We start from the raw sequence: 101,675 nt of genomic DNA, 5'->3' as shown, positions 1-101,675 counted from the left end.
CATACAGCCACTCAACACGTTCTCGCTGGTGCATTCACTGACTCTCCACATAATCGGAATTATGAACACATTATCAACTACTGACTTTACAACATGAACCGTTACAATACGAAGCCTAGCCGACGGTGTCTGTAACACGGCTGATGAAAAAGATGACCGTAATATATTTCACAAGAAAAAGTCCATCCATTCACTGCCTCAGAGTGACTTCATTACTCACTTCCTCAGTCTCTGTTGTCGCTGTCAGTGTCATCTTAACGTGCAGCAGCTCTGTTAGCTTCTTTGACAGCCAGGTCGATCGCCAAATGTTTTTGCGGCAGAAGCTCATTGTCCCCCATAAAAAATCCATGCATTAGCCGCACCGGAGTAGAAGCCGCAGTGCTCGAAGTGTGAGAAAAAAGTAGCGGCTTATAGTCCGGAATTTACGGTAAGTAAAGTGTATTTGTACAGAAGTTGTCAGGGGTTTGAATCATTGATTTAACAATATTTCAATGTCTTGATTTTGACATTTTTTTTCATCTGAATTGATTTCTATTTTTTTAATTGTAAACTTTGTTGTAGTTTAGTTAATTGTGTAAAATGTGTTGCTTCAATTATGAGGAATCAGGATTGGCTCCTAAGTTAAGCTGCAGATAGGTCCATGTGAAGACTTTAATGTTGGTAATGTTGTGTTTATAATGATTTCTTTATGTTGGTGGGCTCATGGCTGGACTTCAAATATCTACCCAAATATTCATCTTTTTGCAATATTCAAGCAAAAATGTTGTTGACCCTGATAATGTATTCTTGCAATTATTAGTTATTTTGATTGACTTATTTCTGTGTATAACATGTGTATTTATGTTACTGTATTGTTGTGCTACATTCATTCATTAATCAGCTACATCTTCTAATGGTGTTTTTGAAACTGAATAACAAATATCAAGAGACATTTTTTATCAATCCAATAATAGTTCAGCGTTGTCAGTATTTGCTCAGTTTAACATAAATGTTAATTATGTATTAACTCTGATTTTTTAACTTTTTCTATGTTTTGTAAATTTGAATGGTACAAGGGTTTTGACTTTTGATTGACTTTTGATTTAAACAATCAAAAAATTAATTTTGTGTCAGTCTTTGACTTCATGTTGGCTAAATCCCCAATAACTATCCGTACATGGGGCACACGGAGGCTCCGTGGTTAGTTTTGCACACACAATGTTCAGAAGCCGGCAGCTGCAGTCTGAATTTGAACTGTGGCATTTTTACCTCAAGTCATTCCCCTCTCTCTCGCCTTAATTTCCAACTCCATCCACAGTCCCATATTTCCAATAAAGACAAAAAAAGCACAGAAATAACGTGAATTCTGTACATTATGAAGAAGGTAATTGTGTTAATGTTAAAACTTTATCCAGATGCTGCAGTGTGTTGAGGCTCCCATAACCTCAGGCTCTCTTTCAGATGTCATTATTCCCTCCCCTGGCAGAGTATCAGCAGCATCTGAAAACAGTGTGGTGAGTTTCCATGTAATAGAGCAGTTACCATTACTGGCAAAGCGAGGAAGAATGCCAACTGAGTGTCAGAGGTGAGCGCCAATACATTGTAGAGAAGATAGTGTAGCAATGTTTATTTACATCTCTGACCTTATATTTATGGTTTGGATGATTTAACACAAGCTAAATGCTTGGTAGATTGGATAAAAGTTGAAGGTAAAACTCCTTAAATTATCAGAAATTAGACTCTGTGAAGCATTGCGTATGAGTAAGTTTGTTGCTGCATATTGTGAAGTCTCTTTAATCCTCAAAGTGATATTCCGCTCTGCATTATCAACATTTAGAATAAAAGACAACCACATTTTAATTTAAGGTTTTAAAAAAATATGTTATATGTCAGAACATGACTTCCTTATCTGGGTTGCTACACACACGTTTCATCATAAATCACTTTTACTGCATATCCCTCTGTAGGGTCACTGGGGGTCTGGAACTGATAGTTTTCATTGGGCGAGAAGCGATTTGTATACACCCTTGACTCCAGTCCAGTCAATACTAGGGACGACAGAGAAACATACATACATGCATACATGCATACATGCATACATGCATACATACATACATACATACATACATACATACATACATACATACATACATACATACATACATACATACATACATGTGCAAAAATGCATATATGGTTCTATGCATAATTTTAATTTGAATACTATTTGAATGTGTTTCAACATTTAAGACAAATATTGAATTTGTGCAACATGTGTGCAACACTGCTGTACTCTTGTACCAGGGGAAAGCTTATTTAATTGTTAGAATCTGATAACACAATCATGTTTTCTGGATCTTAATTTAAATGTAGTTTATATAATTCTGACCAAGGCAAGTGTGTGCGGGTCGGGTTGATAGGGTTGAATAAATGTAGTATGCATTACCGTGTCGTTCACTACTTCTGGTATACCCGTTAAAGGAGATCATTTTCAAAGTTTTGATTTGTGAATTTTTTTCTTTAACAGAATTCTAGTTCAGATACAAAGCAAAACATCGAAGGAGAAACGTTTCAATTAAAACAGGAAACTATCCACAAAAGCAACATGGAAAAGGTAACACTTGTTAACTTGCTTTTGGTCAATGGTTTAAATAGCTTCTTGATTGATTTGTAGGTTATCTCATAATATCTAGTGAAGTGAAGTTGCAGCTATCCGCTCATTATCACTGCATTTCCACTACAAGTTAAGATTTACTTACACATTTATGAAGTGGGAATTCACTTGTGTTATGTTGTATGGGACCCCCTTTAAAACGAGGTGATACACCTCGAGGGGCCTATCCCAATATATAATAAATTTCAATACAATACTTGTGTTCACAGTTATTAGCAGACAGGAACAAGTTGAAGCTAATTGTCAAGATAATTTACACACAGAGTTCAACCAGCACTGTTGACATGTGAAGGCAGCAGCTCCCCATTCTTAAAGGTTAGCTTGCATTCATTGCCAGTAGCAGTGCTTACAATGGAAATGTGAGTTAAAACGAGTGTAGACATAGTGGGAATCAGAGCAAACAACATCAGTAACTTAAAAAGCTGTTGAATTCGCTTACCTAGCCAAGTACTCCCTCCCCTCTTTGTGGATTTGAAACTTCAGTTGGATGCTCTTATTCTTGTCTGTAACCTCTTACAACATTTATGTCCATTCTCCTCCTGAAAACCTCGCACCTCCTTCACCCTGACAGTGCAGCACTTCAATTAGATTGACAGAATAGGGTTAGGGTTAGGGTTAGGGTTAGGGTTGTGTATGGAAATGGTTGATGGGCTGGTTTTAGATTCTGGCAGCTCAGAGTATCCTCCTCATCCTGTGTGTGTGTGTGTGTGTGTGTGTGTGTGTGTGTGTGTGTGTGTGTGTGTGAGACTGTGCATGTGTGCGTGCATGTGTGTGTTTGGCACTAGTCCAGTGTAGACCAGAAATAAGATAACAGAAAGAAAAACCTGCTGCTACAGGTTAGATCTACTGGTTCAGTCATTGGCAGCTGGCAGCGCACTCATTCTCCCTCTATCAGTCTTTCTTTGCCCGGCTGAATGGTTACTTGTGTGAATGGGACATCAGATACAGTGCAGATCACAGCCAGTGGCAGTGAGCAGGCGCCATGCCCTGGTTTCTGTACTAGCCTATGGCAAAGGCTGTCTTAAATGTGATCTATTTCCACTTAACATGTGCACAAGTAAACACATGCAGGATACTTAAAGCATTCAGAGCTTGCAATAAGACATTCAAAGTTATACATGAAAAAAAAAAGCTCCAGCTACTGTTGTAAACAAAAGCAGTCAGTCAGGAAATTTCACTTTCCAATACGGCCAATAGAAGTTAATGTCAAAACTAATGATAATAAACCAGCCTGTTCCAGTCTGCAGGATCTAAAGTAAAATGGATTTCATGCAGCTCCTATGTTTACTGTTGTTGCTCCATGGACCAATTCTTCTCTACGCACTAAAGCTTTTCCTTTTTTTTTTTTCAACATTTTCCTTGAGCTCTTATCTGACAATTTTACATTAGCATTGTAAGTCTCAATAAATGAGGGAGTGAAAGAAAAAAAGAGAGAGCGAGAGGGAGTAGTAGGTGTGTCGATGCAGGTAGAATCCTATCCTATCCTCCCAATGAACCAGGAAAACAGTAATACCTTTACCTCGTAGCTATAGCTTGTACAAACTCTGTCCTCAGTGAGAGGGTGAGGCAGAATGACAGAGACAGAGGATTAATTACAGATTGAATAAACTCTTGTGTTACACTACAAGGGCCTCTGCATAACAATCTAGCTAAAGGCTCTTTCTGCCAAAAATCAAGTTTTTAAGGGGGTTGTAATGTGGGAACGGACTGCAGGGGGAACTACTGTATAGTGAAAGTCCCATTGTGTTGTGGGAAGAATGTCCTCTTCTGCTTATGAAAACTGTATTGGCAACAAAGCTGTTACTTTCTTTATATGTTTTTCTTTGAATTCCCTGTACACAAAAGTTAGGCCTGTTCCCAGTGTCATTCAATAGAGACACATTACCTATTGCAGAAAAACATATTATGGCAGGTTGACAGGTAACTGTCATCAATAGATTTATTGTTGGTGATGGCTCACGCATATCTGTGCGCGCACTGCTAATATTCTGCAGTATTCCAAGTGGTATTTAGACGTGTTTTTCTTGGAGTTATTATGTACCCCATCCTTTGACAACTGAACTTACATTTAAAAAGTCACAGATCTCTGCAAGTTGAAATTGCAGGCTGTAAAAAAAATCTTCCCTTATTCTCATCGTTACAAGACCTGCATTATCTAAAAAAATACTGTATTTTTACGTCATCTATTCATAAATGTACTTTGTGTTTTATTCAATTTACAATTTTCAAAGAATTTAGTAAAGCAACATGTTCACCACTGCTAAGTCTAAAGCAGTTTTTTTCTCAAGTAAAACATATTCATAAATCTGAAAAGAATGTAAGATATAGCAAATGTAAATCAAATTACAGCTTTAATGTCACAAGAAACTAATTTATGATTGTCTTTTGAACATTTTGAGAAAAACTCAGTGTCCCTTAGGCAGTGAGATTTATTACTGACATCACATTTTGGCTCAGGCTGAGGTTATATAAAGTCAGCAATTACTATTCCTGTCCCTGGGATATTTCACAATAAAATGTGCAGCTGTCTCCTAGAATGACTGTTCTTACTATGTTATATTAAAAAAAATTACCATTTAACCTTAACTGATCTCCCTTGATAAAAATGTATTTAAAGAAGCTCAGCACATACAAAGTGTTTTCCAGGATGTTTACTTTAACAAATTTTAATGCACCATATTGATTCAATTTTCACGACAAAACATTGATGCGTATGTAACCTAAGACCATCAAGATCTGCAAAATTTTGAGGTCACTCAGTAAATCTGATTAATTTTAGCTTGGTTAAAGGAGAGAATGTCCCTCATTGGTGTTTCTTCTTTGTTCTGTTAATTCATTAAAAGTTTTAACAAAGGCTAAAACCAAATATATTATAATCCACATACACTTTCAAGTAGAAATGAGAATTAAACATTCTACTTTTTGACTTGTTTAACGATCACAAAATTCTAATTTGAAAAATAAAAAAAAAGTTGCCAATAAAAATTAAACTATAGAATATCATGAGACAAATGGTTATCTTACCTCAGATGATTAAAATGCATCTCAACTAAATCTCCATCACAGTGGGAAAATACAGTCTTTCCTTTTGAATCACCATGTCTTTTAGTCTTAACTGGAGGGATGGTCATCAGATTGCAAAAAAAGAAGAAAACTGTGGATTTTCTAACTGAGTATGTCTGTACTGTACTTTCACCACTTTAAAATCCTGTTTGCTCAGAGCTTCCACATGTAACAAATTTATATAAAACCCTGCCAAATAGTTCAGTGAAATAGTTTCAGTACCGTGAGATTGATTTTTCTTACTTTCAATCTCCCTCATTGACCCTTGAAGGGATTTGCCTTCTGTCCTAGGATCTCTTTAAATCAATTGGGGACCCAGTGGTCCTAATCCTATGGATGGCAATGAGATTTGAATCCATCATTAAATGTAATTGTCTCAGCCAAAAGGTACAATCAACCTGCAGGATCTTTTTTTCCAAAGATTTATGTTCTTTCACAGTGAATGTTCAGCTTTTGAAGGGCAACAAAAACTATTTATGCAGAAATGCGTCTTTTTTTTTCTTTTTCTTTTTGCTCTGAGTGACCAACTAAAAGTACAGTAAAGATGAGTACGATTCACTTTCACTCCAGCCCAATCTGGAAAATGCTACTAAAGTTGCCATCCATTTTGGCCTATATCAAGAACATTCCTCCATTTCACTTAATCCTTTAGTAATAGCATCATACATGAAAATCCATTTGTAAGCAAGTAGAACAACTAAATTATCTGTTTGTTTATGTTGTTTACATTTTATAATAAGGATAGTGTAACATTATGTCTTACAGTTTTCATGAGATGAAGTGTGAATGGTGTAAGTTTTGACATAAAATAAATTCTGGACATTAATTAGCTTGGATAAACACCTGTGACATTTTTAAGAGTAAACATCTTATAAATGAATGCTTTGACACTTCAAGTATTGTTTGGATGGTCTTGGTTGACTGTCCAAAAAAGGATTTTTCCAAATAAGATGATCCCAGTTTAGTCAAACCATTAATCAAAGGTGCTCCAATGTTTCCCAGCCATCACATTCAGTTGTTTCTAAAGACAATCACAACGTGAGGAAGGATCTCAGATTGAAAGCTGCAGAGAAGAACCTGCGCAAGCACTCAAGGTCGGTCCTTGAGGTTGTATGCAAGCTGTACTGGTCGGGGCTGTTCAGGTGGGCTGAACATAAAAATTACAAAGTCACTGGCCAGCCCAGTCCTTCATCATAGATTCTCGATAAATAATCTGATATTTTTTGTGTCCAACAGTTTCTCATTGTTTCCACTTTCTTGAGTTCATATTCAAGGAGTTTTAGTGACATTTGCCCAGCTTGGAAAGGTGTCTAGCTGGAACATGGCCACTCCCCATGTGTTAATGGCAATGTTGATCGTTATGACTCCAATAATGTTCAACATAAATCCAGCTTTTGCCTGGAAAAAAAACAAACAAAAGAAATAAGACATTTTGACATCTAGATACATGTATAGAAAGATAATACAGTGTTTTGTTACAGTGGGTTTTAATACAATGACATCTGCAATAATATCAAGTCAAATTTTTCACAAGGCATGCATACATTTCATTTGCATGCTTGATCTCCCTGAGCTTAGTTAGATATTATTATTGTTATCATACAGGATATGATGTTTATGCAAACAGAAAATAATGATCCATAAGGATTAAGATAATCTGCTTATCTGAAATCTAGATATGAGCCTTTGTCCAAAAGTCCTAGTGTACATCAAGACTCTCATTTAAAGGTTTTGTTCTATGAGGTCTTACCATGTCAATAACTTTAAGGTTGCCGTAGGCGAAGGCGATGGCGTTGGGAGGTGTGGCTACAGGCAGCATGAAAGCCAGGTTTGTAGCAAAGGTGCAGGGAAGCATGACGTACAGCGGGTGAATCTTTATAGCAGTTGCCTGGACATAAAGAGGTGTATCTACGTTCAACCACATTCAGGTTTAAATCTTTCAGGTCACCATTCTAAGACTTTGTCGTGTGTACTTTTTGGAAAACTGAAACTGGTTGACATCATTCATAGTCCATTAAACCAACCAATAGCAAGCAACTTTCCTTGTACTTCAGAAATAACATAACGCAAGGTTGTAAAAACAAGAAGAAATTATATTGGTTTTTTTGTCTCACCATTGAGGCCAGTATGGGTAGGAAGAGAGTTGCGGTGGCAGTGTTGCTGGAACATTCAGTGAAAATGGCCACCAACAAACACAACAGGATGGAGATGGCAAAAGGAGGGATGCTCTGCAGCGGTATGAGACTTTCTCCCAGCCATGCAGAAAGTCCAGATTTCTTTACATCGAAGGAGGACACAAACATCAGCATGAAATCAATTGTACACATTTTTTGCCTCTTAAAAATGTAGCCTTAATGATCTACATTACCTCACTTCCTTGGGCCATTGCAAAACCTCCTCCAAGGAGCAAAACAATGTTCCATGGCATCTTTTTGTGGACAATGTCCCAACTCAGCAGCGGTGAAAGGTCTTCAGCAGATGCCCCTATCAGGAGGAACAGAAATAGGTTAACAGCACACATCTTTACAAGTGACAGTTTATTTCCTGCAACTGGTAGAATAGACAAAAATAATGATAAATCTAACCTAACTGTAGCATGCTACAGCTTTTACTGTCTGGTTTTATGATCCTTTGACCACAGTGAACTCTGTGAAGATAAAAGGAAACGTGATAAACTGCTAATCAATCAAAAACCTGATTTAAGTGTGATCTTGTTACTAGACTTTGAACCTTTTTTTCCAAGGTGAGAAATGGACTTTGGCACCTCAACGGCTGCCACAAAACCATTGTTTTTGGTTTAAAAAAAAAAAAAAGATTTGTCGTCCACTTTTTTAAGAGCACAGAAAACGGTGACATATAGAAGAACTTCATTTTTGTTAGAAAAGTAATTTGTGTAAGTAACGCCACAGTATGAGCTGTGCTGCTGACCATGCAGGCTGTGCTATCAGGTTACAACTCAGGAAACATAGTGACAAGTATACTAAGCCCAAAATCAGGGAGACGAGTTTACACAAGCTGTGAAGGCTAGTTCTTTATCTGTTACAAGACACACCTCAGAGGACAGAAGTGGTTACAAAACTTCACTACGATCTTCATGTGCCAGATGTTGTTGCAGCAACAATAAAAGAGGGTTAAACAAGTAAATAAAGACTTCCCATTGGGCTATCCAGATGTGCTAATACAAGACACCAAGTAAAAGTATATGAAGATGGACAGAGAGACTGTCATTTTGGAGTGAAGCCAAAATACTCAGAGGCTGAGTGGCTGCTGTATGGGTCATAAACCCCAACTACTCCTGTTACGTCATGTTAACAGATAGGACATAGGTCTAACTATAGAGTAAATTCAATGCACGTCTTTTTTTTCCATAATAGTTTATATCATGCTGACTTATGTCCAAGTGTTTATTTGACATGAAAAAATGGTTGTTACATCGTATTTGCCAGAAGGTAAAGCAAGAAACAAACAACAACAATGCACTCTTTATAACTTCCCTGACTACGAGTGTCTGCTTCAAACCAACTCAAAAATCTGTTTTGCTGTAGACAGCAACGATCTGACGGGTCTTCGATGATTTATGAGTAATTTCAATATATGCTTCAGTTAGCAGAAGGGGCTTGCTGTCAATTCCCCGCTTCACTTGCCTGCTCCCATCTTCCCATGTCTGAGCTCAAATTACATCTCTAGCACAATATGTCAGCACCAGTAGAGAGAGATTTTTTTGGCTTCAAATTTTGTTGAACGGAAAAGGCAAAGATGCGTTTTCCATAATACTATACCGTCAATGGTTGTGCTTTTTTCAAAACAATTTTATATTAAGTGCCTAACAATGTGAGCATTAGCAGGAATATTTAAGGCAACAATTCTCAATAGGAAGTCTGTTTTGTTCACATTTAATATTTTGTAACATTTTAATGATAGCATATGGAAACACAAAATTAAAAGTTACATGTCCTCAACCTACCGTCCTCAGACTTCCTGCTGCAACTTGGCAATTTGGACGGGATACAGAAGAAAAGCGAGGACATTAATATGGCCACAGTGCCATCTGTGACGTACCTGATGAGGGAACACATTTTGTGTATTAATTTCCAGAGAAACACTTTTTGAATAAACCACAAGACTCTACAGAGGAGAACAGGGTTTGTGTATAAATTGAAGGTTCTGACTCAATAACATTCAAAGAATGTATCTTTTATAGATAGACCAGCACCTTTAATAGTGGACCCTTCCTTATTTTTATATTCAAATTAAAAAAAAACTTTATTAAGGGCAAACCTTATTTTTTAAGCTATACCTGGGGAACTATTGACTTTATTAGGTCATGAAACGTTGTGTCACGTACGCATTTGTACTCACGTTTGCTCCTTGTTGAAGAGCACAGTGGCCCAGCCAGGCATAAAGCCAGGATCCCTGGTAAACCACAGAAGAACCAGCAGCGTGAAGATCACCAGCACACAGGCCTCAGCGAAGCCCATCCTGCCCAAACTTTTGTACTGGTCTTTGATCACCTTGTATGCCTCTCTGTCCTTCTTTGTGCCACATCCAAATGACTTTTTTAAACTGAAATAACACAATGTAACGATAAATGACTTGTTTAAAAAAACAGTGAAATGTGAAAACAAGGAACAACTATAATCAATGGAAACTTACTTGAAGCCAAAAAACATGAACTGCAGCCATAACCAAGACAGGGCAAGCATTAGCACCATGTTTGGGAAAGAGAAGCCAAAAAAGTTTGCAAAGTTGATTAGGCCTCCATTCTCTGGGAAGAGTCTGTTGATGAGTGATTGAATGATTTAGATCAGAATAAGGTAGAGTCCAAACAAGCTCAAACTGTGTATCAGAGCTGGTTTTAATAATTGAATTTAGTCACGCGAAAGATATTTTTATGAATGTTTGGAGGTCTTACTCATTTATCTGGCCTTGCAGGATGACATTGGGCGTTGTCCCAGTGAGGGTGGCAGTGCCACCGATGCTGGCGGCATAACAAACACTCAGGCTCATTCCTTTCCTCCAATTATCGTACTTCTGCTTTGACTTCGCTCTTCGCTGCTCAGTTGCTGGACACCTGTCACATTCCCCTGGAATGACAAAACTCAGACCATCAGCGTTGAAAAGACATCCTCATTTTTCAATCATTGTTTGGGCATCTATTCTAAGTAGTTTTTGTTGTTGCTGTTGGATTTTAAGAGTTCTTTGAAAGTTTACCCCTAAATGTCTTTATTTAGGTGTGCCTAAATGCTTGCCTTCATGAAGGCAAGGATGCATTTGGCAGTCAATCTGGCACTATATCTATATTCTAGAATTAATTTCTCTTTTTATAGACAGGACTATTATATAAATAAAGTTTTGAGAAGAAAAAACATACTTGACGTCACATCATTTTCTTTCACGCTTCTGCTTTCATCATCTCTATCTGTATCTGCAAAAAAACAACAAAATTAAAACGTAAAGCAATAAAAAAATTACAAAATTTTACAAGTAAAACATAAACTCTGTCACACACTTATGTTGACGCTGCTCTCCATTGCTTTGACCTCCGTCTCATTGCTTTCTTTAATGTCCCCCATCTCGAACACCTGGTTTTCCTGACCATTCTTTGCAGCAGCCAAGCTACAATCCCTCTCTTCAGTGTTGGCGTCCGTGTCACGGAGCTGTTGCAGCACAGCACTAGTGATAGGCAGCATCATGGCCGTGGAGGCAGAGTTACTGATCCACATGGACAGAAAGGCTGTGGTGCTCATGATACCGATCAACAAGCTGTAGAGGATGCACAACAAACAATATGATGGAAGATCAGGAAGGAATGTAAAGAGACGTCAGACATGAATTATATAATTACAATTATTTTATTCAAAAATGTTCAATATTCAGTTCATGTTCAGGGGAATTCCCATACTTCATTTGTTTGATGGAGTATGTGTAGGTTAATGCATGTAAGGAATAATATTTCTCACGGGGCTGGCTTCACCCCCACAATGAGCAGAACATGAAGGGCGATCCTTGTGTGCAGGTTCCACTTCTCGACAGCCATTGCAACCAGCAGCCCACCGATAAACAGCATGTTGGAGTCTTTCAGGTACTGTATAGAAACCTTTAAAACGAGATAAGAGGAGCAGAAGGAATATCGAGGAAGGTATATTAAAGGAGCATAGAATGTAATCCATGTACATTAAGAATAGTCAAACTAATACCTCTGCTGCTTGCATGATGCCCAGCATGGGGTAGAGAATGACAGGCAGCAGGGCAGTCACAGCCAGAGGGAGACACTCTGTACACCAGAACAGCGCCATGAGGATTATCACAAAGCCACATTTTGCCGCCTGTAAGGACAGATGAGGTAGTTGTTTTACATGGTAAGTACACAGTGTATATATAGATGTTGTCTTACCAGGCAGTGTGAATAAAAGACTTCCTGAGCAGGAGTCTACATGAAAGTGTCCCTTTGATGCTTCACTAGTGGCTTTATGTTACAGTGAATGTAGAGACATCAGTGTGCTGAACAAAGTTAATTATATCAGATGTGTTTGACACCCAAACCCACAATGTTCAGTGAGGGTGACATAGAAACACTGAAAGATGTCGCCTAGAAATGATTCACCATTGAACATTGATTCTCCATCATAAAACAGACACTTGGTTGAGGGTGAAAGAATGTGAACAGTAATTTACAATCTGACCCTAAAACAGAACTCTGAGCAGCAGCTTAACATGTTGTTTTTGTCTAAAGATCTGTTAGAGTGCAGTACTGTGCAATGTCTATCAATATTATTGTAATTTGTCATGTCATTCATTCTGGAAAGCACCACTTTGGAAAGTTTTATTTTCAGCATGATAGCAATTACTGCTCATGCAGTGAGATTACACTTAGAAAAAAAGCTGATAAAATGCCGACAGTAAGAGACATGCACAGTCCAGGCCTTAATATTAAACATAAAGTACGGAGACATGGAAAAAAAACTCAAATAAAGACAGTCTGAGTATAAAGAAGAACACTGGCAAGTGCAGAAAGGAGTGTGATAAAATATATACAAAGATTACTAAAAGACAATGTAATACTGTCTCTCTAAAAGTCAAGCTCAAATGTGAAATGGACAAAGGGAGACTGATTTTTGTCTGTAGAATTCATTTTGTTTTTTTGTTAAGAATTTATTTTGTGTTTATTTTCTTACCTGGGTTTGGATGACCAGTGGCAGAGGCAGAAGTAAAAGAGGTGTCAGGAATATCACAATGTAATTCCTATACTTCCACAGAAGTGTAAGCAATCTAGCCATGATCCACAAAGAGTCAGAGAGAAAGAATATCAAAGAGACAGTAACAGACAAAGCCACAGTATATATGGTGGTATTCACAGTCAACCTAGAAATAGGTTAAATATTAACTGAGGAGTAAGTGGCCTGCAGGTTTAGGGTTTCCCTGTAGTGAAAAGGAGATATCGAACATATCATATCAGAAGCTATTAGAATCAGAGAAAAAAAGAAATCTTCTTTGTTATCATGATTACAAAATGTGACTGTTGTTTATCTGGGTTAGATATAAAGATGGTATAAAGATAAATTTGCTCTATAAAGTCCTTTCAAGTTGTCAGGTAACGAAAAGGTTTTATGACTAGAGTCAACACCAACATATCATTCAACCGTTGCTACAACAAGCAAACACGTCAAGCTTTGCCTCGGGAGTAATGTAGGGTTCAGTATCTTACCAAGGGCCCATGACATGTTGACGAGAAAATCATAAAATACTGATATACTTGTTAGTGAAGAATCCGCTCTCACTCCTCACAGCCTTGCCCAATTGAAAAACATGGTGACTATTACAAACACACTGTACATAAATTCATGAATTGGTGTGAGTCCAATGATATTGCAAGCATTCAGATTCTTACCTCAAAGAAATTATACCTCTGTCAAACTACAATAGTAAATATCTGTATGAATACATCATGAATAATATCTGGAAAATATATAAAGTATAAAAAGTATTGAATTGTTACAAAGTAGGGTTTTATTGTTGCACTTGGTAAATGTGGGCGATTCCATATAAATGGAAGTAATAATAACCCCTCATTATGTCTGACAGGACAAACTAAGAGTCATATTACAATTGGTTGTTTTGCTGAAAAGAGCAGAGGGAGGTAATCTAAGAAAACAAAACAGAAGGTAATAGTTAGAGGCCCTGCACCGTGAACAAATTATGAGGGAGTAACTAAAAAAACAATGCTGTGATTCCAAGGAAAAAGCCTCCCAGAGCTGAAATGCAGACAAACCAGATCACTACTGTGTGTGTGTGTGTGTGTGTGTGTGTGTGTGTGTGTGTGTGTGTGTGTGTGTGTGTGTGTGTGTGTGTGTGTGTGTGTGTGTGTGTGTGTGTGTGTGTGTGTGTGTGTGTGTGTGTGTGTGTGTGTGTGTGTGTGTGTGCGTTTAAGTGTAGGGGTGTGTGTGTGTGTGTTTTTAATGAAAGCTGAAAGGGTATATGCACAAGAGGATGATGACTGATGTTTTACAGCTGGAGGCAACCTTGAGTTTATATTGTATTTAATTCTGATCAAAGTCCCGAAAAGTTACTTCACAGTCCCACGCTCACAATAAAGAAAACATTTCCTCGAATTAGTGACTTGTCTTTCACATAATCTTCTAAGAGGCAGAGAAAGAAAGTGATAAGGTACGAAAAACAGAATAACAAATTACTACTAAAGACAGCCTGTAAATAAGTTTTAATAACTTAGTAATAAACAAGAAGGGTAAGCATTTTAAAGCTTCACAGGTTCTTACGAATGAACAGACCGAAATGAAACAGATGACAGCGGTTAGAGTTTAAAGGACTGTTCTCCCATCATCCCAACTCATGTTTTACACTCAGGGACTCATGGCAGGGATAGTGAATGTGAGATATCTAATTCTTTGAGTTGAGGCCATATTGTGGCTACAGACACAGCTGTGATGAACGATCCAGCAGGGCTTTTATTGGATGTAACAGCCATTTCCACTAAAAAATCACCCTCTGGGCAGCATGAGGATAACTCATAAGTACAAACATGATTGAAATAACATGGGATCGTATTTATTTTAAAAACGGCCTCCGTGTGCAATGGTCCTTACTCAGCAATGTAGTTCTCGTCTTATTCCAGACGGGGAAGCTGAAGTCCAACTATGTGCACCAGTAACACCTCCTCTCTGAGCTGAGTTGAACTTTAATCAACTCCACTCTCGGCAACGTTATGAGTCAAAAACTCCGAGCGTTATGATTTTACGCAGCTAACCACGGCGTTGCAGAGAGCAAGTTAAATTGTAAGAGTACTCTAAATGTACTGAAGCAGACCTTTTGTGATAATTCATGTGTTCAAGTTAGGACTGTGTGTGACATGGACGAGCGGGACACCGCCGCTATCCTATCCGGAGATGTGCTCAGCGCCTCTTCCACCGATGAAGAACTTTCCACGTATGGCTCCTGTGGACTCAAAGGTGAGGTTGCTGCCTCGACCACCCGCTCCTGGCGACCACCGTTTGCATGCCCGCTGCCGCTGACTGTAGAGCCGGTGATGTTCCTTTCCATGTTTTCAATCGCATTGCAGTCGCCCCTGGCCACTCAGTATGTGTGGGACCGAGTCAGTGATGATATCGGCTACAACGGCTCCAGGAGGTTGAGCTGCAACGGCACCGCGACCCCGGATCCTCTGCAAGAGGTACTATTACTCAAACTGTTGATGTAATTATAATATTATGCTGTTAAAATAAATTCACGTTTTATTAACAGTAAAACCATTCGGTTGTCGTCGTATTGGCCATATTTATGATTTAAATATCATCATGTTTAAAGGCCCTTAATAAGAATAGCTCAATTTGCTGCTTACTCGAATTGTATCAAAATAAAGCGTCCTTTAGTTGAGAAAATGTGCTTACTAATAGGTTAGTCGTATTATCTCTCTTATGAGCTTCAACTGCATTTTACCCTCGTTATTTACATGGGCTTTAGAAAAGATGTCACCATGAATTTAAAGATAATGAAGGTAATGGTTTTAATTTTGTGTAGGGCTGTCTTAAAATGCTGCATTTGTTCCTCACATCCAGGATACCAGTTTCACAGTCATCAGTGATGTTACTGATTAAAACCCACAACATCTTTATGTTGCATTGTAGAACGCTTACATTGATCAGATCTTGCAACATGAGTACAATAAGCACACAAAGTAACACAATAAGGGGCATTATTGTTGACAGTAAATACTTAAAAAGTATGCTGTGACAACGATGCAACTACAACACACTCAAATCACTATTGTACCATTAAAGCAACACAGCACATAAATACATTCTGCAGATAGGCCTACAAGTAGCTGCCAAATGTGACCATACAGTACAACAGGCCAGTAGATCATCTGTGACAACAGGTGCACTGATTGTGAAACAGTTGGATATGCTCTTCCCAATTAATGGGAAATCCTTTTTTTTATGTTCTTGCAAAATGAAACACTGGAACGGTTTCCTCAAAGAGGAACAATAGTCACAAGTTGAAACTAAGCAGCTTAATCATTTAGAGCCAGTAAAAGTTGTTCCAAAGATCAGCAGTTTTCAGTTCTCTTCTCCAAAATGAAATAGCACAGATTTTTCTTTGAGGTCAAAACATGTGCATGATAAATGTGATCATAGGTTGAATAGAGGCACAGTAACAACCACTTGAATATGCTTAGTATTACTTCTCTTTTCTGTCTGATGCATGTATTTGACTGGGCTTTTTGTGTTTTCACAGCAAGTGCAAACCTTGACAGCACACTGGAACCTGTACATCAGCCTTGGGGGATTTTCTGTAGGCATACTAGTGGTGCCTCTCCTAGGATCTTGGAGTGACCTTGCAGGTCGTAGACGTGTCCTCATCATCCCTAACCTAGGCATGGCCGTCCAAGCTGCGGTTTACATTATAGCCATGTACCTGAAGCTACCTCTGATCTGGTTTCTTGTCGGCAGACTGCTTAGTGGCCTCACAGGGGAATTTAATGCTGTCGTGGCGTCCTGCTTCTGTTATGTTGCGGACATCAGTGACAAAAAATCCCTCACCCTCAGGGTGGCAATCTTGGAGGCTTGTCTCGGCCTTGCAGGGATGCTAGCCAGTGTTATAGGTGGACAGTGGCGAAAAGCACAAGGGTAAGAAATATGCATCATAGTGCGTAGAGAATCATCATTCATACAAATGCCCTTTATCATTTTTTTTTACCTGTGTTTAGGTACATTAACCCGTTCTGGCTGGTCTTAGCCACTAACTTGGCCGCAGCTCTGTATGTTTACCTGTTTGTCCGTGAGTCTGTCCCGCTAGACCCAAATGCAAAGCTCCTCACCTACCGCCATCATAAAACCATCTGGCAACTCTTCTCGACAGGAGGCATCAGCGGTCAGACGAAAGGAAGCTCTCATAGGTACAAGATGTGGCTGTACATGCTGAGCTTCTTCCTGGTGGTGACCATACACTTTGGTAGCAGGGACTTGTATGTGCTGTATGAGCTGAGCTCACCGCTGTGCTGGGGTTCCACCCTGATTGGCTACGGAGCGGCAGCTCAGCAGATGGCCTACCTCACCAGTCTGATAGGGCTGAGGCTCATGCAGAACTGCCTGAAGGACTCCTGGGTGGCTGTCGTAGGTCTGCTCTCTAACATCTCTGGCCTGCTGGTCCTCTCTGTGGCTGACACCACCCAGCTCATGTTCATAGGTGAGACAAACAAGATTAGAGGGATACTTCTCTCTGCATCTCCCTCTATCCCACTTTCCAAACTCAACACAGTTTTTGCAGATGGCTATTCAACATGAGTCTGGTTATGCACAAGGTTTCTGACTGTTAAAAGGAAGTTTTACCTGGCATATGCAAATCAATTCATTTGTTATGAATTGGCACTATACAAATAAATATTGCTTAAAAAGTATTTATCTATCTGGGGTCGCCGGTGGCGCAGCGGCAGTGCGCGCGATCCCACGTATTGAGGCTCAGTCCTCGCGCGCGGGCGGCCCGGGTTCGCGTCCGGCCTGTGGCCCATTTCCCGCATGTCTCTCCCCACTCTCTCCCCCTTTCCGACTCTATCCACTGTCCTCCCTCTATAATAAAGGCATATAAACGCCAAAAATAAATCTTTAAAAAAAAAAAAAAAAAAAGAAAAAAGTATTTATCTTTACATAATTCAAAATATTTAGCCATTATGAAGTATGACGACATGAAATATGAAATATAGTATTTGATACCAATGTGAAGCTCTGTAGAATAGCTGTTAGCTGATTATAAAACAGATTGAATTTATTACTGTTGTCTTTACATGACCTACTAAAATAAAGGAGACCATCAGGTGATTGAGTATGTCTTATGTTATTGTTATTATTATTATTATTATCATAATATAGTTAAATGTGTTCCGTGTAACTGCGGCCACCTGGTAAGTGTCAGAGGAGACGATGAATAGCATGCTGCTGAACTGGGGTCGCCAAGATCTACAGTAGCTTTAATGACAACGTGTCCCGTTTACTCTTACTGTCCCCCTTTATTTGTGCTTTATAAGCACTCCCAAATGGTTCTGAAGAACTTTTTCCAGCCACGGGTGAAACTGGTGTCACATTTTAGGGCAAATAATGTTTCACTGCTTGGCAAGATACAGACTGAACAGACCTTGTACTTGGTTGGAACCTTGAATACCAGACTGTAAACACCCAGCTCTGCTTTCACCCTGTGGAAATAATCAGCCAAAAGTAACTGAATTGAATTGTGTGAAAATGTAAAAGATTGCTTAGTTTCTGAAAAATTGTAAAATTCTATTTGCACATATAGATTGATTGCTAATACAAATATACAAATATAGGATTAGGATATTGGCAACGTTTTTTTCTAAAATAAAAAAGAGGGGGGAGGGGGTGTTGGGATGTGCCTGCCTGTCGTCTACATTATGTGTCTGTCTTGTGTTTTCTGTCTCCAGGTTATGGACTGTTATTTCTCTTCATGGCTCCGTTGCCTGTGCTCAGGTCAAAGCTGTCCAACTTGGTGGGCCAATCAGAACAAGGTCAGTCACTGAATAGGAATAAAATACAAATTGTCTTTAAAACAGAAAACTGTGTGCAGTGGTTTCAAAATGTAAGAATTGTGTTGAGAAAAAAGTGTAATAATAGTGTATTGTTTTCTTGTTGAAGTGAACCAGATGGTCAGGCTATAACTGGCAGTTTGTGTACATACTTGTGTGTTTTTCTCCCAGGTGCCCTGTTTGCATCTGTTGCCTGTTTGGACAGCTTTTGTTTTCTTGTGGGCAGTGGCCTCTTTAACTCACTCTACCCACTCACGCTGAATTTCATGAAGGGTTTCCTTTTTCTCTGCGCGGCCATTCTCCTCTTCATCCCCGCTGGGATAATTGGGTGAGTTTGGTTCATTTTGCTGTTTAAGAACCCTGTTTTTAAAATGTTGTCAAATAAGTTAGCTGTTCTTACGACTTCAGTTTTTATAAGAGTTAAGTTGTACTGTGGAAATAACTCCAGACACATCAAAGAGAGGATGTGTTTCATTTCAGTGCTCACAAATTGTCTTGATCAATCAGCATGGACAGCATACAGCAGTTACAACCTAACAACGCATATCTCATTAGAGAGAGTGCTGTTATGCTGAATGTCAGTACAGCTTGACCTTGTGTGAAAGATAAAGCATGCTGATATCCAGTCCAACAGCATGACCTAGAGTGTGATGTTCCTTATTTTTTACAACAGCAGTAGAAACTATGATAAGCAAAAACAGATCTTTAAATGAATCATTAAGATAGCTTGACCAAATAAACTATTTTCTCATCCTGACTCAAACATGAAATATTGCCAAGCAACGTGAACAATTTCCTGCCCTCTGTGTGTCTTTGTGATGCTTTGTAAACCTTATCCCTTACTTTGTATTTTGCACATTCAGCAATTATTTTTGTAAGCTAATGGGGTCCTAGCAAATAAACTATTTCATCATATTGGAAGCATTTATTGTGGTCCACTGTGTGTCAGCGGACTTCTAACCCCCCCGGTCTGGCCAATCTGCATTTCTTGAAAGTTGTTGCGACTTAAGTGAGCCATCATGTTAATTTTGTAACCACTTGTGTTCTTGATATATTATCACAAAGATTATGTAAAGGGTTATTGAATTTCAGTAAGTGAGCTTAAAGAAATACAAACAATTTAATGAGAGCTAAAGATAATAACCCTTTGGTATGTTTGATTCTCCAGTTTCCTGCAGTGTTTAGACTACAAGAAAGGCCACAGAGACTCCTTGGTGTCCTGACCTGAAGAGAGAGAGAGAGCAAGAGAGCAAGAGAGCGAGAGAGCAAGAGCGAGAGAGAGGGCAACAACCTGTCAGAGAGTTAAAGGTGAGGTGAGCAGCTCTGACACACGTGATCTGATGTGTTCTTCCTGGAGAGACTTTCGATCGTGACTCAGTGACGGAGCACCTGACTGCTCTGGGGATTCTTCTTTTTAGTCACACAAAAGTGATCAAGACCAAACAAAGAATTATGTCATAGTACTGACTGACATTATGCACAAACTCACCTGCCATTCAGAAGTAGTAGTCCAGAATGGGGCCTTTATAAATCCTTCCTAATCATTAAAAACAAAACCTTGTGTTCAGATAATTCATCCAAGACATTTATTAATAATAGTGACTCAAAATGATTTACACTTGAATGAATGAGCTTTAAAGACGTTGTGTAAACTGCATGTGTGATGTACAATGGATTTAAATGTGCCAACATATCAGTCAGCTGACTAAGGCGTGCTTCCCTGACACAATCAATGTTTCCAACATACAAGGCTATCTCCAGGAAAGAGTGAGGATGTACTCTAGCCTCACTTCTTTCTAAGGGTCACACTATTGCCATATGTTTGAACAAATGTCCTGTCAATGAACCTCATTATTCCTCTGAAGATAGATACACTTATACAGATGCTTTACCGAGTCTATGGAAGTTGACAAATGAAATTCCCAAAAGGTGAGTGAAAGTTACTGTTGTAGAATATATTAGAATGTAAAGATGCTTTCATTCAGGTCAAAGGTTTAGCAGCTGGATTTGTTGAACAGTAAGAGTTGGCTGTTTTTACCAACCACACCCCCACCCTTTTCTGTGGACAGAGTAAGAGAGTACTTAAGTACTTCATTTTCTGCAACTCAATGCTTCTACTGAACAATGACAGTCGTTTTTGTACCTTTCCATTCTTACATAAGTAGCAACTTAGTTTATGAAACAGGTTAAGATAAGATTAGACTTTATGGATCTCACTAGACATAATTCCACCATACTACGCAGCAACACATAAAGGAATTAAGAGTGAGCGCTACACAGCAGTTAGCAGAAATGTAGCCTGCCCTCTCTCACTCCATAAAACAGAGAGCACAGTCCAAACTTGTTGAATAGCTCCCCCCCCTTCCTCTCCCCTTGCCACAAACAACACTGGATAGTCCCAGAGCTCAGCCCCACACAGCCAACATGCACACAGGGGTCAGGTCCATGTGGCACAGTGAGGGAATAGGAGCTGCCAAATCAGCTTCAAAATGCACGTGAGGGGTTTAAAGGTTAAGTGAATTGATCTGCATGCAGATTATTTTAGACTTTGGGCGACAGTTCGATTGGATCATCTGGTCAAAGCCATTGTGTAGATGCATTGTGCAAGAAAACTGACCGAAAGCTGTTATTTCTTCATTCTAATCAGGTGTGCAATATTTATTTGTTGCAATCTTATTAATAGAATAAATAAACTGAATCATATTATATTGTTTGTGATAAAGATGGTGGTTACATTTGTTTTCTTTTCATATGTCAGACATTTAGTAAAAATTAAAAGATTTCGTTTCATTTTTTTCCTCAACTTATTTTATTTTTAATCATGTCTAATGTGTTGTTTTTTTCACAGTAACAACATCATTGTAAAAAAAACAAAAACATAAATGATTCACTACTTGGAAAAACGTTTTATTTTACAGGGACAATGTTTATTATGATACAACAACTTATAATGAGCATTAAAACAAACACTTGTAAGACAAGAGCCAAATAACTGTGGACTAACATTAAATGAGAAACGTGGATGCTTGATTTAGTAATTTTGCAAGACTAAATACAAATTTCATCATGAATGTATTCAAGCCACATTGACGTATATTTGTATTGATCTCTGTTTATATATGTTTTGCAATTTGTTCTCTATATTTGCAAAAGCCTCAGTGCACAATATTGCTCCAATTCAGTGTTTCCCTTTCCCCGCTTCTTTTGAGCACAGCAGGTGCACAAGGATGACTTCAACAATAAAGCAGATTTTGCATTGAACACAAACTAAGCTGTGTTGATTAAACCCCTTGTTTGTTGTAATAAATGAAAGTTGAATGTGGTACACTACTTTGTAACTGCGGTCAGCAACTGTTCAGAACAATAATGTTTGAATAATGGCCGCTCTATTACTGCATTTTACCCATTTTATACAGAGGGAAGTGTTTAATACTACAGTGAAACGGGCTTCCCTTTTATCAATATTTGGTTACGTTAGGGTTGCAGTTACACATTATGTAGTTCATTCATTTCTGTTTAATATGTCATGCCTTCAGATTACGACCATTTTTGGACTAACCTGCTGAAAAAGGTTTCTTTCTAACACATTTCCAAAACATGTCAGTAACTCAGAGACCTACTTTGGCTCTGACAATGTATGGTTTGTGAGTTCAGCAAATGATGAGTGTGTATACTTAGTAGAAATTGCTGTTTGTTTGATTAATTGCTGGATGCCAACAAAGGCCGATCTATCACAGTTATATTCCTGAGATAAACATATAGAGCAGTGTGAGGGCACTATCGTTAAAGGCGCACAGTTTGTTATATACAATCTGGAATCATTTGATTGTTTCAGTTTTTGCTTTGCAGTCTTTGTTTGTGAGCATGTAATCTAATTCACATGCATCTGGGCAGAGCGGAATAAGCTGCCAGCTCACTGTTGACGATGTTGAAATTTGGCATCATTGGAAATTATTAAAACTGAAATCTTACTGCTTAATTCACTTTTGTTTCTTTTTTTTGCCCTTTGGAGGCATCTTTTGCATCCATTTGGTCTTGTTGTCCTTTCAGAAAGCGTAAGATCTTCTCGATGGTGGCCTCTTGGTATTCATGGGACCATCTGTGTTAAGAGAAGATAACATGCATTAAATGATACTGACGGATAATGGATGTTTTATTAAGTGATCTGTAATTCGACACAATTTCCAAACAATAATCAGGTTGTTTTCATGATGGAAAAAGAAAAGAGGCTTTTATACATTAATAATCTGAGTCTGAAAAGGGAAATTGTAGCGCTCACGCAACCAAAACTTAAATTCTTACTTTAGCAGCTAAACCTATTGAGAAAGGGATTTTGGATAATAATTAAAGCTATAGTTTTAGTTTGGGTTTGTTTTAATTTCCAGAGAATTTGGGGACTTACTTGATCCCATTGAAGTTGAGTATTGCCCTCATGTCCTCTGGGAGAGACATGGGGTCAGGCCACATAAAATTGTCTGTAACAGGAACTATGTTCTTCTTTCCAGCCAGGGCTGTGACTATCTCCTGCAAAATGAAAGAAGAAAATGAATGAAAGTCCCCTTTGAGTATGTAAAAACAGAAAATTGCAATATCAAGACAGATGAACCTCAAAACCCATAAAACCAGCTGCAAGCAAAGTAACATCTGAATCCTTTCTTTTAACATAAATATTCATGTGGCATGTAATCTCTACAAAGAGATCACACAGAGGGTATAAACGCTCTGATTGATGGATTATTTCCAGGGAAACTCTGGATAAAACAAGACTTGAAGTGTCAAAATGGGTCCGAAGGAATGAACCAATGCTTACCTTGTGCACCCAGTCTTTCATGGCAGTGTCACCCATGCACTTGTCAAGGGCATTGGCGGACAGCACCAGGATGAAGTTTTTTGCCCTCTGTACACTCTGAATGAGTTTGTCTTCAAATTTACCAGCTTCTAACTTTTCTACATCAATGAAGACACTGTATCCTCGAACCTGTAGGTGCACCTTCAGAAGACTTTGGACAGGGAAAAATGAGAAATTCAGTTAACTTGAGCAGAGAGGAAGAAACCGACTATTTTAGCCACCCCCTACCCATCTCTCATCAGTTCGGACCTTGCCAACTGGGAGCCAGTAGTCCGACGGTAACTGATAAAAACATCAGGCCCTGCTGGCTGGGCATCAGTGTGACACGGTTTTGAGGGCTTGCGGCTAAAGGACAGTATCTTAGCTCTGTGGACTCCGTTGACAATGTGGCAGTCATGCTCAAGTTGCTGATCGGTCAGATGTTGGACATTGTTCAGATCCACTCCTGACTGGACGAGCCCATAGGTGTACTGACGGAATCGAGGGTCAACATGAGCTAACCAGTCAGCCATGTTGTTTGGGTCACATGTGGAATAGTTGGCGTAAGTCTTAAGCACTCGCAAGTCCCTCAAAAACCTGAAGGTTTGACAGAAAAGAGACACTTTTAGACCAGAGTCACAAATTCAGTCAGACACTTACTGACATTTTTTTCACCACTTGCCTTTTGCGAGTGAGTCCTGCAGTCATGCCCAGATCTGTGCTCAGATCCTGGTCTGTGACATTCAGCAGGAGGTCTCCATCCACCTGGAGCTCCTATTTTGGAAGACCATAAGAGATATCAGTCATTGTGTACAATAGAAAGATCTTTATACTTCGAAATCACTGTATACTTGAACATACCTGGAAACGGTCACAATAGGCACTAAAGCCAACCTGCTGCAACCATGTCTGGACTTCACAGGATTTCCAGTTGGGCACACTTGATAGGATACGTTTGGGCACTTCCTCTCCCATCATACTTAACGCCCTTTTGGCAAGGGAGCAGGCCGTCCCATTGCTGGAGTACATGACAATTCTCTTTAGACTTTGCACTGCCCCAATCTCTTGAAATATCTTCAAAGGAAAACAGAATTAAATTCAGTCACAATTCTGCCACACAGTGATATCTCTCAAGTCTCATAGGAAGTAAACAGGGAATGTACCTTAGTGTTTCGTTGACGAGATTTAATGCTTGACTCAACGCAAAGGTAAAAGGCAGCAATGCACTTTCCCTCAAGTCTTGTGCCATCCAGTAAAGGCAGAAGCTGCTGCAGATCAGATGCCGTCCTACCCTGCATGCTGTCTGTACTGTCCAATAAGTTACGGGCAAAGTCATCAGGATCCAAGGACGCAATGAATGGCTCCACCAGCTCCAAGGTTCCAGACTTCACCACCTCCTTCTCGATTTCTTTGTTTGCAGCCAACACAGTAACAGCCAGACATGCGTGGAAGCGAATGAGTTCATCCTCTTTGGAAAAAGCCAATGGAAAAAGCCACTCAGCCGCCTGTTTCTCAATCATCCATCTCTGGCAGCGGTGGCCTCCGTACATAGCACAGTTTGCTAGAGCCACAGCACAGTGGCGCAGTACAGTGGGGTCAGTACCTCTGCACCAGAAGAGGAGTGCATCCAAGGCCCCATGAGTAATGAGGTGGACGGATGTCTCCTCCGTGTGTTTGAACATGTGCTCCAGGATCCCTGAAACACTGCGGGCAAGCTGAGCGTCTTCCTGCTGTCGAGTCAGGTTGAGGATAACCCCAAGACCCAGACGGGCAATGTAGTCCCTGTCAACAGAAGTTTGTAAATGGTTAATGGACTTGAGCTTTCACAGCACTTTTCTCGTCTTGGGACTACCAGCCAAAGCGCTTATTTCACCACAGGTCACACTTATCCAGTCATACCTCAATTCATGCCCTGATGGCAGGGGCTCTTAAGCAAAGTGTCCATCAGTATAAATTAATCCATTCATACACATTCACATGTTGCTGTCACAGCAGCGGGAGCAGTTTGAAGCAGTTCAGCAGTTGAATGAACATATTCCACAGAATCTGCACCCCTTCTCCAACTTTCATATTGCTCTACCAAAACTCCTCAATGCACCAAAAAGTAAGGCAAATGTGATTTATAAGACAACAACAATGTTGTAAGTCAATCACCGCTACAACAATAATTGTAATCATTTTGGCCATATTATGGTTGTAGAATAAAGTTATTATTTTTCATAATATGTGGTCTATGCAGTTTTGTCCTGGGTTTATCACATGTCATATAGTTCTACTTTAATTTCTACTACTAGTATTTGTCATACACTATTTGTCTTTATTATTATTACATTCTAAGTTGCATGTGATGTCTCTGGAGCACATTGTGATCAAAGTGGAACTATTCATTATCTATAGCAGTGCTGCTGTGCAAGACAGTTGTAACATTCAGCAGGTGGTCGTGTCATTTCTTGATCTCTTTTTGCACTTCACCTGTTCTCTGAGATGAGGATCTGCTCAAGCAGTTTTGCAGACTCATAGGTGATCTCCACAGCAGGTAGCTGCTGAAGCTGCAGCAGCAACTCCAGGCCTCCATCAAGCCGGATCCTGTTACAGAACTCCTCGGCCACCTGACGGCCGACAGTGGGCAGGACCCAGGCCTCTTCCACCAGCTGGAAAATCTCTGCGACGGCCCCGCGGGTCTCTTCTGAGTCAGACGTTTCATGTGATGACTTCAGCCTCCTGATGGCGCCTCGCAGGGCGGGGAGCGACCTGCTCAAAACAGCTTGGACGTCCGCACTGATGCCCGGAGATACAGCTTTGGGTTCCGAGCCGGAGCTGCTTCTGCCTCTCTGCAGGCGGCTGACATACTCCGGGACTGTAAGTCTGTCTGTGCTGAACATGATGGAGAAATGTCGATAGAGCCTCCACAGCAAAAGAGCAAGAGAAAAGAGCATCTACCAGCGCTGTTTGTTTGAACAGGCCTCGAATGTAGCCTCTGTGTCAGTTTGATATCCGCTTTGTAAACACTCACAGATGCGCCATGAGAGGCTTCTGTTGTAAATCAACGTTGACAGCTTTCGTCAAATTGCATCACCTTTCTCTGGCGTAAACACTTATAAGCAGATCTGGATGTGCACTGCGCATACAGTCCTGTCTCAGAAGATGCTGCTTTGTCTCACTGTCATCCCACCGGCCTAGACCTTCACTAATACTTTGACCGAAATATGTTTACAGAAAATACATTAAAGATGAAAATCTAAGACCTTCGCCTCGGTCTGACAAGCCCAAGAAACCACTCCTATGTTTTGTCCGGAAAGAAAATTGTCTTTTGTTGTCTGTCTCTGTATCACTGATCTTCTGCAGACAAAGAATGTCTTTTTTTCTTCCTCGAACACGTTCCTCTTCCAAGTTATTTGACACACTGTAGCAAAGCGTCACCTGCAAAAATACAAAATATGACACCCCTCTGAAAAAGCATCCCGATTGACCTATCACATTCCTCGGTCAGCAGCATCCGTAGGAAAGTCTGTGTATCTCCAGTGGTCCCAGTAGCACCACCCACCGGGAAGAGCGGATAAGAAGAAGACCCCCTCCCCCCCCCCCTCTTCTCCCTGCATCACAGCCGGTCAGAGCATGCTCATCACCGGGCTGCCTATAACAACATGTGCCCTCTGCTGGACAAACTGGAGAATAACCTCTGATCACAATGCATGTACTGTATGTGCATGTCGATTTTTTATATGTATAATCACCACTGGAAATAACGCTAAAAAAAATTAGTCGACTGGCATACTTAGACTTGCTGATTTTCTTGAATAAGATATGTCGTTATATATATATATATATATATCTCTATATATCGTTTACCTGGAAAATGTGCCGCAAATACAACTTTTGAATGGGATTTGTCTGCATTGAAAACTAAATTTTTTTATTTATTTTTTTTATGATTATTTTTTTACATTTTTAAATTTTTCGCCATGGGGGTTGTAAATGTCAATAAAATACATCATGAAGCAAGTGATAAAACATGCTTGATACATAAACTGAATAAAGAATGATTAAAGTCAAAAACTTCTGTTTTAAAAAAACAAAATCCATATAAACTGATGTGGATCAAGGTTTTCTGAAGGCCATAATGCCAATTTTAGTATATTCAATGTCATTACTTCAATAAATAAGCAGAAAAAGAATTCATTGAATTCAATTCAAAGAATTGTTTAACTAGTCAAATATGGCACTTTTGAGAGCAATTTATAATGGCATTTAAAAAAGGTATTGCCATTTTAATAGCTCAGTTTTTTAAATAAATGTGGATAATACACTGAATATAAACTATTTAGAGAGAGTGTTCCTTGTGTATGGTCTGTGAAGAGAGATAATGTGTCCTGACTCAAAGACAACATCTCAAATCCCAGCTATTGTAGAAAACCGATTGTCCTTTAATACTCATTTTTTTAACAGTTGAGTAAATATTCTTTAAAGGGCTTTAAAAATAGTGATAAGCCTATATTAAAGGGGATGTGGTCAGCAAGTTCCACGATTGTCTTTAACAGAGTTAAACCTGAAGAAACAATGATTTTACAGACATGAGATTTATCATGTGGTATTCTTAATATTGAAAAGCAGAGAGAATCTTATGTCAATGGTCTGTTGATGGAGGAATTTCTCAGCTGAGCTTGCAAGAACAAAATCTTTCAGCTGTCTTTGCAGCTTAATATTATGGTCCTTCAACACTGCTGCTTAATCATGAAGAAGAGAACATGAGGAATAGACCGTGTTGCTTTTCTGCTGCTGTAAAAGTCTTTATTATATTGTAACTTGTGTCAAAATGTTTTACATGACAGAACAGCAGACCAGTACTTTGCCCTTGTGTCCTCACAGAGGCCTCCCAGTGACAGCATGTTACATTAAGACATACGGGGGAGACAGAGGATGATGCTGATTAAGTTGCTTTACTTTACAGAGTAAAATCACTGTTAGCTCTGTACTTTAAATGTCTCAGCTAGCAGTTAAATGCTAAAAGCGCACAGTCAGGGGTAAACAGAGGTCATTACATAAATTCTTGTTTCCTATCGATCTCTTTCTGTGTGTGTGTGTGTGTGTATGTTTAGTTGCTCTAGTAGCGACTGATTTGCAAATAGAGTTAAAGTTAACAAGGAAGCAGGGTGACTGACACATGTTTCCAATGATTAGGAGCACACAGTCCGTCCTTACTGAGTCATTCTGTTCTAACACACAACAGAGGCAACATGAGGCTGTGGGCCGCCGTGTTGCTTCTTGCTCTGATCACACACACTTTGGCTGCAGAAGGTAAGTGTGACATTTAAAATCCTTTTGGAAGGTAAAACAAGTATTAGAGGACTTTTTTGATCTAGCTCATCAGAACTGCAGGCTGTAGTCGTTATGTTACAGCCAGACTGTGAGCAGCCTGGGAACAGAAGTCAGAGTAAGAGTTTGGTCATTTCCATTAGCAGCTACACATTGGATGAGAAACCAGCAACATATACATTTATCTCATTAGTGAAAAGTATAAGTGTTATTGGATAGACGTTGAATGCAGACTTCTACACAAATATAGACTCTACGTTGACTAATGAATGAATACTTTGATAAATTGCTTGACATGCAATCAAGACAGTTTTAGAAGAGTTAATCATTTATCAAGTAAATGTTTGTTTCAGCAACAAATATAGTTTAAAATGTAAATGGGATACAAGAGGATGACTTAGACATACAGATATCAATAAAGTATCTATCTATCGATCTATCTATCTACAGAGCAAACTACACAGTGAAGACAAAACGTTTAGTAACTGGCATGCTGTCTAAGCTCATGGTGTCTGTAATCAAATCAAAGTTCAGTTTACTATCTGAAGGAGGAGATTGATTTAGCCAGAGGATCAATGAGAACTCAGAAAGAGAACAGAAAGACATAATGACCTCAATAAATAAATAATAAATGGAGATGATCCATTTTCTTTATTTTGTCATGTGCGCCCAGAGTCCTGCATGGATCGCTGTGAGAATGGCTTTGACTCGCAGAGGACGTGCCAGTGTGACTCCATGTGCAAGTACTACAAGAGCTGTTGCTCGGACTTTAAGGATACCTGTGGCATGACGAGTAAGCAAAGTGTTTTTTAAAGATAAAGCATCATTCATTTTCATTTTGAGTCAAAATAATGCAAAAAAACCCCCCATGGTTTTACGTATATGACATTTTTACCCTCAGCTCGGGGAGACACGTTTAAGTTAGCAGAGGATGATGATAATGATGAAGGCACCACTCAAACCCCTGCACCCGACCAGCCTTTTACCTCCCATAGCCGTCTGCAGGAGCCCACACGACGACCCGTGTCAGACTTCAGACCACAGCAGCATCCAGTAGCCACACTAGAAATGACCAGAGCCCCTCGACTGATGGATGCCATTCTTAAAAAAATCCCAGCCATACAAGATCCACTCATTTCACAACCGATCCCAACCACACAGGAATCCCCCAACACTCCTCAACCCACTGAGAGTGACACAGCGGCTGAGACAACCACTGTTCCTGTAACAACGGCCACCACTGCGGCCCCTGACCCAGACGCAGAGGTCTGCAGTGAACGGCCCTTTGACTCCTTCATGCAGCTAAAAAATGGCTCCCTTTTTGCCTTCAGAGGTGAGTGACTGGAAAAATTATCCCTCAATAAGGAAATATGGTCATCTGATGTTTAAAGGAATTAAAAAAAAAAAACAGTGAATGAACATTTTTATCAATTGACTGGTTGTTATTTTTTTGTAGGGGACTACTTTTTCGAGTTGGACCAGAAGGCGGTGCTTCCTGGTTATCCAAAGCTCATAAAGGACGTGTGGGGGATAAGTGGGTCGATTGATGCTGCCTTCACTCGGGTCAACTGTCAAGGGAAGACTTATATATTCAAGGTGGTGACATAAGAAATTAAATTGCATTTGTTTTCTCATTTACAAGAATGTCTGATGCCTTCTGTGAAAGCTAAATGTTTATATCACACCAAACATTCATCAGGGGAACAAGTACTGGAGGTTTGATGACGGTGTGCTGGATGACGACTATCCTCGAGATATCAGTGTGGGCTTTGATAAAATTCCTGATCACGTGGATGCAGCGTTTGCTCTGCCTGCTCCTGGTCACAACGGAAAAGAGAAAGTGTATTTTTTTAAAGGTACAGCCATATGTTATACAACATCTCCTGATATATCTGCAGTATATTTTACACTCAGTTTCTTCAATGTTTATTATTGTAATGGTTTGGTATGTTCTGGGGTTCCCCAGGGGATCAGTATTACATGTACGAGTTTCTGCACCAGCCATCTCATGAGGAGTGTGTCTCCATGTCTGAGAGGTCTCCTTCCACTCTGTTCAGACGTTACACTGATGTTTACTACAACAACTATGAGCACTTCTTAAGCGAGCTCTTCTCTGCCTGTGAGTTATGTTGCAAGACATTAATGTTTATGTTCCGTAGCAGGTAGATGTTGTGTCTTGTCCAGCTTAACGTCTTCTAACGTCATTTAGTGCCTCAGCATCACGACAAACACCATTTCATCGACAAGGATTGGAAGGGTCTCAAGTCTCCACTGGATGCTGCCATGGCCGGCAGAATTTACGTCACTCCCCAGATTTCACCAAGATCCCGCAACGAGTACTTGCCTGACCAGCAGTGGCGTCAACAGCAAGGTCAGCAGTGGAACCGGCAGTACCAGCAGTACGGGCAGCAGTGGGACCAACAGTACGGGCAGCAGTGGGGGCGAAGGAGGCAGAGTCGTTCTCCCTTTTGGGGGTCCATGGCAGAGCCAGGGATAAACATTGGACAGGAGTTCGCCGAACGGGGGATGGAAATGGGTCTGAGGTTGGCAGAGAGGAGGATGGAGATGGAGGAGAGGCTCAGCAGGGACTGGGACAGGCGTCGGGATCAAGACAGGGACCAGGACAGACGGAGGGACAGTAATAGACAGAACAACAGAGGAAACTATGATTCCAGAGGGGACAGGTCTCACTGGGAGGTGGTCCAGAGGAGTCTGCCCATACAGAGCGTCTACTTCTTTAAAGGAGGTAACACAGCCACGATAAATTCATTAACAGCATAATAAAATAATTCTTATTTAATCATTCAACTTTCCCTTTATCCAAATGCCCATGAGTACATAGCGAGCCACAATTTAATCAAACTTTTGATAACAAACAGCAAATCCCTCACAAGACTGAATTCAAATCTAATTCAACTTCATTATCCAAAGACAGGAGGGAAGTCATTTGACCAGAGGAACAAAGAGCACATTAAAAAAAACCTCAAAATAACACATTTTCATTATGCTGCATCCAGTGTGTTTATCTGTGCACATTGTGCTATGACGTCTTCCTAAAATAAAACCCCCGCACCATGAATCACAGTTCAGTTTTAAAAAACAGAGAAACCTCTGTGAGATGAACTTACAGATGGAGATAGAAACTCAATAATTACATTCAACTTTCCCTAGCTCTGTCTCACCACAGAAGGCCTTTAATAACTGGTTTCACATGCTTTGTATTAGTCCTCATGACTGATCAATAATAAAGGGGAGTTTTGCTGCTTCTAACAGCAGAGAGTCATTAAAAGTTAGGTTTGCAGACTTAATGAAATGATGATTTTGTGTTCTGTTTTTTATAGATAAATACTACAGAGTGGACCTGAAGACCAAGAGAGTCGACCCAGCCATGCCTCCATACCCCAGGTCCATCGCCAAGTACTGGCTTGGCTGCTCAGGCACCACCGGGGCCGAAAAGTAGTCTCAAACATTGACGGTATTTTAAAGTAATAAGATAGTTTCAGTCTTTGTACATAACAGATCAATTGTTGACACAGGATATGTTATCAATGGGAAAAGTGTGTCAGACATGTTCAGTGTAATAAACAACTAGCTGATCTTTAGCTTCAGCAAATATTGGAGCTCAAAGTCCAGCTGGTTGATTTTCTGAACTGTGACCATCCACTGACCTGCTTATTAAACACGGCTTCACTGAAAATAGCCTTGTGTATTTAAGTCAATATGTATCAGACTTTCATACTACTTTACACTTAACTGACCTTACACCTACTGTATACTACAGCACAGTTTAGAGGGGAATATTATACTTGTGTTTTCTCCATTTCAAATATATAACAACTCTGGACACTGGTTAGTCTGCAGAATACTCACATAAAACAGATCATCTACTTACACAGCACAGAACAACTTCTAACTAATGATCCTTTTGGTTCGCTCCACCTCAACCTGCTGTGATTGCAAAGTGCTGCTTACATGAACAGATAGACTTCAACAATGTGATACTAATGATTGTTTTTCTCCACCAAAGGTGTCACTTTGCCCATTGTGTTTGTACATTTATGATGTTCAGTTAATTTGCTGTTGAAAAGTAAGTATTTTTTACTCAAGTAACATTTTGAATGTATAAAATGTGTTCCTTTATATTATTATAAATTATAGCAGAGTATGTTATCAGACTGGTATTGTTACTTACATTAAATATAAATATTATGTGCTTCTTCCACACAGCACTGCGTACTCTGCAGTTCAGGGAGGTGTATCTGTAAACTAGATCATTTGCTTTATCAACTGTAAAACATAAATACAGTTAATAGAGGAAAAAAATAACATCCATTGCATGATCCAGGTATTATGCACTAAAGGGACATATGATTGGTGTAAAGTTGTGATGTACCCTTGAATGTTTAGAAAAAATGTGTCCTTGTTATTAAATGGGTGTTTTTAGTCAACAGCAGAGGTCAGGATGCAGATGTGGAAAAAAAATGTTAACACTTCCATTTTGATAATATCTTCTGCCTGATATAAGAGGGCAAGAAAATCTACTACAATACACTGCCAATGGACTTATATTGTATTTAACCAGCTTTGAACACATCTTAAGGATGTATCGTCTGCAGCTGCGTGTTCTTTTGTGTGTTTTTCATCCATGACCAATAAAAACATGAGCTCATCTGAGTTGACTCCAATCTCATTCTGGTAATTTAATTACATCAGTTTCCTCTTGAACTACGTACACAGTTGATGACGCTTTACAGCAACTACGACAATAATTTACTTTGTTTGCTCTTGTCTTTGTTAGAAATACAAATATAATACAAGCTCTTATACGTCGCCTTAAAAGACAATTCTCTCATCACTTGTTAATTCCTCCTGTGTCAAGAAGTCGACACAAGCGTGAAGTACAGTACTTGTATACATACACTTAATAACATATTATTAGTAAATCACATCGATACAAAGAATAGAAATAATAAGCGTTCACATTTTTTAGTCCTTGATCTGTTTCGGTGCTCTGTCCTGGTTACCCACTGGATTTATGATCCCAAATGAGATCTTTGTTACATTTAGAAATACATTTGATGTGATTTGTGGATGTTCAGTAGATCTTTTAAAGTAGTTTGGGTGTTTTACTTTGTGCCTGTAGTGGCAGAAATATGCTGTTGTGTTTGTATCAGACCGGCTGATGTTCTGAGTGTTTGATGCAGATGTTTTCATAGCAGGGTTCGTCGCCCACACTGACCACTGCATCTTCATTGGCGATGACCTCCGTGAGGCTCGCTGCGATTCTTACTGGTCCCACAGTCAGATAGGGGCTTTCATTGTTTCCTATACTGGGGCATCCTTCAGCCCTCAGATCTGAACCCGAGTCAGCGGAACCCACCTCTGGCACACTCTGCAAAATGGACGAAAGCGGTCTTTTTGGCGTGCCGCTCTCTGATGATGGAGTGTCACTTGCACCGGTTGAGTCGGGGTTGTTGAGAGCAGCATGCTTTCTCCTGATAGGCTTACAAATGCCTACCTCCCCTCCAGGCAGACTCCCCTGTTCCCACACACTCGCCCGAGCTCCGAGCTTCTTCCTTGGTGGTTTGAGGATCCCTTCAGCTGCCTCAGGCTTGGGTCTGCTGGACTCCTGCTCCCTCTGTCTCTGCAGGCTGCCTAGTCGTCGCAGCATGGCCTGAACAGGGCCTTCAGAGCTGGGTTCAGTCTTCGACACAGGCCTACCTGCTTTACCCACCGTCACGTAAACTGTAGTGACCTTATTCAAGACCCCCACTTGAGCATCAGAGGCAGATGTTGGCAGCTGGGTCACTTTATGAGCAGCTGTATTTGACATAGTCCGTCTTCTTCCTGATGCACCAGGGACCTGCAGGCTAGACTGGGATGGGCTTCTGTCTAAATCCTGGTCTCCTTCATCACAGCTTGATTCCTGGTTCTCCGTCTCCTGCAAGTCCACTTCTTCCTCCCTCTCCTCTCCTTCAGCTCCATTGACCTCCCCGGTTCTAGATGCTCCTACTTGACTCTGTAAGGCAGACAGCATCAAAACCCCCCAGGAAGACTTTGGTTTGTTGCGTCCAGATTGGGCGCCTAGGTCCTGTGCAGAGCCACGCCTTTCCTTGGGACTAAAGCGAGTGCCTTCGGCAAAGGAGACAGATGGCCGCTTGGCCTTGGCGATGCTGGAGGTGCGAGGGATGTTGAAGGGGGAAGTGATGTCCTCACTGCTGAAGCCTGATGGGTCTAAAAACATGTTGCACTTTGAACTCATCTCCTGGAACTCTCCGCCTGCCACTGCAGGTATGTCTGCCAAAGAGATGGTGAGAGAGGAGACATGACACATGAAAAGAGGAGATAAATACTGCAGTATCAGCAAACCACCACAAGTGGGCAGTGTATAGTTAGATGTATTGTTTTTTTCTACCTTCTCTTGGAGGGACACAGTAGAGCGCCTCTCCCTCCTCCTCATCGCTGTCAAACGACGACCCCTCAGTCACCCAGCCAGAGGATGGAGGCTCAATGAAGCTGTGGTTGAACGTCAGCTCAGGGTCATGGTGAGACACTGTATGTGTGCCATAAAAATTACATTAAACTATAAAAGCCTCAGTTTTGACAAATCCAACAGTGGATTGTCTATTATTAAAATTCAGTTACATTTTTACTGAGGGTAGGTTTTACAAGACTCACAACCTATTAAATGATTGAATTCCAGATTCTAATTGATTAATTTGCAACCACAAACTTGATATTTTCAGTTTGCTGTATTAGTATGAGAGTTTGGCCTTAATAATTGAGGAACATTTCTCCTATAAAGATTTCACCAATCCATACACAGAGCTAATAATAAACACAAGTGATTTACTTATTTCATACAATAAGTTGTCTTCACGATAGACGCAGGGATGCCTTGACAGAAAATGGAGTCTTTAATGGTATACAAATATCTGTCATTAAGTAAACAACAAGAAGCACCTGGCCAGTGCATAATAAATCTCTTCCTAATAATAGATAAGTCAAGGTCAATGACAATAACGTACATCTTCACTTTGTTCTTGGTAAAAAAAAATTATATATATATATGTAAAACTTCAGCTGTCTTTTGTTTCACTAATAAAGAATCTTTGCCTATATCAATGTTATTAAAGGCTGTATTGGCAGCATGTAGTTAATCAGTTCATCTGATACCTATTTCTTTATTTAGAAATAATTAATATCGTTGTGGGATGTTTTGTTTGCTTTCATAGCTAATTAAGAAACATCAGTATACACGTCTATTTAATAACCAGCTGAAAATTTATCACAGGAGCTTTTCAAATATATTGTGTGTGAGTTCTTTTTTTTTTTTTAACAATAAATACTGTGTTGTAGCTCTCACCAGTGACACGAGGCAGGCCAGATGACCAATCAGAGATACAGGGAAGTGAAGCACCAATGTTTGCCAGGACGCTGTAGACGTGGTATTTAATCCGTGCCGACCAGCTTCCTTCAGCCACAGCCGCTCTGAGAAAAAGACGGCTTGTTGATGAGAATTTAACACTGTTGCACATAGCAGAAAGAAATTAATAAAATGTGAATTATTATTACATGAATACTTCATACAGGCAGAACAATAACCAATTTAAGGAAGAACAATAAGGTTCAAAAGTAGGTTCAAAAGCTATAAGGTTTTGTTTTTTTCTTCTCATGTCTTGGATTTCATGTGGAAGATCTCAAGTTTCCCACACTTCTCTAATTAAAATTCAACTTAGGAGCACAAACTGCCTTTGAGCATCGCTGAAACCGCTTGATTATTGACAGGATGTTGATATTAGAAAGAAAGGTACAGACCTGTCTTTGCCATGAACAGGGCCTCCTCCACAACACAGGCAGCAGCAGAGCACAGCAAGGAGCAACAGGAGCAAAGGAACCAGCACACCTGCCAGGACAGATCCTCTGACACCTGTATCAGAAACACGCAGAAACAAGTACAGTATGTGAAGCTGTTTATAGTAATCTGAACATTGAAACTAAACAGAGACACATTGATGGGTGGATGGACGTACTGAAAGGGCAGGCACCGGTGACTGGGTGACACCCGACGCCTTCACCACAGTCACAGGCAGAGGAGCAGTTCATCCCAAACTGCAGGGCGGAGCAGCTGCTGTTACAGCTTTAAAAAAAAAAAAAAACATAAGTCATACTCTCACAGCAAACACAAGGTCCTGTGTAAGAACATTGAATCATCATCTATTTAAGTGCACAGTGAGAACAACATGACTCACACACATTGCAGCATTGTAGGAAGAAATGAAAGGGACCATGATGCAGCTTTTATGTGTTTCCCTGAGATTACGTGCCACTTTGGTTTAATTGCTCAAATTACACAGCTGTCTTGGAATTAAAAAGTTTAGTTTTTATAAAATTCATGTGAATCTTTTTTATTGTTTGCTGACTTTTTTTCCCTTGAGGTTATTTCATTTTTAAAACACATTGTATGTATGACCGCTTTGTTAAAAATAGAGACACATGTCAGAGGTCCCTTGAGTTCATCAGAGCAAGTTTTTTTTTTTTTTTTTTGCTCTGTCCTGAGAGAAACTTTGTTTTACCTTGATGCCGTGCCAGTTAAACTCACCTCTCTCCCTGAAAGCCTGGTTGACAGACACATCTTCCTGTCACATGATGGCAGCTACCATGGAAACAAGGGCTACACAGGAAGCTGCAGGCGTCTCCAAACGTCCTGTCAGGGCACGCCTCCTCACACCTGATAAGGGACCACACAGAAGATTAAAATAATAATTTCACAATCGTTTTGAGTCATTTGTCCTCCCTTTTGTATGACGTTTAAAACTGTGTTTACTTCTTTTGTGGATATTGTTTAAATTTGACGAACACATTGAAGGACTTCACCACAAGTCAGGTGAAAGAGATATTCCACTTTCTGTCTTTAACACACTCACACCCTTATTTTTTGTTTTACAGTCGACAGGTTTAAAAACTCCTAAAAAATGAATGTCAAAACACACTAGATCAAAGTATACTGTATGATCACATGAAGTGTTAAATTCATTAGTTTCATATTATAGCCAAAGTTGCTATTTATTTCATCCAGTGTGAAAATCAATATGTATAGTCGGAACTTGATCTGGGCTGTACCGCAGTGACAAATTCATCCTGTGTGGTAAACTATGACTAAAGCTTCCTTACAAATTCCAAGACAAACAGGTGAGTGGACCAACATGTACTGACAAAATTTAGTCATGTCATGTCAAATTAAACTGACTGTTATAATACTTAGTTAGAGGGTCATCCATGCCTTTAGATGGCCTCTCTTCAGTCCCTTAATTGCTGAGAAGTTATTTAAAACGTTCAACTAGGGTGCCGTTAACTGTTAAAACATGACAAAAGTGCAACAAACTACAGGTCCGGGAGTGTCTATATGAGCATTGTTGCAAAAACAAAGGAATTCAGATTAGAGCCCATTTTAAAGAGCTCAGATTGAATAAAAAACAGAGCAGAAATAAACACCCTGCAATATAGGTTTAATAGGCTGTATTGCTTTTTTTTTTTAACAAATAAAAAAATATGTGGGCTTGTTGTAGCTTGCAACTCAGATTCATCCCACCTCAGCTTCACTTGTAGATAAGCCAAAAGTTAGGAATAGTGCACATTACAAAATGGCAACCACCTTCCCCCTAATGCCTCTTCAGAAACTAATGACATCACTGAAACTATGTCCATTTTTTAAACAGTCAGAGTAAAACCCCCCTACTAATTATTCAGTAACTTCGGTGTAGCAGGGCCTCGAAAACAATACACACCTGGGTCCAGTGTATCCAGAGTCACATCTCCAACATTTCCCAGTCTTTGGGTCACATGGTTCATTATTTCTGCATCGTGGACACTTCTCTTTGCAGCTGTCACCATAGTAACCAGGTGCGCAAGGGCGGTCGCATTGTGTGTTGTTCCAGCCAGGCTCACAGGCGACACATGCTCCATCAGTGGATGAGCAGTTCTCATTGTCTTTACAGAAACCACAGCTATGGGCAGAAAAAAAGACTTACAAGAATGAACAGGTACAGTATTCAAACAACCAACATGGCCGAGCTTACGCCTACCTCATTGTACAACCACTGCCATACTCCCCCTTGTCACAGGCCTGGTTGCAGTATTTACCCTTGAACCCCGGGTGGCACACACACTGCCCGTTTGCAGGGTCACAGCGGCTGTGTGTGAGGTCACAGTTACATCGTCGATCACAGCTGGCTCCCCACCACTCCGCTTTGCAATCACACAGCCCGTTACGCTGATTACACGGCGACAAGTAGCAGTTGCAGGTGACAGAACATTTCTGGCCCCAGTGGCCCCTGTTGCACTGACACCGACCTGTCAGCTGGTCACACCCAGGGCCTGTAGATCCCCCAATGACACACTGACACGGTTTGGAGCAGGTTGACGTCCACCAGCTCTCGTCGCAGGTACAGTTACCGTGTAAGGGGTTGCATTGGCCATGTCGGCCGCACTTGCAGGCGTATTGGCACAGTGGACCCCAACGGTTTTGGTTGCAGGTGCACTCTCCAGTGACGGGGTGACAGCGGCCATTTGGGTGGCACGGACACACCTTGCGACAGTCTGAGGCCCAGAACTCAGGAGGACAGCCTGGTCACAGAAAAAAACTAATATAATACATATAACTTTCGTAACTCTCATAAATGTACAAAGAAAATATGTAACCACTAAACTAAGGGAATGAATGTAACAAACTGAACTGTTCTTTTCTGCAATTCTGTGGGACTTGTATTTTATGTGAGTGTCTTATTCTATAAAACAAGGCGTCAACATTTCAGAGAGAAATGGTGGAAATTTTACTCTGCTACATGTGACAGACTTATGGATACTTTAATGATAAAGATTTGAAAAACTAAGTTAGGATTTGCCATCATGTCTAAGTTAAGGTTTAACCAGTAAAGTAAGCTATTCATTAGTCATAACCAACGCATTCACACACATTTACATGTCACTGAGGCAGCAGTGAGAGCAATGAGAACTTTGACTCTTGCATAAAGACATATAGTGGTTTTGCTTCAAGAGCTGGCTGGGGGTCCAACCCCCAATCTCGGAGCCTCGACCAAGCCACCGAGCCACAGCCGTTTCTTTTAGTGAAATTGGACAGATACGGACATTTTACAACAAGTACCTTTAAAAAAGAAATGACTTGTATCAGCATTTAAAAACACTCCCTTGTGATATTTTAGCAAACTTCAAAGACCCTTTTTACAGGTCACTGATGTCATTTCCCAAAACTTAAGAATAACTAAAAATGCCCTTTTATAATCAATAATTTAATACTTAACAGCTCCTGATGTTCATAGTAACTTACGGGTTTTACAGTGAGCTCCAAAGTAGCCAGGAGGGCAGCGACACACTCCAGGATACACACAGACCTCTTCCTTCAGGCAGGCCTGCTCACCCTCACACACAGCTGCACGTCACACAACACACCAAGACAACAGGATGACAAAGTTAATATGGGGGCAGTAAAGGCAAAATTCCTTCAGATTGTTGATGATTCAGAGATGTTGAACTCACGTATAGTGCACTCTTTCCCCTCTTGATGCCATCCAGTACAGCAGACTGGCCTGGAAGGGTCCCTGAAGGTACATTATTATGAAATGAGCTTAAGTACCGTAAATTCCGGACTATTGAGCGCACCTGTATAAAAGCCGCACCGGCTAAAAATAAGTCAATAAATGTATTTGTACATATATAAGCCGCACTTGATTATAAGCCGAAGGTGTCCACGTTGTAACAGAGCTATTTACACAGAAAGACGTGACACAAAAACATTGTTTTAACTTTTAATTAAATACGTACTACCGGTAACATCCGCAAATACGAAGCCTAGTGGAAATCCTTTATCGAACAGTGTCTGTAACTCGGCTGATGAAAAAGATTACCGTAATATATTTCACAAGAAAAAGTCCATCCATTCACTGCCTCAGAATGACTTCATTACTCACTTCCTCAGTCTATTTTTTGTTGACGCTGTCAGTATCAACTTTACGTGCAGCAGCTCTATTAGCTTCTTTGACAGCCAGCTCGATCGCCTTTAACTTGAAAGCTGCATCATATGTATTTCTCCGTGTGTTTTCCATCATGAGGGTGCGTGCATGAAGCGCAAAATGACTGATATTAAGATCCGACGCGACGAGGTGAAATGTTTTTGCGGCAGAAGCTCATTGTCCCGCAAGAAAAATCCATAAATAAGCCGCATCCTTGTAAAAGCCGCAGTGTTCAAAACGTGACAAAAAAGTAGCGGCTTATAGTCCGGAATTTACGGTATTTGATACCTAGAACAAAAAGTCAGAAAAATACAACTACAAATACTGACACCGATATAATAATAATAATAATTATAATTATAATAATAATAATAATAATAATAATAATATATAATAAAAAAACTATTTGTCTTGCATAGTAATTCACTATCTGAAAATAGTTTTTTTTAAAGAAAAATCTACAAATGGTCACAGGTGATACCAATATCATAATTTAATGGGGCCAATATTGAGAATGTTTAAGTTTAAATTTGAGGCAATTAGATGGCCAATGGTGCCATTTTTTAGTGGTAAACCAGAAACAGGAAAACATGACGGTGAAGTTGAGCTGTACCTGGTATTGTAGCAGACGTTCTTCCCAGAAGGATCCAGGGTGTTTGAGAAGGACAATGAGCAGCAAAGCAGGGCACCCACAGCTCGGAGGAGAAGCTTCATCTCTCCACATGTACCAAGAACTAGAACCAGGGTTGAATATATTTCTGTCACTTCGTTATACACTGACTGTCCCTAACTCCTTGTTCTCCTTTCACTCAGAAAGAGCACTATGAGAGGCAGTTATCTCTCCGTCTACCCTACACCCTTTCCTCATACCCCCGTCTCTTTCTGTCCTGTTGGTCGTCTTGTGGCTCGACTGCAGCCAGAGAGGTCAGACCCTCCGGGTTTCCTCTTCCCATTTCCTGGGGAAGTCAGATCCACTTCCTTCTATTCAGCCAGACGCAGAGCTTTTTAAAGATGGATTTAACACTAACACAGAAAACTCGCCGCACACACTGGTGAAGGCACAAGTAAAACCCAAACACGCACCCAAGATGTTCACCTTTCCCAGAAAATCTACTGCTGACAGTCTTCCAGGAGTTGAAGAACACCTGCGCCCACCATTTAAGTCTATAAGTTAGTACAAAGCTGATCACAAGTTTTTGTCTCTTCTTCTGGAGTCATGAGGGGAAAAAATGATTGAGATCATTTTGCATTTTGACACATTTAATGGATCACAGAAAATCCACACATTTCATGACTTTATCATAATTTGTCACTAAAATGCACTCACATGGCAACTGACATCTTCAATCTGTTTTTGACAGCAAATACTTTTATAATACATGTACATGCCTACAAAAATAACACGGTAATCTAGGACAATATGATGTGATTGGAAGCTCAAACATTGTTAATACAAAGCCACCAGCCTGTCATCATCTCAACACTGTAGCGTTCATGTAGTCCTGTTGTTGTGCCTGTGAGCTTCTGGAAGTGCGAGTAAAAAACAATCTAATGTCCAAAAGCAGAGTAACAATTCTGCAACTATTTCCACACAAACATATGTGGATTGATGGCATCACCGTCACGAAAAACAAAAAAAAAAGGCAAAAGGCATCAACTTTGTTCAGTCGCCAAAAAAATAAGACTTTTTAAAATAAAAAATAAAAAAACATTTTTTACAATATACGAGCAAGTTAAGGCTCAGGGGATTAAATTGCAATGCTGAAAGAGACCACTAAAATATAAAATATATTTTCCTGACTTTGAGCTTAAAAGTGCTTCAAAATTTTTTTTAAAAGTCTATATATAACTATATGACTTCAAAACAGTCCCCTATTGAAGTATGAAAAAGATGCCCCCTAGTGGAGCAGAGGTGAACTTAATTTGTTTGTTTTTTTAAGATTCCATGACGGGAGAGGTTTTTTTTCAGAGTATAAACTTTCCTAATGTCTGTCTTTGGTAAAACTGTTAAAAAATCTCTATATAAATATTTGTGAATAATGAAACTATTCTCATGATGTACCTTTTTCAAAGTGATTTAAAGTATCCCTCTAAATTGTGAATAAATGGTTAAAATGTTAATGTACTTGTTTATCACTTCTTTGATGAAATAGAGGGATTGAATAAGAGATATTAACTAAAAGGAAAAAGTTATGAACAAAACCATCAAAAAGACATCACAGGAGTTTGTTTAAAAATGTTCAAACTTTCTCTTTCCTCACTCTCACAAAGTGCTTTTGCGGCGCACACACCGGCGCTTCACTCAAATGTCTCTGTCGTCTCTCTGTGGTCAGTACTGCGCTCAGCTCAGAGAGAGGCATGATGATCCATCTCATTAGAGGTCTCTGAGTCCTCGATGATCTCCCAGGTGGAGGAGGAGTTTGTCATGTGGGTGGGGCTCCGGCCGCTGCCCGATCGCGTCAGGAAGCCAAAGCTGCAGCCAGCAGAGAAGAGAAAAAAAAAAAAAGGAGAGAGAGAGAGACTGAGGTCAGCTGTGCAGGCGGGGATTACAGCTAAATATAGGGTAGGATGACGAAGATCTCAGGACAGTGACAGCAGAGAGAGAAAGAGGGAGATGAAACCAATGATATGATTCACTCATGTCTGATTTGTTTATGATTGAGTTTTTATAAAAAGCATTTTATTTAGGGCGTTTCATGGCTTTTGTTTTGCATTTCAAGAAAATTACAGTGCATAGTAGTTTAATTTTAAGTCAGAGAGGATGTATTCTTTATTGTTTTTTTTTTATAAATGCTCCCTACTTTTCTTTATGAGTAACCTGAGCTAAAAGGACATATACTATAAACGCTCAGTATATCTTGTACTCAGCAGCAGAAGTAAAGATGGAGTAAACCAAAATGGACACATATGAAGCAGGTCAGATAGAGAAAAAAGGACACAGTAAAAATCTTAATTCTATTTAAAGGCTTTCCCTCACGCAGATTCAGAGGACTGTTTCTGGGTGGATGCTGAGTAAACATGTTTTTCTTTCCTTAGACCCAGATCATTCCCAGTCCTTCGTTTTCCAGCTCAAGTTTGCCGACAATCTTGACAGATTTCTAGGACGACAGACTTTAAATAGTCGTAAAAACAAGAACATGAGATACAAGTCCTCTTAAAAAGAATCAATTTGGTTGACTTAGTTAGTGTAAACATATTAAAAGAATAAATGGCTGTCAGAGTCCTAAGTAAGGCATGCGTAGCCGGGTTAAAAGCATCAAATACGAGGCATCAGGGTTAACATCATTCTCACATGTTTCTTTGCTTCCTTCATCTCAATCATACAGTGTAAAGATAATCATGAGGTTTGTCCGTGTAGAGAATTTCTCTGCAACACTTAGTATTCAATATCTAGAAAAACTAAAATCTCACATACTGGCCTTTTTACTGTTGAGTTCTTCCTGAGACAAACCTCTGCAGAACAAGAAACGTGTCGTTGTGTGTTATTTTTGACTGCTCACACATGCAAACAAAGTAAGACAGAACGAGGTCTGGGTCCACACGAACTAAGTTCACAGTGAGTCAGACAGAAAGTGAGCGCCAGCGGTGTGTGTGTGTGTGTGTGTGTGTGTGTGCGCGTGTCTGACTGTGTGTCTATGTGAAGGACCCGCTGTGTCGAGCTTCCACAGCACCCAGACCCAATGTGAATTCACAGACTGGGATGCCAATATTGCCCCGTCGCATCGTCAACATTGAGGGACAAAGACGTGATGATGGCTGAGTTTAATTATGGCGGTCTGAAAAGGGCTGCAAGGTTAGGGTGAGTCATGTTTTTTTTTTTTTTTTTTTTTTGCCGACTTCAATCAAACATCTGTAACGGGGCTAAAAATAATGCCAATAAGGAAGTTAACTTAAATTGAGTTCTAGCTTTTTAGACCAGCATTTAGGTTTCCTGTCCATGTCGCAGCGCAGATAGAACTTGTACTCACAGGTTTTGAATGCGTGATTCAGATGGTTTATCAGTGCCGTCCACTTCGGTGCTATCAACTTCTGTCTGTCCAAACAGAGAACTTCTCTCATCTTCATCACTGGAAAAAAAAAACCAAACACATCCGTTGGCTTCTCAAACTTCTAAACAATTATGTGTAGTTGTGATGACTGTGGAGTGTTTGTGTGCGTTTAGAAAGACCTGCTCTCGCATTCGTTCACAGGAATCCCAAGCATCTTTGCTTTAATGAGCTTTCTCCGCTTATTAATGGCGGAGCGGACGGCTTCTAACAGGAAGCCTGGACACCTCTCCTCATTCAGGATCTCCCTGCAGAAAACAATTACAGTTCAATCAACAGGAACATTTGTCTAATAATGCAGAAAAAATCGACCAAAAACTGTACTTGAAAAAACTCAAATTTACAAAGGTTTTTTCTCTGCATGATGCGAACAAGATATGCCTCTATGACACACACACACACACACACCTCTGATAGTAGTTGAGCTCCTCCTGCACCAGAAACAGGTTGGTTTTGAGCTCGTTCCTCTCAAAAATGATGTCGCGAACCTCCTTCTTGGTAAAGCATGGCTGGTCAGGGTCCTTCTGGTCAACAGTCTGTTTTTTAGTCAACGCACGAGCTGTTTGGCCCAGACCGGACTGTTGGAAGGACAGAGACCTCCCTGTTAGGAACAATTCAACAGCAAAGGAACGATCGTTTGAAATGCTTGTGTTTGCAGGTTCACCTACAGGGTTGTTGCTGTTGGTTCTGTCCAGCTGTGCTAAGAGGTTTTCTATCTCTTTGCTTTTCTCCTTGAGGTCGGCCTCCATGTCGGCCTTCCTCTCCACTGTGCTCTTCAGCTGCGCCTGCATCACATTCTGTTTGTGTCGCAGCTCCGCGTTCATCTTCATGAAGCGATCCAACTGCTCCTGGAGCTGCAAAATCACATACAGTACATGCACTTTAAAGTTTAACTACACGTTCTTATTCAGGATGAATGGCTTTAAGACCTTGAAGACAAACAGACATAACTAAGTCTTAACTTCATGAAAACGAAAGGGAGGGGTGGGAATGTCCCCACTCTTGGAATTTGGAGAACTTAATGTGCGGGGGTTGAAAAGGAGAAGAAATGAAATTTCACAGTGTCAACACAAGTGCAGAATTCATTTAAGATGAGAAAATACTCAAACAACGACCATATTTGAGGAAACAGAACACTAGTTGAGCTGACCATGAGCTGTTTTTCTCATTTTTTTTTCATTCTTCACTCAGGTCAACTGACTGGGAGCAAAGAGCAAAGCATTAAATACACACCCAGTTATGGCTACTATTGAAATCATGTGGTAGACACATACAGGCACGTGCAAATACTCAAACAGCAAACACACACACGCACACACACACACACACACACACACACACACGCACACGCTCAGCACAGACTTGTATTAAATGCAGCCTAATCCTCAGCTCGTAACTATGTGGGTAATCTCTGCACTCTTTGCTCTTACCCCGGCTGTGAAAACACTTTTTTTATTGGTGTGATAGAGTTGATCTAACTTCTCATTCAATGCTGTATGTTACACAACGTTGTGTCATACCAGTCTGTAAGCAACTTGACCTGCATCAAGTATTCTTGCAATTTTCGTATTTCCACGTTTACAACTGGTTTAGAGCTCACTTGCAAATGAGGGGACTTCTTTTATACAATCTAGAAAGAAATAAAAGCACAATTACAGGAAACAGAGTTCTTTAGTTTGCCCTCTGTTCCCCATGAAGTTGTGACTGTCAGCGTGTGCACAGGCAGAAGAAGAGAACGTGTTTGTAGCTTTCCTTTTTTATTTTGTGTTCACAGATTGACATTTTTGTGAATAAATAATAGTGTATTTTTAGCATGTAAAAAAGAAACAACACCAGACGGACAAAACAAATGGGAGCACATGGATAAGACAGAGCTAGACAAATGAGGCAAGAAAGAAAAATCAACTATGTGATTTCTTGTAGGCTGATGTAAAAAAAAACAAAAAAAACTAAATACATAAATATTATTAGTGTTCTTACCGCCTCCACCTCTTTGGAGATGGTGGTTATCTCTTGGACTTTGGCCCTCAGCTCATCTCTCTGCTTGTCCACCACCTCCTTCAGCTTCAGCATCACCTCTCGCTCCTGCCGCTGGACACGGTCTACACACACACGCACACACACACGTTAACAAATACAAAGACTATAATTGAACAACAAAGTGTTGGAGAAATGAGAGGGTCCTATAGAGCCTTGATGTTTTCTCATATCAAAAGTAAGTATTTCAGTATCAGTAAGTATTTCTTGCTTGCTCCTTGGATTGCAGATAGTTCAGTCTGTGCAAAGGGTGAACGTCCGGGTGGAACTTCGCAACAGAATGACCTACTGCGGGGCCGGCCCGCAGTAGGTGTGTTAAGTATACTAGTCATGCTCATGGCAGCACCCAAACGAAACGTGAGGGAAACTCAACAACAAATTAGAGCTAATCAGGATAATCCATAGAACCTTTTTTTTTTTTTTTTTTTTCAAAAATGTTTCTCAGCTAGGTCAGTGGATAATCTTTGAGAGAACCTGAGGCTGTGTTCAGACAGACATTTCACTGTTATTTTTTCGTGGATATCACAAAACTGTGAAATATGAGCAACACTTGCCCAATCTAAATAGCCTTCATGAGCTTAGCCTTTATGGTTTGGATCAACTGAGCCTGCAGAGCTAGTAGTAGGTCTGCAGGCTCAGTCGATCCAGTTTCTTTTAAAGCTAAAAACTCAAACCCACGAGAATGAATTTTGTGTATGAAAGACATGTTGAACTTTACAGCAGCATGGAAGTGACAGTCATAACAAAAATTAAATATTAACTGAGCACTTGGCGTCTGATCAAATAAATCACAAACATGAAAAGGCTGAATGTTTCTTCATGTTGGGACATGTTGGGACAAAGCGACTCCTCCCTCTGGCTCCCATTACCGTAAACACTTTACCTACAACATGAAATCAGTGGACACGGGGGTGAAAGGGATCTCTTTTCATTTCACTTCATCAAGAACAACAAAGACATACAAGCTGTCATTATAGATGAGAGCAAGTATAATGAGTCCTCTTCTGTCTCTTTCCAGTTCATCCTTGACATGTTTGCAGGCTAAGCAAGCACAGGCCTCTGAAGAGCCAATCTTCTGCTGCCTCCAGAGTAACCGCATAACAAACAGTGCTATGACCAGTTTGACGGCTTTCAGGCCCAGTGATCCTGAGGGTTAACCCAGTGCTTTGACTAAGTGCACTTACTGCTGTCACATACATTTGCATTCTGGGACTGGAGAGCAGGAAAGCTGCAGAACCTAAAGGCAGGTGTAGGTGCTTCGAAAGTAAGGTGTAACACATTTTACAATGTATCAACAGCTATGCTAAAAGTCCCAGGACCCACTCATTTCATTTCCGTTTTAATAGTCCACTCACACGCAGACCCAAAGTCATAACTTCCTCAGGCTAAATGAAAACTAAGGTTGGTACCATCTGCAATTTTTAGGTTAGGGTTTAAGGAGACGTGTGTGTACACAAAACAACATGTAAAAGAAAAAAAGCTGCTTTTGGAAAGAAGAAAATGTTTTTGGAACTGATTTTAGAAGTTAAGTCCGACATTTAAATAGCCAGAGGACAATGTAATATCCTCCTGGACATACCTTCATGTGCATGGCTGCCCTTCAGTCTGCACTGTAGCGCCTCCTTGTCCTCCTGCAGCTGCTGTACCTGAATCTGGAGCTCCTCACACCTCAATTGCCACTGCTGCTCCTTTTGCTGCAGCTCCTGCACGAGAGGATGGAAGGTAAACATTACATCTATTGTATATCCTCAAAGAAAGGATATGAACAGTTAGACAAAGCTAGATCTGATTGATGCAACAGTCCCTTGTGCTGTAAAAATCTCTGAGGCGTGTTAGATATTGGCTTTAACAAAATCCAAGCAGATGTGAGCAGTTTCTTCTTAAGTCATTACAGATGTTTGTCGGTGGCTCCCTTGACACTTAAACAGCCAATTCTGACTTACGGAGAACCACACCTCTTTATTTACTTCTTGATAGTGCCATGACTACAGTACACTAATACCACATGTTTAAGTAGGTTAGATGCATACAATGAACAACTAGCTGTGTATTTTCAATACGTATATTAGAACATTGCAATCACTTCAACTCTGTAAAAACCATAATGGTATGATCCAAGTTTTCAACATTAACTTTGCCCCTAACAAAACAACTGAAAACTGCACACACTCTCTAACATGTCAAGAGGCTGTAAATGGAGGGTCCTTTCTGTACTTATTCTCCAAAACAAATCACAAAGAAAATATTAGGCTCAGTCTGACATAAAATGGGTCTTTGTTTTATATGCAGGAAGTATTATTTTCTAGACTTTGGCCGGATTAACGTATTTCAAGGGACTCAAATGCAAATGTATGCAGCTAATCGTTGTTGTTCACAGAATTACGGCCAAACAACCACACTATCAGTGAGACTGGCCCGGGGCCTATTGGCCCACTTTATCCTGTTGGTAATTTAGTGTAATGTGCATCATTCAATAAGCTCCTAAATAATGAAAGCCTCTCCACACAAACTCACGTCAGTATTTGGTTTATGTGCAAGCTTGTGTGTTGCCATTTATCCAGTTGTTACAGAAAAAGCAGTCTGCTTAAAATTGGATACTTGAGAGAAACGGGGTGAAATAAGGCAACAGATCAAATTCTTCATAAAAAACGTAAACCACCGAGGTGAACTAGGTTACACTTCTCACTTACTGTCATCACTGGTTTTTGCACATGTTCATCTACTCCAGCAAAGTCTGTTTACATTCAGTTAAACATGGCTTACAAATGTCTTATTCTCACATTTTTGAATAGTTGGAATGTTTAAATTCAATCCAGGTATATATTATCATTAATCTCAGCTTTTATATTTTATACATTTTTATTCCTTTGTCTTTGATGTTATATTGTTGTGTTACTAACATTGTGTGTTTGATGTCCTGCTGCTGTAAGGCCACAGTTTCCCAGCTTGGAATCAACAGAGTACATCTATCCATCCATCCATCTATCTATCTATCTATCTATCTATCTATCTATCTGCTTAATAACTTCTTTTTAGCAAGGACATACATGTTAGAAATAGAGGCAAAGTTACATTTCTAAGATTTACACAAAGTAAAGCTTACAATGGTAACATGTATCTAGGCCAGAATATCATTTTGAGTCAGAAAGAAGTGACAGATAGTGGTGATAAAAATTGCAGTAGTACTTAAACGTAATGTGTCTGTTAAAGTGCAAATTCAATGTTGAATCCTTCATCTGTATTGCTTTTAAGGTGAATCAGTGATATATTTCCTGGCTTGCTTGTTGACTTTTTGTTTGCTTTCCTGGCACGACACAGGAAAACTGCACCATCAAAACAGACTGTTCTGTGTGTTACACACAGTCTGTAACGTTGACATAACATACACACGCCTGGGTGGAGTTAAAAAGGCTATAAATGTATTGTTTACAACATGCATGTGGGATTAACAGGCTCCCATGTCTCTCACCAGTATTTCATGCTTATGGCTGCCCTCCTCGCTTTCCTTCCCCGCTCGTTTCTTCTGCTGCTGCAGCTGTATCGTCTCGAAGGTCTTGAGCAGCTCCTCTTCTCTCACTTTCACCGTGTGGTTTCTCGACGCGAAGCTCTCCAGCAGCTCCAGCACTTTCACTATCTTCGGCACCAGACCCACCACGCTGTCTTTCCCGCAGCCGTCGATAAGTCTCTCCACCTCGGTGCCGATTAGTTTAGCTATTTCGTAAACGTCGTCCACCGTGAGAGCCGAGAAAGTCCTGTCGAAACATTCCTCCTGTGTGCGCCTGCTGCCGTCTGCGTCGTGTCCGTCCATGTCCGAGTAAGAAGCTCGCTTCACATACTCTGCTCTGAGAAATTAGAAGCTCGTCAGCGGGACATGACAGCCAGCCGTAATAGAACAAAAAAAAAACGATTATGAAAGTGGAAACTGAAAGCTCGTGCTGTTGTAGTGTTGAGCCCACGCTACAAAGCGACACGCCTGAACATGACCTGGTCCTCTCCTGACATGATCACAGCCTACCAAGAACACAGAGTACACTGCTCGACACTGTACTACAAGGTCTGGACTGCCCACATAACTGTACACTCTCTGCAGGATCCTCCTACTTTCCTGACCAATGTGAAATGAGAGCGCACACACGACTAACACGCAGAAACTCTCACTGCCACTTCGAGCATAGTGATGCACGCACCCGAGCGTGAACCTTTGGATTTCCCCTGCAGCTTTGCATACACGAAAATTGACCTACAACAGTCTAATAAATGTCACATGACGCTGCATATATACAACTGGTCGAATTACAGGATCAACACATTTTAAAGCAATAAAAACATGTTTAAAGTGGGACACATTGTTAAGTGTCTGGTAGAACAAAGTGTGATTAAAGCAGAAACCAAACCATGCTGGATAGGGATCTGGTGAGGGTGCTGACCTTTCAACTCTCTGAAGATTGAAGCATGCCCCTGTAGAGTAAAAATAAAAAACAAATGCATGCATCTTTTCTATATACAAATTAAATGCAATGACCGCAGATTATTTTTAAAGGAAATAGTGACGTTTATTTAAAGCCAAGCTACATTGTCATGGGACATACAGTAAACATAGTAAAAGAGCAGAACAGGTTTAGAAATACAACTTTCAATTTCATTTCTCAAAAAAGGCTGAGGGGAAGTACACCTTTATCCGTTTGAAACAAATTCCCTATTTGAACATTACACTGAAGTTTGTGTCCTCAAACTACACACATGAGCATGGATGTGCCAGAAGCCACAGAACTGACAAAGCTGTACTTTAATAACTGCGAAACAAAAGATCTGTAGAAAATATCAAAAAAAAAAAAAAAAAAAGGAGGAAAAGAAAACAACGAGACTCCTTAAAATTTCGTAGAGCCTTTACATTAAAAATCCAAAAAACATCACATTACATGTTTTCAATAGAAATATTACAAGGGCTGGTCTTGACTGGCTCCACATGATTCTGACAGAGCTGTCCATCAAATGTGTCGAGGGCAGAGCGTCTGCTCTCAGGCATACATGTCCTCCCGGTCTGCGTTGTAGATCTCCCCCTCTTGCAGCGAGGCAAAGTTCAGGAAGTGCGAGGGCCGGTGGACCTCATGGTAGAACTCCTTAGGGTTGGCGAGTTGCAGGTCGTACTTCATGTTAGGGTCATGGCGCACACCTGTAAGGAGAGAGAGAAAAAAAAAAGTATAAACTCAACACTTCCAAAGCTTAAAAAACTGATAACATGATTTAAATGACAACCTGATTTATAAGCCAAAGAAAAAGCAATGTGCATTCCAATAAGTAGACTGATTTTCAGTTGTGAAGCACAACTACAAAGAAAAATCAATAAAACAGACACAGCAGCAGAGTGGAAATATCAATGCACAGCCCAGATTACTGTCACAGAGAGGAACAGACATGGGCAGAATAGAAGGCATCTACTGACCCATGAAGTTGTAGTTCCAGGACACCTGGCCAGGCACCATGAAGAATCCCAGGAAGCGATCAGACAGCAGCATCTGCACTCTCTCATAGTGGGACGGCAGGTAGCCTTTGGGGTTGTTTCCCTTGTCTGTGTTTTGTCGACCCCACTCATAACCGCTGGGTGTCAGCTTGTAGGCCGTGAGTGTGCACGAGCCCGGGGTGAAGCTGGAAAAAAACAAGCGCTTCTAATTAAATGGACGGCATTTCTGAATGTTTTTATGACAGCATCGTCATTCGCTTAAAACAGGAGACAACTTAATGGACAGTGGGTATTCTTTTGTTTAAATGTGTTAACAGTTATAAGATTCTTATAGGTAAGAAATCAACTATCTGCATGTAAAATATTTCCAGTTACTATATCTCCGCCATACATAATACTTTACTGGCATTAAAAGATCAACAATGCAGCTATCAAGACAATATAAGTGTAATCAAGTATTTAAATTATGATTCTTATAAGAGCTGGACATTTACTAAAATGTGAAATATTAAGATATGTGAAGTAGTCAAGAACCAGCACACATTTAAAAGCGGAGAGGCCAGTTCCTGAAAGTCAGAGTGACAGCAGTGATACAAGTATGGATTTAATCAGAGTCTGAATATACTTTATGCAGAAGCACAAACCCTGTTATGATAGAGAGCAGGAGTCTTGTTATAAATCATACCTGCAAGTGATGATGATGGTCTTCTCTCCATCCCAAGAGGGGTTGTCAGCCATGACCTTGGCGTGGGTGGTGACGTCCTGCGGGGACAGCTGGGGCGACTCGTTCGGTTGAGTGTGGATCCAGCCGAGAGGTTCCATTTCCTGTTTGAGGAGAACATTCTTAAAAACTGCATGGAAAACAAACAGGGTGATCTAAATGTAACAAGAACAAAAAAAAAATACAATGCAACTATGAAGAGGCCATAATATGGGTACAAATGAGGAGGATCGTTGTGTGTGTGTCTTACTTTGAGGTATTCATGACCAGGAAGCTGGTTGGGCAGGTGGACAGTCTGATGTGTCCCCCACTGCGGCACCATGACGATACAACGGATCTCCTTCACCTGCGGGTTGTCTGGTGGGCTGGTGCCGTACAGGTAGCCTGCAATCTGAAACAAAACGGGGACATCATTGGATTGTTGCGGGAACGCAGAAGATGTGAGAGGGCAATAAGTGAAAGGAAGAAAAACAGATCATCTCTATAAAACTGCAGCACCATGAATGCCCCCGCATACCTGCGCTCGCAGATCTGAGATACAGATGAACTTCTTGAGGACATTTTTGGGCAGGATGTAGGTGTAGCCCGTCTCTTTGATGTCATCAGAGGACACGTAGATGTGGTTTGTTCGGAGATGCAGGTTGGCAGCAGATATGGCCCTGACAGGTGAAGAAAAAGGAGCATTAAAGCCAATGAAGACAGAGGCTAAACATCATGCAGACAGTCATCCCCGTCAAAGAGGGTGTGTGCGAGTCTTTACGGCTCATTTAGTCATTAATGGGCGTAGAAAGGCGTGGACACAAAGTGTGAAACCGTCTGCACACCTGACTCTCCACTCGGTCTTGGAAGAGAAGGTCTGGGTCTCGTAGTTGGAGGTGGTGGAGGTGATGATCTCGTCGCCGTGCTTGTTGACGGTTCTCGTCTGCGTGGCTGTGAGCTGCGACTGCTCTTTGGTCTGCTTCTCAATCTCAGCGATCTGCTGCCGCTGCTGTGACGGAGCCGAGATCTCCATGCCGAGGATGATGTCGCGGATCTCCGACTGTGTGAGTGAAGCCACGTTCACGCTGGATGAAGGAAAGAGAGGGCGGGACTATTCAATGCGAGTTTGGTTTCACCCCATTATTTTAAAATCACGTTACAGAAAAATCTATTATCGTAAACAGAGCGCCGATTCACGTCTACTCACTTGTTCTTTTTTCCGTAATCTGCCAGAATGAGGTCTTTGAGCTGCACCTCCACCTTGATCCACTCCTCGTCAGTGAGCGTGGGCCAGATGTGATGGGGCTCGGTGATGGTCGTCTTGTCGGGTTTCAGGATCACCTTGGCGCGGTCGTTGTTGACGTGAAGCGCTCGGAGGATCAGGATGAGTCGGGAGAAGGCCTACAGATAAAAGCACACCACCGAACACAAACTTTTTACACACACAGGGGAGTAAGATGTCACTTAAAATAAAAGGCAAGCAAATGAATGTAGGAACATCGGTTTGTGTCAGGGCCATGTAAGCAAGACATCGACGTCAGCTGCTGTTAAAGGCTGCCGCTCGAGTCGGTCGTCTTTTAACTGGAGGGATGGAGATTCAATATCCCCCCCACTCCTACGCTCACATGTTGAACATGTCCTTAGGCAACACGTCGACCCCACACATTGTAAAAAACCGACTTGACTCGTCAGAAAACTAGAAAAGCGATAAACCTTTAACCTTATAAAGATCCACCTCATGCTCTTGTTGTGAAGGATGAAACTCACTGTGTAAGACGAGATGGTCTTGAGCCAGTCGTCGTAGAGGTTGAACAGCACCATCTGAGGCTCTGTGGCCTTCAAGATGAGGTCTCCAAACTTCTCCACCTTCAGACAGGCCTGGAACGGCAGCTGCAGCTCGGAGCCTTTGATCACAATGTTAGGGAAGTCGAGCAAGTGGACCTGCACCGAAAAAATAAATAAATAAAACAATTCAGATTGAGAATTTCAGATAATCCTTCAAGAATTGTAATTATCATATCGGTGATAAATAAGGAGGAGCTTACCTCAAGAGGATCCAGCATACCCTTCCTGGTTACAATGATCTGTTTCGGCTGTTCTTCCACAGGGAGGGAGCGAATCAGGGCAGCCACTTCTTCAGCCGTCTTCCACTTGGCCAGCTACAAGGATACATGTAGGAGTAAAGCTTAACTTTAAAGTTGGAAAGACATATCGAAGAGGTCATTTATAAACGTAAACATTGGCCAACCTAAGCAGCATCTGATGTCTTTATTACTGCCGTCTCTTTTTCAACATTGTGATTATATAAGTCAGTTTGTCATTCACTCACAACGCACAGACAGGATTAAAACAAATCTTCAGAAAAAAAAAAAAAAAAGTCTGACTGTAAAATGTAATTATGTTCAGATGCTCTCGTGTGTATCACATGTTGAGTCAGAGAGTGTCAACAAAAAAAATGTTGGAACAGGGCCGCACCTGTCCCAGACGTTTCTGTCCAGCCCACACAGACGTGTGAATGATCTTGAGGAAGAGCTGACCGGTCCTGGGGTTGAAGATGAAGATGGCTCCGTTGATGGGCTTTGTGGTCAAGTTACCCTCAAAGGTCTGATGAGACAGAGAATATGTATGACTAAATTAAAAAGAACTATCAGTATATATTCCTTCTCAAAGTCAACTCTGATAGAAGCTTACACATTGTACCTTTTAACCAGACTATGACTCTCAAATCAAAACCTTACTGAGGATTTAAAGAAAAGGAGTTTGCACCTTGTGGATGGTGACACGGTACACATTGGTGTCGTCGACAAACCAGATGATCTGGTTGGAGAAGAGTTCGCCGTAGTTCTGTGAGGACAGGTAGGGCTCAGTGGGCTCTGAGGAGTACAGCTGCAGACCTTTGCGGATGCGCTCCCTGAGCACATACAGGGCGGGGTTGGCCTTCATGATTTTGGCCATGGCCTGCTGGATCAGTGGCTTACTTCCAGGGAACCAGTTACCATAGCCACTGAGGGGGGAAAAGATACATAAGAGTTAAAAAAAAGTAACCAGATTTATTTTTTTATTTTTTTTATTTCCAACGTTTACTTTGTGATTTCCAAACAGTCTAATCTGATCTGACGTGACTTACCGTTACAGGGAGTGAAAAGTAAATGTCAAACAAGTTAGGAAACTGGTGATAAGACTTAATAGCTAACTGCAGTGTGTACATGTTGACATAAACAAGTATATGCCAAAATCCAGAGTGTCGTTAAGCATTTGCTAGACTGCATTCAAGACTGGAGCGCACAGTGTTATCAGGGAGACAACAAACCGCTCAGTGCTTCTTTGTTACGGCTCTTCTACAAAAAGGAGCGAATATCTGCCATCGCATTGTTCATATTTTTATGTTTTTAAAAATCTAACCTGTGAAGATTGTAGGCCAGGTCAATAGCAATGAGCACCCCTGTTGGTGAGGGATAGATACTCATGTTGTCGGTGGTGTAGTCCAGGAACTTGGCTCTGGCGTAGCGCTCGATGTCATGGGAGTCATAGTCACCCCAGCGCAGCTGAATGTCGATCCAGTACTTCTGTGTGGTGGTGCTGTCCATCACATCCCTGTTTTTAAAATAAGAGCAGACAAGATGAAGGACCCCCGAACAACATTTTGTCTAACAATGTTCTCTCTGAACGGAGGAATAGATGAAATAATCAAAACAAAAGCGTCAGAAGTCATACTTTGAGTCCGCAAGCAGAGACGGTCGAGAGACGTTCCACTTGTACGACGCAAAGAGGAGGATGTCTGCGCAGGACGAGTTCATCTTGTAGGACTTCCTGGGGTGGATGGTTTCCTTCTGTACCGTCTCAATCTCCAGGGCATCCAGCTCCTGATCAAACACCTGAACACAAAAAAAGCAAAGTTCATAATAAAGCAGCTAACAGGCCATTTGGAGACCCAAGTTATTATTGTGCTGTGTTAAAAAACAAACGTAAAACACACCTGACAGAGATCCATGACGACGCTCTCATGAATCTTCTGCCACAAGTGAGCCCTAAAGATCTGAATGAGCGAGATCTTCAGGGTGGGGATCTTGCCGTGCATAAAGATTCCGGTCAGGTCAAGCTGTACCTGGAAACCCACGTACACCTAAAGATGGGAGGAACAAATTGAGCTCAAGGCCAAAAGAGGAAAACAAGGACTGTCCAAATTCATTCCAAAGAGTTATACTGACGTTTGCTCTGTTGATGGTGGGGGACCACCAAAGTGTGAAGCGACGGTTGGGGATTTGGTTCAGACCTGACCTCTGGGCATTAGTCAGCTTCTTCCATTTCATGGACTCCTCAAAGCCACTGGCCTTTTCCCTATACAGTCCAGAAAGAAAGGCAATTAATACTTTTTCTAAGGCAAGAAGAACTGATCTTCAACTTGTTTAAGCATTCATAAGAGAAGTCTACACATCTCCAAAGCAAACCATGCATTTCTGATTTTATACATCGTTTACCAAAACATGGTTTGAGCTTCGATTGAGACCTGAAATCTTATTCTCAAAGTGCTCTCACCAGAAGAGACCCTCCCAGGTGGGGAAGTAAGTGCCTTTGAAGAGCGTGTGTTCCAGGATGCCCTCCACACCGCCGAGAGCCTGGATCATGTCTGTGCGGTAGTTGTTCAGGTTCCACAATTTACCGTCGTGCCTCTGGTGGGTCCACCAGAACGGGTTCTGCTTCAACACCTGCAAGCGAGCGAGCCATCAGAATGTGTGTGACTAATGTAACGCGCTGAAATGTAAATGTTCAGACTGGAAGAATTTTTTATTTTTTTTATTTGGTGGAATAATGTGACAAACTGGTGAGATATACAAGATAAAATAAAGTACAAAAACAAGAATTGTGCCCTTTTAATGTTAAGGTTAAAATCTCTGGTCCATGTGAGGCTGAAAAAGTAAGCTAAGTTTGTTTTGCTCAAATCACGTTTTTTATTTTTTTATCCTTTGGCCTCGTTTCCAGGCCAAACCTTTAATAGTTTTGTTCTGCAAAACTCTCACGGGATCTCGGAAGGATCACAAGCGAGACTTTAGACTTTTAATCTTCTTAGCTTAAACTGTCGATAATCGTAATTCCGAGACGAGACGCTTCATTAATATGATGTGGTTACTCTGCACACTTGCAACTTCTTGGGGGATTCAAACAAACCTGATACTGTTTGAAATCCGTTCTGACTCGCCAGCCTTTGTCATAAGCCAGTGTGTGTCTGTCCTTCTGGAAAAGTGTGTTAATACGGGGGATCCCTCTGTCCCAAGAATCCTCCAAATCCTCCAGGGTCAGACGTCTGAAACACAAAACACACACTGTTGTTAATACGTCCTCTTTACGGCTCACAGTTTTTCAAACAGACGTAAAGGTAACAGGTTCGATCTATGCTTGTTTTTGGACGTTGATTTCTCTAATAAATATGGGAGAGTACCTGTTCTGAGCGATGGCCTCCTGTCTTTTGAGAGCATATTCAGCCCAAACTCTTTGGGAGTCGATGAACTCACTCTCCCACGGCTGAATGTAGCGATACAGGTTAGGAATGAGCTGGTCTTCTTCGTGGCTCATTCCAGACCTGAAGTGGGTGATTCCCACATCCGTCTGCTTGGACCACCTGGTGGAAGGGTGGAAGAAGAATTAAAGCCCGGTTGGCTAAAAATAACTCGCAGACTAGACAACGAGACGGCAGCAGACTCACCGCAGGTCGGACTGCGGGATGAGCACATGGCCCATGGACAGCATGCCGAGGCCGCCCAACTCTTTGGGAGTGTAGAAGACCACGGGGGGGAAGCGGCTCGGCATTTTGGAGTTCAGGCCGATCTTGATGCGGGTCTGGATCTTGTTCTCACACTTCACCAGCAGGTCCAGGAGCTCCTGCGTGTTCACCACCGCCTCACGGAAGTACGTCATCAGACCGATCAGAGCTGTGTTCCATTTGTTCACAATCTGAAGAAAAGAGATGAGACGTGTACAGTAATGAGTCCAAACTGTCGTCTCTTCTTTTGAACACAACATGGGAATGATCTGCCGACCTTTGTGAACGTGGTTGATCCAGACGCCATCAGGATCTGACGCACTCTGTTGTGGAAGCGCTGCATGGATTCATCGTCCACGCGCAGGAAACACTGGGCTGTCCTCTCTTTGGTAACCTACAAACAAACAAACAAAAAAACGACAGCAGAACTTTAAAACGGGAATGCGATCATTTACTATTTAGGAAGGAGGAGTTAAGAGTGGGAGGAGGAGTCGTTTAGCTCGTGCGGCGCTTCCTCACCTCGTTCTGCAGGTTCCACACACCGTCCTTGTGAGTGAACTCCTCGTAGCTGGTGCGACATTTGGGCAGGATGCGGCACTCGAAGCCGCACATGTTGAACAGCAGGTTGGGGTTGTCTTTGCTGTACACTGAAACAAAGCTGTTCTCCCACTGAACCGTGGTCACTGATCTGGGCAGACGGTTCTTAATGTCCCAGAACACAGCACGTCCACTGAGAAAAGTCAAATGAGAAACGTTAGGAATATTGGCCTCTAATGTTGGTGCTACAAGATTAGCAAAACTACGTTTGCTTTTTTTAACTTCTTCTCTGTAATATTAAGTTGGAACTCACAGGTTGACATCGTGCTTCATCAGTCTCATGCGGGCATCACGGGGCCAGCACTTCTTGTTGTTATAGCCAACGATGTTCTCGTTGTTGGGGTCCGGGTGCTCTGTGAGGTACCTCTGGATCAGATCCCTGGCCTCGTCAGCAGAAAACCTGAAAACCAACATGGTTGCCGAGTGAGTGACAATTTATCGCTCAAAAATCGAAGCTTTTACAGGACGGGAACGTTTCTCATTCCGATGATTTCCCACGAGTCCCACCTGAAGAAGATGTGGATGCGGTCGATGTAGCGGCAGTACAGCCTGATCGGGTGAGCGCTCTCTGTCGCCGTGTCTTGGAAACTCAGGAAGTCGTTGGGCATCTGAGGTGGGCCGGCCATCTCGCTGGCACGGTGCAGGCCGAGCACCAGCAGGTCCATCACCAGGCCGTAGTACTGAACTATGAACGAGGCAAACTGCAGGCCCCTGATGATGCCATAGGAGTTGGTGTGGTTCATATCCTACAATTATAAAGAGCCAGACAGAAACAGAAAAAGAAAGGAAAGAAACTGTTATATATGACAGCAAACAAGAAAAAGCCTTAAATAAGAAGTACACGTATCTGTCCTGATTACGTAGAGATAAAAGAACGAGCATCGTTACCTTGTAGTTGATGACCACGTTGTTCTTGGCGGTCATGTAATCAGCGATGTTGTGGTCAACAATGAGACGCAGCAGCCTGTTGAGCAGCGTCAGATCAATCTTCTCGTACATCTTCTCATAGCGAGACTCCAGCATCACGTTACACTCGCCCTCGGCGGTCTCCCACACGTCCTGCAGGTTGTTGATGCCTGGGGAGAGAGTCAAAAACAGGCCTTCAGATATCGTTTCACACGTGTCCAGGGAGGAGTCTCGGATGGGCTGCGCTTCTTTTATTTTCTTTTTTTTTTTTTAACAAAAGCCCCGTTTCCACTGAGTGTTCTGTTCGGTTCATCTCCGTACGGCATTTCGTGGCGTTTCCATCGACTAATCCCGGGAAAGATTCCCAAATAACCACTCGGTACCGTCCCACTTTTTGGGACCCTTCCGTTGGGGTGCCAAGAATGTGGAGCCGACCCGAAAAGGTGGAGCTAAACACTGCAGTCTGTTGATTGGTTGAAAGAATTGTCTCTTCCCGTGTTACGTCGACACGTAGCCGCGTTTAAACCATACACAGCTGATTGTTAATGTATGCATTTCTCCTCGCGGTACACAACCTTCTCTGAAACAAAGCTTGATTGAGTTTTTGTAATAAAGAGTCACATGTCAGTGACAGAGGAGATGAACAGCTGGATGTCTTCCAGTGTTGGTTTTGTTTGTGTAGCGTTTTTCTCCTTTGTTGAATTTATTAGTTAGTGGCTAGATGTTAGCGGTTAGCTGCTACCATATGATGCTATTTACATAGCAGCTATCGACATCCAGCTTACACACTGCCTACCAAATAGGGCACAGCTGGCTGTGGATACGCAAACGGGATCGGGCTTAATCGAACCAAACCATACCAAACTGTACCGATCCGTACCGGACTGCCGTGCGGAAACGGGGCTAAACAATTTCATCGCTTCCTAAAGCCTACTGAGGTATATTACTGAGTGGAGCCTGACCTTGACACCACTTGTAGACCAGCAGAGGAGGGGGCTCGGTGTCGGCAGGTTTGATCCAGGGTGGGAACAGGCGTCTCTTGTCTGCCTCGTACCACAGGTACTGGTCGAGGTAGGCGTCAGTGATCTTCTCCAGGGGCTCCACATCATACACGGGCACAAGGTGACTGTACAAGTCCATGAACTCGATTCCCACCTGCAAAAGGCAAATGATATGACGGGTAAGAAACATGGTCAAAGTCACAATATCAAGCATAACAAAAGGATGTGATATTCAGTTTATAGGGATTTATGTTCTTTCCTGCAGGTTAGTGTTGTTGGCATACTCAAGTCATTTTGATGTCTCTTTCCTGATTGTAGCTCGTTTATTTAAACTATTTAGAAAAGAGTTTCAACGTCACAGGATTTCTATGCTGTACTATGGACGGTAAAGAAAAATGTACAGTCTGCCGCTGCTTTGCCCCCAAAAGATCCTATGGATGTTTGTATTTGCTTGTCTTGGTCCTGACCTCTTTGAACGCTCGCTGAGTGAGAAGGTGACGTTTGATCCTGGACAAGGCCTCGTGAGGATTGTCGTACGCCTGCTCGATCAGCCCCAGCTCCTCCCTCTGACTCTGGTTCAGACGAGACTTCACACTGGAGGAAAAGGAACGGAGACGGACGCGGTTAATACGGAGGTCAAAGTGAAATTGACATGGTGTTGAAAAACAAATAAAAGCGTGCCAATTGTGTTGTTTAAGCAGCGTTTACCTGTAGGCCTCCTTGAGCCTCTCTAAAGCGAGGATGAGCAGCTTGGTGTCGTGCTTGTAGGACAGTGGGGGGAAAGGGATGGGAGAGAAGCGACGACTCTCCAGCCAGTGAACGGTGGTGGTGTAAATGGCGACCGCCTCCTCAGCTGTGATGTAAGGTCCGTCCTGCATACGGACAAATACCACTTCATTAGGAGGTGTCAGGTTTGTTTGTGCTTAATGATTTAGTCAGTGGACACATTAAGCATAGCTGAATGATCAATGTTAACGTTCAACAGTACAGGAAAAGAAATGTCTGATTGGTGAGTGACCAACTGCAGCCGCAGCCAGTGTTAAAAAGAGTCACCATTCATTTCATTATTCCTCCAGTTCTTACGCACAGGCAAGCAGACCAATGCAAGTGCGCCTTTGTAAGAGGACTTTTAGGCATCGAGTGTTTCCAGTTATTTAATCATTACTAACTGCTTACCAACATTAAGTGTGCTATTACTAAAAATAACTTTAGATAAAAAAATAACGTTTCAAAATCTTCAGATCGAGTAATTTTTCTCTTTTCTTTTCGGTGTGCTACCTTCAGGTAGTTGTGCTGTCTCTCCTGCTCAGCCTTCAGGTACAGACGGGTCAGTCTTCCCAGGTTCTTCTTGCACACCGTCTTGTCCACTGTGGCTCCACGGCGGATTCGCTCACGATTGTAGTGGGCCGTGTTGGTCCACCAGTCGGCTTTGGCCTTCACGTAGCGCAGGATCATGTTCTCAATGGGCGTGGGCAGACCGGGGACCTGCAGAGATGGGGAATAGGGTTCAAAAATCTGTTTAATAACTGCTGCCACCTATATTAGATAAAGAGGGGTTTTTCTCCACTATTTGCCATTATACTGTTCAACCTGAAAAGATATGTTTCTTGTATCTAAAACAAGTGACTTATTTATAACCAGAGCTGATGCATAGTCAAGAAAAATCAGGGTGTGATTTTTCCAGTGTTATTATATAAGTCCAAGGCAGAGACCAGACCATAATACAACCAGACGAGCTGTCTAAGACACATTAAACAGCAGCGCTGGATGGAAATCATTTTCCTTCACTAACAGAAGAAGCCCTCAGTCACCTCCAGGGTCATCTGTCACTCACTGACCTTCCAAGGGATGTTGGCCTTCCAGCACCTCCAGGACTCGCTGAGGTGCTGCAGGATGGTTCTGGCCTTGTTCTGTTTGATACCCTCGGGCATCATGTCCAAGATGTCGTGCATCACAGCAGCACGCAGCTCCAGGTCAAAGTGAGACTCCACGCGCTGTTTGGTAACTGTCTTGGCTACGCCTTTGGAGTGACGTCCTGTTCAAGCAAGCAAAAAAAAAAAAAGTTGTTGTTCAACTCTCGTTTTGGTGGGAAACCCTAACCAAAAAAAAAAAAAAAAAAACATTTCTGGATGAAAACAAAAAGATAAAAGAAGTGTACTTGCATACCTTCAAACTGCCTGGCCAGCAGATTTCCAAGCCACCTCTCCAACAGCGGAGTGATGCCCCTCATGAAGAACAGCCACACTCTCCAGCCAGGAGCCCAGAAGCCACAACCTGGACCCTTACCCACAGGCCCCTGATAAAAGGAAATGTGTTTATATAAATTCTACACACAACAGTTTGCAGAAAGTGTATTATAAATACAAAAAACAAAGATCATACACAGTGCATGTTTACTTACAGTGTTGAAGCGGTAGTAGATGAGATGCTTCAGATCTTTGCACATTCGGATCTGTCTCATCAACTTGTACTTGTAGCGGTACATGCCTGTCAGCTGACCCACATGAGCAAAGATGTACTGCAGTCCATCAGACAACTACAATGGCGAGACAAAATGATGGGAGTTAGTCGAGGCGCAAACAACTGAATTCTTCTCTGGCAACAACAAAGATGACACCCAGATTCAGATCGGATTACTGATTGACTGGCATGGCTTCATTTTCACAGAATCAGACATAGGATTTACAACCTGTGCAAAAATGTTTTAACAAATTGTTGCTCGACAAACCTGGAAGGCGTCCACATTTCCCAGCCTGTACTGAACGTGACTGTCCACCACCAGCTTGCTGAGACGCAGCACCTCTCTGCACAGGTGGAAGGCATTGCCGAATCGGGACTTCTTTCGCTCCTGAGGAACAGAAACAACAACAACACAAATGTTGGAAATGTTTCTGTAAAACCTCAAAAAAAAATGTATGCCCAATCAACAAAGAATAAAGTGCAAAAGAAGAATAAGTGTCAAGGGTGTCAGTACAGGTTAGAATACAATCACAGAGTTAGATACGAAGAACAGCAGAGCGTGTCTCGCAATGGACTTTACCTTTGTGGTCAGTGTCTTGACGGGTTTCAGGTTGAAGTTGTAGTCAAGATGCAGGTAGTTGAGGTTCTTACGGTGGATGAGCAGATTGAGCATGTTGTAGCCCTGTCGGCACACCTGCAGACCCACCTCCACCCAGTCCAGCTTCGTGGACTGAAAGAACTTGGTGGCCTTGAAGGAGCGGAACAGATACCTGGAAGACAGTAGAGGCAGAAGCTTAGAGAAAAAAGGATTTATGGGCAAATGGTGTTATTCAATACAAAAGACAGGTATATGGGGAATTCACTGTCAGATGATGCTCACCTCTTCTTCTGGGCCTTTGGTGGTCTGTGTTTGAGGGCATTGAGTACATAGTACTTGAGCAGTTTCTGGTATGAAACACGTACTTTCACTGGCTGTCCTGCAGGGCAGTGCTCCCGGTACCTGAAGATCGTAACAAAACATGTTTACATCTGGAGGATGTTTAAAAGAAAACCTCAAAGCCGACATATCTGTTGTCAACCAATACATGATTTAACATTATGATTTCATTTATCAGGTTGCCAGTTTTCTTACCAGTTTTTGATCAGTGGGATATCAATTGCGCGTCTTGTGCGCCCGGATCGGAGGTTGAATGGCCGCGGCGCCCACAGCAGAGCGATGCCGTTGGCTGTGTGGTCTGTGTAGAGCGGGGTCTCTTTGAGGAAGGGCTCCACGTAGTCGGGCAGCTCAAACTCCTCGTCATCATCTGGTAGAGGCTCCTGACTCTGCGCAAGAGGAAATTACAAGATGTTAAAAGTAAGTTCACATTTCATTCGACGTTTATTGGAATTTATTCTCAAACCATCAACTTTGAAGTTTGCAAAATTATCAAAGACATGTCTGATTGGCGAAGGGCCAACTGCACATGCAGCCAGCAATAGGTAAGAGTCACCGCTCATTTTAATGTACCTCCAGTTCTTACGCACAGGCAAGCAGACCAATGCATGTGCGCCTTTGTAAGAGGACTTCAGTCAACCACTCTTCAGTGAGATTACAAACATAAAGGTTGATCTTCAGCTAAACTCTCTGTTCATACCTTGACAGAGTGCCTGTGTGAAATGGGGTTGATCAGCGGGTCAAAGTAGAACGCTGGGAGATCTGGATCCTCAGTCTTGATAAACACCACATTAGGTGTGTGATACCTGCAGGAGTAAAGTCATCAGCCTAAAGTCTTACAACCAATGTGAGAAGGAAATTTCCATCTCAGAATCATTTATTCATGTCCTACCAGGTGAGATGAACGTGATGTGGCAAGTTGTTGTACAGGTAGGGGAAGGCGATTTTGTACTCCGTCCTGATAGGCTGACGAATGATGATCTTGTTGATGTCATTGAACTCGTTCCAGTCTTCGTCCCTGCAGGTGAGACAGACACCGATCAGCTGAGACAAAAATCACTCAGCATCTTTTCTGCCAGGTTTTGATGGTGAGTAAGACAGGGTCTTATTTTAACAATGACAAGAAACATGCAGATTGTAATAGTAAAAAAATAAAAGCAAGGCATAGAAAATTTTTGAAGTCCTTACTGAAGGTTGATGTCCCTGACCAGCGGTTCAAACTTTGGCCCCCCTGGAATGGCCATATTCAAGGCCTTTGAAGTGAAGAAGGCCTTGAGGTCAAATAGATAAAAGTAGTTGAAATCTACAAGGTCAGTCAGCAGCTGATTGGCCAGGCGGTACAGTGTGGACATCATGGGCAGCGTGAACTGCCAGCGACGGTATGTGGTGCCATTCACAAACCTGTCGAGGGAACAAATTCATTACCGTTAGATTTTTCCAGCTTTATATCAGGCGATTGTGTCCATTTTTTAGTGCGCTTACTTAGTCGTGTCTTTGAGGGGCTGGTGCTCATAGAACCACTCCACGCATGGGGAGTCCTCCTCGGTGTCCAGTTCCATCTGAATGGCCTCCAGTGGTTCCACATCAAGAATGTTGTCAGCATAGTCTAGCGGCGGCTCTTCATCGTCAAATGGTGGAAATCGCATCCTCTTGAAGTGCCGACGGTCCCTCTTCTCGCGACGCATCATGATCCACATGGTGCTGGAAGGAGTGTAGCAGACACCAGTGATTAAAAGGTTTTCTCATGGAGATGTGTAAAAACTACAACAAAAGATCTTAATGAATAACTGAGCATCAAAAGATACCACACTCTCTCTTACCCCCACTGAGCAATGTAGACTGGCTCTATGACCCAAGGGATTTCATTCACAAAGGAAATAGCCCCAGTGATGTGGTAGAGGACGGGCACATCTCGGATCTGTTCCCAGGGCATCGGCATGTTTTCCAGCAGCTTCAGCACTGCGTGGGGCATGTACTTCAGGGCACTGTTTAATGCAAAGACAGAAACATCATGACTATGTGTTACTGCTGAACATTGTTAATCCATAAAACTACAACGAAATGTGTTAATCAAGACCAAGAAAGTGTGCACAAATGTGGAAGGTTATACGCTAAGATGTGAATTACATCCTACCCAAAGTAAACTTGAAGACAATTCTTAGTTTAGATTTTTTAATGACACCATGGCATGACTTGTTCTTACCCCAGATATACCCTCTTGTCATGACGAAACTTTCTGTTGGTCATGTCTCCATGATCCCTGATGATCTTGCGGACATGCTCAGGCGGCATGTCCTCCTTTTGAGCATCCACAAAGCCAAACTTTCTCTTCTCCGAGTAGCGCTTTGCTTGCAAGTGTTGCCACTTTCTTGCTGTAGAGTCGAAAGACACGCAATGAATATTAAGAAATTCATGAAGTTGGTTAGAGTTAAAATGTTTTGACCAAAAAAAAAGGAAGTGACTGAAAACAATATACCTTTCTCTTGCAGTTTTTCCTCAGTCATGTAGTCTGGGACAGGCGCAGGAGGGGGAACACCTGGTGGCATCCCAGGAGGAACCCCTCTGTAGGGGAAGGTAGCAGCCATGGCACCTCACTGCAGAAGACAAAAACAGCACAGGGTTCATGTAAAAAAGTCTGCATTAGATGTGTCTAGAATGAGGTGATAATTTGGTTGTACGGTAGATATGATGGAAATGTGAATCTAGCTTTGAAAACAACAAAAAAAGACATTGTTAGTATTATACAGGAGATAAATACTGTCGAAACTGCTGCAAAAGTTAAATGCAAATGTTTTAATAGTAAAGTCGATTACACGTCACCTGGAATTAAAAGAAACATGTAAATATATTTTCATTTATTGTTAGCTGGCAGTAAGCTAAGAAGCTAGCTGAACAACATGGCTGCTTGTGAGGTACAAACTGATCCGCTGCGCTAAACTTTAATTAATACTATTGTGACCTCAATACCCCCTCGTTAAAACATGTAGGGTGAACTACAAATAACCTTCACACGAAAATCCACACGAAATTTACACAAAATTCATTTAACAATGTGATCTCGAACTGTTGATTTGGCGCAGCGTGGATAAAGCTAAGAGCTAATTGTAGCAGGGCAGCTAACATCTCAATGTTTAGAGACAAAAACGCTTAAACATCACATACCTCGCTACCTTCACTTCCGGAGTAATCTCTTAACTCTGAAGTCTTATTCCCAAACACTACCAGAGCATTTCTCATTTAACCTGATATAGTCCTCTTTTGATTCACTGTTGTGTTCACTTGTCTTCATAAAACTGCATCACGCACAGACGACGGCCCCACGATGAGCGCAGCTCGGTACAAATCACAGACAACAAGTACGCCGGATATAAGAACTTACCCCCACGTTAAACTCAGAGCTTTACGTCAAAAACTACGCAAGCGTTGGATAAGCGCACTTTTACAAGTACCCGGATGATTTACGTTTCCGGGAACTATTCGCAGTACTGCCCCCTAAAGTGTCGGAGTGTACACTGCATGTCCTCAATATCCAAAATAAAGGCACATTTATTAGGACAGTCCAAAATATATAGATTTAACAAACAATAGACTTAACAATGTCCTCACAGAATGGACAGTCAACCACTTGATGAAGTTGTTTAGCTCGTAAGAGTCTGAGTGGTGAGTTTGTATGTTTACCATATATTTTGCTAATTAACGATATTTTATTGTTATATGTTTGTGGCACACACTGTATACATTATTACAGTCTATGGTATGTTAATGTTACATTCTCCACAGCTCTCGTGTTCAGCTTAAATATATGATTTGTTAAAATATTAATAACTTTACTGCACAAGCTTGGGCGAATTATTCAAATGCAACATCTATGAAACTGAAAAGGACATTTGGTGATCCGGTTTTTTACCAGCTGAAGTCACAACTACACTGCTTACAATACAAGACAAACAGAGGGAGCTAGTTATTACAGTCCTTTTAAGCTTCAGAATGCATATATTTCTCATTATTTATTTAGAATATATATATTTATACAGTTCAACATTTTAACTAAGCTGTCCTTTTTGTCCCTTTGTACTTCAGCGAATGAACGTTTATGTACATTATTGTTATTATGTATTTGTATTTTTCTCACAGCTATGTGCTGCAGCTACATGAGACTAAAATATCACTTTTATTCTGAAAATTAGTACCGGAAAGGTAAAGAGGGAGGATGTGTTTTAATAATTACAGTCTCAGTTTCCACGTTCAAACCAAACCAAACAAACCACAGACTGTAAAAGGACAGCCGTACCATTATTTTCCACTGTCACGTAATTTGTGAGACGCAGAAAGTTTGATCGACGTCATGGACGCTGGTGACGACGTGAGAGAAAACGTGAAGGTACGTCGATGTGGATCAGAAAGTTCAACCCCATCGCCATGCTGAGATTATGAACTTTGAAACCAAGTTACCTTTAGATTAAATAACTAATATTGGTCAACGCTATAGTTACTAACAATTAATAAAAAAACAACAACAACAGAATATCAAGGAAATTATTTTCTACCAAGATATTGCCTTTAAAACAACTTTTGGACAATATGTTAGAAATATTTAGTCTAATTAAAGGACAATTTCTCATCTTGGTTTTTGTTACCTGGACCGGCACTATGTGTCAAACCTAGTTATTACAATGAATCTAAAATAATGTAAGGAACACTTGTGTGATTACTCTTCTGTCATCATGTCCATAGAAATACTATGGCAATCTGCTGGAGTCCACTGTGGATTTAAAAACAAGCGCTCCGTCCTGCAGCTTGTCCTGCCGCTGGGTGAAGAGTGTCAAAGATGCACTGAGCCTGATTCATCCGGAGGTGACAAAAAAGTACGCTTGCAATCATGCCTCACCTTCACTTTTGCACCATAACGCAGTTTTAGCAATCCCCGACAAACTTTCTTTTTTTCACTCCCCCACACAGTGCACAAGTTCCTTTAGCGCAAACATTGTCATATGATTTCACCAATCAAGTCTCAAAATACTCAATGTTCCACTTGTTTTCGCACATCACTACTTTTTTTACTCAGAAGCGTTGTTTACTTAACACACACAGGACACACAGACAGGACACTGCTGCTTTTAGCCGACAGATTGAGTAATTAACAGCTTGAATTATTATTTTATTGCAGGACAACACCGTTTATACACTCAATGACTACTTGTGTAATTTTTTTTATGGTGTTGGCAGGACACACTGGCTTTTTGTTCAATGATAAAGCTGTCTACAAGCCGTTTTCATGAGATTATGAATATTAGAATAGGATTGATTTCAAAGTCATGAACCTGCTCCATCAATATTTTCTCCAGATTCTTCGGCTGTGGTCTTCCCTTTCCAGCAAAGCTTGAAGGCTGCAGAGTCCTGGACCTCGGCAGTGGCTCCGGCAGAGACTGTTACGCCTTCAGTAAACTCGTTGGACCCACGGGACATGTGACAGGGATCGATATGACTGAGGAGCTGGTGATTACACTTGAATTACACAAATGATATGGCACTTGAGTTGGTTTTATAGTAAGTGATTAAACTGTGTTTCTTTAGATCAAAACCTCTCGTCAGTACATTGATTATCATCAGGAGAAGTTTGGCTATAAAGAGCCCAACGTCAAATTCCTTCAGGGATACATGGAGAAGCTCAGCGAGGCCGGCATACAAAATGACTCAATGGATGCTGTGCTGTAGGTGTAGAATAGGGTTATGATTCTGCATGATCTGCCATTAGATTTCAGTGTCTTTTTTTTTTCTTTTTTTACTATTAATGTGGAACACTTTTTCTAATTTATACCCAGATCCAACTGTGTCATCTGTTTATGTGCTGATAAAAGAGCAGTGCTACAGCAAGCCTACAATGTCCTGAAGGTTAGTGGGAAGAATATCAACACCGATGTGTTTTTATACAGGAGAACATACTGTTTATGGTTCTTATTCACAGGAGGGAGGTGAGCTGTACTTCAGTGACATGTACGCCAGCAAAGTCGTTCCTGATCACATGAAGCAAGATGCAGTCCTCTGGGGTGGAAGAACCTTTTATTTACAATATCAACAAATTATATATCAATCCATGCAGTACTTACAAGATCTTCAGTTTCAACTTATCAGTTTTCTTGCCTATAGGTGAAGGATTGGCCGGCTCGCTGTATTGGCTGGATTTTATTACATTGGCCCAAAGCGTTGGTTTCAGTACTCCACACCTTGTTTCAGCGACCCGCATTGTGATCTACAACAGTGAGCTCAAAGAAAAAATAGGTACCTAAATGCCGTTGAGTTCAGATGATGTGAGAGGTTGCGTTTTATTCTGCTTGGTCGGCTTTTGTTTTTTTTGCTCCATTCCCAATTGTTTACGGTGAGAAGGCAGATTTAGAAGGCAGAATAAACACCTAGCTGTGGGAGTGTCACCCGCCTGGGGAAGGGGTTAGTGCCCTTTTCCTAGACAGGCTAAGCTAAAAAAAAAAAACATGCTATAGTGTATTTTTCACAATGTTTGACCTTTAACTGAGTCAGCTTTTTATTTTTGCAGGCAACATCAGCTATGCTTCTGTCACTTACCGACTCTTTAAGCTGCCAAAAAATGCGGTTCTAACTGCAGCGACAGTGACCTATAAAGGGACTGTGGCAGATTTCCCAGATCAGCTGGACTTTGATTCTTCTCTGAGCTTCAAGGTAAGACAAATGTTAACATAAAATAATAAGTTTATTTAACTCGAGAGTTTACTAACCTGCAGCTTAGTGCACCATTTAAACATTCTCAAAGAGGTGTTGTACATTGCATGCATGCCATAATAAAAGTCTTTAATGAGGTTGTAAATATCAGTGTTCACTTTTGTGCCGTGCAGACAGATGAGGCAGTGGACGTAGATGGAGAGATGGCGGCAATCCTCCAAAGTTCCCGTTTCTTTACGGATTTTCAAATCCAGATGTCAGCTGGACCAGCTGAGTCCAGCTCAGCTTCAACACAGCAGGTAGACACGATTCTGAATGCTATTGTTGTAAAAGGTATTTTGTATTGAGTTTTACTGAACGAATAAGTCTTTGTTGAAAGTGTTTAGGGTTGGCTTGTAAAGTATCTATAGATTTGTTTCATCCTCTGAGTGACTTCTTTTTTTCCCCCTCAGTACTGCCACCTCAATCCATTTCTGCTGGCTGACAAACTTGGATCCTCAATGAATCAATGTTCCAAAACAAGCAAATAAATATGAAACTGCATCCTGTGTTGAGGACTAAGTATAAAATATAAATACAAATCTAATGTTTTTAGTAAAGGTAAGCTGATTTCGAGACATTTTAGATGGATCATTGTTGTCACGTAACTTTCTGATGCAGTTTCAGATTTTTTTTAATGAGTTATCAACAGAACATTAATATTGTAATGATTTTTGTAAAGGCAAAAATACCACATTTTGTACTAAATGCTAAAAGTTCAGTTAGATGGAACAAGGACGCCACAACAAAGCTTAAACAAGTGCAAACAAACATCCAAACAGATCCTGATTTTTAAGAAAAACAAATGTTTAATCATGTCTGAAGAACAATAGTTTGCATTACTTATAAAACTATTCAAAAAGCAACAAACAGAAATAATAGCATTACATACGGCACCAATATTCATTACAGTAAATGCTATGTCAGTTGTCTTAAAATTCTATAAAAGATCGAACTTTTTTTTTAAAATAAGAGCTTCCAACGAAGTGAACAAGTAAGATGTGTGTCTGTGTCTAGAATAAGTGAAATGACAGACTGAACTGGGCTACACTAACAGTTTAACTGTAAACATGAATTATTGATGAAAACATTCTTGGTATTAACAGTTTAATTTTTCTTTTTAAGTGCACTGTTCTCACCTGCCTCTCTATTGAAGATATGAACTATGATACTCAGAGTAGTGAACATGGAGTGTGTGTGTTTTCTATGAATTAAACTTGATGAACTGATTAGAATAACATGTTATTAAAGTGTAACCATGCTGCACTTACAATTAAATCCACTGTGAATTGAATAAGAAATCAAAAACACCTTGACAGTATTTGATCGGAGTGCATGTTTGTCTTTTGTTGTGTTTTGTTGTAGCGGTTGTGTCAAACCCATGGTGGTTGGTATGAATGGTTGTGTGGTTATGTTTTAATGGAGCCAGTCTATTAACATGTCATGTTAAACTGTTATCTGTTTCTGTGTGCCACCTTGTGCCTAGCTTAACATCTTGAAAATTAGCCTGCTGGCTAACACCGACACATTTACAGAAATGTTGATTCATGTGCACTGTCCTTTAAATAAATGAATGACAAATAAGAGTCTAAAGTGGTAAGAGTTTAAGCCCAGAATGAGTCAGGTTAAACTGCTGCAAGTCTGATTGTGAGTGAATTAAACATATGTTCAGTGAGTGCATAAAATAAAGCAAGATCAGAGCTCTGATAAGCACAGAAGTCTGATTTACTCTTGGGCACTTAGAGGCAGTGAGGGACACAATCCAATTGGTCAATATTTAATGAAGTGAGGCTTTAAAAAGAAGACGATGACATCCTGCGTCATTGAGAGATGTGACTGGATTGAGCAGATCTCACAGGTTACATCTGCAGCCACTTCAGGTCATCAGATCTAAACAGTGAGAAAGAATCAAAGAGAAGCAAGAAGGATATAAGTCACAGCCTGGGATTTGGTATTTTCACATTTTATATAAAATAAACCTAAATTCCTTAGAGTTTTTTAAGCTTGTTATAAGATAAACTGAAATCAATACGAAGGCCTGTGCTAACATCCGTCACCAGGTCAACGTAAAAAAAAAAAGTCTGTTAACAGCATGCTGCTAAGAAAGCTGTCATTTGAGTTTTTCATTACAGATATTTCCGAGTTTTTTTTTTCTTCATCAAAAACACTTCCATTGAATGCAAAGAGCAAGGCAACAGAGCGATAAGATGTTTCACATTGTCCCTAAGACTGACCAAAATAAGTTTGACACAGCATTTTGTGCTTTTGCTGTTCTGGGTCAATCTCAACACTTCCATGCGTATCAAACACGGTAAGCAGCTTATTTTATTGAAAGCTCTAAAAATGTACTTTACACTACCTGCTGCTCTACGCTTGTAGACAGGAGGGGACGAGCTGGTGAACATAGTGCTGCCAAGGAGAGCAGGTATGACTGAGAGGATTTGGATTTAAACTCACAAGTTTGACAAAACTCTTATCTATAGCTGCTAGATGTATTTAAAAAAGACAATTTTGTAATGGTTTGTCATAACCAATGCTAGTGCTATCTGCATCACTTGTTTCTGCTGCCCCCAAGTGGTTAAAAAAAAGAGCTAACAGGAAATAAGAACTCCACATTTCAAGGTTGGTTACACATTTTGACTGCACCCTATCAAAGTGACAAACATCAGGTTAGATACATTACCAAGATGGCGGCTTGGCACATCGCAAGGCCAACGTCTCCCTATTTGATTATTGCACTGCTAGTGAGAAACCAAACCTCATTTTGTTACTTTATACTTGTATCTCATCTCATCACATTGTACTTAATGTTTTTGTCCTACATTCAGATTGCATACCATGGCCTGTGTTGAATTTGTGTGGGTGTGGGAGGACACTCACTGAGTCTGAGCCTTTGTTACAATCTGTCCAGCTGCCATCATCTCTGCAATACGAGCCACAGCTGGATCGAACATCAGGCTGGCTGCCGCCACGACCACCTCATCTCTGGTATTAAAGGAGAAATAAAACCCTGTTGAAATAATATTCAGTCATACTCCGTAGTATCAGTGGTTATGTTGATACTGACTTGATGTAAAGGGCCAGAAATGTCCTCTCTTCCACTTTGCCTTTAAATATGATTTCTGTGTATCCTTCTCCATAGCCTAGAATGAGGAAATCGAAAAGGGAATTGAGACTCAGTTAAGACTAGCTTTAAATATTCATAAAGGTGACCTTTTCTCATAAATACCGGTGTATCTGATACTCTTCCCAAGCAAAACAGTCCAGAAAAAGGGGACTGATTTGATTTCGGTTGGCTTTTTAAGCATGTTTAAAGCAGCTACTCTTCCTAAAAAAGAAAAGAAAAAAAAACAAAGAGAAAAATTAGATTGAATCAAGGCATTCAACTATTTTCTCCCATTTAATTTTCAAAGGCTGTTACCCTGAGCTTGTGACATTTGCCAGTGACCAATGTTGACCCTTTGATCCCCACGGATGGTCAGAGGGAAAGAGGTCACATCTCCAGCGCTAAAAATATCTGGCATATTGGTCCTCATGAACTGTGAAAAAAGAGGACACGGATTCAGCACAATGCCTACAAACACGTGTTCATTTGAGTCAGCCAGACACAATATGCTGAGAGGTTTAAAATCATATAAAACGTCCATGTTTGGATGTTAAGAAACAAACACAGCAAAGCTGTAAAGTCATATTCATGTTTCATTAGCAAGGTCAATATCAAAGTTCAGCTGGAGACTCTGTTCTCTGTTGACTGTGTTACCTTGTCAACAATCACAGCTTTCTTTGAGTCCACCTCCAGCTCACTTCCAGTCAGGAAATCTGTATTTGGGATTACACCTTTAAAAAAAAAAAAAAGATTGAATAAGATGTTTGTACAACTGCACTGAAAAAGAGTCTGTTCAAGGAAGCAAAATAACAAACTAGCAGTGCTTTACATCATATAAATATGAACACTTTCTCTATGATGTTGATAAAAATGTTAATCCAATCATAATAGGTAGAATAATGCAATCACCAATTCCTGCGATCACGACATCAGCTTCCAGGACTGCACCACTCTTCAGCAGCACCCCCTTCACCTAAACAAAGACTTGTTTATAAACAATTCAAATAAAAAAAACAACTTTATTTGTCCTTGGGGGGCAACTACACAATAAATCAACGGTATTCTACCATAGAATTAACACTGTTGGTACAGTACAATGTCAACTTTATTGACACTGGAATTGTCAGTAATAGAGTGAAAACATTTTGAAGGCCAGTTTAAATAATATAACAACTGATGGTTGAATTCAAATAAGCTGCCTCAGTTTCTTGGTCCTTGTAATTTGCATGCTGGCTCACCATCGGATTGTCATGTGATACTTCAATACAACAGGTTCATTGTTTTAGTTTTTTTTTTTTGCAGTATCGCCTGTTTTCCCCTCTTTCTTTGAAAAGTTAAAATGTGGGCGATGAAAAAAGAAGCAGACCTACCTTGCCGTTGTCCCCGTTGATCTCCATAACTTCGTCATTCATGTAGAACTTCACATCTTTTTCTTCCATCATCTAAATAAAACAAACTTTCTCTTACCTTTTGATACATTTGTATAAAAGCTAATAAAATAACATTCGACAGACATTCATGACTGTCAATACTGTTTTTCTTACTTGCATGCACATTTTGCCGATTTCTGGCCCCAGAGAGCGTTCATATGGAAAACTGGAGGTGCCGATCACGGCCACGCTAGCAGCTTTGTCTGATAGGAAGGATGCCACCTCCATACCTGTTGTGATCATAGAGAACAATTTGTGTTCTGCAATAACAGGGGGGCTTAATGTGTGCAGATGTGACCTTATCTTGCCCCTTCAAATATTTAAACAGCTAAGTGGAAGATGTTTGTAACTAAGGTATAAAATCATGTGTAACTCATCAAAGGCAAAAACAGACACTTGCATGAAAAACCCTTGTGTGATTCTGTTATGCCCAAGAAAAAGTGAATCTCTAACCTATGAAAGAGGTTCCTATAACAACAGCTTTGTGGCCCAGACAGGAGCTGTGAATCTCCTTGGCGTCTTCAAAACTCTGCAGCAACTTGACTCCCTTCAGGTCCGCGCCGGGACAGTTAAGCGGCCGTGCTCTGTGAGGAAAATTAGAACTTTTACTGAGGTTGCCTCAATTAAAAGAAAAGCGTTAATCTCAGCGTTTATTTATTAATGTTCCCATTGTCTTTTGCATCTCTAGTATGTCTAAGGATCCCCTCCTGTCAGAAACAGTATGTGAAAACAGGTTTTTTTTTCAACCTGCAGCCGGTTGCGATAAGCAGCTGGTCGTAACACTGCAAAGTCCCGTTACTCAGCTTCACTGCCTTCTTAGCGGGGTTCACAGACACCACCTGCAACACAAAATACATTTATAAGCAGGATCTAAAAGACTGAGAATTTTGTTCAGTTACTTTTTGAAACCATTAAGCTTCTAACCTCCTTCTGTGTCCACACTTCAATCCCATGCTGTTGATAAAAGTCACTCGACCGGAGGAGGATGCTGTCAGGGTCTGCATTCATAGCCTGAGAGTGAAAGAAAAAAATAAATAAAAAGATGACGACATATATTTAAAACATCTAAATACAAGCCAGTAATAAAACAACAAAAGAAACATACACTCACTTACAGTCAAGAGGTCAGACATTGGATACAAAACAGATGAAAAAAAGGTTACCTCCCCTGTGCAGATGAATTGATTCTTACCTTACTCAGTTTGGGCTTGTCAAAAGGGGGGAGGCTGTCTTTGGTTATGATGATGATTCGACCTTGGAAGCAGTTCTGTCGCAGCGTTTCAGCACAAACCAGTGAGGCAGGACCTAATAATCACAAAATGATTAAGAGTGGTATTTTCTTTTTTTTTTTTCATGAAGAAGCATAACACTTGAGTTGACCACCATACTGTTTGTGCTTCAGCAGGATCTCTAGACCTAGACTGCCTTCTATGCTACTGGCAGGAATTCTGTGTTCTCACCTTAAATCCATATTCAGTTATCAACTTTTTGAAATACATATATGCAATACTAAAGAAGTAATGGCACATTACCCTGCCAGTTGGTTTACATGACAAAATGTAAAGATCAGTTGTGTATTTATAATGTGCAGCCTTTACCTCCACCTATCAGCAGGATGGTGTGTTTGATGTCTGGCTCAATCCTGCACATCGCCTTCACTCGCCTCGTCAACTTCAGAGACTGAGGGAAACAAAAAGCCAAGAAAAAGTTTAAAAACAGTGTTTGTGTACAGAAAAAAAAAATGTATAGTTGTGAACATTTGACCATTAAAATGGCCTTCACTTACGCTTTTGTTAATGGAAACATACACCTTGCCATCCTCAACTTTTACCTTAAAAAAAAGAGAGAGGTTTAGGCACAGAATGGGAGAGAACAGACCATAGCTCAGTAGGTTTCATGTCTTCGTATCTATTGGTGGGACGAATAAGCAACTTCTCCGTTTTGACGGCATGTTTCTGTGGACTGGATGTAAAACACAATCCAACTTTCCTACTTAATCCTATACTTGGGACAAAACATGTTTGGAGCATTGAAGTGGATATGCAGCGTAATGACCAAAAACAGAAAAGCCGAGAATCACCCTCATTGACTAATTCCTCTCAAAAAATAACTTTGAAAAAAACCCAGTTAACTGTTGATCCCTGTTGCTGATTTTACCTTATAACTAGGCAGGGAGTCCAGACCTGGAAACTCTTCTATATCTCCATTTCTGACATTGAAGCAGGCACCGTGAAATGGACATCTCACTCTGTCACCAACCAAGGCACCTAGACATCAGAGAACATGAAAGTAAAACCACTGAACTTTAATGCAAAATATTCTATATTTATCAGACTTGGCTATATTGGCTGTTGAACATGACTCTGGTTCTCCTGGAGGTCTCTTCCTGTTAAAAGTTATGTTCTGCCACTGTTGCTTGCTACATGTTGCCTTTTCTCACAGAAGATTGATGTTGGGTCATTGTAAATAATCTAACAAAGAGTATGATCTAGACCAGCTCTTTTTGTAAGTGTCTAGCTATAACATTTGTTGTGACTTGTGCTATATAAATAAAGATTGATTGACTATAAAGAGGTTGAGGAATTATAGTAGAGCAAGGCTTACCTTTAACAAGAGGTGCATTGTAATGGGAGCACTGGCTTCCAACAGCACTGTACTGACCCTCGATACGGACTAGTAGCACCTTCTGGTCCCCCACAATAACTTCTTTCATCCTTTGGAACAATGAAAGGGTAAAGGAAATAATTTCTGGATTAAAAAAAAAAAAAAAGACTTCAAGTGACTTAAAACTAGTCAAGACAAAGTCTGGAGGCAGCTGTGGGTCAGTGGTAGAGTCTCGCAAATAAAAGGTTCCTGGGTTTGATCCCAAGCCCCTGCACACATATCAACCTGTCCCTGGGCAAGACACTGAAAATCAAATTGCTCCATCCGCTGCACCAGTGGTGTGCAAATAGTGTAGTATTGTTGGGGGTGCAGGGCACTTTACATAGCAGCTTCTGTGTGTGATTGAATGAAGGAAACTTAAAATTAAATAGCTCTTTGACCCGTCAGAAGACCAGAAAAGTATAAGTCCAACTCCATTTAGCGTTTACTTTTGTCATTTTACTATGGCTTTACTAAAATAAAACTCAGTCCTGAAGCTGGAAAACATTGAACCTTACTGTCCATCTTTCAGGTCATCTTCCTGACAAACAATCTCAGTCACAAACTCCTGCCCTCCACCTGGCTCTTGGCACTGATTCATTCCTGCAACACATGAACCACATAAACCACATAATGCAAACATGACCATTGTGAGGTTGAATGGCTTGGGGCACCACTTGCTTTGTTAACATGAATCATCCTTGGCAACAGTGACATGAAATGCAGGAACCAAGGAGCTTTGTTCGTTTAAAGTAGTGTGACATACAGTATTTGTTTTGTTTTCTTTGTATTAATCATATAGGCACATATTGTGTCTATCTCTGAGGGTGTGGTGGTTCCATAAGCTCGTTTTTGTTGAGAGCTGAAAAACAGGTTTTCTAGCTCTTACAGCCTTTATAGGACAAAAGGCAGATCATTCAGCATATACATGTGTAAAAATGTCGTTGATACACCAAACAATATAAGAACCGTGTATTTAGACTTTCGTGAACTACGAAAGGATTATTTTGGCTTTAAGGTGAAATAACAATAATTGTATCTTGCAGAGAATGCAGTCTTGTAGCGAACAGTAAACACAAAACACAAGTAATATGTAAGTGGAAAAGCCCCTCAGCATCTTCAAAAATGCGTCCTTTTAGGCTCCCACTAGTTACACTAGTAACAATATTCTACTCAAATTAGTTTAACTCACTTGTTTTTCTCCACCTAGAAATGGAGAGAGATGCTGCATCTGATGTTACGGGGGGATGGCGGTGCAGAGGCAAACCTAACCTGACATAACATAAACATACGACTGCTACAAGGTTTCAATAAAAGGAAGGCACTGAACCTGCCCGCGTGACGTCCAATAAGAGAACCGTGCTGCCCACAAGCTCCTCCCCCATCAACCGGAGCCGACAAGGGAAGGAAGAGATTTATTCATTTATTTTCATTTTTACTGATCACGGTTTTTACATTAAAATGCGTTGATGCGCTGTGCATTTGAAGGATAACTTCAGATAAAGTTAGATATCAAATTTGATCTTCTTGATAAAATAATAATAATAATAATAATAATAATAATAATAATAATAGTAGTAGTAATAATAAGCCCCATACTCATGAATGGCGAAAGTGATGACGAAATAACTAATAGGAAGAATGTCGCTTTAAATATCTGAAATTCTCATTTTGACAAGGAACAATAAATTACGTATTATCCAAGGATACTCAGACCTGCCTGCATTGTGTATCGGCTATCCATTCAATTAAAAAAAAAACTGCTTGGACTTTTAGTCCCTTTCGTCAATCTTGACTGGCGATTATTGTTGTTACAACCTTGGACATGAAAGTCACACATTAGGCCTACATGTGTGGAAATAACAGAGAGGAAAAGCTATGCACATAATTCATAAAACATTTCTTTCCATTACCATATTCTGCCTATGTTTGATGGCTATTTTCAATTAATGTGAAATCAAGTTGGTCAAATAAGCGCCTAACATGAGGACAATTCTTCTCCGTCTTTATGAGCTTGGATGATGAGGCAGGGTGCAGTCAAAATGTGTAACCGGGAGGTGGTGCTGTATAATCAAATACTGGAGCAGTCATTTATGTAGCCAGACTGAATGAGAGCACACGATTTGTTTCTCCTACTGAATGAAACAATTGTGCGAAATAAAAATGTATTTATAGGTCCACTACATACTTAACAATACTGGTTCATATAGCCTATATCTTGTAGACGAGTATTTTCATGCCTTTCATAATGTCTATTTTTAGGTTACATAAACTACTGGTCCCATAACACCACGCTGTTTTGTGAACGAGTGAGCAGCACGTAATGTTGCCTTCAGGTGTACTTCGTAATTTAAAACTTTATTGTTCAAACAGTACTTTCAAGTGCATAGGCTTTTCTGAAAACAGTATCATAAGCTTCCTGTTAACAGCTTTATTTGAGAAGTGGATGAGTTAAAACTAAACGAGTGTTGAATAGAAATTAAATGTTTTGTTTTTATTCTTCAAGTTATCTTTGGATGTCTCTGCAAACACTGCATCTCCTAAAACATTTTAAAGTTGGTCTGGTAGCTGGAGAGATGCAGACCACTTCTTGAGCACTGCCGAAGCCCCATCAGCTCAGAGGACACTTTCAGTGGGGGCCACACTCTGACATCTCTTTGTTAATGCATGTCCACAGGTCCTGCTTGTGCATGGGTGTGATTCAGGCCTGTGTCTGTGAGGATCATGTCTCCAAAATAACAGATCGCAAACCACAATTTCCCCCTTGAGGATTAATATAGTATATTAAAAAAAATCCAACAAAAATAATAATAGTAATTGTTTTTCCACTTCAGCTCAAATCAAGACCATTAACCAAAACAAGTTTAAGGCTTAAACAAGGTAGCCAGCAGGTAACTAACTAGATGTACTTTTGGTTTTCAGTGTAAAGAATACTACTCTTATCTCCAAAGAATGTTGTGAATTGTATTCAACAGTAGCCTATTTGAATTTATATAAACCTTTGCAATTACCTTATAGCTAAATAACAGCACTTACACAAAACAATCACAACCACACATAACTACACTCAACAAAAATATAAACGCAACACTTTTGTTTTTGCTCCCATTTGTCATGAGATGGACTCAAAGATCTAAAATTCATTCCAGATACACAATATTACCATTTCTCTCAAACATTGTTCATAAATCTGTCTAAATGTGTGATAGTGAGCACTTTTGCTTTGCTGAGACAATCCATCCCACCTCACAGGTGTGCCACATCAAGATGCTCATCAGACACCATGATTAGTGCATAGGTGTACCTTAGACTGTCCACAATAAAAGGCCACCCTGAAATGTGCAGTTTTTGCTTTATTGAGGGTCTGGGGACTCAGAACCAGTCAGTATCTGGTGTGACCACCATTTGCCTCATGCAGTGCAACACATCTTCTTCGCATAGAGTTTATCAGATTGTCAATTGTGGCCTGTGGAATGTTGGTCCACTCCTCTTCAATGGCTGTGCGAAGTTGCTGGATATTAGTGGGAACTGGTACGCGCTGTCGTATACGCCGGTCAAGCACATCCCAAACATGCTCAATGGGTGACATGTCCGGTGAGTATGCTGGCCATGCAAGAACTGGGACATTTTCAGCTTCCAAGAATTGTGTACAGATCCTTGCAACATGGGGCCGTGCATTATCTTGCTGAAACATGAGGTGATGTTCATGGATGTATGGCACAACAATGGGCCTCAGGATCTCATCACGGTATCTCTGTGCATTCAAAATGCCATCAATAAAATGCACCTGTGTTCTTCGTCCATAACAGATGCCTGCCCATACCATAACCCCACCACCACCATGGGCCACTCGATCCACAACATTGACATCAGCAAAGCGCTCACCCACACGACGCCACACACGCTGTCTGCCATCTGCCCTGAACAATGTAAACCGAGATTCATCCGTGAAGAGAACACCTCTCCAACGTGCCAGACGCCATCGAATGTGAGCATTTGCCCACTCAAGTCTGTTACGGCGACGATCTGGAGTCAGGTTAAGACCCCGATGAGGACGACGAGCATGCAGTTGAGCTTCCCTGAGACGGTTTCTGACAGTTTGTGCAGAAATTCTTTGGTTATGCAAACCAATTGTTTCAGCAGCTGTCTGAGTAGCTGGTCTCAGACGATCTTGGAGGTGAACCTGCTGGATGTGGAGGTCCTGGGCTGGTGTGGTTACACGTGGTCTGCGGTTGTGAGGCCGGTTGGATGTACTGCCATATTCTCTGAAACGCCTTTGGAGACGGCTTATGGTGGAGAAATGAACATTCAATGCCCGAGCAACAGATCTGGTTGACATTCCTGCTGTCAGCATGCCAATTGCACGCTCCCTCAATGCTTGCGCCATCTGTGGCATTTTGCTGTGAGACAAAACTGCACATTTCAGAGTGGCCTTTTATTGTGGGCAGTATAAGGTACACCTGTGCACTAATCATGGTGTCTGATGAGCATCTTGATGTGGCACACCTGTGAGGTGGGATGGATTATCTCAGCAAAGCAAAAGTGCTCACTATCACACATTTAGACAGATTTATGAACAATGTTTGAGAGAAATGGTAATATTGTGTATCTGGAATGAATTTTAGATCTTTGAGTCCATCTCATGACAAATGGGAGCAAAAACAAAAGTGTTGCGTTTATATTTTTGTTGAGTATATTTCCTCAATAAATGCAGTCAATATTTGTGCCAGTATCTTTTTATTGAAAATAACCATTAATATTCTGTGGAAAGCTTTAGTGTTGGACGTATTCAAGTGTAAGAAAATAAAATAACCTGTAGTCTTTAAAGTGGACAGTGTAGATAATAGTGGGTTATGTATGCACAGTGGACATTATTTTTCCACAATTCAGGAAAAAAAAGAGGTGAAAAAGCTCTTTGAAGATCAAGAAAATAAAAAGTAAATTAAATAAGTTACAAAAATCAAGCTTCATTGACAAAGCCTTTTCCTACAGCATGTGAACGTAACACAACACATGTAACGTGCTTTTGGCCGCACCCCTTTATAGTAGGGCGGGGAGACACCGTTGTTTGGTTTTTGTTGATGTCAAAAAGTTACACAAGCGGAGGATGATTTTATAGCAGGTCGGTTTCACAACAGTTAACGGGGATTTGCCACTTTGCACATCGCTCACTTCTACCAATCATACCCGTGGCCATAGAGCTTTATAGGAGAGGGAACAAATACATTCAACCAGAGTCGGTGGGACATTATATGACAAGAGACGCGTCCACGCCTTTGACAACAACCATCAGAAACACGCCTTTCCGCGCGTCACCCTCTGAATGCCGAGTGTGCAGAGATGATTGGAATTACACCGGCGTGTTAAAGTGATTGTCTCGATTGTCTCCAACAAGAAGCCCAAAGCCGCCTGTGCGTCTGTGCCACCGTCATATCGGCTGCGCGTCCACCGCTCACAAATTGGGACCATCGTGGTCTGGGAAAGTCTTTATCAGCAAAGCAAAATAGTTCAATCATGGAGTTGAGTTCAGTGGTTTTAACGACTGGCGGCGCATTCGGATTTTTCCAACTTGTCAACGCGGGGGTCGGGAGGCTCCCCATGCCTGAATCCGCACGCAGGAACGCATGGAAATGGAGGAATATCGCAGTATCGTTTGTGCACAGTTTCATCACTGCGATATGGGCAGTGCTTTGGTAAGTTAAACCCTCACCAAATCAGGAAGATACAGAGCTGAATTTGATTTATTGATGTAATCAGAATGTACTCGGATATGATATGATTTGTTTAGTGGTGTTCCACTTTCATAGTTTAATGTGCAGCCTTGACTTTCCCTTTGTTTTTAAAATTGATAAAATACTTTGTCATCCTATACTTTGACAGTAGGCTGTTTGGACTTACTTATTCAGTGCTGCTTTTTCTTATCATCATTATTCATCGTTTGAAATAGTCTAATTATTAGACTGTAACCTGTAGCCTATTTAAGTTTTCTGGATGATAAAGATGCCAGTGTAAAAACCAAGACATTTTTTCCCATTTAAACCACTTAACCAGAATGTGTTTTTATTTTTCAGCTTTTTCCATCAGCCACAGATGGCAGAGGATTTGATAGAAACCTACTCTGTGTTTTCTCATGCTTTGGTGTCGTTTTCCATTGGTGAGTATTCACAACTTCTAGAGTGTTGGATATCTAAATTTGTTCTTGTCTCAATGGAAAGATGGTGGTATGTGTGCAGAGGAATGGACAGAGAGTGCAGCCAAAGGGGCTAGTGAGGGAGGGAAAGTGAGGAAATTGTATTTTCAATCCCAGCTCAACTAATTTTCATTGATGTCAGGACAGAAACATCTATTTCTTGTTGGGTTATATGTAAATGTAATTTTATGTTTTTGCCCACATGGCACTCCTGTAGATATTTGTTTTAGTTCCTTAAATGCTACTTGGAATAAATAATGTAGGCTACCAAGAAGTGATTATCTTTTCTCCTTACACCAAATCAGAGAGTTAAGTAAATTACATTGTTTCTAATTGTATTAAGTATTTTTCAAATCTGAAAGTGAATGCAACCCCACATACTCCAAATAGCACCTCATCCTGTTTTCACTTTTTCTCATTAATCCCCCAAAAAATTCGCTGGCAACATCTTGAATACACACGTTTATTTGGATCTCTGTCGGGCAACAAGTGCTTCCTCAGGATTCCCAGGATGTCTGACATTCTTTCAGGAAGCCCTGCCCTGGAAGCTGGCAGAGCAAGGAGCAGTGTCAGAATGTGAAGATCAATGAGGGGCATTATTATCAGCTCCAGGCACCAGGCGTAACCCCGCACAGTCACGTGCCATCAACAAGACGGCAACTACGCAAAAAGTCAGTAAATGTATGCAAGACATCCATATCAGATGCCAGTGGTAGAAGAAAAGGGAGTATTTCTCGCAAAAAAACAAAACAAAAGGAGGGTTTCTCTAACCCTCCCACCAGAAAGTGGTGTGATTCTGAGGCCTCAGAAAGTGTATGGAGGAGTTTTCATAAGTGAAACTCCAACACAGTTTTGGCAGATGGCTGTTCAACATGAGTCTGGTTCTGTTTGAGGTTTTTTTCTTGCCACTGTTACTTTGCTAAATGTTGCTTAGTGCTTATGGTGGATTCATGTGGGGTCTTTGTGAATAATAATATCACGATAATAATATAACAAAGCACGGTTTAAGACCTGCTCTTTTTATTAAGTGTCTCAACATAACCTTTGTTGTGAGTTGGCGCTATACCAGTGAAGATTGATTGATGTCCCCCAGAGCTTGTGCAATGCCAACTAAAGCATCATGCAGGGAAGACACAGTTTTCATTTGCCTCTCTTGTACTGTAATTATTTTTCATGTTGCCATATAAACCCAAATGACTGTATCTTCTCTGAACTCCAGTGACGTATAATCCAAAAATAGAAACAAGTCTACAAAATCCAACATTTTAAAAGTGATAGTAAATATGCCTCCACAGCGACATTTGAATGATTAACCCTGTCCCCGTAATGTCAAGTTAACATAAGATGCAGTATCAAATACTAGTTTTGAAATGTTTACGTGCCGCTGTAACATGGCAGTCGAGGTGTCTTCATGAAGTTTTGCTTTAACAGTTTTTTTTAGACATGTACTTACCCTGAAACTTGTTGCTTGACAAACCGGTTTAACCACTTTAATTTAAACAAACCAGTGAATCTCATTCTACATCATCTCGAATAGGCCTAAAGAAAATTATATACATTTTACTTTGGGGAATATTAACCCAGAAACAGCCTGTATTACATTTAGGCCTCACTGAATGATTTACTATAAAACACAAGAGCAAGATAAGAGACTTTTGTCGATATGCACTTTTATTGTACAAGTTGCACATTTTCAGTTTGGTTTTTTTTCGGGCAAACCTGACCCAAATTCAACAATATGAGCTCTTAAGGAGAGCAAAAATACAAATAAATCAGTTTTTAAAAATGCTATCTTTTTGATAGTTCTTTATTTTGCAGCATGAAGTACAGTTGATGCTTTTTAAACCCAAACCCTTCTCCACATCATCAGAAAGGTCTTGGTGTCAGATTTCTTGCATAATGAGGTTAATTCCACCCCTCGGTCCCCATCCTCAACTCTTCATTATTTTTCCAACATTCGTAATAGCTGTCACCATGGTTACAGCTGGAGGGGAAGGGGTGGGGTTGGTGGATATGAATAGCCCCTCTCCAAGACACATCTTGGTTTGCAATGCTGTCGCCATGGAAGCAGGCCCCCCCTCCGACACGCTCGATACGGTTCAGGCTTTTCTTGTCAAAAGAATCTGTTGGGTTACAGGTTGATGGTGTATAAATGAACGTAAAGGTGCCATCAGCTAATGTTGTTTATCTCCACAGGTTACTTCCTCTATGACTTCTCTGACATGGTGCTCAACCAGAAGCTGAGTCAGTCCTGGGAGCTTATCCTTCATCACTTGGTGGTAGGTCTTTTCAAAGATTACTGTCAGAAAACGCTCTGGTCAAAGAGTGTTGTGTTCTTGTTTTCGAAGACTGTTACCAAGGCAATCAAGGTGGGTTATCAGGTCATGCGCCCAAAATGCACCTGTTAGAAGCAAAGGCACCACCAAGCCAAAATACCTGTCTTTCTTGTCTAGTGACAAAGAACAAGTGAGGGAGGAACAAAGAGACAATCATTCCAGTGTGACAGGCCCCCCGCCCCATGCACCCACCCAGATATTTTCTTGTATATTTACTTTTGAAGAAATGCAATAAAGCCACTTTAAACACCTTTTCAGACACAGAGGCTGAACATGTGTCATGAAGCTGGCAAAAGTCTTGAGTAGCTGGCACAGATTCCATTTGCACTGGTTTTCACAGCTCAAGGGTTTCATGAAAAGATATGACTTCTATTTGCACAAAACAAGACATAGCCACAATCAAAATACAATTACAATATTTCCAAGTGAAGAAAAAATAGAAAAAGAACCATGCAAATTTGTATTAACCTATGTAGACAATGTATACTAGTACAGTGGATTATTCCAAACTTTGCTGGTTGCAGCAAGTAGAGATTTAGCACATATCTTTGTGCATATATTGACTTAGAGTTCTTTTTTGGTTTTATGAAAAATCTTTCAAAATCGGCCTCTGCTTTCCTCGAGGATCTGGATTCCCCTTCCTTTAAATTATTGTGTAAGTGTTGTGTATATGGCTTCTCTTTCAAGTTGACTTTAAATAAAGTTTTTCAAATAAGACATTGGTGGCATTGACAGAAAGCTAGGTTATGTTTTTGTAATGGCCGTCCTTGTCATGATGTTTCAGATTGCCTTGGGTTGAACTCGGGTATTGGTGTTGATGATTGTGTTTGCCTGTGATGTGCACAAGCTCATTGTTTCTTAACAAGGTTAAAGTCACAGCTTACTACCAGGCCAGGTGAGAGTCATTGTGTTTAGTGTTGGCAAATTTACAAGTATTCAGAAGTAATTGGGTGTTGTTTATAAGGCAAATACCTCACAGAATTCCAGAGTACGTAGATAGCTGCAGCCCCTTCATTTCTAAAAAGCCTGTTTTTTTTTCTGCTTTACTTCCTGAAAAAGTAGTGAATGAATTCTTGGCTGAGCAAACTGGCCCCAGATTGTCACTATGTGGGAGGAAAAATACTTTTTGCTCTTTGTGTTACAGACTGAAACGCTTTTGTTGTTTCTTTATTGTACCACCATCCAGACTTTTATTCATTTTTTGTATGATTTTGTTCATGTAATTTCCATGTACCATTATGAAAAACCATCTACCTTCAGCTGACTAGTTATCTTGTTCTTATCTGGCACACTCTTTTATATTGTGTTGGCTCTTTCTCTTGTTCTTTTCAGGAAGCTTTTGTAGACTGTTATTGTGCTAATGGTTCACAAAGGTTGTATAAAACGCTTTCAGGTCTTAATGTGAACAAGTGTTTTAAATGTACTGCTCATCTGAGCGTTGTCCATTTAGCGTTGGACCATGCAGGAACTGGCTGGTCTTACAGTCAGGAGGAGCAGACTGAGCTCTGTTTAATCTCCTCCATGTTGGCAGCTCATCTATCGTTTGCTATCACAATGCAAATTTATCTACGGTTCTCTTGAAAAGTGACGTGACTATGCAAAGAATGCAAACTGAAAATGTTCATTTGGAGATGAGATTAATTGGGGGGAAAAAACAACCTCTGAAGCAGATGCAAACAATTTGACATCAAGGAGGGCATCTTAATGGGAATATGTGCAAAACATTTTGTCATTTACATGCATGCTTAGCCTTTGTCTCCTTAAATGTACATATTTATTCTTATAGCTGTTTGCATTTATTTGAACTGTGGTGTGTTTCTCCTTCGATACAAGCACATGGAGAAAAAGAAGGAGGAGTAACAAGAGTTTTGCTAATCCCTGTTGTAGCCGTCTAAGAGGAATTATAAAGGCAAACATTCCATCGAAAGTCTTTTTTATTCCTTGTTGACTGGAGTGGAGATTAGCAGCTTCTTATTTCTGTCTGAGAAACATTTGGGCTCTGCCACAATCTCTCAGGTCTGAAGAGATCCTGTAGTGTTAAATGACATTTATAGTTTTAGCAACTGTTTTATCAGTTTGTACAGTTAATAAAAAAAACAAACAGGTTTTATTTCCTCTTATTGTAAAAAACAAATCCTCAATCTCATTCCTTATTTCAACTTCAAAAGTGAGCCTTAAAAAATGTGAAGAAATCTGAGCCACAGGAGCAGGATGCCAAGCAGTAGCAGAAGCACAGATGACTTTTCCATGGAGAATGAGAGCATATGAAAAGCAGTATGTCTAATGCTGCCTTTTTTTACAATTCCCAGCAAAAACACTGAGAGGATCGATTCACTGTCTTTGTGAGCTTCACATGGATTTGAAACTTTTGACGCATTTGCTGTTTAAATGTCTCTCACTCCTCTCTCATTAGGCAGAATTCAGTCATCTTTGAGAGGAGCCAAGACTAATGCTCCAAAAGTAGATCAGGGCAGCTCAGGTTAATCTGCTTTTTGAGGAGAGATGCCGTTTCCAATCACATCTGCCCTTCCCTTTCTGCCTCCAGTCAATATATCTAAATGATTCCCCCCAATTTGACACGGATGTTGTGTAACATCTCATTATTACTGATCATACTGTAACAGGAAAGGTCCTGAGGGGTGGCCGGGGGTGATGTGGCTCTCTGTGAAATTTGTTTGGCCACTTTGGGTGCCATCCCAATTCGGCATTTATCTGCCTTTTGATGTGGTTCAGTTCATGTCATTACTCGTAACTTTGAACACACATCCTCTTTTGGACCCCTAAAGAAATAAGCTCAGATGATTCCTTACTTTTTAAAGTAACTCTCTCTGATTCTGATGAAGTTATACAAATTATACACAGGAATATAATATCTGTATGACACTTAGATGTTAGTGTTAAAGTAGATAGGATAGGTGGGACAGGAATGCTAACTACTGTAAATGCACAAAACTTCCAATATCCCATTGGCGTTTTATATTTTTGTTTCTTTTTTCAGACATACTGTATAGTATCAGAATAAATGTAGCTCTTTGTAGCACCAAAGTCGAAAAAGTCAAATGATATACAGTAATGAAATACTTGAACCTAAATCCACATGTTACTCTCATCCATATGAGAAACATTGTTTTTTTTCTGAGATTCTGGGGAAGGAATTGATTGCCCAACTACTTTCTGTTATTTCCAAATAGAAAAAAATGTCAGCTGATCGTCATAGTCTCATTGGTCAGTGATTTAAGATTATTTTCTTATATACACGAAAGTTTGAAATTCACATTTGGTCATCACAAAAACACTTTAAAAAGATCTCGCTATTGACCTTCAGATAGCGCTACACATTAGCATTGTTACTTATGGTGGAAGAGAAGTGTAATGTAGTTTTACCATGCTTTGTTGTTATGGTTATGTTAGATGAAGGACGAAGTGGGCCTGTTGACAACTAAACGCAGTACTGTTTATCGTTGTACTATTTTTTTTTTTTTTTTTAAAAAGGGTCTCTTCTGCTGGAGGATGGTAAACTCACTAATATCCAATATATCTCACTAATCATAGAGAGTTAATTTGTCTGGCAGACTTCTGTTTATCACTCCAACAACAGCATGTGCTCTGTTTGTTATTCTCCTTACAACCTGCAAATCCTCTTAGGTGCTCATGTTTGGATTTTCCATGTTTTCAAATTCAACCTCAGTCCTTTTCTCTCTCCGAGGTTCAAGAGGGAGGTTCATGTACGGTCCTCAGATATGAATGGAACTTGTCTCTGTTTACCAGGCATGGAAATAGATATTTGTGGGAGGAGCGTGAAGCAGTGTAACATCTCGGATAGGGAATGTCGCTTGTGGAATGTACTGTATCTGGTTGTCAGCCATGTTTTCACTGGTGTGATGCCACATTCACGTTTCTTGACACCTTCAATCCTGTAAAACCTGATTATCCTGAAGTGTGTCGTGCTTCTGTCCATGACCTGTTTTTTTCTTAAATAAGGTTCTGCCTACTCCAGTCCTATGCTTTTTATAGACATTGGTATGTCCAGCAGCCTAATGTTAAAGAAGTAAATGCCGATATAAAGAGCAGCAACATTTCTAATCCTTACATCTTTTAATTGTTTTAAAGTCTCCTTTTGTTACACTGTTTATACAATTTCCAAGTCAGATGTCCTTCAGTGTTTTTTTTTTTTTTTTTTTTTTAACATAACATTAACATGCACGTCTGTCATAGTCCCTGTTTCATACTTCCTTGTGTTTTGTGTATGCTTTGTACAGGCTGGGTTGATTTAGTATAAATCTATGGTATGTTTTTGTTTTTGCTAGCCAGCCCACAAATATGTTTCCAGCTATCCACAAGCTGTGGGCTGTGCCACTCCTCCTTTTTTGACCCTCATACTGGTGTGATGAACCCACATGGAGCTTTATTTTTTTCAAATCTGAAGTGTCGCTGAATGAGCTGCTGTAACCCCCAATGGTTTTTGTGATGGTTTTTCGTGGAGATTGCAGTAAAGAATCTCTACACACTTTGGGTAGTGATGGCCAAAGAGGAATGTCTGCTCTAGTTTTTTTGGCGGGAAAAGATAAGGGCTGCAGGTGTTTGTGTCTCAGCAGTCTAATCTTTTTAGTTAACCCTAGGAGAGTCCCCCTACTCATTGTTTTTTCAGACAGGAAGACAGACATCTGGTCTCTATATGAACCTCAACCTTTCCCAAGAGAGAGGGAAAGACATGCACACGCACATGCACATACACATGCGCATACACAGCCTCATGTAGAGTACGAGAGTGCCTGCAAATGTCTGCACCCCCTCAAAACATGTCTTCGCTATAGCTCCACTTCATATATCACACACGCTGCCTTGTTCTCATCCCCCTCTTTCCCTGTATGGCGCCAAAACATCTCCCCCATCCCCCATAATACGCCGACTCTTAGCTGCTTTCACCGCCCCTTCACGTGGCTACAGACCAATGAGAGCCTACCTCCTCCTGTTGTCTTAAATCTTGTTTTTCTGGGGTTTCCCTCATGGCATGGCATGGAGAAATTTCCTTGTTCACCCAGATCTAAAGCAAAGGGAAGAAAACCCACAGACTGATGGATGCAGGTGCTGATATGCGATAGTTAAAGGCAAGTAGTAGAAGCCTTAAGATTGCCGCGACTGTTCAAGTCTTAAACCATGTGACTAGAAGCCGACACAATGTAGTTACGATCTGTAAAAGTGTAATATTAATTTTGCATGAAATATCAAAAATCTGTAACCATGTCTATTGGAGAACATGACACCTTGCATTATGGATATTATTTTTAGATGCCCACTTCTAAGAATATTTCAACATACACATAACAGGAAATGAAACGAAGGCTTAGTTTAATTGATATCCATCTCATCACAGAGCTTATCAGAGCTAAGGAAGGTGAAATCAAGTTATCAGTGTGCAGTAGAAATTCACTCACACACAAACACTTGGCTTATGTTCCAAAGAGGCCAGAGGCTGGAAGAGCAGAGTGCCATGAAGAAAGAGGTGGCACTTGTTTGCAGTTAGCATAACAACTAGGAATACTGTTTGAAGAGGCAGCAGGTTTAGATACCAGAGGGAGTTGACACTTACTTGTTATAAATGAAACAACAAGGCGGGACAAGAAAGAAACTGTACATGTGTTCTCCCTGAGTGCCACACCTAATAACCAAGAGGCAAAGCATTAAGCATGTTGAGAAACAACTTGTGGGAATACCAGAGTGCTTGCATATGATTCCTAAAGCAGCGTGGGTGGTTGTGCAAGCATTAGAAAGTACAGCGTAGGAACAACCTCGCATTGAACATTTGTAGTAAATTCAGTTAACCATTTCAGTGTCTTCTTTAAAATGTGTCACAGATGGAAAACCTGTGATATCTTCAGTTTGTTTGTTTGTTCCTGTCACTCCCTAGAATCCCTGCATTGGATCGTGCTGTAACTTCAAAGTATGTTATCCAATTCAGGTTGCAAAAATAATTACAACTTCATTGTTAGCATGCCGAGAGCATTTACATTAAACACAAAAGTCTGAAACAAAAAAGTCTTAATGGGATACTTGGGGGGGGGGGGGGGGGGGGTAAAAAATCAACATTAAAAAGGCATGTTTTCCCACTGAGGATACTGACATTTGACCCATTGGATGGAGGCCTGATTATAATGATAATTCTTTCACATTATTTTTAGACGGTCTGATTACAATAAAGCTAGCTATCAGTTACCCTCAGATCAGTTGATGCTGGTGGGGGAAAATACCTGCTTTTGGATTGACATTTTTATTTGGGGGAGGGCTGGATGTGTTGCAAACTGGGATATTGTGTAAAACAGTGGATGGGCACGAAAACTTTGAGTTGTAGCAAATATGCTAATTAGATTTTGTTTGTTTATAGAACTTCATACAAATAGCACAACATGGAACACTGTGTGGGCATAATACCAATATTTCATTACCAGTCAAATATATATATATACATAGTTAAATGAGGTTTTTATCCAGCAGCTGGTTAGCATAGCACTAACAGAGAAAACGGGGACTAACTAGCTGCTAATTGTGGCTTAATTTTCACTGTTCTAACATGAGAGGGGTTCAATCATGATATCCTGCTTCCAGCAAAGAGAGTCATCAAGCTTTTCTAATTTTATCAATCACATCATTTGGATTTTGAAGTTCCTGGTCTTAATGAGCTCTGATATTAAATTGAAAAGCTATTGGCTTATTTCCTTAGGCTCTCTGAAAGCGAGGCCAAGGCTTAGTCATACAGTGAGTGCGCTTAAGATTCAAACCTCTACTCCTGCTTTCACACCCAGTAAATGAGCACCTCAAGTGACCATGATTCACACAAACACACCTTAGACAGACATTGAGCCTCTCCCTGATGTCTCATGTGAGAAGCGGAAAAGGTGTCATTCTCAGCCTGTACTGAAAAGCACACATAGTTTTAGAAATGAAACCCACGCTGAACGTATTTGCCCCAAATATTTTGTTTAATAGTGTTTGGCAGATCCGGTGAAAATCTGTACAGAAGTTTGCGACAGCGAGGATCTGAAAAGAGCACTGTGCTGCTGTCAGCTGATGAGACCTAATGCAGGTCGCATGATAATAGTTACAGCCATCACCCCTCTGACTTCTAGATTGTGTGTATGTGTGTGTTTTTGCACACTTTGTGTGTATTAGCGTGTCTCATGTTTCCAAGCTACACATCCTTGCATCCACTTTTCACTGTTGTAAGAAGGCCCTCCCACCTCCTCATCACACCACTGCTGGTCTGCCTATGACCAGATGGCTCTGACTCTGTTGAGCTTCCTATTCGTCTCCCATGTATTTCACTTGGCTGATTTAATGTCCCTTGATGGCCATTATTAAGGAAACACTGCTCGTGAAACAATTTCCTAAAACAGGAACAAAATGTGTATTACCTGAATTTTTTTCTGAATCAAATCCGATGTCCTCCATTGCTGTTTCCAACTCAGCCACAGTAAAAAGAAAAAAGAAATTGTCCATGATGCCATGTTTTTTTACGTTCAAGAAGATAGATGAAGCGAAGCACACTACACCTCCCCTTCATATTTTTATGGGCCAGCTTCATTTTTTATTCATGTTACTACAGTTTTTTTTGTTCAAACTAACATTATTGAGAAGTTTTGAAGCCAAATAAAATGAGTTCAGTTTACTACCACCTTTTCATCAATACATACAGTATGTGATCTGGTTCAAAGCAAAATGTTGACTGTGGTGCTGTGGGGAAGCCGACATCGTTTTTCGTGTCAGATTGCTGAAGGTGAAATATCCTAAATGTTTGTGGTTTGCTTTTTTAAGTTTTGAAATGACTTCATCGTGAAAGTCTTTAGTGTTTTCCGTCGTTACTGTATGTCCTCTGACACACACTGACAAGGAAAAGATAAGGTAAACGTTTGAAATATATTTAACCACAGAACAAATGGTGTGGATGTGCTCTCATGAGAATCATTTCTATCTCTTCATCCTGTGCAGCTATTAAAAACACTGCTGCATCAAATGTATATGTGTAAGAACATTTCCCATCCAGATTGGGGTTTTGGTTAAAGAATATCTTCCAACTATCCGAACTTAAACCTCTGCTGCACTGAGACCCTTTCAAAGGAGGTCTTTGTCTGTACTGTACGGTTTGGTATAGCCTGTGTGCTCTGAAAACATGCCACCAACACATCAATACAAACGGCTGTGTCAAGACGCCTGTGAACTTCTTGGGTTAATAACTTTCCTCACCCCTTTTCTTTCTCACATGGAACCATTATCATTCAGCACTCACTTTGTCCATTGTTCTAATCGACCTGTCCTGGGGACTGAACTTGAAATTCTTCTTTAACAGGGGCAGGAAACAGAGTTATCAGCTGTAGGGAAACTGGTTTGACGTGGAAATCCTTTATTAACTTGGTGTTTGTGTTGATTGTTCACATGGAGCAAAGGCGAGACATGCTTTATTTAGGCTGAGCAAGGCTTGTCTGCATGCTCCAGAAGCGTAAGCAGTGTGTGACTATGTGACGTGTAAGGGAGGGTGGTGGGGTGAGCAAAAAACAATCACTTAATGCATGTGTTAGATCTGAGGGTGAGACAGGGACTGGATCATGTTGCAAATAATGAACAGGTTATACTACATCCTACTGTTCTACAGCTACATTTACATCCCACTGGATGAGACTGTGATTGCCTGAAAACGTGCATGCAGAGATGAGAGGATAAACTAATTCATACTTTAATAATGATATGCATTTAGACCATTTCACACTCTATACTAAAGCTGCATTTCAAACATATACTGTAGCTCCAGTACTTTATATCCTTTCATATTTAGACTTTTTTTTTTTTTTTTTTTTTATTGCAAACTGAACTTGTATTGGTACGGTGTGTGTTATTGTATCTCACGCTAAGCAGTAAACGAAGCAGGAGCAGAGGAATGTTTGCTCTCTGGTGATAGCCACACAAAGTGACGTTTTCACCGTTGAATAAAGTATTTGCAAGGGGTTTTAGTAGCTTCCTTCCCAATCTTTTGTATATCAATGGTTAACACGTTTCTTCATAGAATCCTTTATTGGTTAAGATGTGACGACTCTGTTGGTCAGTCAGCTCTGTTCAGTTTTTCTAGCCCCTCCTGTAAGTTAAAGATCACAATAAAACAAGGCAGAATTCTTGTAGCACCGTGACTTTTCTCCAACTTTTGGGGAAATGAACCAAAAATAAGTTTTAAACTTAACTGAAATGAGTTAGCTTGCAATGGTATATGACCCATGTACTGTATTTATAGCCGTACAAATGTAAAGACAAAAAAGTATTTATCTCCCATGCTACGAGTGTTTTCATTTTCAAAAAAGTGGTAATCTTTTTGTTTACCTTTGTAAGTTACCTTGACCGAATAAGCCGACAGTTAACCTCTCAGGTGTCATCTGTGGAATTCATGGGATAAACCTATCCCTTTATCAGTCTTATCTGACCCTGGTGTTTCTGTCCGTTTACCCTCTGAGTAATCATTACCTAGTGTCTCATTGTCTGTACTTTTGATGTTGAAGGCCGTGTGAGAGATCTCGCTTTTTTTAATTTATTTTTTTATTTTCACTTACAGGGTATTTTGTTTTTTTACATGTTTCACTTCTTGATACCAACATCTATGTTATTTGCCTCCAATCTTTACTCCCAGTGTTCCTTCCTGAAGGAACATGAAGGTCCCTCACTGTGGGTGAAAAGAAAGTATAATTAAGCCCACAGGGAGTAAATGTAAGCAACAAACACGATCACAAACACACACAACATCCTTGTTTTCCAGCTCTTTGTTTAGATTTGATAAGAGCAGGTTAATGTATACATTGCAGTGCAAAGGTTAAGCACAACTCATAAACCTTAGTAACACTATTCTCCACGAGTTTCTCTTTGGACAGTTGTGTCTTGGCTCCTGTTTGTGAAAACCACACTTACAGAGCTTATGCATCAAATCCAGCTCATGCTAAATGACTTTGATCATCAAATTGAGATGAATCAGGGTCTGGGGAGGGGGGGGCACACACTCATGAAAATGTCCTGAGATTGTCCGGGTTGGACTGATTGTATGAACTCAAACATGGTTACCCGGACTTTGTCCTGAAAATGTCCTGCCAGGTCCCTAGTGAGATTCAGCTAGCTGCTGGGGTCCGGTTTGTTGCTTAGCCATATGGGGTCATGTCACCTGATGTTAACTCTGCATATCATTAGGTGTCTGAAGATAAAGATTTACAGAGGGGAAGCAGTTTGTGACACATGGCCTAAACTTTATTGTTTGTTACATATCGTTGTTATTGACCTGTGAACTATGGTGCTATTTCTGTTTATATGCTGACAAAAGACTACACATGTCCTCATAAAAGCTGCATTACCACCATAAAACTAGGTACTTTTTCTATCATCTTATCATTAGGTTGTGTAAGGGTTAGTTTTGACCTTCCAAGTCCAATGCTCTATTGGTCAGTCTGGACTTGACTTGGCCTAAAAACAGAGTTCAGCTTGATACTGATGAGTTGAATTTTGCCTGCTTCAGCGACTTTGATAACGGTGTCGTGACAAACCTTTCAGATGTTTTCAGACTCACCACCTGCATCACCTCATTCGGGCACCTGTCTTCATGCCACAGAGGAATCTCACACGACACTGACCGAACAACACTACAGTGTGATCTCACATAGGCCTAACTGCTAGTTTGTGTGGCTTTTGTTTTGAAATGAAAAGCCCCGTGTCCTGTTGACGAAACTGTTTCCCCTCCCAACACATCGGCTATAATTAGAATAGCCATTTGTGTTGCTAAATGCGGCGCTTTCACTGTCAATTTTAATTGTTCGCCATCTCTGTCATTGTAACCTGACAGCAAGTGAAGAGTTTAAAATGGCTTTTAAAAAAACCAATTCACATTTTTTTACAATTCAGGTAGAGACTCAACACGAATATGAAAAACTGGTGGGCCAATAAATTAGAATTGGTTTTAAAAATTATCATTTAAGAAAATAACTTTCCTATTTACTTAAAAACAGATGGAAGGTTAAAAAACAGTAAGATAAAGTTTCCCTTTTCCCTGATGTACTTTTCAAAACCTTACAGTCAAATCAGTGTTTAAGAAAAAAAACAAGCTTTTCAAATGTTCCTTCATCTCTATACCTGAACCACATTTTGTTGTTGTTGCCAACACGAACAATACACGAAGGAAGTGAGATGTGTCCAGAGAAGAACACCTTTTGACCTTGAAACCTTTTTCGAAGCTAGCACATATCCATGATCCATTACATGTAATGTGAAGGCCAGTTTGTGATTGTTTGCTGCTGACTCTCCTCACATGGCCTCATGCCTGACCTCCTACAGAGCATCACATGACTGCTGTTAGTCAGGGCATCCTGTGACCTCAGAAACGCAAAACACAAGATGCCTCTCCAACTGATCTCAGGCTGATGTTAAGGCCATTCTCTCTCAGCTGTGTATCTCATGACCATCACTAACTAACCAATGGCTTTGCTTTCTTTGGATTAGTCTCTATTCACAACAATCATCTCGTCCCTAACCCACCCTCTCAAATCAAGGCAGCTAAGGGACACCAAATCTGTAACTCAAGTACAATGTGTCAGAACACAGTTTGTCCTCCTGCTAGACTCGGAGTGTGCTCTGAGTGTGAATGAAGCTGATGATTGTGGTGGTGTGTGAGGTAGTGCCAGCTCATGTGGAGAGGTTGGCTGAACAGCCTGTTTTGGTATAAATGCACTTCTGTGTCATCCAAGTGTTACACCTCATTACAGAGCTGCTCTGAATATATAAGACAGATGAATTTCCCCTCTGTCACAACCTGTCAGACACCGTGGAGCTGTGATCCTTTCGTCTCACTCCTCAGTGTCATGTCAGCACACAGGATGTGGAGAGTTGCCTGTGTTGGAGAGGTTCAAACTGGTTTGAAGATTCGCTGCTGCCATCTTGTGGGGATTCTCTGTTGCTTACCAAACACACTTTCATAAGCTTGGCTCAGTGGAGATGAGTCACACTAGATGTGTCCTTGCATGTTGTCATTGAGCCAAAGACGGAAATGAGAGTGTAAGTACAACTGGTCATCAGCACCGAAACAAAGTAGAAATGTGTTGTTTATACACTGCAAAAAGATTTTTCTTCAAATCAACAAGTTCCATATTCACAAAGAAAATACATCTGCCAGTAGACGATCTGTACTCAAGTGGAAACTTTAGAAACTTATCAATTCATACTTGGAGCTTGAAAACATCAGACTGGTGCGTCTCATGATATGCATGATATTTGTGTGTGGGTGAGAGCTCCACTATCTCTAAACAAAGTCGAGCATCAATGATCTGATTCTGATTCACATTTTTCCTCTTTACTGATTCCAGACTCTAGCGTTAGCCTATAGCAAGTATACCCCTCCAAAACCCAAATATTCATTTGGTGGTGGAAAACAATGATATTTCAATCAATAATTGTTTTTGATGGGTTAATAAGTTATAAATAAATAAAAACAAAATTATCTTTTTGTAGCTCCCAATCCCAACAGAAGTTATCTTAAACACTTGACACACCGAATGTTCACTAGAACTTTGTTGTGATCTAAAAAGTAGAAACCCAAGATAAATTCACTATGGGCAGAAAGGAAGAATGTCCTTTAAACTGACAGAAATCTTGATCAGAACCAGACACATTGGTGGTCAGCCATCTCCTGTTGCCAGATGTTAGGCTGCATCTGATACCTACATTGTTATCTGTATAGAAACAAATGTAGTAAAATCTGCTTTCAGTTCCACATCTTAGATAGTGTTGATATTTCATCCACACATCCATCCTAACTCTGCTTCTCTTTTTCTTCTCTGTAGGTAATCACCTGTTTCGGCCTTTCTGTTGTGTCTTGCCACTACGTGGGCTTTGCTGTGGTGGCCCTGCTGGTGGAGATAAACTCTGTGTTCCTCCACCTCAGGCAAATGCTGCGCATGGCCAACATGGCCATCGGCACGCTATACCGGGTCAACAGCATGATCAACCTGGGAACATACGTGGTGTTCCGCATCAACACACTGGCCTGGATGACCCGCTGGCTGGTGCTCAACAGGGACAATGTGCCCCTGCTGGCCTACTCGATGGGCAGCGTGGGCTTAGCCATCATGACGGCAATGAATATTGTCCTGTTTTATCGCCTACTCAGGAGCGACTTTTTGAAGAGCAGCACCCGGGAGACAAAGAAAGAGAAGGAGATGTAGAGGACAGAGCTGAAGAAGGATTACATTCACAAACACTCCTGTTGATTATTGTACACTAACACCCCGCGGATGAGATTCAGTACTTTCTGCTTGTGTGTAATTTACTCAAATCTATGAGATGGAGGGATCTCTCTGTCTGTCAAACTGTACAGGTTCATGCATACATGGTGTTATTCGATAGCCTTACTTGAAGACATATCACACCGTGTCCTTATGCTAAAAGCTATTTTTACTTGTATTTTTAACTTCTGTACTTATTTGTGGTGTCGGGGTTTTGCTTATACACCGGTAATAAAATGTGGTTATCAAATTAACATTAATAATTATCCTTATTTAACTATTAATGTAAATCAACAATATTAAAACAAGTTAATAAACCTAGCGGCACCACCATGAAAGCAGGAAACAATTACCAAATATCATAATATCAGTCTCAAATTAATTCATTAAATACAAATATTAATTAGTAATCTGTATTTAGTAAATTGAAGCGTGAAATCTGAACACAAAGCCCTTGCACCCAGCTTATTTCACAACGCAGATGCACTAGTAATCACAAACAACTGCTCTTTAAATTATAACAGAGTTTATTGAATAAACCACATAGTGAAAGTCAATCAGATGAATAAATATTGGAGAGACAGAGAGAGAGAGAGAGAGAGAGAGAAAACAAGATGGAGAGAGACAATGCACAATGTCGTCATGTCACATTGGGACAAGATGGTGGACAACAAAAAGGAGCCTTGTAACCATATAATTTAAACTGCAGAAAGCGAGTGGCTGGACTTTGATTCAATGGCGGGTACACTGGTCTTTCTGCCTGTTTAAGTGGTGAACATAAACTTGCATAGCATTGAATGTAAACATGGCGAGTCAGCACAATAAAACAAATGCAGCAGTTTGCAACACATAATAAACAATGTCAACAATGATGCACGATTAACAGTGAACATAAAAGACTATTTTTGAAAATATATTTCTGCCCAGAACAAAATCTCTTACAGTGAATCACTTCTAGTGATTGTTGTCAGGTTCGTTTGATCTCCACGTTGTTGAATGTTAAAACCAGCAGCTTCAGGCAGGTTTCCTTTGTGGCAGATGCAGGAGTAGGTAGCAGGATTTGATTTTTTTGACCTTTTATCCTTGTGTATTTAGGGATCAGTGGGCTGTCTAAA

At 40.7% G+C, this 101,675-nt stretch overlaps 10 protein-coding genes across 13 annotated transcripts; 4 read left to right on the top strand and 6 right to left on the bottom strand.

Annotated features, from left to right (window-relative positions):
* Positions 1–6,836: 6,836 nt before the first annotated feature.
* Positions 6,837–12,993, bottom strand: LOC306830720 (solute carrier family 13 member 2-like; the record flags this gene model as incomplete). Its single annotated transcript, XM_079354350.1, has 13 exons — positions 6,837–7,114; positions 7,467–7,604; positions 7,831–7,992; positions 8,085–8,200; positions 9,681–9,775; positions 10,076–10,279; positions 10,370–10,492; positions 10,629–10,800; positions 11,088–11,141; positions 11,226–11,479; positions 11,677–11,813; positions 11,914–12,042; positions 12,892–12,993. 13 exons carry the CDS (start codon positions 12,991–12,993, stop codon positions 6,986–6,988), a joined length of 1,815 nt encoding a protein of 604 aa, XP_079210476.1. The 3' UTR covers positions 6,837–6,985.
* A 1,919-nt stretch (positions 12,994–14,912) lies between these two features.
* slc46a1 (solute carrier family 46 member 1) lies at positions 14,913–21,554 on the top strand. Of its 2 annotated transcripts, XM_079354352.1 has the most exons (7): positions 14,913–15,180; positions 15,291–15,401; positions 16,466–16,857; positions 16,938–17,416; positions 18,663–18,746; positions 18,936–19,092; positions 19,933–21,554. In XM_079354352.1, exons 1-7 carry the CDS (start codon positions 15,118–15,120, stop codon positions 19,985–19,987), a joined length of 1,341 nt encoding a protein of 446 aa, XP_079210478.1. In that variant the 5' UTR covers positions 14,913–15,117; the 3' UTR covers positions 19,988–21,554. The 2 variants fall into 2 exon arrangements, with proteins under 2 accessions (XP_079210478.1, XP_079210477.1); XM_079354351.1 differs by having other exon boundaries at positions 14,913–15,401.
* sarm1 (sterile alpha and TIR motif containing 1) lies at positions 19,685–27,331 on the bottom strand. 2 transcript variants are annotated; one of them, XR_013780002.1, is made up of 10 exons: positions 26,065–27,331; positions 24,756–25,374; positions 24,454–24,666; positions 24,275–24,366; positions 23,863–24,189; positions 23,575–23,764; positions 23,167–23,288; positions 22,737–22,863; positions 20,254–20,301; positions 19,685–19,988 (listed from the first exon to the last, which is right to left on the bottom strand). XR_013780002.1 is itself a non-coding variant. In XM_079354349.1 (8 exons), the coding sequence occupies exons 1-8, from the start codon at positions 26,526–26,528 to the stop codon at positions 22,740–22,742; spliced, it is 2,151 nt and encodes a 716-aa protein (XP_079210475.1). In that variant the 5' UTR covers positions 26,529–27,330; the 3' UTR covers positions 22,159–22,739. The 2 variants fall into 2 exon arrangements, 1 of the variants encoding a protein (XP_079210475.1); XM_079354349.1 differs by lacking the exons at positions 19,685–19,988; positions 20,254–20,301 and having other exon boundaries at positions 22,159–22,863; positions 26,065–27,330.
* Positions 27,332–28,789: 1,458 nt separating this feature from the next.
* Positions 28,790–33,584, top strand: vtna (vitronectin a). The gene is made up of 8 exons (XM_079353500.1): positions 28,790–28,887; positions 29,579–29,698; positions 29,807–30,238; positions 30,362–30,501; positions 30,605–30,761; positions 30,872–31,024; positions 31,115–31,651; positions 32,247–33,584. The coding sequence occupies exons 1-8, from the start codon at positions 28,827–28,829 to the stop codon at positions 32,363–32,365; spliced, it is 1,719 nt and encodes a 572-aa protein (XP_079209626.1). The 5' UTR covers positions 28,790–28,826; the 3' UTR covers positions 32,366–33,584.
* A 64-nt stretch (positions 33,585–33,648) lies between these two features.
* scarf1 (scavenger receptor class F, member 1) lies at positions 33,649–41,770 on the bottom strand. Its single transcript, XM_079353499.1, has 11 exons — positions 41,548–41,770; positions 40,462–40,523; positions 40,253–40,354; positions 38,991–39,531; positions 38,694–38,912; positions 37,508–37,636; positions 36,939–37,045; positions 36,724–36,835; positions 36,272–36,396; positions 35,321–35,458; positions 33,649–35,202 (listed from the first exon to the last, which is right to left on the bottom strand). The coding sequence occupies exons 1-11, from the start codon at positions 41,646–41,648 to the stop codon at positions 34,076–34,078; spliced, it is 2,763 nt and encodes a 920-aa protein (XP_079209625.1). The 5' UTR covers positions 41,649–41,770; the 3' UTR covers positions 33,649–34,075.
* A 406-nt stretch (positions 41,771–42,176) lies between these two features.
* Positions 42,177–51,132, bottom strand: rilp (Rab interacting lysosomal protein). Its single transcript, XM_079353978.1, has 8 exons — positions 50,487–51,132; positions 48,597–48,720; positions 46,961–47,082; positions 45,649–45,834; positions 45,389–45,558; positions 45,103–45,228; positions 44,903–45,001; positions 42,177–43,407 (listed from the first exon to the last, which is right to left on the bottom strand). The coding sequence occupies exons 1-8, from the start codon at positions 50,823–50,825 to the stop codon at positions 43,281–43,283; spliced, it is 1,293 nt and encodes a 430-aa protein (XP_079210104.1). The 5' UTR covers positions 50,826–51,132; the 3' UTR covers positions 42,177–43,280.
* A 413-nt stretch (positions 51,133–51,545) lies between these two features.
* Positions 51,546–68,314, bottom strand: prpf8 (pre-mRNA processing factor 8). Of its 2 annotated transcripts, none has more exons than XM_079354508.1 (43): positions 68,214–68,314; positions 67,311–67,428; positions 67,038–67,206; positions 66,655–66,819; positions 66,317–66,535; positions 66,023–66,235; positions 65,727–65,852; positions 65,535–65,640; positions 65,033–65,223; positions 64,781–64,900; positions 64,481–64,670; positions 64,169–64,288; positions 63,842–63,976; positions 63,607–63,736; positions 63,279–63,475; positions 62,719–62,925; positions 62,149–62,312; positions 61,908–62,034; positions 61,402–61,594; positions 60,422–60,609; positions 60,041–60,279; positions 59,787–59,933; positions 59,456–59,666; positions 59,214–59,330; positions 58,880–59,127; positions 58,616–58,795; positions 58,345–58,480; positions 57,715–57,884; positions 57,387–57,516; positions 57,155–57,301; positions 56,893–57,053; positions 56,581–56,772; positions 55,945–56,182; positions 55,654–55,782; positions 55,224–55,337; positions 54,946–55,119; positions 54,386–54,579; positions 54,024–54,263; positions 53,717–53,858; positions 53,450–53,590; positions 53,164–53,303; positions 52,461–52,663; positions 51,546–52,190 (listed from the first exon to the last, which is right to left on the bottom strand). In XM_079354508.1, the coding sequence occupies exons 2-43, from the start codon at positions 67,417–67,419 to the stop codon at positions 52,036–52,038; spliced, it is 7,017 nt and encodes a 2,338-aa protein (XP_079210634.1). In that variant the 5' UTR covers positions 67,420–67,428; positions 68,214–68,314; the 3' UTR covers positions 51,546–52,035. The 2 variants fall into 2 exon arrangements, with proteins under 2 accessions (XP_079210634.1, XP_079210633.1); XM_079354507.1 differs by lacking the exon at positions 68,214–68,314 and adding an exon at positions 67,997–68,199.
* Positions 68,315–69,031: 717 nt separating this feature from the next.
* On the top strand, positions 69,032–73,152 carry LOC306830156 (arsenite methyltransferase). The gene is made up of 10 exons (XM_079353433.1): positions 69,032–69,215; positions 69,569–69,699; positions 70,180–70,330; positions 70,409–70,545; positions 70,657–70,726; positions 70,800–70,881; positions 70,982–71,113; positions 71,385–71,527; positions 71,701–71,826; positions 71,980–73,152. Exons 1-10 carry the CDS (start codon positions 69,180–69,182, stop codon positions 72,055–72,057), a joined length of 1,086 nt encoding a protein of 361 aa, XP_079209559.1. The 5' UTR covers positions 69,032–69,179; the 3' UTR covers positions 72,058–73,152.
* On the bottom strand, positions 73,037–80,113 carry aifm4 (apoptosis inducing factor mitochondria associated 4). Its single transcript, XM_079353432.1, has 19 exons — positions 79,938–80,113; positions 79,264–79,348; positions 78,707–78,816; positions 78,260–78,369; positions 77,889–77,933; positions 77,701–77,782; positions 77,295–77,407; positions 77,027–77,113; positions 76,850–76,941; positions 76,556–76,686; positions 76,217–76,332; positions 76,043–76,114; positions 75,582–75,645; positions 75,327–75,403; positions 74,988–75,105; positions 74,796–74,894; positions 74,634–74,709; positions 74,447–74,551; positions 73,037–73,456 (listed from the first exon to the last, which is right to left on the bottom strand). The coding sequence occupies exons 2-19, from the start codon at positions 79,344–79,346 to the stop codon at positions 73,426–73,428; spliced, it is 1,611 nt and encodes a 536-aa protein (XP_079209558.1). The 5' UTR covers positions 79,347–79,348; positions 79,938–80,113; the 3' UTR covers positions 73,037–73,425.
* A 3,688-nt stretch (positions 80,114–83,801) lies between these two features.
* Positions 83,802–101,441, top strand: tlcd2 (TLC domain containing 2). Its single transcript, XM_079354645.1, has 4 exons — positions 83,802–84,438; positions 84,817–84,899; positions 87,132–87,214; positions 100,120–101,441. Exons 1-4 carry the CDS (start codon positions 84,260–84,262, stop codon positions 100,498–100,500), a joined length of 726 nt encoding a protein of 241 aa, XP_079210771.1. The 5' UTR covers positions 83,802–84,259; the 3' UTR covers positions 100,501–101,441.
* The last annotated feature ends 234 nt before the right edge of the window (positions 101,442–101,675 follow it).

The sequence above is a fragment of the Symphodus melops genome (assembly GCF_947650265.1).
Source record: "Symphodus melops genome assembly, chromosome: 10".
Classification (NCBI taxonomy): Eukaryota; Metazoa; Chordata; class Actinopteri; order Labriformes; family Labridae; genus Symphodus; species Symphodus melops.
The sequence above is the reverse complement of the archived record's forward strand: the minus strand, read 5'-3'. Positions and strand labels throughout refer to the sequence as shown.

Excerpts from the sequence above, each read along its gene's own strand:
- slc46a1 (XM_079354351.1), top strand. The coding sequence starts at position 15,081 with ATGGACGAGCGGGACACCGCCGCTATCCTATCCGGAGATGTGCTCAGC. Across the intron at positions 18,747-18,935 it reads GGTGGGCCAATCAGAACAAG|GTGCCCTGTTTGCATCTGTT; the intron begins GTCAGTCACTGA and ends TTTTTCTCCCAG. Across the intron at positions 19,093-19,932 it reads ATCCCCGCTGGGATAATTGG|TTTCCTGCAGTGTTTAGACT; the intron begins GTGAGTTTGGTT and ends TTGATTCTCCAG.
- sarm1 (XM_079354349.1), bottom strand. The coding sequence starts at position 26,528 with ATGCTCTTTTCTCTTGCTCTTTTGCTGTGGAGGCTCTATCGACATTTC. Across the intron at positions 25,375-26,064 it reads ATCCTCATCTCAGAGAACAG|GGACTACATTGCCCGTCTGG; the intron begins GTGAAGTGCAAA and ends TTCTGTTGACAG. Across the intron at positions 22,864-23,166 it reads CTCAACTTCAATGGGATCAA|ATGGTCCCATGAATACCAAG; the intron begins GTAAGTCCCCAA and ends CTCTTAACACAG.
- vtna (XM_079353500.1), top strand. The coding sequence starts at position 28,827 with ATGAGGCTGTGGGCCGCCGTGTTGCTTCTTGCTCTGATCACACACACT. Across the intron at positions 30,239-30,361 it reads CTCCCTTTTTGCCTTCAGAG|GGGACTACTTTTTCGAGTTG; the intron begins GTGAGTGACTGG and ends ATTTTTTTGTAG. Across the intron at positions 30,762-30,871 it reads GAAAGTGTATTTTTTTAAAG|GGGATCAGTATTACATGTAC; the intron begins GTACAGCCATAT and ends GGGGTTCCCCAG.
- scarf1 (XM_079353499.1), bottom strand. The coding sequence starts at position 41,648 with ATGAAGCTTCTCCTCCGAGCTGTGGGTGCCCTGCTTTGCTGCTCATTG. Across the intron at positions 38,913-38,990 it reads GGCAGTGGTTGTACAATGAG|CTGTGGTTTCTGTAAAGACA; the intron begins GTAGGCGTAAGC and ends TTCTGCCCATAG. Across the intron at positions 36,397-36,723 it reads CCTGTTCATGGCAAAGACAG|AGCGGCTGTGGCTGAAGGAA; the intron begins GTCTGTACCTTT and ends TCTTTTTCTCAG.
- rilp (XM_079353978.1), bottom strand. The coding sequence starts at position 50,825 with ATGGACGGACACGACGCAGACGGCAGCAGGCGCACACAGGAGGAATGT. Across the intron at positions 45,229-45,388 it reads GAGCTCAACTACTATCAGAG|GGAGATCCTGAATGAGGAGA; the intron begins GTGTGTGTGTGT and ends TGTTTTCTGCAG. Across the intron at positions 43,408-44,902 it reads GAATCACGCATTCAAAACCT|CTTTGGCTTCCTGACGCGAT; the intron begins GTGAGTACAAGT and ends TGCTGGCTGCAG.
- prpf8 (XM_079354508.1), bottom strand. The coding sequence starts at position 67,419 with ATGGCTGCTACCTTCCCCTACAGAGGGGTTCCTCCTGGGATGCCACCA. Across the intron at positions 65,853-66,022 it reads GTCAGGGACATCAACCTTCA|GGACGAAGACTGGAACGAGT; the intron begins GTAAGGACTTCA and ends TCTCACCTGCAG. Across the intron at positions 57,517-57,714 it reads ACCTGGGAGGGTCTCTTCTG|GGAAAAGGCCAGTGGCTTTG; the intron begins GTGAGAGCACTT and ends TGGACTGTATAG.
- LOC306830156 (XM_079353433.1), top strand. The coding sequence starts at position 69,180 with ATGGACGCTGGTGACGACGTGAGAGAAAACGTGAAG. Across the intron at positions 71,114-71,384 it reads TGAGCTCAAAGAAAAAATAG|GCAACATCAGCTATGCTTCT; the intron begins GTACCTAAATGC and ends TTATTTTTGCAG. Across the intron at positions 71,827-71,979 it reads GCTCAGCTTCAACACAGCAG|TACTGCCACCTCAATCCATT; the intron begins GTAGACACGATT and ends TTTCCCCCTCAG.
- aifm4 (XM_079353432.1), bottom strand. The coding sequence starts at position 79,346 with ATGAATCAGTGCCAAGAGCCAGGTGGAGGGCAGGAGTTTGTGACTGAG. Across the intron at positions 78,370-78,706 it reads CAATGCACCTCTTGTTAAAG|GTGCCTTGGTTGGTGACAGA; the intron begins GTAAGCCTTGCT and ends TCTGATGTCTAG. Across the intron at positions 77,783-77,888 it reads ATGTTTCCATTAACAAAAGC|TCTCTGAAGTTGACGAGGCG; the intron begins GTAAGTGAAGGC and ends TGTTTCCCTCAG.
- tlcd2 (XM_079354645.1), top strand. The coding sequence starts at position 84,260 with ATGGAGTTGAGTTCAGTGGTTTTAACGACTGGCGGCGCATTCGGATTT. Across the intron at positions 84,439-84,816 it reads GCGATATGGGCAGTGCTTTG|CTTTTTCCATCAGCCACAGA; the intron begins GTAAGTTAAACC and ends TTTATTTTTCAG. Across the intron at positions 87,215-100,119 it reads TTATCCTTCATCACTTGGTG|GTAATCACCTGTTTCGGCCT; the intron begins GTAGGTCTTTTC and ends TCTTCTCTGTAG.